Source organism: Populus nigra, chromosome 4, assembly GCF_951802175.1.
Source record: "Populus nigra chromosome 4, ddPopNigr1.1, whole genome shotgun sequence".
In the NCBI taxonomy this organism is placed as follows: domain Eukaryota; kingdom Viridiplantae; phylum Streptophyta; class Magnoliopsida; order Malpighiales; family Salicaceae; genus Populus; species Populus nigra.
In genome coordinates, this window is record NC_084855.1 from 20591158 (window position 1) to 20735336 (window position 144179).

The 144179-nt window shown below is 32.3% G+C and overlaps 9 protein-coding genes and 2 pseudogenes across 14 annotated transcripts; 4 read left to right on the forward strand and 7 right to left on the reverse strand.

Moving 5' to 3' along the window:
* The first annotated feature begins 3668 nt into the window (after window positions 1–3668).
* Window positions 3669–9214, forward strand: LOC133691166 (OBERON-like protein). Of its 2 annotated transcripts, none has more exons than XM_062111539.1 (3): window positions 3669–3823; window positions 4623–5774; window positions 8375–9214. In XM_062111539.1, exons 2-3 carry the CDS (start codon window positions 4685–4687, stop codon window positions 8995–8997), a joined length of 1713 nt encoding a protein of 570 aa, XP_061967523.1. In that variant the 5' UTR covers window positions 3669–3823; window positions 4623–4684; the 3' UTR covers window positions 8998–9214. The 2 variants fall into 2 exon arrangements, with proteins under 2 accessions (XP_061967523.1, XP_061967522.1); XM_062111538.1 differs by having other exon boundaries at window positions 3674–3823; window positions 4604–5774.
* Window positions 9215–12450: 3236 nt separating this feature from the next.
* LOC133692588 (probable WRKY transcription factor 20) lies at window positions 12451–16358 on the reverse strand (annotated as a pseudogene).
* A 15050-nt stretch (window positions 16359–31408) lies between these two features.
* On the forward strand, window positions 31409–33306 carry LOC133692397 (uncharacterized). Its single transcript, XM_062113296.1, has one exon. It carries the CDS (start codon window positions 31586–31588, stop codon window positions 33128–33130), a length of 1545 nt encoding a protein of 514 aa, XP_061969280.1. The 5' UTR covers window positions 31409–31585; the 3' UTR covers window positions 33131–33306.
* A 2993-nt stretch (window positions 33307–36299) lies between these two features.
* On the reverse strand, window positions 36300–40019 carry LOC133692469 (protein MAIN-LIKE 2-like). 3 transcript variants are annotated; one of them, XM_062113441.1, is made up of 7 exons: window positions 39882–40019; window positions 39451–39537; window positions 38699–39343; window positions 38363–38530; window positions 37885–38274; window positions 36611–37800; window positions 36300–36522 (listed from the first exon to the last, which is right to left on the reverse strand). In XM_062113441.1, exons 2-6 carry the CDS (start codon window positions 39532–39534, stop codon window positions 36640–36642), a joined length of 2448 nt encoding a protein of 815 aa, XP_061969425.1. In that variant the 5' UTR covers window positions 39535–39537; window positions 39882–40019; the 3' UTR covers window positions 36300–36522; window positions 36611–36639. The 3 variants fall into 3 exon arrangements, with proteins under 3 accessions (XP_061969425.1, XP_061969424.1, XP_061969426.1); XM_062113440.1 differs by having other exon boundaries at window positions 39451–39584; XM_062113442.1 differs by having other exon boundaries at window positions 36607–37800; window positions 39451–39584.
* Window positions 40020–43428: 3409 nt separating this feature from the next.
* On the reverse strand, window positions 43429–45952 carry LOC133691675 (thymidine kinase a-like). 2 transcript variants are annotated; one of them, XR_009841722.1, is made up of 6 exons: window positions 45752–45952; window positions 45494–45638; window positions 45118–45239; window positions 44605–45001; window positions 43899–44104; window positions 43429–43815 (listed from the first exon to the last, which is right to left on the reverse strand). XR_009841722.1 is itself a non-coding variant. In XM_062112279.1 (4 exons), the coding sequence occupies exons 1-4, from the start codon at window positions 45880–45882 to the stop codon at window positions 44746–44748; spliced, it is 654 nt and encodes a 217-aa protein (XP_061968263.1). In that variant the 5' UTR covers window positions 45883–45952; the 3' UTR covers window positions 44559–44745. The 2 variants fall into 2 exon arrangements, 1 of the variants encoding a protein (XP_061968263.1); XM_062112279.1 differs by lacking the exons at window positions 43429–43815; window positions 43899–44104 and having other exon boundaries at window positions 44559–45001.
* Window positions 45953–57428: 11476 nt separating this feature from the next.
* On the forward strand, window positions 57429–63970 carry LOC133691690 (heterogeneous nuclear ribonucleoprotein 1-like). 2 transcript variants are annotated; one of them, XM_062112294.1, is made up of 6 exons: window positions 57429–57742; window positions 57855–57982; window positions 58123–58171; window positions 58268–58510; window positions 58861–60064; window positions 63438–63970. In XM_062112294.1, exons 4-6 carry the CDS (start codon window positions 58289–58291, stop codon window positions 63449–63451), a joined length of 1440 nt encoding a protein of 479 aa, XP_061968278.1. In that variant the 5' UTR covers window positions 57429–57742; window positions 57855–57982; window positions 58123–58171; window positions 58268–58288; the 3' UTR covers window positions 63452–63970. The 2 variants fall into 2 exon arrangements, with proteins under 2 accessions (XP_061968278.1, XP_061968279.1); XM_062112295.1 differs by having other exon boundaries at window positions 58266–58510; window positions 58861–63505.
* Window positions 63971–65271: 1301 nt separating this feature from the next.
* LOC133691691 (cytochrome b561 and DOMON domain-containing protein At2g04850-like) lies at window positions 65272–66813 on the reverse strand. Its single transcript, XM_062112296.1, has one exon. The coding sequence runs from the start codon at window positions 66655–66657 to the stop codon at window positions 65455–65457; it is 1203 nt and encodes a 400-aa protein (XP_061968280.1). The 5' UTR covers window positions 66658–66813; the 3' UTR covers window positions 65272–65454.
* Window positions 66814–83975: 17162 nt separating this feature from the next.
* Window positions 83976–86311, forward strand: LOC133692752 (cytochrome b561 and DOMON domain-containing protein At4g17280-like). Its single transcript, XM_062113884.1, has 3 exons — window positions 83976–84807; window positions 84918–85172; window positions 85792–86311. The coding sequence occupies exons 1-3, from the start codon at window positions 84187–84189 to the stop codon at window positions 86101–86103; spliced, it is 1188 nt and encodes a 395-aa protein (XP_061969868.1). The 5' UTR covers window positions 83976–84186; the 3' UTR covers window positions 86104–86311.
* Window positions 86312–87138: 827 nt separating this feature from the next.
* Window positions 87139–92199, reverse strand: LOC133690703 (putative MO25-like protein At5g47540). Its single transcript, XM_062110963.1, has 11 exons — window positions 91854–92199; window positions 91610–91771; window positions 91386–91504; window positions 91227–91301; window positions 90425–90518; window positions 89647–89706; window positions 88417–88485; window positions 87991–88089; window positions 87833–87877; window positions 87641–87743; window positions 87139–87543 (listed from the first exon to the last, which is right to left on the reverse strand). Exons 1-11 carry the CDS (start codon window positions 91971–91973, stop codon window positions 87434–87436), a joined length of 1056 nt encoding a protein of 351 aa, XP_061966947.1. The 5' UTR covers window positions 91974–92199; the 3' UTR covers window positions 87139–87433.
* Window positions 92200–109981: 17782 nt separating this feature from the next.
* Window positions 109982–110671, reverse strand: LOC133692962 (uncharacterized). The gene has a single exon (XM_062114146.1). It carries the CDS (start codon window positions 110490–110492, stop codon window positions 110172–110174), a length of 321 nt encoding a protein of 106 aa, XP_061970130.1. The 5' UTR covers window positions 110493–110671; the 3' UTR covers window positions 109982–110171.
* A 22602-nt stretch (window positions 110672–133273) lies between these two features.
* On the reverse strand, window positions 133274–133384 carry LOC133693022 (small nucleolar RNA R71; annotated as a pseudogene).
* Between the last annotated feature and the right edge of the window lie 10795 nt (window positions 133385–144179).

Sequence of the window (144179 nt, forward strand, 5' to 3'; positions counted from 1 at the left end):
ATTCTTCACCAGAAAAACACGGGGGTGCAACATCCTTTTCAACTCTACCAAAAAAAAAATCATTTCTGTTCTTTCTGTACCTGTGATTCGATGGTAAGAAACGACGGTGACAGTTAAAAAAAGAAGTTTTACCCCCGTTTGTCAGCGTGAATGCCTTTTGTTTTCCATACAGTATGAACATGCTAATTTTTCATGCGTGCTCCAACCAGAAACCATTCCATAAGCTGGGAAATCATTGATAGTCCATATCAAAGTTGTTCTCATAACAAAATTTTGTTTTCTCAAGATATCATAAGTCAAAGCTCTAAAGGACCACAATTGCGTCAAATCATCAATCAACAGTCGAAGACAAACATCTATATTTCGCCCCGGACTGCTCGGGCCTGATATGACCATAGATAAAAACATGAACTTCGGTCTCATACACATCCCCGATGGCAAATTATAAACCGTCAGTATGACCAGCTAACAAGAATAAAAAGCAGCAAATGACTCGAAAGGGTTGAATCCGTCTATACACAACCTAAGACGCACGTTCTTTGATTCAGCTGAAAAGTGAGGATGCACACTGTTAAAGTATCTGCATGCTTCCCCATCAGATGGATGCACCATCACTCCATTAACCGCATGATCTGATTGGTGACATGTCATGTGCTCAGCAGGCCTTTGTGACATGAATAACCTCTGCAGTCTATGTGTGATTGAGAAGTATCTAAACTTTTTTATATGCCACGAGAGTCTTTCCCCTGTCGATTCTGGGTTTGTAACGGGAATGCCCATATGTCATGCACTCGGTTACCTTAGCATTTTCAAGGTAGTAAAACATGCAGAAGTCAGGGCAAATGTCAATTTTCTGGTATCCTAAACCGAGGGGTTTCATCATGGACTTTGCAGCATAGAAGTTATCTTTCAGCCTATTCCCTTCAGGTAAAATGCTTATCGTCCATTTGATAATCTTGTCATAATCGGCCTCACTCAACCCGTGATATGACTTTATGGTGAACACCTATGCTACGGCCGATAATTTACTATGGTTCGTGTAACCATCCCATAATGGTTCGTCAGAATCTTTCAACAAATCAAAAAATCTCATTGCATCTGCATTAAGTTCTTCTTCTACGATTGAACATTCACTGACATTACCTTCACTCATTCTCATTGCATCCATAACCATATTCCTGTAAGGATTACTGTTGTCATTTGCAAATTCATGCACGTTGCTAGCACTAGAAGTTGACCCAACCACCCTTTCTACCATGCTCTCATTAGGAACAAATAGTTCTCCGTGTGCATACCAACACAAATAATCCTCCATGAACCCTTTAGTTAGAAGATGCATCGTTACAATATTTTGATGCAAAAACGTTTTATTTTTACACTTCCTGCATGGACACCTAATACCGCCATCAGTAAAATTCCTTGGAATAGATGTTGCGAAATTAATAAAACCCTAAACCCCGTTACAATAATCCATCCTTCGCAATCCTTGGAGTGAGTCCCGATACATCCATGAACGATCATCCATGACTTCTATCGAACCTCTATAAAATTATGACAACAACATGTATTAATTAACTATATATGTTACGTAAATAAATTTAAAAAAATATTGGTTTGCCCTGACATTATCCAACAAACTAAAAAAACACTTATGTTAAATATTCATTATCAATTATCAATTATCAACGTCCATACAAATTAATACATATATAAATTTACGAAAATCACAACTTCGTAATAGAATTGATAAAAATTAAAACGGGCCCGTTAAACAAGCTATTATTTATTTCATCATAACACATCTAATTTATAAAATACATATACTAAAAAACAATAAAAAATAATAAAATTGATATTTAAATGTTAAAACTAAAAAGGATAGATTTACTAATAAAAATTATAAAATCCACAATAAATTGCTCGGAGAACGGATGTTGTGACCACGTACAAAAGTATAAGAAACTTGAATGCTTGTGTTGAGAAGAGGGGGAGAGTTGGGATGGGTGGTTGGCTGTAGTTTGGGAGGGGAGAGTTAGGATGGGGAAGAGGAAGGAGAAATAGAGGAAGAGAGTGTCGGCAGAGTGAGTATATATTGGCTTTTACCTATGGAATCATCAACGAAAACTTTCCATCGGTATACCCGTCGGTGATTCGCTGGTGACTGCGCCACGTTACTGTACGGAGATCCCGATTTGAATCCCTCGGTCATTCCGTCAGTAAAATCACTTGAAAAAAATACACGTCATCACACCATTACAACTTTTTAAAAAAAACTATTTAATCCGTCGACGATACTGTCGGTATATACCGACGGATGCATTCCATTGGTATATACTGACCGTATCGCCAATGGGTATTATCTGTCGGTATATACCAACAGAATTAGAGACAGGATTATTTCTGTCGATAAGAATTACCGACAAAAAAATTCCATGGGTAATTCTGTTGGTTTTCGCCGATTTTTTGGTAGTGCGTCAACTTGTATTTGCCTTTTTTTTAATAAATGTGGGTGTCCGAACCAGTTTACGCATACCTCAACTAATTTCACAAGTCCTAAGATCATGAGAGCCTCCAGTGGCCTTGAGAAAACTTAAACTCGTGACCATTAAAGAGCAAACCCAAAACCTGATCAGTTAAACTGCCCTCAGGATTTTGTGTTTGTTTTTCTAAACCTTATGAGAAGCTATCAAACTAATTTTAATCTTCTCTTCTATTGTATATTTGAAGGTGCAGATTATGAGGAAGCGCTTGATTCGAAAGGCACTTGACATGATTTTGGGCCTATCTATGAGTGAGAATAGAGAAGTAATGCTATTTCAATTATGAAATTATCTGTTTATTTTCCCTCTTCAATGAAAGTTTATATAACCGGATTTCAACTTATTGAGACGAAAACTTATTTAATCACCCCGGTCAATTTAAATTAATATATCAAACTCTTAATTACCAACTAAATATCAAGATTTTCTTGAGATCACAGTAATTCTATAAAAAAAATTAAAATAAATCTTAAAATCTAATACCCAATATTAAGTTTTATTTGGGATTGTTTTTTATTTAATAATATGATAAAAAATAGATGTTAAAAAAACCAAACACTAACCCTATGCCAGTATGTTTTTCTAAGATCATGATAACTTTAAATAAAGTAAATTAAAATAAATCATGAAATTCAATTCATAATAATTATGTTTTTCTTGAACTATTTTGTATTTAATAATATGATAAAAAATAAATAATTGTAAACTAAGCATAATATCGAGATGTTTTTTCAAGATATAAAAAAATAAAAATAAATAATAAAATCTAATTCTAATAAATCTAATAGAAAAAATAGAAAAAAGAGCATATATATTAATATTCTAACGAATAGTAACATGTGAGCAGTCAAATGATAATTAGAACTGTAAAATGAGTTTCGTGATAAATAAATGATAAAAAGAAGAAGAGTAAATGATTTTGTACACTATGACCTCAATATTAATGTATTTTTTTTAATTTTTAAAAATTATTTTTAATATTAATATATTAAAATTATCTTAAAAAATTAAAAAAAACACGTTTTAAATAGCTGTTTAAGACAGTTATAAAATATTTGTAATTAAAATATTATTATTATTCAATGTCCGGTCTTGTCCCTGCGTAGAAAGCCGGGGGATTAGCGCCTCGCATTTGTCAAGCTCAAGCAGCCTCAACACTGGAGGACAAAATGGTAAAAGAATCATTTCAATTATCTCTCAGCTCTTCTTTGTAATCCTTAATTGATTTAATGGTGGTTGCCTTTTCTCTTCCTTTATCGATCCATTTGCCATCGTTTCTTCAGGTCAGTACTCCCTCTCCCTCTCCCTCTCCATTTATCATTAGTTTCTGTTTGGTTGCTGAGAAAACAGATAGAGGAAACGTTTGGCTTTTTCTTATTGTTTTTGGTTTAAGTGTTGAATAGATAGATTTATTTTTTTGCTGTGAATTAAAACCTAGGTTATGTTTTCTGATGACTGTCAATTCTTATCTTAAAAAATATCTTCGAGAGGTGAGATTTGGCAACTTTCTTAGAAAATTTGGTTTGACTTTTGCAACTTTCTTAGTAACCGAACAGATCAACTCTTCTTAGTATGAATACCCTCTGATCAACTTTTCTCTGATCAACTTTTTGCTTGTTACAACTTTGGTTCTTTTTTTTTTAATTTTTTTCTTTTTTCTTTAGAAAATCAGTCTGATTGGTTAATGATATTGAATTATTTAAAAAAAAAAAAAATGGTGTGTGTGTGGCTTTAGTCTGGTTTAGCTGAGTAGTAATTGATCTAGTCTATCTATGTGATCATGTTCAATATTCATTAATCATGCTATATATATGTATCATATCAATACCCTCTGGAAATCATAGGTAATCCTATTTTATAAGCAAAACGGAGTTCTTGTAAAAAAAGGGATCATTACATATTATTTTTATCAGAAATGTACGATACAGAAGAACTCTTTTTCATACTTGGGCGATGTTTATTTCCTTAATTATTATTATTAATTCTTTTCACATTTCCATAGCTTGAATTTTAATGATAGTCATAATAAAAGGAGGTGGTGATGGATGGATAATGTGTTACAGCTCCTTATGACAATGACAGGAAGAAACGACTAATTGATGGGCACATCATCTGGCTCTAACATTCACCACCCTTCATAAAAAATGCTTCCTCCACGACAGCAACCTTATACAGCTGGACTACAAACATCACTGTCCTTGGTGTCTTCGGATCTTCACTTGTCCCCTGACGCACAGGAACCAAGATCAAATTCTGATAATATTCGTGAATCTCCTACAGAAAGTGCTAGTTCACAAGAAACTTGGCCTACTGTTGATGCCATGATGAAAAAGAAGATGGAGAATGACAAGGCGGATAATGATTGCCCTGGACAGTCCATCATTCGTCGCTTCTCAGGTGCAGATAAGATATCTTTTCGTGACATAGCTGGGGAACGAGTTGACATGATCTCTGAAAAGATGCAACATTTACCCGACGACTTTCTTGATGAGCTAAAGAATGGTCTTCGGGTTATGCTTGAAGGAAGCGGTGGTTCACAGCACAGAGAGGAATTTTTGATTTTGCAGAAGCTTGTTCATAATAGGTCTGATTTGACAGCAAAGACTTTGATTAGAGCACACCGAGTACAGCTAGAAATACTTGTTGCAATAAACACTGGAATTCAGGCATTTTTGCATCCAAGTATTAGTCTCTCCCAAACTTCCCTGATTGAGGTCTTCGTGTTTAAGAGATGCAGAAATATAGCATGCCAAAACCAGCTTCCAGCTGATGACTGTACCTGCGAAATATGTGCCAACAAAAGCGGTTTCTGCAATCTCTGCATGTGTGTGATCTGTAACAAGTTTGATTTTGAAGTGAATACATGCCGTTGGATTGGTTGCGATTTGTGTTCTCATTGGACTCACACAGATTGTGCTATTCGTGATGGACAAATTTGTATGGGCCCATCTGTTAAGAGTGGAGCTGGCCCAACTGAAATGCTTTTCCGTTGCCAAGCCTGCAATCGAACATCTGAGCTCTTGGGGTGGGTGAAAGATGTTTTCCAACACTGTGCACCAGCATGGGAACGAGAGGCTTTAACAAGGGAACTTGATTTTGTTAGTAGAATCTTCCGAGGAAGTGAAGACCCTAGAGGGAGGAAACTCTTTTGGAAGTGCGAAGAACTTATTGAGAAAATGAAGGGTGGATTTGCAGAGTCAACAGCTTGCGGTGTGATATTGATGTTCTTCCAAGGTATGTATTATGCTAAGCATTATATAAATAGCCCTCTCTCCTTCAGTATTGGAAGAATATTCAAGCATTAGTGTGCTTTGCCACAACAGGCTGCTTGATGCAGTGCCTAAGCTGCTCCAATATCATTTTATATGTGTGCGCCTAACTATTTCTTTTTACAGATATTGTGTGTGTGTGTGTGACTATTTCTTTTTACAGATATTATAGGCGTGTCACTTTTTGTTATACAAATATTATGTGTGTGCGTGTAACTTTTTGTTATACAAATATTATGTGTGTGTGTGTAACTTTTAGCACTTATGTTTGATGAATTGAAATCCTTACAAGGTGTAAGTGCAGTGCATAGTGAATAGAGATATGAGATAAGAAAAAAAATTATGTTAGGTAAATCAAGATTAAAAAAAAAAGGTTTGGTAAAGGTATAATTTAGTGAATGGGGATCTTTAGTTCTTAAGGATAGTAAAACACTGTTGTCAAACTAAAAAAGAAATAGTAAAACATGATTTGTATTTATACATTTGAATGTAGGTTAATGAAAGTTCTATTATGGGAAACATATAATTACAGTAATTTTTTGTTTTTTGTTAAGAATGACAATTTTGAAAGGTGAGGTAGTAGTGTAGTCTATGAAAAGAAAAAAAAGTTAGGTAGTGTAAACATTTTCCCTTTCCTTTTAATGTTGGATGTAGATCAATCACAAGAATTTAATTTCATATGCGACCAATCTAAAGAAGAATTAGAAAAGTAATTATTTCCTTTTTCATGTGGATCAATTAACTGAATTGAAGCCTTTTTAGTTTCAATAAAAGTTTTAACACTCCAAGATTGCTTGAGCCTTTGGAGCTTCTAATATTGTAGCTGAATAAAACTAGAGCCAAATATATTTTATGCTATTTTTTTTTATAATCCATGTTTAACATAAAAAATGCATATTGTCTCAACGAATATGCCTCACACTGTCATTAAGGTAACATTCAAGACAAATTTGAGATAAGACTATATCTTAAGACATATTAAGAGCACATATATAATTCATGCAATCATTTATTTTTGTTGTCAATAGTGCAGATATATCAAATCATGACTTAATATAAAATTATAAATGGAAGATGAAATTAAAGCATTATTGAAAGTGATGATCAGAAAATACTTTGATTAGTTCAAGTGAGTTTTGTGTATCTTTCTTTCCTATAGATTCTTGGAGTCCTCTTGTGCAATATATATATATATATATATATATATATATAACAGTAGGTGCAATCACAATGGATGTGATGAACTTAACTTAATTGAGACAAAATAATGAATTGAATTGTCAAAGTGATTGACTAATCACTTGGATGCCATGGGTAAAGCAGACATATGAATTGGACGCTAAATTACTTTCAAGCACTACTAGCTGCTGTATTTCATAGATGTACAGAGTTGAATTAATTCAGTTTAACAAAAAGAGATTGTGATACAAAAAAATCACTAGTTAAGAAACAACCAAAATTTAGTATGAAAAAAATAAATCAACAAAAGTTTCGGTCTTGTTAGAAAAAAATTCTGTGTCAGCATTGCTCCTACTTTGCTTCATACGCATAGATAATAGAACTTGTAATAAGCACAGGACTATAATATTGCAGACATGCTGAATTCTGGGAGAAACTACCAAAAGATTGTGGAATCTCTCGTCTTTAAAAGTCTTCAGGTTCTTAAGGTGCTTGACAACCGAATCCCTACTTGGTGATGTGAAACCCAAGGTTTGCTAATAGAAAAGTAAACCACCAGGGTTGATTGTTGATGAGCTCATAGATCACAAATAGTTTCTCTTAAGATCTGTGCCTTAGAGTGATAATCATGAAAAGATAGAATACCCTAGCATTTAGTTATAGGATGTACGCAAACACAATTTTTCCTCTTTAGCTGTATAGAAAGCGCAACTTTTTCTTTAAAAAACATGTGGTTTCAAGGGTTCTAAAAGAATTTAAGTTCACAGTATTTTAGTAAAAAAACAAATAGGAGAAAAAGCAATATAAATATATATAGCGGTATTATTGCGTTATAACAATGTTCAAAGACATTTTTACCTATATGAGCTCCATTATACGGTGTTTTTAATTAGTGGTTTGAAAGGACTACATTTACCATATATATGTAAATCATTGCATCATTATTTGGTCTGCTTGTCCTGTGAGTGAGCATGCCATATATAGACATGCTAAGAATATCTCACTGTGATCAGAACCTTTGACATGCTTATGCTGAAAGTCTATTAATGTGACTGGATGTGATGTCTTCATTCTATTGTTAGACTCTTAGTTCAAGCTGATTGGCAAGGCTAATCATAGCATCTGTCTCTTCTATTCTTTGAGCTTTAAGGCTTCATCGTTGCTCTGCAGTTTTTTGAGTAATCACCTTCTTTTTTCTACACTTGGCCTCCATTTTGTTATGGTCCTGTGGGGAGTCCACATATGGGTTTCATGTGTATGTAATTTGTTTTGATGGCCACCTGAACTGATTGCTTCTTAACTGAATTATTGAATTCGGTATTTGAAATTCAGTAGAAATCAATTACATGAAATTAAACTTCTATTTTGCTGTACTGCTCTTTGAAGAGCTTGAGGTGGACTCTCCAAAGAGCCTGGAAAATGGGGAGGGTGGGAGGCTAATAGCCCCACAGGAGGCTTGTAACCGAATTGCTGAAGTGGTGCAAGAGGCCATAAGGAAGATGGAGATGGTGGCTGATGAGAAGATGAGAATGTTTAAGAAAGCACGCATGGCTCTTGAGGCATGCGACCGTGAGCTGGAGGAAAAGGCCAAGGAAGTGGCAGAACTAAAGCTAGACAGGCAAAAAAAGAAGCTACAGATAGAAGAGCTAGAGAGAATTGTGAGGCTTAAGCAGGCAGAGGCTGACATGTTCCAGCTCAAAGCCAATGAGGCAAAGCGAGAGGCTGAGAGGCTGCAGAGAATTGCGCTTGCTAAGACGGACAAATCAGAGGAAGAATATGCTAGCAGTTACCTCAAGCTACGTTTAAGTGAAGCTGAGGCAGAGAAGCAATATCTATTTGAGAAGATTAAGCTGCAGGAGAGTTCACGTGCATCACAAAGCAGTGGTGGGGCTGACCCTTCACAGGTGTTGGCATATTCCAAAATCCATGAAATTCTTCATGGGTACAATGTCCCCCCAAAGACAGAAGCACAGCCAAACGATCGCCACCATTTCAGGACAAATCCCTGAACAAGCTGGGTTGCTCCCCGCCACTTTTGCTCATAAGTGAGTAAGCTTTTTCTCCACGTCATATTTGTACCGTCTTTCACGTCCTGAAAAAGGGGGTCGATTTCATCTATATCGAAAACCCGCCTTCTGCCAAGTTATATAGCAAGGATTGACTGTGTTGTTTAGAAACGTCACTCTTGTTGAAGTGTGAATGAAATGCTGTTTGGATTCATTTGAACGTTGTGGTTTTCATGTGTTTGGGAGTGGTGTGATTATGCATGGTAGTCTTTTTTATGTGGAATAAAAAAAAAAAAAAAAAAACCCAAGAAAAAAGCATGTAAAACTTGATTTCACGGCAGCGTTTTGTGCATTAAATAGGTTGTATATAAAAAAATTAAGCTACCCAGCCACGTCACTTTCCAAATACACATTTAGACCTGTTTGTAGGGAAGTATTTTTGTTTTTAAGTAGGTTTTTTTAGAAAGTATATTTGAATTATTTTACGATTTTTTATATTGTTATGAAAAATAAGTTGAAAAATACTTTTTAGTATTTGATAGGAGTGAACAAAAAAACCGAGAAAACCAGAAAAAAAATAACTGAAAAAACTGAACAGTGAAAAAAGCGATTAAAATTTTGAAAAAATCGACTGGTTTGGTTTGGTTTTGGTTTTATAAGCCTGAAACTAAAAAAAATGAATCAAACCGAACCTAAAATGAAAAAACCAGGAAAAAACTCAAACCAAACCAGGAAAAAACCGAGCCAAACTGAGCTAAAATCAAGTCAAACCAAAAAAACTGAGCTAAAACCAAGCCAAACTGAAAAAACCAAGCCAAACCAGTTTGAACCGGTTTCGGTTCGGTTTTGGTTTTTTAAAAAAAAATTAGTTTAGTTATTTTTTTTTGTTAAAAACCAAACCGAAAATGATCATTTCTAGTATTTGATTATGTTATGGAAAATAATTTATTAATATTTTATTTTTTAAAATTTATTAAAATAATAGAAAATAAATCTTACAAATTAAAAAAAAATTATTGATTAAAAAGTTTTTTCTGCTAACAAATTATTTTAATAAGAAACAAACACAAAAATTAAAAAGTGATTTTCTTAAAAGTGCCTTCCAACAAACAAACTTCGTCGCTACGGTTTAGATCGCTCTTTGTAGCTCCATTTGTGACATTGTCATTGCAGTCTTTATGTTACAGGTATGCTTTTTAGGCAGCACTTTCTGGCCTCTCTTTTCTTTTTTTAGGTTTGTTGATTCAGGTTTAGGCCATGTGCAAGTGCTCTGCTATTTTCTTTGGTTGCTCGCCTTCGTGATTTATTTCTAATTTTTCTGGTTGTGCCAGGCATGCCTGTTGTTTGCTTTAGGCAGGGTGATGTGTTTCGCATGGAGGTTGATTGGCTCTGCAATTGAATCGGGACTCTGTGCTTTTATGGTTGCAAAACACCTCCAGGTCTGTTTTGTTCAAAACTCAATAGAGGCCCTTCTTTTAGCTTCTGCTTTTGAAATTTCCATTGAAACGCAAGATGCTCCTCCACAATAGAGGTCCGTCCGTGCACTGCCATAAGTTTTCATGACAGCTATCCCTCTCTAGCTCTTTGAGGAAAACACCCACAATAGCTGAAGAAGATCCATCATGCAGTGTGCCATCACCATCAAGTTTGGATGAGCCAGCCATACCAGCTCAATGTCGACGTCCAAATGAGGCATGGTGAGGTGAGATTGAATTTTTCTTTTTTTATAGATATAATTTTTAAAAAACATAAATCACAACTCATAGAGCTCGTTTATTTTTATATTTTAAAAGTATTTTTAAAATAAATTAATTTTTATTTTATTTTTTTCTTTACATCAATTTTTTTTTTTTTCGGATTGTTTTGATGCGCTAATCTCAAAAATAATTTAAAAAAAAAATAATTTGATGTATTTTCAAGGAAAAAACACTTTAAAAAGTAATTACTACTATACTTCTAAACACTCCTTAAAAGCGTGCATGTTCAAGAGTGGTAGAAGTTGTTTTTCAAAATATTTTTCACTTGAAAATATATTAAAATAATTTTTTTATTTTTAATATTGATAAAAAAATTAATTTAAAGCTAAACAAACATTAAAAAAATTTTAGAAGTGCGGTTAAATCACAATGTCAAATAAAAATTTATATGGATATAAAAGCTCATAATAAATTTGAAATACTACATTTATTTATGAACGTAAATTATCATTTTGAATCATAGATGAACTACCAGTTACAAAAATATCAACATCTTTAAATTACATTCAAACTATATAATGCAATTTATTTAAAATAAAGTATGTTAAAGGTGTTAATATCTTTTCTAGCTATAATTTGTTATTTACCCTGGAATTTTAGATAAAATCAGTACACTCAAGTGTTTTAATGATACTGAACCAAACATATAGATGAGGATATTTTAATCCCGACATCATAATACGGTGCGCACGTTCTACAATAGGCTTCAAGAAAAAGATGGGGCTCTTTATCTTGGCTGGATGAACAGGGATTTGGCGGCATCTTGTGCATGGAAGTGATGCATGCTGATTTTATTGTTCTCATTTAGGAAAGCAGGCAACCAGCTGAGGTAGAATCTCTAGGTTTTCCTTTTTTTTTATTTTCTTTTTTCTCTTGGCCGTTAGCTCTAAATGGTTTGAAGAGGAAGGCAGTAGCCTCAGCTGTGTACTTCGCTTTTACAACTCTTTAAGTTTCCCAGTTCTTTGAAACCAGCAGCTCAATGCTTTGAACTTTTTTGCTTTTCCTGGCCTTGGGGGAACCAAGTCTGGTTTGGAGCATTAGGCATTCTGATTCCGAGGTTTCATCCTCTGAGCCTCTGTCCATACCAGTTTCCTAATGAAATGCTGGAATTTTTTTCATATGATTCTTGGTCACTGCCATGAAAGACAAGACCTGCACAACGCTTACAGAAATTGAATTGTGATTTGTTAAATGTTACGGGACTTGTACAAGAACTGGCATTGCATGTAGGGATTCCATTGGAACAGTTTTGAAAGGTGGAGGTCTTGTTTGCAAGTGCAGGTCAATAGCGCAAGGAGAAGCATTAACCATCAAGATTCCACCTCTATTGCCTATGTCCTATTGTCGAAGATATAAAGCACCAGCTTAATAGCATGCCTAATGTTGTAGTTACAGTAGTAAATGTTGCAGATTGGATAGCTAAGGCTGTTAGAACCAGCCCCTTCCTTGAAATTGTCCAGATTGGGTTCATAAGCAGCAATTTGCTTCTACCGAAATTATCTGTGGTCTGAAACGCTTATTATGTTGAGAGAAAAAAAAACCAAGAAGACTCGCCGTCAGTCAGTTTACAGACATGAGGCCTGCTTTGAATGAAATATGGGCTTTACAGCACAAGCTATTAATTTGACAGTTCGAAGACAAGCGCTTGTTGCAAGGAGGAAGGACAGTAGTGGCTGAACTAAAATGCACGGAATGCAGATACAGAACGTACCAATCTAGCTTCCAGGAATTGTAACTCAAGTTTGGAACATCTTTTTACCATGTTCAAATGCTTTTACATCAAAATCAGCTAAGAAACGGATGAAAGATGATGTTAACAAAAAAGCTGTCACATATCCGATACTTGCTGTTATATTTAATGATAAATTGACCTATATAGAGCTGGAGGTCGTTTCCCTCAATTCTAAAAATCAATCTGTTTCAATTAGCTTAGGTCAGGCTCTGAATTTAGCATGTGCTGTTCATTTGGATTACTCTCTGGACCTGGAGTAATGGTACGAACACTGCAAGCAGCACTTTTCTCTTTTGATTCAGTTCTTGACTCGCCATCATGTTGCTCCGTTGATCTACCTGCTGACACAGGATTGGCATTGACAACAATATCAGTTGCTTTCGTGGCACTTGACTTGCCATTTTGCTGCTCCTTTGATTCACTTTCATGGCCTGAAATGCTTTCTTTCCATTTATTTCTCAACTCAGAATTCATTTTCTCCTCCGATTTGATGTTGGAATCCGAACTATTATAAGCAACAATGTCATGGGAAAAGGGAGATGGCATCACTTTCTCCTGATTGTGCACCTGACGCGCCATTCTGGATGGTAGTTGTACAAGTGTTGAGACCAGTTGTGTTTTGAGCAACAGTCCTCGAAGGAGGCATATCGTGATCATGTTGTCCCTCGTAGCTGGTTATAACTAATTTTGGGTCATTATATGCCCTCTCTACATGTTTCTTAACTGGACATCCGGGACTGGAACACCTGTAGTAGCTCCTACATAATGGAGGGTAGATCAAAGTCAGCATGTAATCGGAATACTTTGGTCTCCACATAAAGAAATCACAATCTCGTCATTATGCTACCAATATAAGCAGGCATCTCCTGACATATATTCACAACCAGAGGGAAGAGATGTAAACTTAACATGTATAAACCAAGGTCTAACCTTGTTGAGTTCCTTAAATTTGGCAGTTACCTGGGATTTGGATTGCCTTTAACCAATTTCTGCCCATATTTACGCCAACGATACCCATCATTGACAGTGTCAACCTCGCATTTTGTTTGAATGACAAGACGTGGCTCACCAATTGGCTTATCTAAAGGAGTAGAATCATCATTACAGTTACCTTTCTTCCTGTTGTGTTCATTTGAAACAAAAGAGATAGATCACACGTGAAACAATAGAGTAAAATAAATTTACAGCCATTTTAATAATTTTGTGCTTGAAACAATAGAGTACTATCAATTTACAGACATTTGATTAACTTACCGTTGTTTTGAGCGTTGATCATCATCAATCTCATCCTTTATCCTATTTGGTTCTGATAGCACACGCTTCACATACTCGCTGGATGTAACAGTAGAAATCTGAGAGGTAGTTGTTGGCTCAATCGGATTAGGTGCCTGACTTTCTTCATTTATCAATTAGTGAAAACATAAGACAACACAATAATGATTACTTGTTAGTTAAGAGCAAAAAATGAACAATATGGTGATTTTTCGCTGTTACCTTCAACAGCAGTCAGTAAAAGATTATCAGGTTTTTCTTCAACAGTGGACAGGTCGCAACCAACTGCTTGTGGGAGGTTAAGTTGAGGTTTGGGATGCTCATGCTCACCAATGTAAACGATATCAGCAAGCTTCCCATCATGTGAGCACTCCAATTGCTTTTTCACTTGACAACTTGGATGTGTACATTTGTAATAGCTCCGAATAAATTCATTTCCTTTAACAAGTTTCTGCCCATATTTTCGCCAGCGATATCCATCCTCTGACACTTTTTCCCGCATGATAGAAGGACTCCATCTTTCCTGACCAGATTGCAAGGAATGGAGATCACTGCCAGGGGTATGTGACAATTTCCGTGGTGTTAAAGAAGAAACACTTCCTTCTTTGTCTAACTGCAATATACGCCCCCCAGTATTCTCCAAAGGTTTCTCAGGGGCATTTGAAGGAGGAATTCCTTCTTGTTGTGAAGCATCACCTCCACTGCCACGGGTCTGTTGTGCAGTGTCAGTCCCATCATCTAGGCCCTGTCTTTTCTGCAATTCCTTGGGAGAAACTTCCTCTGACGAGACCATGTTAATTTGGTAAGTTATAGAAGAAACCAAAGAGATAAATTCATGGTGCTGTTAATACAATTGACAGCACACTTGAACAAATGGCACATGGTGGTGGCTGTTCATACCTGAGGAAGCATCAAAGTAAAATTAATAACAGTGAGAATTTGCATATTGACAATCGATACCATCTAATTCAAGTTTCAAACAAAAATTTTAAAACTTCTTCAGTCATATGGATAACTTAAGAAAATGTCAATGAAAACTTGGTAATCACTATCATGTAAACCTGATTTTGAATTGAGGCACGATGAAGAAAATGTCGATGAAAATTTTGTATATGCATCAAGCACTGGTAGAAATAAAAATACCAAGCACTTTAATAACCATTTTTATTTTATTTTGAGCTGTTGCGTCCCAACTGCTGACTGTGAACTCAACATTCCTAGAATATTTCAAGTAAAAGATACAGTGGACTTACATGTTATACACAAAAGGGTGTGTATCAACATTTTATTTGAAAAATAACACTCCCATCAAACAAATCAATGATCTTTGGCAGAGAGACGCTAACTCCCTTAACAGCAAACAAGCCAAATGATGCACATATTCAACCAACCAACATGGTAGACAATCCCTTTCACATATAAGATAATGGACCACAATGTTTCAAGGTTGTGCCTGCTTCAAACAATTCGGAAACCATTTATTTCCGGATACTCACAGCATTTTCAAATGTACAACTAATTTGTTATGCTTCTACTCTCTTCCATGGTAAATAAATAATCCATGAGCTTGCGTAGAATAATTCCCCCGCCCCCTTCCCAAACAAAGTTAAGAGCAACCCATATTAGTAAATAAATTCCATCCATGATTAATAAGAAGATCAAGGCAAAAATTTATATATTCTTTGCTCGGTTGCCAAGAAAATTGATGCAAAAAATAAGTGAAAGAAATAGTTTCTTTTTCACCGATAATTATCATTTTTTTTAATAGACGCGCCATCATGCCTATATCAACCGAGATTAAGTCCTCTTCCTAAATAATCTTAAGGCCATATATTCAGAGAAATTTAATAAATTCCTTCAAAGCCAACCCCAAGGTTTTAGAACCAAAAAAACCAGGGAAATAAACCTCCTTAACCACTAGTTCATACCTTTGCGGTTTAACTATTTCAATTCCGATAATCAAACGAAAGTCAAATTGCTGCAGTCAACAGTAAATTGCTATAATTTTAACAGTGCTAAGACCAGCAGCAGCAGCTTTTGGTTCCAGAATTCAATTTCTATCTATTTATTCCTTGCATTTTCCCAACGGGGCAAATTATAGCTGAAAACTTAAATAGCATATATAATTAGAAATTAAAGAGTAAATTAACACTAATAAACTCGAACAAAAAATTCAAATAAAAATCTTAGAACAATTAGTCATAAATACAGTAATAATTAGAGTAAACCATATATCTTCTACTCTCGTAATTTAAATTACCTAAAATAGTAACCAGTCTTCATTTTTTATTTTTATGATGGTGATGATGATGATCAGGTGGTCCCACTCCCACGCGAAACCCTAGAATTCTGACTCTCGACTCAATCAGGGCCGTAGATCGCATCGGAACCAACTGGCGACTACCGAGATTCCGATGAGCGTTTCACTTTGTTCTTTTTTTTAGCTGGTGTGGTGAGCCCAAGGGAAGGGGCTTTGGAGAGTTTAACGTTATAAAAGCAAGAAAAGTCCAATCAGACAGACAGGCTGCGTACGAGAGGAGAGAGAGAGAGGGGACAGTACGGGCATCTTTAGTATTGAGTAGGAAAAAAGCAAGAGATAATGATTCCGTGCTTCATTGCATATATATATATATATATATATATATATATATACACAAAAGAGAGAGGATTTGGTAATATAGCGGTGGTTATTTTTTAAATTAATTTTTATTTTTAAATATATTAAAATAATATTATTATTTTATTTTTAAAAAAATATTATTTTATATTAATATATTAAAATAATATAAAAATATTAAGAGTATGTGCTCTTGCTCTGCATGTATACAAATCCATGTTTCTTTTGACAGATTCATTGCACTTGCATTTGTATTTTAAATTTTTCCAATAATTTAACAAAACTTTAAACCTCGTTATGGTGTTTTCATGTGCCAATATATACAGTGTAATGTAGATTGTTATAATAAAATTATTTATTTACTCCTGAGTGGGGAAAAAAAAAGGATCTTGAGGCTTGGGGTTTTAGTTTTTTATATTGGTTAATTGGTTATGCTCGGGGTGTATAAATTTTTTTTTAATTTTTTTTAAATAATAAAAATATTATTTTACCTTTAAAATTTAAAATCATTAGCTAAGAGTTTTATTAACTTTTTACAAGTTTTTTAATAGTAAAAATACTTATTTTTAAAATCAATAAAATTTAAAATTGTTGGCTAAGAGTTTTCTTGATTTTACAAAATTTAAAAAATTACCATGTTGTTGGATAAGGGTATTTTTTATCGGTTTTTTCATTGTCTATAGTACAAGTATGAATTTAGCCTTGGATTAGACAAAAAAAATAGTTTTGCATGTGGAGATATTTTTATGCTTTCACACAGGTATTTTGTGTAATTAATAGGATCATGAGCAGCGTTTTAGTATTTTTCATGTTTACTTTTGAATATTTAAATCAGAAAGTTGTCAGCACGTGTTAATTACACGCCAACGAGTGGGTGGCATCCACGTCATTCAGAATAGGCGTGTGACGCCACCTGGTAGCCAAATATGGTCTTTCATTGTCTCTCTGGATGCGCAATTGAGTCGTCTTCCACACGAAGTGACGCATGTCAGCTTATGGTGATCGGATTGTCATCGATGGTTGTTTGTTTTTTTCCCCTTCCTTTCTCTCTCCTGACATATAAAGTACATTTATATTCTCTTTTTTTCAATTTCAATCCTCATTTTTTTAATTTCTTATTTTGTACTATTCTTTTTATAGATGTTTTTTTTATTTTGCGATTTCATCCTTTAATTACACTTTCTCATGTGTTTGATTTTTAATTTCAATCTGCATTCTTTTAATTTCTGATTTCATTCTGATTCCTTTTATAGTTTTAGTTCTCATTCTTTTAATTTTTTATTTCATTCTTATTCTTTTTAAAGAAGTTTTTGTTTTTCAATTTAGTCCTTCAATTACAATTTATCATTTTGTTTTGTTTTTAATTTCAATTCTCATTCTTTTAATTTCTTATTTTGTTTTTATTCCTTTTATAGAAGTTTTTTTTCTTTTCAGTTTAATCCTTCAATTACAATTTCTTAAATGTTTTGTATTTTATTTTGGTCCTTATTTTTTTTATTTTTTAATGTTTTTTCCTTTGCCTTTTGTTGAAGGGTTTGTTTTTTTGCTTTCAATTACATCTTTCAATCAAAGTTTTTTTTCAATTTAACCCTTATTCTTTTGATTTTTTTTCTTTTATTAAAGCTATTTTCAATTCAATTTAACTCTCCAAGTAAAAATTTTTGTTTTCCATCTAATTAATGCTTTTTTCACCCTCAATTTTTTTTCGATCCTTTTATGTAATTAATTTTTTTTCTAATTTCATCTTTCAACATTCGTTTTGTCAAGGATTCGGCTCCATGCAATTTTATTGCTATGCATTAGTTTTTTAAAAAAAAATATTGGTTTTGTGATTATTTTCACAAAAAAATTCCAGTAGGTTTATCACAGTTTCATGATCTAAGTCATGAGTTTTGCATGACAATTTTTAATATAAGATTTTTTAGAATTGTTTTGTTTGTGTTTGATTTTTCAAGATACTATTTCTAAAAAAATATATTCATTTTTAAATAATATTGTTGATGTGTTGGGCCTGGCGTAATATTTTTTTTAAGAGTGTAGGTTTATTCAATCATTCTCATTTGTTATTATTTTTTAGGTTATGGATATTACATTCATCTCTCTCTCTCTTTTTAATTTTCTTTTGGTTATTGTTAAATAATTTTTTTGTTTATTTATATAAATGGTTGTCGATTTATTTAATTAGATGCTTGTATAGACTTTTTTATTTACACTTTAATTTTTTTATGTAAAACACATCAAAGTAGCCTGCATACCTTGTATTTTTTATAAAAAACATTACAACCCATGGCAAAGCACGAGTTAGATAGCTAATGTGAACCTAGTCAGGGTTGTTCAGGGTTCGGTTCAGACTACAAAAACCAATTGAACCGAGTAACTTAAATTTTAGAAAATTAAAACCAAACTGGATCGAAAACCGGTTCAAACCAAAGTGGTTTGGTTCGGTGAAATTTGATTTTTTTGCCATAAAACCTGGAAACTTAATCCTATCATATATAAGCTTTTCTGGATTTTTTTTAAACAGGCTTACATTGAATTGGGCTTTTAAATTTTCTTGTTGGGTTAAGTTTATAGGTTTTTTAATCAAACTCTTTAATATTTTCTTATTCGATTTAGTTTGTTATAAGGCTTTTTAAGCAAATAAATATATTGATTTTTTTTAATTTAACTTTACTTATTAACCTTAAATATATATCAATAATAATAAATTTAAAATACTTCACATCTTGCTATCTTTAATGTGCAAAGAAACTTTTGTCAGATGAAAGCTATAAAAATCCAAATCAATATGAACGCAATATGCAAGATAAATGATCAAATCTAGACACCTCAAATTAAAAGAGGGGTTCACACTATAAAAGTTAACATTAGCAAACGGATAAATTAGCAACCAATAATAAATTATCATAAACATCCAGTATAGTTTGAAGAAAAAAAATCCAGCAACAGGAGCATCCAAAACTTCCACCAACAGCAAAAGCCAAAAGATCCGACAAGGATAATACTATAAAGAAACACTAGCAAATTAGCAACGTATTAGAGTTCGACTATTAAAAGAATTAACAATGCAGAATTTTAAAGGGAATTAACAAGGTAAAGTAAAACATTTATATTTCAGGATTGCACCAACATCATCAATACTACTTACAATCAATTGAGATTTTCAAACTTTCACTAAATTCTACAAAATTATAAATTAAAATGTTAGATTAAACATAAAAAAATAAACAATATTATAAAATAAATGCATTTAAATTTGTAAGAGAAATTGTTTGACTCAATTATCTCGAAATTTCAATATAATCCATAAAGGTTCTAATGTTGATTGGAATTGGTGTTAAACACAATCAATTTGACAACAAACAAGTGTTTGCACTGTCAATGGAGATAGAAAGCTTTGAAATGGATATAATATACGATCGTCAGTATTGAAAACTGCTTCAGAAACAACCGTAGATACCAGGATAACTAACACATATTGTGTCACCTTAGAAAGAATCTTATATTTTGTAACATTACACCTCCACCAACCCAAAATATCTAATTTAAAGTCATTAGGATCCTCACAATTATCACCCAAATATCTCTCAACATTATTTTTTCTTTCTACACCTCCATCTTCCTCTAAATGTCTTCTAAATTAAAAAGCTAAGTCATCTAACATATCATCGACCACCATTAAATCAATATTAACATCTTCATTTATATTAGTTCCAACACTATGAACAACCTCAACATCATTATCAACATTCATATAATTCTCAAACAACCTTAGCAGAGTATCTTTAACCTTCATTATAAAATTTTTAGCCTCTTCAACATCATATAATCTCCCAAAATAAAATCTCACATACTTCAAATTGAAACGTGGATCTATCACAACAGTCACATACAACAGAAAGTTTTGTGTATCTTGATCCCCCAATATTTTTTATACTTTGTCATCATATTCTTGGCCATTGTACTTACATAAACATCTTCACTTCTATAAAGTTGAGAATTGCTTGTGTGCATGGAAATCGATTCATGGAAGAAAGAATTAGATGTCATATTCAAGGAGCCAGAAAATTTCAATGTAACCAAGTAAAATAGTTTCAATAACTTCACAAAAGATTTAGTTTTTTCCCAATCTTCTAAAATAGAAGGACTTAAGTCTTTTTGTTTTCCTTTTGAATCAACCTCAAAGTAACGCATATAACTAGGATCGGTTGCTTCTAACCTCATAAAAACCACATCAAATTTAGCAGTAACATCTAGCATCATATATATAGAGAGTTTCATCCAGTTACAACATCCAAGTAAATAGATTTTTTACTCCTAATTTTCAACCTCTCCGTACATTGGTTAAAAACAAATTGTCTTGAAGGAGAAGATCTAACAAACCTTACTGCATTCTTAATCTTAACCACTTAATCATTAATATCTTTCAATCTTGCACATACAATAAGATTAATAATATGTGCACAACATCTAACATGCATGAAGTCATTTGACAATATATTAGTTGTCCAACCACTTATTACTCTTTTCAGATATTTTATTGTTATATTATTTAAACTTGCATTGTCTACTATAACTGTTAAAATGTTATCATTCACCATTCCAATAAATAACTCTCAATCATTTGACCAATTATTTCATCTTTATGATTAGAAACTTGATAAAAGTTTAGAATTTTTTTATTCAAGTTCCAACTTTTATCAATCCAATGGGCAGTCAAACACATATAATTAATATTCTAGATTGATGTCTAAGTATCAGTTGTTAAACATAAACGTTACCCTTAAGAGCTTTCTTTAATTTATCCTTCTCATCTACATAAATTTTCAAACAATCTCTCCAACTCGTCAAACGAGAAGGAACATCAAATCTAGGTTGCATTACTTGATAAAATGATTTAAATCTTTGGTTTTCTACAAAGTTAAAAGGTAGCTCATCAAGTATAATCATTTTTTCTAGGGCTTTCCTACACTCTTCATAATTATAATTCACTACCTTAATAGTAGCTAGATTTTTCTCTATATTATCACCCCCCTCTATTATAAGCTTAGGTTTTAAAACTAAAGTTTTTGTTTTCGGTCAATCACAAAAGAAAATTTTTTGCATGCACCAAGATGACTCAACGTATTATTAATCTCATTAAATATAGTATGACATGTATAGTCTTTTCCATAATACATATATGCAGCCCTAGGAGCTTTAGGATTACCATCTAGTTTTTTAAAGTGATTCCAAATTCAGGATGTTTTTCTTTTATTACATTTAGAAGGTGGATTACCTTCAGTATTGCTATTTATACTAGAGGTAGTGACTGGAACTAGAACTGGAACTGGAATAGGCAAAGAATTGGGTTCCAAACTCGAAGGACTTGATTCATTTGGTTTTAGATCTTCCTGATTATCCATCTGAAATTAAAATAACAATAGCAATATGAATCTTTTCTTTAGATTATCCATCTAAAAATAAAAAAACAACAGCAGCATGAAATTTAATTTCTTGAAAAAAAACAATAATATTTGAAAGAAACTGTAAAAATGCAGTTAAACCTCACCAATAAACACCTCAACTTAACTCTAACAGAGCTCCCAATAAAGCCAAAACAAAGCTCAGATGAAGCTATTATTTAATGCCTAGTACACCATGCCCATCCTGAAAGGACAATAAAAAAAAATCAAGAGCTAAAATTAACTCAGATGATAGTGTGATCAATCTAACAAGGGATGACTACACTAACATTTTATCATTATCAAGCTCAACTATATAAATTAGCACACATAAATGAAAAAACAACAGGTTAGTGAATTCATTCACTGCAAACATTAACAATTTAGACAATAACACAAGCATACATATAGAAGCTAATGCAAATCAAAAGAAATCTGTCACTGACATGTTACCATTGTATTGACTAGTCTATTAAAGAGAATTAGAGATGGAGTTAAAAGAAAAGTAATATATATATATATATATATATATATATATATATATATATATAGTGTGTGTGTGTGTGTGTGCGCACGCGCGCGCGCACACGAATATATTCAGAAATCCACTTCAACTTTTCTTTTATTTAAAAAATATAAATAAATTATTTAATGCTATTATAAATATGACAGTAAGAGTAAATAGTTTTATCTTGGAAATAAATCATCGACACCGAAAACCGAAAAGTATTAAACATATACATAAGAAAACTTCAATAGTTTTTTCCATTCAATACTCACCCTTGATAGCATTAGCCAGAATCTTGTTGTTCAAACCCTGCAAATATGGCAAAGCCCCGAAAGTTTTAGCATCCCAATTAATAAGAACATTCGTTGGTAAAGAAATTTATATAAAGAAAGAAAAAGACAAACTAGATTGAGGAGGCTAGCCTTCTCCCATGGGCATTGCTTGTAATCACCCTTTTTACTAGGCCGCCAATCTAAAGTTGCACATATAAAATTATCATCGGTTTTCGCTATGAAAGTTATCCCTTTAACAAAAAGACAGACCAGATCTTCACGATGACTTGCACAAAAGTAAACAGTGAAGCCAAAGAGATGGAGATGTAGGTTTTTGTTTGGCTAGATAATGTGGGACTTGTTGTGGATGGGTGGCTTAGCTTTTGAGTTTTGAGATGGAGAGTGAAAATAGACGTAGGGCACAATAGATGAAAGGGAAAGGAATAATGAGAAAACTTTTCTCTAGGCAGCGGCTTTTTGTGTTATCAGTTATGTTATTGTTAGGGTTAGGTTAATTATAGTATTTATACCCCTCTTGTTTTTTGGTTGGTTGAATTTGGTTCATCGATTTCAATTTTAAAATCGAAACCGAACTAAACCGGCAAATTTTATGGTTTTGAAAATTAGTTTTTCATCTTTGTTCAGTTTTTCAATTAATTTTTCTTCGGTTTTTTCAGTTTTATCGATTGATCAGTCTTTTTGAACACCCCTAAACCTAGTTAATATGGTTCCTCAACCCTTTTTAAGCCTTTGATGATTTTGGATAAATGTGTATACAGCAATTTATCAATTAGAATAGTAGATGATAGTGTTAATAAGCATATCAGTGTTATCAAACCTATTTGGCTTACCTAATGTTGGCTAGTATCTAATATAAATCTTAACGACCAAATAGCTATCAAATATGACAGAAGCCTTCTTTCTTTCTTTTCCTCATATTTTAAACTTATATTTCTTTTTCCAACTCTATAAAATACTTGAAAATCTAAAAAAATAAATTCAAAAAGTGTAATGCCTTTCAGATTTTGTCATCTAGTAGTATTTAACACTACACTTATAATTAAAAACACATATAAATATAAAGAGAAACAAAATTATTAATTGTCAATATATGTGATGATTTTATGGCTAGAAGACATAACAACAAAATACATATAAATCTTTATGCAAATTGTAAAGAATTTAAACTATGATGATTAGGGATGACATTCATATAAGAAAGCAACATTTTTAACTTATTTTTTACATATAAAGTGATGAAAATATTTATTTTATTTTATTTTTAATTTTTCATGCAATGAGGATATCAATAAAACCAAAGATTTAATTATAGGTTTTAGTGTATATTAGTAATGAGCTTGGTATTGCTATTTTGAATTCAAAGTTTTGAACTACCAGTTTTGTATTATTTTGATCCTCTTATCAGCATGCGTATTATAAAAGTATATGCATCTAATAACAATGTATTGCAAAATCATTTAATTTATTAACACGAAAACAATACATCACAACATTCAATCAGCATGCTCACCCATCACCATTAGAGTTTGTTAATTTGTGAGTGATAACATTAACATTTTTCAATAATAAGGGTAAGACTGAAATCTTTTCAATTATAAGAGTCAAAGCATAAAAAAGCAAAAATGATCTTAGATATTAATTGTTGGTGTTTTTTTTTTTAAATAGCCAACTAGCCAAAAAAATTTCAAAATAGGATAGCTAAAAGTTTATTCATTAAAATAGCATAATTTATTGAGATGTTTATTTGTTAAATACACATCCAAATTTAAGGTTGTACAAGTAATACATGTGTAATCTTTAAATATGTTTTCTTAAATTTAAAGATTGTACATATGCATTCCAACAATCTATATTTTTAATAAAAAAAATTAATTATGTTATTTTGATTAAAAAAACAAGAAGAAAAAGAAGAAGAAATTTAGTCATCGTGATAGAGTTTTTTTGTTTTTTAGCACAGTTAAAAAAATTAACACAATGGAAAAAATATTTAGGGATATAGCATAGTTTTACGAGTTGCAGATAACAACTGCGACATGCAAATCACATATACCATCTACAACTCTTATTTTATATTTGTCATTTACAACACCTGCGACTTCATTCAAAATTTAAACCCAAAGACTTTTTCTCTCCTTTCCTTATCTATTTCTCTCCCAATATCCACTCGCCCTGCTCCTTTCACCACCATCAGCAACCTTCCTCTATCTCTCTCTCCCCCCTACCGCTAAACACACCCACAATAGCATAAGATCATAAATCTCTCTAGCCCTAGATCATCGATCATCTCTTTCTCTCTCTCTCTCTCTCTCTCTTTCTCTCTCTCTCTCCACAACGGTTCATCCATTTTCTAACCAGAACAACCACCACAGGTCACCATCACTACCCACATTCTAAATTTAGAGGTATTCTAGATAGGTGACTTGTGTTACGCTGCAAGCCGGTTCATATTTTTTCAACACAAGAAAATAATATTCAAACGATGATAATCCACAAATCGGGTTAAATTCACTAAAGCACGACTCATGATATAAGACCGAAACAACTCGTAGAAAGGAAAGTGAAAAAAACATCATAAAGTTCAAGAAATAACCAAATGTCAAAGATGAAAAAAAATATAATGTTGAAGAAGAAAACCCGAGTCAACTTAGCCTAACTTGATAAACCCACAACCTATGATATGAGATCATGATAAAAAAAAAATTCAAAAGAAGTACCTAGCAAAAAAATAAAGTTCAACAAAAAAAAACTTGAGCTAACTCTGGTTAGCTTTACCAACCCACCATCGTAATAACCAAATAAAAAAATCAATTAAAAAAAAGTCAACTCAGGTTAACTCAATTAACTTGTTGTCCGAGATATGAGGTAAGGATAACCCAACAAAAAGGAAAGAAGAATAAATCACAAAGCTCAATAATTCAAATGTCAAATGATGAAAATGAGAATGGAAAAAAAAACAAATTTAAAAAAGACAGAACTTAAACCGGGTTCATCATCAAAACTAGCAGACCGGGTCATAAGTCTGAGATTACACTGTAAAATATAGACACGAGAAAATCAAAAAGAAAATTTTCAAATAATTAAAAAAAAACTAAAATTAAAACAATCAGGACTAAATCATGCACAAAAATAATTGAAAGAAACTAATCAGGGATTAAATGGAAAAACAAAATAAATGAAGAAAAAGAAAAAAAAGAGCAATAAGAAAAAACTAGGACCAAAATTGGAAACTAAATAAAATCAAATTAAACTACTAGGACAAGATAAAAAAAATCCAAAGGATAAAATAAATAACGATAAAAAAAATGAGGACCAGATTGGATAAAAAAATCTAATAAGATTAAATGATAAGGGACGAAATTAAAAACAAACTAAACTTAAAAAAGCATCAAATCTAAAAAAAAAATAGAAATCAAACGAATGAGAACCAAACCCAAAACAAATATAAACTGGAGGACATAACTGAATTTTTAAAAGCTCTGCATGAATACCAAGGCCTAGGAGAGAAAAAGAAAGGGGATGAGGAAAATGACTAATCTTTGTCGAACTGCCGCTCAAATGACAAAACGTGCCACCTTAACATATGTGTCACTAATTTCCACGTTAGGTGAGTAGGCGATCAGCCTTTTTTGCCACCATAATGGCCCCTGTAGGCCACTAAAATGGCGTGGGGGGGGCGATGACGCGCCTACATGTGTGTGGCACGCGTTGGCCTATTATATTTGTTTATTGATATTATAATAATGCAAATTACTAAAAAGGCTCTAAGGACATATGAATATTACGAGAAAAGGTAAATATGAAATTTGATTGTACATAAAATGTGCAAAGATTAAAAAAAAAAGAACTCATCTTTTAAAGGCCAATATTTTTTTAGGCCTGAAGGGTACAGATAGTATTTAACTGTATAAATCAATTTGTAAAAACACAAAAGTCTCTAGACCAAAGGCCATTTTTTTTAGCTCCCAAGAGCAACATAGTATTTTTACTGCACATAAAAAACACGGAACGACTACTTTGTCCTTGATCAATTCTCAAATAACATTTGGATCCAATGAAAAATATGACTTTACCCTCGCTGCCAAGGCAATGGGTAAGTGAAATAAAAGGCAAAACGATCAATAAATTGTTTAAATCCACAGTGTTTTCACTCATAAAGCACAATAAATAACTGAGCTGATTTAGTTTTTTTTTGTAATTGAACACTTCTCCTCTATCAATTTGATGTGATTTATGTTAATGTGTATTAATTTGATTTTATAGAATGTTAGGTTTTGAATTAGATATTATATTAGTTAGATATAATTTGAGTAGATAATATGTTGTTTTGTAAAATAATCAATGATTTTGGGTTATTGTTGATTATGAATTAACAAAATTATTTTGGAAGAGTTAATGTTAATTTAGGTTAAATAGTGGATTATATTGAATTAAATATACAATAATAATAATATTAGATATGAAATACATGAATTTGATTGATAATTTTGCTATAGTAGCAAAATTTGATAAAGGTGTTCACCGATTAATTTGATAGTTTTAGGTTTTAACCGATTATATTACCTTTATGGTTTTATTGATAAATTATGCACTTTGATTAACTCCAAGATATTAATAAATTAGAATTGTGTTGTGTTGTGTTGTTTAATAGAATGTCTGTTAGTTTATGAATATTATACTTCCATGGTGGTATTATTATCAATAACGATAATGGTATCACTTATAATAGAGAAAGCTATAAATTCCTAGTTGCTACATTAAACATGTCCCATAACAAGTTATCTAGAATATTATATGATGAACTTGGCTAGAATATGTTTGAAATAAAAGTTAAAATTACTTAAAGGATATAGCAAATCGGGATTAGTTAAGCTCATTATGTTGGTGTACTAATCTGTAGTGATAAGAGTGTGAATTCAATGTTTGGATTTGCAAGGATTAAAGATTATTATGCTGGAGCTCTACTTGAATAGTAGACTTAGATGAGAAAACTCTTCTAGTATGGAGTTGACTCGGGTTCCAAGTAACTCTCAAAGAACCACACAAACATTATGATCAACTAGTCCATCAAGGTTTGGTGGTAATGCAAATAAACAAGTATTGCTGCAAGAAATTTTTAATATAGAACCTTGGTTGAGTATGGCATCTACTCTATATTGCTATGGAGAATATAAACCAAGTGATGACGAAGATGACTGTCATATTGATAGAATTGAGGTTAAGGAGAAAGATAGGGATGATGGGAATACTGAGTTAGTTAAACTTATTAATCAATACATAGCTCCTCTTACTCTTGAATTTGAGGTTACGAGTGTGGATGACCAATATAAATACAATGATTTGGCTAATAGTCGTAAGCATTCAGGCTTGTCAGTTGATGAATTGAAAATTAAAAAAGAAATTCATAGACAAGTATGAATGTATTAATGCAATAAAGCGGTAGCATATAAAGAATTCATTGCAGTACAAGGTTCGTTATTCAACTAAAAATTATGTTCAATTGCAATATGTTTAGGAACCAATATGTAGATGGTATTTGCATTGAGGATATCATCAAAGGTATAATTTAATGGGAAATTCTGGTATTAAAAGGTCTACACACATGTCAGAACCCTCTTGTTTTGCAACACCATCATCATATTGACTCGAATCTAATTGCTAAAGTGATGTTGACAATTATGATGAGGGATTTAAGTACGAGTGTTACAATAATTTAAGATATTGTGAAGATGGATTATAAGCATGGAGTCTCCTATTGGAAGGTGTGGATGGATAAATAAAAAATATCAAAGCGGTTATTTGGTATACATAAAGAGTCATTTCAAAACCTACCTAGAATGCTATTGGTCATCAGAGACTCAAATTCAGAAACAATTGTCACTTGGGATCATAAAATGATTGATGGTAATAAGGCAATATCTGGAAAAGAATTTTTGGCACTTTGTGCTTCAATTAATGAGTTTCAATATTCTTATCCACTGATTATTATTGACAGTACTCATATTTATGGTAAGTACAAGGTAAAGTTGTTGGTTGTAGTTGCTTATAATATGAATAATGGAGTTTATCTGTTGTATTTTGCTGTTGTTGAATAAGAGACGAACAATAATTGGAGTTGCTTTTTAGATTTTCCTCGTCGATATATGATTGACAATCGAATTGGGTTATGTATTATATCAGATAGACATACAATGATTAAGAATTATATGACATGAATTTTTCCCGAGCCTATTAGATATCATCAATATTGTTCACAATAATTTATAATTAACTTCGTCACTAAGTTAAAAAATGTTGCCTTGAAAAATATGTTGCATAAGATATATACAAATCCTTCTAAACAAGAGTTTGACATTTTATATAAGGATTTAATGGAGACTGATGATGCGATCAGAGTATAGCTAGAAGTTGAACCTAAAGAAAAATGGGCATTATCATATGATTTAAGTGATCATCGTTATGGAAATATGACTAAGAATTTATTAGATATTTTTAATAATATTTTAAAAATTATCCATGGCTTGCTTGTATCAGTCATAGTGCATATAATATTTTTTTAGGTGTAATGAATATTTTGTAGAGCATGGAGAAAAAATTAAAGATATTTTTAGTTGTGATGTATTGTGGCCTTTAAAAGTCTTATTTGAAATACTTCTCGATATGACAACTAGATCACACTTGATATCTCTATTTGATCTTGAAGACGGGATATTTCATTTTCAAACACCTCTAACAGCTAGTGTTACAAGTTAAGTGCAGGAAACGATTAACATCAAAGAAGCAACATGTACTTGTAGCAAATGGCAACTATATCATTGACCATATTCACACTTAATTGTATATTGCACTGTATAAAATATGAACTATGTGCAATTTGTTGATGATTTATATTCTAACTTGTCATATAAAAATGCATATATTCTTTATTTTCAACCCTTGCCTTATACGCCATTATAGCCTGCATACACTTGTCTACATAATAAAATAAATACTAGAAAGGGGTACTCATTGAATAGATATGGCATATGCGGTCATATGGGTCATAATAGAAAAACTTGTGAAACTAGATAATGTATGTTATTTTTTTGTATTTATTTTAAATTATATAAACTTCAATTATTGTTTTTAATTCAACTATTTTGATGTTTAATTGTGTTGCAAAGACTAATAATTTGTTATATAGGACTTCAAGGGAGACATAGTGTAAACTATAGTAGGTTTCACTACTTTTAGGAGTGCCAATAAATAGGACCACCTAGTTATTGAGGCAAATTTTGATGGTAGGTTGGTTTTATATATGCAGGATCAGCATCGTTCTAATGATATTTAGAGTAGAAAAGTTAGATCTTTAGATTAATAGCATTTTAATTAAGCATTATAAATTAGTAAAATCTTAAAGATTTTAATTGTTTAAATAACTAAATTGTTTGATTTTTAGAACGGTAATCCTGTGACACATTGACATTTTACCTTGATGAAGTTACATGAGCATGTTCATTTATTATATAATATAGGCTCGCTCCCTCTTTTTCCAAGATTTCATGCGCTTCCCTTTACTTCATAGGGCTTTTTAGGTGAAAAGCCTTCCATTTCTGTCAAATGACCCGGCCTCCCCTGGCTCTTCCACCGTCCTGGCCCCTTTCCTCCCTATGCTCCCCCAGCGCAGGCCTACCACGCTTCTTGCCTTCGGCGTTTTCGCCAAACGATCTTGGCCAGTAGTGCCATCCTCCTCGTTGGATGTATGGGCGGGTTGTCCATCGCTGCTGCGTTCTGTTAGACTATAGATTACAGGAACAAATGTAGTTGAATGAGACAGTAGGCGGGTTACATGTTCCACTGTGCCGAGATATGAGGTGCAGGTGGTAATGATCACCCCGGGGTATGCGCTAGCGCCCTTGACAGGCACTCCAGGACCCGCCAACGCTCATGAAAACCTGGATCAGATTTGTTTTCAATGCTTGTTTTTATAAGATTAGTCAGCAGTGTAGCATGCATCTTAACTATGCATTGATTGCAGTTTTGATTAAATAATGAATGCATGACATACATATCTTGGTGAGATGAAACTCAAACTTCTGAGATGGATGTTACTATATGGATTGATCTTTTGATAAATAGAACCATTGTGACAGGATATGGAGAGTCAATTAACATATAAGGTTTATGTAATCGTCTATGACGACTCTCTTTAATAAAAGTGTTTGCATCAAATTAACGTCCATCTCAGAAGTGTGAGTGTCATCTCACCAAGATATGTATGTCATGCATTCATTATTTAATCAAAATTGCAATTAATGCATAGTTAAGATGCATGCTACACTGCTAACTAATTTTATAAAAACAAGCATTGAAAAAAAATCTGATCCGGGTTTTCATGAGCGTTGGCGGGTCCTGGAATGCCTGAGATGACACTCACACTTCTGAGATGGATGTTACTATATGAATTGATCTTTTGATAAATAGAACCATTGTGACAGGATATGGAGAGTCAATTAACATATAAAGTTTATGTAATTGTCTATGACGACGAGTCTCTTTAATAAAAGTGTTTGCATCAAATTAACATGGATAGAAATTAATTTTAAGACGATATAATATATATATATATATATATATATATATATAACACTCTTTAACGGTTGGATATCGAGATTTTGGCATCCGTATCCCCACTTGGAGGAGCGTTTGGACATGTCGGCTATTTAATAAGGATTTCATCGTGACCGTTAGATCGCCGTCGTTTCCTACTCTCTTCCAACACCATTAATAATAATAAAAAATAAATAAATAATAAATAAAGGGACACAAATCCTAATCACGTCACTCGCACACAGTTTTTCGCGCATCCATTCTCCGTCTCCGATCTTCAAAAGCTTAAAGAACCCTAACCCTAACCTTCAAAATTTCCCAATTTCCATCACTCAAATCAATTGCTTGTGGAAAGACTAGCCCTAATTCATTCTAAACCATCATGCTACTCTCTCCAGGACACTCACCACGCCACCTTTCATCTCCGTCACCATATTCAAATTCCGAAAATACCCTCCAGATCTCCAGCAATTCCTCCTCAATCAACAACACCCCGATAAACCCTAGTAAACACCCCACAGTTCTTGACGAGGACACCTATGTGGCCACCATCGAGAAAATCATCGAGCGCGACTTCTTCCCTGATATCTCGAAGCTACGTGACCGTCTTGATTGGCTCGAAGCTATGAAATCGGGCGATCCGATCCAAATTCGAGATGCCCAGTTGAAGATTATGGAGCGCCGTGGAAAAAAGGTAAACAATCCCAGCTCCGACGGCAGCTTTCGGAGTAGAAATCGAACCCAAACCCCAGGTTCTACTTTTATGCGTAGTCTTACTCCATTTGATGAATTTGATAGCAGGATGCAAACACCTAGCGTTGTTATGGATAGGGGATTATCTAGTAATGCAGAGTCTAATGAGAATGAAGTTGCTGTTGATAAGAATTTGAGTTTAGACGAATTTTTTAGGAGATATACGAGTGAGGATAACGATAGCTTTTCAAAGATATTGGAGAAAGTGAATAGGAAAAGGAAGGAGAGATATGAGCATTTGTTAGAAGGTGAAAAGGAGGATGTTAAATTGATTGGGGATGCGAAGAGGGATAGGATTACAGATGGTTTTGGAACTTCTGATCAGCCACCGAGCACATTGGAAGGATGGAAGTACACAGCGAAGAATTTGCTGATGTATCATCCGGCTGATAGGGGTGAGGCTCCATTGACTGAGGAGGAACAGGCTGTTAGATTGAAGGGTTTGACTAAAGAAATCAATAGGTCCAGCACACGTTTTCATGGTAAGATGTTGGATACTAGGCCAAGAGATGATGGTGTTGTTGAGGTGCTTTATACTCCTGTAGCTGGGGCTACTCCACTTCCTATGTATGATAGGGACGGGGATAAGGCAAAGAAGTATGATTTGGAGGATTTGAGGAGGACACCAGATAGGTTTTATGTGGAATCAGGGAAGAAGGCAGATGATGGGTATAGTTTTGTTAGGACACCATCACCGGCTCCTGGAGTTGATGAGTCGCCATTTATTACTTGGGGTGAGATTGAAGGGACACCAATGAGGTTGGAACCTGAGGATACCCCGATTGATATTGGTGGTAGTGGCAACGGGCCGCATTTTAAAATCCCTAATCCACCTGCACGGGATGTGAAGGCCCATTCATTGTCGAGGGAGGCTTCGCGACGGTTGAGGGAGAAGTCAAAGATGTTTCAAAAGCCACCGTTGCCCTCTCCAAGTAGAGGGGGGAGCGCTAGTCCAAGTGTGCGGACGCTCTCTCCTGCTGCACAGAAGTTTGTGAGGAATGCAATTTCCAGGTCTTCATCCTCTGTAGATGAAACCCTCCGTGCCAGTTATAGAGGGGCAAGTCCAGGAGTTGGTACTCCTAAGAGTGGAAGGAGTATCTCGAGGTTTGGAAGAGATGGGAGCATAAGTTCCAGGTCACCTTCTGTAAGGGAGAATTCTAATCCTCCTTGGTAAACTGTAATCTTTTCAATAGTGTTATATTCTGCCAAGCATTTGTTTAATGGCAGCATTTATTAGCTATAAATGATGCCTTTTGTTTTTAAGAATCCATGTACCATCGCCTTTGTTTTCTTTTTTCCTCTGTTTCTATATAACTTGTGGGTTTAATGAAAAGAAGAAATTATGAAGGATGTCTCATGCGGGAAATTAGTATTTAATAACTGCTCTTACAATTTAAGGGTTCCATTTTTATTCTTTATTTTTGTGTGTGTGTGTGTGGTTTGAAAGAAAGATGTCTCGGATTCAAGTTCCCTGTTTTGGTAAGCCGGTCAGACATTGTCAATTCTCAGTTTTGGTTATGCTGAATAAGTGTGAGGATGGCAGAAAACATTGAATTATTTGATGTGCAATTTAAATTTCTTGAGGACATCTAATTGGATCCTCATGTTGGATCAACTTATTGTTCTAGTTAGTAGGTTGCTTGATAGAAGTCAATAAATTCATTTTGATTGTTAAGGGTAGTCTGGCCAATAGGAAAGGTGCTTCTGAAATGCAAAACAAAATACTTCATATTCTATAACCCCTTGAATTCAAACAATAATCCTGTGGGATAATTAATATGATTCTCAGATTACAAGGCTGCTGCCATGTTTATGCTTCACTCATTACAGTGTTAGCAAACAGGGTTCTGCAGATGATAATAAATATAGAAAATGATTTCATTGTTAATGGACTGCAGTGCTTGATGTTCATAATAAGAAGACATTATTATAGAAGTTTATTAGTTAATCAGAGATTATTATGAACAACTAGTAACTTCTTTACTTAGACCCTGAACAACTAGTAACTTCTTTACTTAGACCCTCTGTTTGTGCGCCATCGTTGAGATGTGGTCGACTGGTAGGAGCAATCCTCTCCTTTTAGTTCTGGAATGTCACCATGGGAAGCGAAGCGACTTGGTTATCATCTTCTGGTCCAAATGTTACTATTGTGATGGCCATGCTTATTTTAGTGGAATCCAGAGGCAATGTACTTTTCCGGTGACCAAGGGCTTGTCAGGTGAAGGTCCAGTTGAGATAACATGTTGTCAATCACAGTTTATATATCTTGACCACCTTCGGCACTCCATGATTTAGTCCTTCTGCTGGACAAGCAACAAGTAGCAGGATGGTTTTAGAAAGTGATGCCGAGATTCAATGTTTCAGTTATAGGGCATTGGAGGCAAGCACGGGTAACCCATGAGGGAGGACAGTGAACATGCTCAAACTCCATTGCTTTAAGCGCAGATACGTCTAGAGTCAGGAATACAAATTAAATCTTTCTTTGTTTGATTATAGAGAACAAGCCAGAATAAAATATATACTCCGTGTATTCCATGCTAAGGATGAGATTTTTGTTTTCTACTCGTCAATCGGCTTCACTCGGAGGTTCAGTTGCTGAGATCAGTGGACAAGAACAAGCACATCATTGCTTAGCTCCCTCAATTTGAAAGCGTTGAAGATGTGGTCTGAGCAGGCTTGAGAGTGGTTGGAATTTCTTCATTTGCATGATTGCTGGCCTCTTTCACAGAGATTTGAATCGCAGCAACATTTATGTCAATGGGAACAGTATTGGGGTAATTAATCACTGCTCGGAATCATGTTCTTCACACCTTCAGTTATTTCTAGGTTCCTTTTAGTTGTTGGGAAGCTTTACAGAATTATTATTGTTATTATTATTCACACCATTCAACAACTATTATGAAGCTATGCCACGACTAGAAATTGTTCCCTGTGATATTATATAAAAGGTGCAAGATTTTTGCGTATTAATTTAAAAAAAGTTGGAAACTTGAAATAAACCTTGACTTCAATTAATTGGGTTACAGAAACCATCCTGACTTGAAATTTCTCTTCTGCTGGAGGTTTTGCCACACCCCAGACCAGTGCACTTTTGAATGGTGAAGATTGGTCGTCAGAATGGCTTTATATAACAGAATCTGATTATGGATGGCTATTTCACCTTGTATAACAGAGGTTTTTAGACTCGATCGGTTCAGGTAAACCTTAACAGAAAAAATCTGGTTTCATATTGGGTATATATACTAACTAGTCCACCCAACCCGAAACCAGCTGAAACCGACTCAAAATAAATAAATAACCTTATACATCAAGTTAGTTATGTACTAAATTATAACATTTAGGTTTGGTTTCATTTTAGGTCGGTTTTGGGTTATGAATACCCAAAACCCAATCAGGTCATATTTAGGTATAAAAAGTCCATACCCGATCAAGTACAGATCATTTTGAATAATTATTTTAGGTTCAAGTTATAATATAAAACTCGATTCATGGATATTCATTGTTATCACTAGATCTAATCAGCTAATGTTCGCCATTTAAATTACAAAACATTTTAAGTTCACAGCAGCTTAGTTGTTGAAAACCATTTATAGCAAGAGATGATGGCAAAGATGAAAAAACCTATCGCATGTCGAGCAAAACTCAGAAAGAGCAAGGGAAAAAAAGACTGATTGAAATAATTAAAAAGGGGGAAACCCAAATCCTTAGCTCTTTCTAATGATTTGCCCTCCCCTGTCCAGCAAAGCCTGCATATCATCTTCGACACACATAATTAAACCACTTGGATGCTTCCATGAACTTTCCCGACCAAAAGAAAGGAACTGTTAAAAAAAAAGGTACAGCACATCTTACCGAAGAGTCATACTGCTTGTGCCTACGCATACATACAACACAATAGAACCCAAAATGACAGTAGGGAGCACTGCGCCTCCTCTGTCAAATAAGTGCTAAGTCACTCAATTCATAAAGGCATTAAGACTTAAAAAATGAATAAAGTAGTGGTTAATAGAGCCTCGCATCAAAAGCAGGAGTTTCTACTGTTGAAGAGAGAAACAATACCACCACGTCCTCTGATATAGCCTAAACACAAGCAATAACAACTCACATAAAAGGTGGAGTTGAATTCTATAATCCCAGACATGATCGAAAATATTTTTATCAGATGCTTCTCTAACTTAAATAGTCAGAATGAAAGTGCAATCTAATCAAGAGAAGTAGACACACAGAACCTGCAACGTGGGCAACACTGAATTTTATCAACAGCACATCACCATGCATATAAAAGCCAGATCACGCCCAACCATAAGCATGAATCTAATTTAGTGAAGTATTAGATGAGCATCTTCAAAATATAATGTGAATTTCTCAATTGGAAAATAACTTTCAACATCCCTATATTAATGACCTAATTCTATAAGCTACATGGTATCATGAATATTAGAGTCTTCAAACGATAATGGTGCAAGTATTCTTCTACAACTACTGGTTGTCCCCCGTTTTCAGACACTTATAGTGTTGCTCTTGAGCTGCTGCCGGAATAAAATGAACATTTTACTGCTTATTAATCTGCAATAAAATGCATGGAAAACATCAAAATGTTTTGCTTAAAGATTAATACGAGGTAGAAAACAGCAAGCATATTAAAAGTACCTACAGAAGAATTATCATGGCAAGGCCTTCTTTTCATGCTCCAACACTGTTATCACCCTGCTTTGCAGCATCCTCAACAGTATCAAGAGATATTGGAACATCCTCTATTGTAGCTTTGGCTTTTGGTTGATCAATCTTGTCAGCAGCATCCAAGAGAGTTGAATCACTGGCCTCATCTTTTGTATCAGGAAGCTGCAAGTCTTTTGCCTCTTCAATTGTATCAGGGAGCAGCAAGTCATTGGCTTCTTTAATTGCATCTGGAAGCTGCAAGTCATTGATCTCTGCAGTTGCGTCTGGGGGGAGCAAATCATTTTCCTCTTGGGTTGTATAAGGAAGCTGCGAGGCTTTGAGCCTTTCATTCGTGTCAGGAAGCTGCAAATCGTTGACCGCATTTGTTGCATCAGAAATATGCAGATCGTTGATTTCATCAATAGCACCATTGGGCTGAACCTCATTAATTGTTGCATCAAAGAGTCCTGAGTCATTGACCTTGTCCGATGATGCATCAGGAAGCTGAGAATCATGATCACTTATTGTTGCCTGACAAGTTTGCGAGTCATTCATCTTATTTGTTGGCTCACAGGACTGGGAATCATCAAACACTTTACTTGCCTCACCATATATTTTTCTGTCGTTGACCTCAATAGTTGCATGACAAGGCTGAGAGTCATTCACACTGTCAGAGTCTCTACAAGATTGAGAGTCAATGATGTCCTTTGTAGCATTGCTAAGCTTTGCACCATCTTCCTGATTAACCACATTTGGCAGCTCTTCACTGTCACCCTCGCCAGCTGCATGAGACAGCTGTTGAGGATCAAAGTTATTATCAGTTGCCTGGCATAACAGCAACTGACCAACCTCGCCATCTGCCTGATGCAAGTGCAACTGATCAGCCTCGATAATTGTACCATAAAACTGAGGCTGGTCATCCTCACTTGCTTCCTGATATTCCATTAGATCACCCTTTCTCCTGCGTTTCCCAATACCTTTCCTTCTTATCCTCTCCTTCCCCCTTGACCTTTTTCCTAGTTCAATTTGTGGGGGGACTGAAGGTGTGGCTGGACATTCAATTTGGTCCCTCAAACAGTCCTGCGCAATAAACCTGATCCTTGAAATTGACTCAAATTGCTGTCCATCCAACCCTTTTGTTGAGAATGAATCCGCTAAATAAGCAATTTCCCTTAGACCAGAGATCTGCAACAGTTAAAGAATAGACCATTAAAGATTATTATAAAAAGTAAATGTAATAGCAAAATTGAAGTTTGAGCATAGTCCTACCGTCCTTTGGAACTCAGATGAGAGAGAGATTGGCCTTCCAACAACTTTACGAGTAATTTTCCAGTACCATTGCATGTAGTCGCTTTCATCTACACCATCATCCCCATCCACAATATGGAGTTGACGATCCATCCATTCATTAAGCTCCGACTCCATTTTCCCAGACAAGTCGACCCCGCCATCAACTCCCCGACTCTTTCTCAGCCACCGCTCCACATCATCTGGGATTGGTTGAAGCATGCCATATTGCCTTAGGCAACGATCAGGAAGGTGTCTTTCTGCCTTGTCGAAGCATATGAGCATTGTCTTTGATCTCCCTAAAATCAAAGTATTTTTTATATCTTTTGGTATTACAGTACTGTCCATAATTTTGTAAGGAAGCCACTCCACCTATGTGTCAACACCATGCCAGTTGAATTAGAATTTTTTTTATTCAGTAAGTGGAATAAGAACTGAACTGAAAGCAGTAAAAACCTACATCAGTTGTTTTCAATGAGTCCAGTGCCTTGCGGTAGAAAACAACATCACGGTTTGTTGTTGGCCCGCTTTGTTTTCCCTTCCATCTAAGTACAAATGGAAAATGATCGTGGATGGGGTCCCGATTAAGCTTTGGTCGGCCCACATTCAGGTGAAAGTAGCTCCAACACTACAGAAAGCAAGAACCAGTCAATACCAATATTATTTATCCTAGAATGAAATTAGTTGCTGAAAGAAATCCTTGCAGCACACATCCTGACAAAGAAAAATAAATAAATAAAGGACACGCCAATCTCCAAGATGATCAATGGATAGCTATAGTTAAAACATGAATAACCTGCAGTAATGTTAAGCAACCACAAATGGTACTTTGAGATTTAACACATGCATTGCCGAGTGCTCTATACAAGAAAGCTAATGCTGCTGCTCCCCAGGCATACTCCCCAGCTTCTTCAAAATATGCAAACAAAGGAAGGTACATTACTGGAACCTTATTCCCAGTGGTAGTGGAAAATATTGTACTGCCCACAAGGTACAGAAGATAAGCACGAGTGCAATGCTCAACTTCTTCAATAGGTGCATCTTCAGAACAATGAGAAAAGAACTCCTTCAACCAACTTAACTTCACCATCCCGCCACTCGCGTAGCTAGAGTCTGGTGCTTTCCCTAGAAGCCCTTCACAAACCGAGGCACAAGTAGTGTGTGTTATTCCAATAACAGGCTTCCCATCAATCGCAAGTCCGAGCAACAATGCAACATCTTGGAGAGTAACAGTCATTTCACCAACAGTGAAGTGAAACGTGTTGGTCTCTCTCCTCCACCTCTCAACAAGAGCTGAGATTAGAGGATTGTCAAGACTAATAGCCGGAATCTTTCTCAAGTAACCAAATCCAGCTTTCTCCACCAACTCAATTTGTTTAGGAGTTAGCTTCCATTCACCCAGCTTCGAGGTGTGTTCATGGCATCTTAGCGCACCACGCTCCTGAACACCACCACATAAACAAAGTCTTAGCAGAGCACAAACAATGCATGTGCTTTAATGTAATGATCATGAAAAGTAAGACACTATGTTTCCACACAAACACCAACCTGGCCATCCCAAACTGCAGAGGAGACATGCTTGTCTTGATCATACAGTACACTACCATCAATGGGTCCGGGATTCGTATCCATTCACTGCTTCCCACCACCACCACCACCACCACCACCACCAACGTAAGCAACTGCAACAACTCCATTATTAACCATCCAAAACGCCTCTTTCAACAACTAGCTTGCAGTTATTATTATTATTTTGTAATGATAATAATGAATTAGACTTGAATCGAAATCTTCCATGGATATCTAATTTTTAATTTGCTTTAAACCTAGATTATTGTTCCTATTGGCTAATAGATAATTTACAAAAATTAAAACTAAGAAAAACCAACACCGTAGTTGTATTAACTAGCTCTGGCTGCAGCTTCCGGGAAAATGAAAAAACAAGGAGGACGAGGATAGGGGATAAAGGAATTACGAACCTGAAAAGGGAGACTGGGATAAATTTTTAGCAAAACGACGACGGAGAAAGAGTTCTGATTTATCTCCCGCTACGACCAGGAAGGAACTGCTTCGAAAACAAAACGACGGGTTAAGCATCGAAGCGACGTGATATCAAAACCTACAACTAAACCAGCCTCTCGTTTTGGGTTAAACGCGTGTCCTTATACACGTGTCACTTTTTCAGTAGTCCGGGCGTAGCCCCATTTTTTAATGATATGTTTGGGCTATCTATTGTTTCTTGAATGGGCCAACTTAACCACCCATTACAAATATCAAGAAGTATCTTTTTATTATTATTAATTTTATTTTTTAATATTTAACCGATTTTTTAAATCCGATGTTATGATTTTTTTAATTATTTTTTATAAAATTATCATAATCTTAAATGAAATTTCTCATATTTAGTTGACACATAATTTTATGAGTGTTAATTTTTATTATCAGGTAATTAAAATATAAATAATTTTAGAAAAAAATTAGATAATTAAACCTAATTAGATGCATGACTCAGACCACGAATTTAACGGGTTTACTCTATTTTTTATCTTTTTTTTAATTGATTTTTTTTCAATCTCGTTCTTCAACATTTGATTAGTTGGAAATTGGGCTTCATAATCTAATTTGATTTTGATTTTTAAGGGATTATCAAGGTCTCATAACTCGGGGTTTTGAGTGTAGCAAATTAACTTGATTTGACCTAAATCGATCCAATATGTTGTCAATTTGTCATCTTATTATATTTTTTATATAAAAAAAATATTCAATATGTCACTATCTTAGTATTTAAAAACATGATGTCCAACATGCCTCAGATTTTGAATTCATGATTAGAACTTTTGTTTTTATAAAAAAACATGTTAGCAACACCTGAATATTTTTTTCTAATATTAAAAAAATATTATATTACCCAAGATATGAAAGTCTAGGTGAACCTAAAAAGAGGATGAATTAAGTTGCCAATTAAAAAGTTTTTTGATAACTTAAAATAATATATAGCACAACCTAATGATTAATACAAATAAACTCAAAATAATAATAGAAGCAAACTTAAAGATGCACCAAAAAAATCAACACAATAAGACAGTAGATAGAGTTAAAAAGGCATGCACCGAGATTTTTATACAAGTTCGGACAATCATCTACTTTTTCTTTTAACCATTGTTCAAGAGTTTACTATCATACACGGTATTCTTAAAAAGGAAAGCTAAAACTTTACACAATGTTTTTCACATGTAAAATAATGAAAACCTCTTCCAATCCTTTTTTATGTTCAGGATTTAACCTAATTTTTTTGTGGGCTCAACATTAAACCTAATTATTTTACTGGCCCAAGATCAAACCTATCACAATCTGTTTAGAAAATCAAGATTAAAAACATTTCTCAATCCTTTTCCAGTTTCAAAATTTAATCCAATCATTTTACAAGCTCGAGTTAAAAACCAATCATCTTACACATGTTAAGGATCAAACCTTCCACCTAATCTATATAGTTATCAAACCCAACTCGGGTGTTAACTCAGCTGAGGGGCCGGGTTTCGAGTTTCATTGGTCAACCCAGAAAAATTACAAAAAAAAATATTAAAACTTTTAATATTTCATATAAAAAAATTAAGAAATAATTCATTTGAATATATTCCATACATGTTGTAAATAATGAAGTTTAAAAGAGTATTTTAAAAAGTTTTTTATCCCATATTGATAAAATTTAACTCTTTTTTTTTGTGAACATAAAGCATATATATTAAAGGGTTTCAAATCCCACATTGAAAAGATATTATGTTAACCTTTTAAGTTGAAGTATTTAAACCAAAAACATTTTTATCCCATATTGAAAAAATTTAACTTTTTTCTTGTGGACATAGAGTATATATATGAAAGGGTTTCAAATCCCACATTGAAAAAAATAATTTTTTTCTTGGGAACATAGAGTATATATACTAAAGAGTTTTAAATCACGCATTGAAAAAAATATATTTTTCTAATATCTATATAGTAAACTTTAAAAAATGTTAATAACCAACTAAAAATATGAAAAAAAAGGGTATAAAAGAAAAATCATATTTGAAAAAAAAAATTGGGTCTCGTCAGGGTTCACCTGGGTCATGGGTCAACCCGCCAGATCGACCGGGTTTTGCTTAGTTGTTGCACTGGATGGTTTTTTGTCTTATCCGGACCGGTCCAGCCACCGGGTCTCGGGTTGACCCATCGAGCCGCTCCAAGTTTAATAACACTACTAATCTATTTGATGTGTACAAGAGTAAAAAATCCTTCCTCACCAATACTTGTAAATGTACAAGTATCAAGCCATGTAAATAGCCTTCAGAATTCTTTTCCAAGTGTTTTAAATGTCACTTACATTTCCACAATATTACTTTCTTAATAGAGTTAAATGGAATACAAATGACCTTATTTTTTTGATAAATCAAGAGTATTAACGAAGGTTGTAAAAAGTTGTATGAGACTAAAAATATGATTAGAATTTTGCCTTAGATGTTAATTTTTATTTTGCTAAAGAGGGGGGTATTTATAGGAGTAAAAGATCAAGCTAGTCATTAGGTACACTCTTAAAAAAATTTATGTTTATTAAAAAATCGATTAGATCATTGATAAAACAGTTTAAACTGTTTAAAGATGTTGAGCAAATTCTAGAATTTTTATAAAATAGTTAAATCATTTTTCAAATCGGTCAGATCGTTTCTCAAAAAAGTGATCCTTCTTCTAAATTAACTAAACTGACTTAGATATCAAAAAGATTCTTTTATTTGTGTGTTTTGGTCTTTTCATATGTTCTTTAGAGTGTGTTTAGGTTTTATAAAAGTGGAATATGGTTTCTAAACAAATTAAAAGTTATTTGATAAACTCTCCATACAAGACCTTGATCTTTGAAGTTAAAAGTTGTTATGCATCATGTTTCATGTTTGAAGATAAAATCATTATTATGTCAATTTATGTATCCATATCTTGCTTCTTTAATTATTTTTTTAAATGATTCTATACTCTTGAATTCTGTACAAATCATCACCAAACTTGTGCAACATACAAATGCAAGTAATATATTTTCATATAAGCACTCAAATAAATTTAAGCATTAATGCATCTTTCATACAAGCATATTAATGCAACAAATAAAGTCAATCAAAGCATTCTTATGTTAGTTTAGGATATCAATGTAAAACATATATTTAAATATATATTAAACAATATTACTTTTATATTATATTATTATCAGAGTCATACAATATTAATTATATTTTTTTATAATAAAAAATAATTGGTATGCATCCAAACTAATACGTTGTGACATAAGCAATGATATAATATTATATAAAAATATTTATATTTTTTTGTTTTAAAAATGAATAAAAATAAGTATAAGCATATCTTGAACTCTTCACCAAACCTAAATTATTTCCTCTAGTAAATGACTCTATGAACCAATGCATTGAACTTTCATAATTATCTCAATTGTTTTTTTTATAAGGTTTCATACAATTTATACAATTACTAAAGTAACTTCAAGCCATATACTATAAAACATTTATATTTATTATATCGTAATATATAGTTTAACTTATTATCAAGTAATCCAATTGATTACTCTGTGATTGTGCTAATCATTAAAAATAAAATACAATCGTCATTCAAAATGTATATTGTTATATTAAAAAAAGAAAATAAATGTGATTAGATCATCTCTTTTTCAAACATGAACCCTAGGCACCATCTTGAATTCAATTGTATCCAAGAATCCCATGTTATCAAATCATCTCATCAGGCTCAACAATCTCGATAGAGATCTGGATCTTGAACACCGGATGGTGTTAGTTTCTTGCTCGAATAAGAAGAGGTTTACCCATCCAGAGAATTCACTTTCCCATGTGTGAATAACAGCCTAACAACTAGTGTTGAGACCTGCAACCAAATATCAATAACTATTTAGTAACCACAAATTCCTAAATATGCTCAACACTGAGAAATGCAATCGAGGGCTTTACCTTCTGTTGAATGGCAAGTTCATCTTTTCTCTTATTCTTGCTTAAACTCTTCATATAGTTGGTAACAGGCCTATCCAGCTCTCATCATGTTGGGAGAGTGATGAACTCCTCTTTTATATTGCCTGTGCAATGCTGCCCGGTTTCTCTAGACGTAGGCTCTGAAGGTTTGTACTGAGCTTTTATTTCTCGTCATAACTCATGTCTCTCTTGTTTTTGAGCGGAAAATAAAGGGTTAAAAAAACTAGAAAAATAAGCATTTTTATAATTATAAGGTTGATATTGGTAAATGAAACAAAGTAAAACATTGCTATATCCGTAAAGGCTAAATTCTAAAATACAATTCACCTTTATATATCCAAAGTTTTTGGTCTTTTGTGGAATTGTGAAGAAAGAAAATGTCATACATTCACATAAAGAAAATGTTCTTAAAATATAAAAATCTATTATTTTAATGCATTATAAGCAAAAACATTTTAAAAAGTAATGTTTAATGTACTCTCAAACAAGCCCGCATTCTATGAATTGAAAACTTCACTCGCTCTATAATTTGCCAGGGATATCTTTAATTGATGAGGATTCAGCTACTTCATTCTCTATCAAGTGTCAATAATGAACTTTTCCAGTGAAAAATGTATGAATTTACCAGTAAATGAACAAAGATTTTATGTAAGAAATCTCATTCCATACTATATATTATGATCAGTACATTGATGTTTTCAACTTATCTGGAACCATGGAAGCCCCCAATTCAGCATTGTACATAAACTGCAATCTGCAGATAAAATAGATAACTAATGGAAAAGCCACGCGTGGGCTCCCAGTCAGCACATTACATGACTGCAGCTACCTAAATATGGGAGTCAGTTGGAACCTTATAGGATTCAAGGACGTTCCTTGTTGATTCTATGACTGCTTGCCCACTGACATAGTGCTGGCGGCAAACAGGCATGTAGACATCAGATCCTCCAATCAATTCTGTCTGGGTCTCTGCTGTCTTCCTCAAGGTAAAGAAGGCTCGCTTGCCACAAAGTTCACACCTTGCTGTCAGCTTTGTTAAAGTATCAGCAAGAGGTATTACATCAAGCACAGATCCGAAGCTCCTCCTACCAAACAAAGGTAATATAAATCAGATGCCAATTTACAATGAAAGAGCTCCTAAAGTCGAACAACAACATTTGTCGAACCAAATTAAATTACTAAGAAAGACATTGAGCAACACCTCAAATAATCCCCATCAAGGCCAGCTACAATTATAGTTTTCCCATCATGATCAGCAGCCTTGCAACAGAATTCATAAAGATCTTCAAAAAATTGAGCCTCGTCAATGCCAATCACGTCAAGCTGTCAATACAAATAGATCATGAGAAGTGGAGGAGAAAGAAAATATGAATTGAAGTAAAATCATCAAACCAATCACAACATTTTCTTTTTAGCAAGCCTTCTTTCAAACTCGTAAAAAGAAAAGGAAAGAAAAGAAAATCTTATTTTCCTTCTCTCTCCGAAACCCATTAATCAGCGGCAGCATCAGCAACAATAATAGACCCTGTTTAGATCTGATTGTGAAATAAGCGAATCAAAACGCTAAAAAAAGAAACCTTGTGATATTCATCATCTCCAAGCTTGTGATGGAAAGAGGAGAGATCTGGCAAAGACCAGCAAGGAAATTTCAAGCCATCATGTGTGACCACCGAATCGTTTGCATATCTTGTGTCCTTGCTTGATTTTATCATTGCCACATTTCTACATTAAAAATAATATTCAAGATCATTATTTTCAAAAATCAAAATTAGAACTTTCCTTTCGCGTATCTAATACCAGATCATAACCCTCCCCAAAAAAAGAAGAAGAAGAACCTGCCACTGCTGCTCTCAGATTCGATACGACGGAGTAAATCGGTGGTTTTGCCAGCAAACATGGGGCCAATGATGACATGTACTTCACCGGCCTCACAGCGGCCACCGTTAATCGAAGTCAAAGCAGCCATGGGAGAGTAATAAGCTGGAAGTGGGGGGGAAGAATTTGGGAATTGGGAGGTGAGAAGATGGGAAATGGGGAGAGATTGATGTTCTGTTTGGAAATAAAAATATATAAAAGAAGGCTGGTTTTGATTTTGAATGGTTTTGGAGGGAAAAGAATTGGAGGGAAGTTGAAATATGAATTTCTTTTTCTTTTTCTTTTTCCTTTTCCTTTTTTAAATTCAGCACTCGTGCATGAGTCATGCGACTCTGACTCTCTGATGGCCGACCTGGTCGGTGCTGGCTGAGCTGTACGTATCTTTCGTCGTGTATTTGTTAGATATTTTAAAATTTTGGTATAGGATTATTTTTAAAATTAAATATATTAAAATAATATTTTTTTATTTTTTAAAATAATTTAAATATATAAAATTAAATAATTCAAAACAAAAATAAATAAATTCAATTGTTTTCAAAACCATTTTTACGCTGATTTGTTTTGCATTATAAAAGTATTTTTGAAAAATATTAAATTTTATTTTTTTATTTTAAATTAATTTATTTATGTTTTTATATAATTTTGATATATTAATATTAAAATAAAATTTTAAAAATAAACAATATATTTTTAGTTCAAATCAAAAAACAAACTACTAAAATATGCACCGAAGAAATTTTGATAATGTGGGGTTAGGCTCATTGGGCCCACTTTGATTGTCCATTTTCATTTGGGCCCACCGTTTTACCCAGTTTTTTTTTTTTTTTTTTTTTTTTTTTTTTTTTTTGCTCTTTTTGTTTTTAGAATGCATTAGGCCATTAGCCCATCAGGTGCCGTTTTTAGAATTAACTAACCTGTATAGGCACATTCCACCGTGAATAGAATTTTAAATTAGTTTTTAACGTAAAAGAAATAAATATTAGAGTTATGTTTGTGTTTTTCAGTATTACGATATTTTTTAAATAAGAATGGAAAGAAAATGTATAAATTGAAAATTATATAAACTAATAAATTATATATAAAAAAATTATTAATATTAATTAAAAACTAAAGCAGTAAGTTAATTATTTTTATAAAAAATAAAATAGGTGTACATGGAAATAATTTACCTCAAATATCCTTTTTATTTAATAATTTTACTTTTATATTTAAATTTCATTTTGATAACTACATACTTGTTTTACCTCAACCATCCTTTTCATTTTATATGTTTTCTTTTATTTGTTTTAAAGGTTAATTTTGATCATTATATACATATGATTTTCGTTCTAATAAATTATAATGATTTATTTAAAGTATTATGAAATTACATAAATAATTCAAAAGATCAATTAATATTAAAAAATAAATAAAGTAAACAATTTAGAAAATGATACATGTTGTTGATTAAAAAATAAATTGAAAATTAAGAGAGAGATCGGTCATTACTAAGCTTAATAGGTCAAGCTCACACATTTAGCTTTTAATTTTTTTTGTGCCCTTTAAACAATGAAATTTAAGAAAAAAACTCTTTTGATGTTGATTTTGGTCCTTTTAATATTTTTTTTCTCCATAAAATGCATTCTTTTCTTGTAAATTCTCTCCATCTTATTTACTGTTTTCTCTTTTTTTCTATTTCTTAAAAAAAATCATAAAATAAAGTGAAATTGACAAAAAGAATTGAGCTCTGTAAACAGATTTAAGAATATAAGGACTAAATGTACATTTTATAAAAATATGAGGACTAATTAACTAGTCGTGTTACAATACAGGGACTAGGTTATAATTAATTCCTACATTGTAGGATTAGAAAAATTACAGTGGATGCTGTGTGTTAATAGCATGCTTGAACATTAATATATTTTTTTTTCACTTTTTCCTGAATAGGGATTGCAATTTGTTGACTCTATTGGGTGTTTTTTTTCACTTTTTCCTGAATAGGGATTGCAATTTGTTGACTAATTAACTATTGGGTGTTTTCTTCTTTCTTTTCTCTTTTTTCCTTTTCAAAATATAAAGGTGTTTTATAATTTGTTTTTTGTGTCCAATTTGGTTTTTATTTTTTTCATTACTATTTGTTTTTTTTATCTTTTTATGGTTTATTTTTTTCTTTTTTTATCATTTTTTTAATTGAATTTTATTTTTAATTTCATCACTTAGCATTCAATTTCCATTTATTTTTATGTCAAATTCAGTGTTTATTTTTTTATTGTATGTTTTTTTTTCAGTTTCATCACTAGATATCTTGTTGATTAAGAATTTTGTTTCACCATGTTTTAGGGTTTCCCTTCTATAAGATTAGTCCTGGGTTCACGATCAGAGTCATAAGTTTTGAAGGTTAACACGGGCTGATTGTAGTCTTTTTTTAGGTCTTTTTGAAAATTAATTATTTTTAAATTTCATCATTCAACATTTAATTTTATCGAAAAGTGGTCTTCATGCTTTTTTCTCACTTTTCTTTTTATGAAGTTATCTCAATTTTATACATATGGTCGCAGGTTTAGCGGATTAACTCGAGTCGACTCAAATAATTTTTATTGTCTTTTTAAATTAATTTGTTTTCTAGTTTTATCATTTAATATTAGATTATTTAATAATTAAGTTTCATAATTTTATTTAATTTTTTTCGACATGGTTACCTCGATATCATGTCCAAGTCGCAGATTTTGCATGCGGATATGGGTGGGATCGAGTCGGTTTTTTTTTTTACTTTTTTTGAATTATATATTTTTTTGTTCAACTTCATCATTCAACATTTTATTTGTTATAAATTGAGCTTTGAATTTTTTTTTTCATTCTGCTTTCTATGAGATTATCATGATTTGTTGTCAAATAAGATCCTTCAACATTTGATTTTTAAAAAAGTTGATTTTTTTTTATTTTATCATTCAACATTTGATTGATTGGGAATTGGTCTTTAAATTTTTTTTTTCAGTTTTTTTTCTATGGGGTTATCTCAATCTTATATCCATGGTCGCATGGTTTACAAGTTAACTCGGTTTAACTTGCATCTATTTTTTTATTTTTTAAGTTATTTTTTTTTGGTTTTTGCCCTTCAACATTGAATTGTTTGGTAATTAAGCTTCATAGTTTTATTCAGTTTGCTTTCAACGGGGTTACCCTAATGTCACAATTAGGTCGTAGATTTGCCATGATAACTCGGATGGGTTCAGGTTGGCTTTTTTTTTACCTTATTATCATTGTCAATTTTTTTTTCTAGTTTATTTATCGTCATTGCATTTTTTTATTCAAATTATTTAAATTAATCAAGTATATTAAATCTGGTCACATCAATAATCTAAGTCTTATATATATATATATATATATATATATATATATATATATATATATATATTGTTATTTTGAAAATGCTTGTGTAACCTTGATAATTATTTTAACATTAAATTTTTTTTGGATAGGCCACCTATCTGCTCTCAGGATATAGTGGATGTATTTACACTCACACAAACATAGTAAATGTAGTCTCAATTTTGATAATTGGATACTTGACATTTTGATTTTAAGACACTGTTTGTCTCTTCATTCAATTCTATTGTCAACCTAATTTTGACTTGGATGGGATGGGAAAACATGCTTTGGATTTTTATTGGCTATGGTTTTGAAAAGAAAAGATAGATTAAAAAAATATCTACGTTAACTATTTTTTTATTAAATTGGGTAGTTTTTTATTTCATTTTTGAAAAATAAAATAAATTAATTATAATATGTTTTGTTGATTTTATTTATTTATTTAGACTAGATATTTTTTTAAAAAAATAAAATAAAGCTAAAGAAAAATATTAAGAAATAAATTTATTTTTGTATGGAACAATTTGAAACACTTAAACATGAAAATTAAATTTATTATCTAATAGGATATGAAACAAATTTAGTGTATATTTTGCTTATATCTCTTTTTCTTACTCTTATGGGATGTTTAAGAGTTTGTTAGTGGTTATTTTTCAAAAGTTTTTTTACTCGAAAATGCATTAAAATAATATTTTTTATTTTTTTAAAATTATTTTTAATATCAATTTTTTAAAACAATTTAAAAATAATTTTTTTTTTAAAAAAATAAAAGCTATTTAGCTAGTGAAAAGACCAAAGTTCCTTTCGTGGGGGCACGAACAAAAATATTAGTAATTGATAAGAACAACTTTGCATATACTTTCCACGATTCCAATTTTAATTCAAGGTTTACATGGTTGTTAATTTCAGGGCCCGTGGAATTAGTCAAGGTGCGCACAAGCTGGCCCAAACATTCACGTTAAACTAAAAAAAAAATTGAGTTCAAGGTTTCTGTATGTCACACCCAAAATTCATGTTAGGCTTCACGCTGTCGAGATCAGGGTTGCGCGCGTGTCGTTCTCACATGACACGACCATCAGCGCTCAACTATATACCAAGTGAATTTTAAGGTTTAATATAGAAGACACTAGATTTTCTCCCCGCACAATTGTTGCGGGGCAATTCTCGAAAACTATTTTTATATAATTTTATGATAATTAAAATAAATATTCCTAATAATTATAATAATGTAAAAATGTATTTTTTAAGTTATTTTTTTATTCATCTATTTCCTTTTTTTTAACAAAAACATTTACACATTTTTTTTTATCATAAACAAAGTTTTTTTTAATGAGAACTTATCAAAATTTCAATAAAAATCAAGCCTAGATATTTTTAAGTGAATGTATACAAAAGTAAAAGAATGATTAATTTAAGATAATTATATAAAATATTAACAATAACAAAATAATAAAATAAATATTTTATTCTCGATAAATATTCATGGATAAACTTCTTCTTTTTTCGCACATTAGATTCATAAAATAATTGCTAATAATATGGTGAAGGCTATAATCTTATTTAAAAATTATAGCATAGCCGGATAATTCTGTAAATATCATATAAATAATTTTATTTGAAGAAATATTCTGAAAAACAAAACAATTAATTAAAAGAAAAATAGGTAAGAAATTTTGTAAATGGTTGCAGGTCAAAATCTCATTCAGAAAAACATGCAAGTAGCCGCTCGGCTTGAAGACCATGCCCGCGCAGCTATTCTAAAAAGCAAAAAGCGCATGCGCACCTAGAAGGCTAGAACTATAAAGTTAGGCCTACACACCTGCCTCTCCTTTTCTTTTGTTAATAGGATGGGAAGCGACATGTTGTCCACTGATTTGAGTTTTTAGATTTAATAAAAATTAAAAACATATTTGAATAAAATGAACTTCTTCCCTAAAACGAATCTATTGACTTATAGATCAATATTTTTTTTGTAAATGAACAAATTATTTTTCTCTTTTCTCTCAACATTCAATATCTGAAACATGAAAAAAAAATTTAGAATTGAAACTTAAAATAAAAAAATATCAAAAATGTGTAAATTTAAACTTCAAGTTTTTTGTGCCTTTTAAACAATTAAAATGAAAAAAAAATCCTTGCCCTTTCAATTTTTTTAAATTATAACCTAAAATTTTATTTTGTAATATAAATTTTTAATTAACATTGAAATATTCAAAGCCACGTCATATGTGACATGTGTAAAAGCTTCCAAAGAAAAACAAATATCAAGATGTAAAATGATGTCAAATATAACTTGCGAATATAAAATAAAAAAATTAATTTAATAATTAAAATAAAAAAAAGCATTATTCCTTGAATAATACAACCAAACATATTATACAATATACTAAAACAGCTTAGTGTCCTTATTACTGTTTACATAGACATAAAGTATTATGAATTGGAGCAGTGTAATGACAGTCCAGCCCTTGATACAAAGAATTGTAAGGGCGGTGAGGGGCGGTGTGGGAGGGGTGAAGTTGTCTTTTTCGTTATGATGCATTTGGCATTGAAGGAATGGTTAGGGAAAAAATGGTCAGCACAAGTTTTGGCAGGGCTGCAGGCCATGGGGAGCGGGCACCTGGCGCTGGATCTGCCCCTGCAAGGACACCTGGTGCTTGGGCTGCCTGGCGCTGGATCTGCCCCTGCAAGGACACCTGGTGCTTGGGCTGCCTGGCGCTTGAATCTTAGCAAAAGGCTCGATTGACTATGGCAGCCCCATTGTCACATGGCGTTAGCAGACCAAGCGTCACGTGGCACTAGGATCATGGTAAAAGACTCGATTGGCTATGCAACCCTACCACGACATGGCGCTAAGGCAGACTAAGTTCCACGTGGCGCAAGGGCACCCAAGCGCCCGATTTCAGCTTCTCATTGTTATTATAATATTATTACGTATAATAAAATTATTAATTTGTATACCACAATTGATAATATTTTTAGTATTCATACTATTAATTATAAATAAAATAATACTATTTATAGCACAAATAATACTATTTTTTATAATAAAATAATAATATTTGTAACACCAATTATACTATTTTAAGAGAGTAATACTTTTAATTATAAGAAAAAATAAAATATTTATTACACAAATTATATTATTTTTACTATTAATACTTTAAATTATAATAAAAATAGTTATAATACAAATAATATAATTTTTTATATTAATAAGTTTAATTAAAATTAAAATTAAAATATTTAAAATCCTTCATCAAGATCCAATAGAATTGGGTCACGCAAGACCCATTGAGCTTGGGTGTTGAAGCCGAACCCAAGACAATGGGTCCTCCTTCAGACCCAAGCACCAGATGCCCCACATTGAGTAGGCGCGGGCTAGCTCACCCCAAGCGACCGACATTGCCACGTGGTTTTTTCAACCTTTAGGTAAAATATACAATTTAGCCCTCATATATTCTAAACTATAAATATCATGTCCTTCTAATTTTCAAAAAAAAAAAAGAAGTCAATTTTAGTTTAAAAATTTAATTTTTATATTTTTAAGTTCCTGGTTTGAGAGAAAAAAGAGTTGTCGGATTTCAGTGTTAGATAGAGAAAATCAACATTAACACTGATTTTAGCCACCAAAATAGTCGATTATGGTGTCAACGAGTTCCATTTGATTAGTGAAGTTTTACTTGAGTGTTTTCTCACCTTCAAATTGCCTAAGAAACCAGATCTAAGCTCGGGAAGAGTTGTGGTTTCAGGCTGATCTCGGGTTTAAATGCGATTTTTTAAGGCTATTTATGAATTTATCAAGATATTTGAATGTTTTGAATAAAAAATAGGTTGAAAATTGGATTTATAGGCAAAAAATCAGCCAACCTTGTTATTCTAGCCACTAAAGTGATCAGTGAGTAAAAGAAACGATGAGTTATCTAAGTTTTTTTTAAAAAAACAATTACGACCCTTTTTAAATGGGCCAGCAATGCTAGACTAGCTTGCTGAGCCCAACAACACCTAAAATCTTTCAAATTGTTATATATATAATTTTTTCTTTTTTAAAAAAATTAACACTTTTTGTTAACATGATTTTTTAAAAGTTATATTCAAATTAATACTTATTTTCTCTGATGTTTTTTTTTGTTTACGAAGCCTTTTTTAAATAATGGTTTTCTTTTAATTATTTTTTATGTATTTAATTTTTAAAGAGATTATTCTAAGTCATCTATAATTTTGTTTTATGTTTTATATAATGAAATTTATTTTTTAAAATGAAAAATAATTATGTTTGTATAATATTTATAATACGTGCAACCTTGCATAATATTGTTTTTCAATTGATTTTATTCAATCAATTTCATGTAGGTGTCTATTTCTATTACCACCTGATCAAACAAAAATTAATTTAATAAATAAAGTTGTTAAATACAATTAAATACATGATTCGTATTGCGAGATCAAATATCTACATATGCCAACTTTGTTTATTTTTGTTTTTAGTTATACATAATGACTTTTTTTTTAATTTGTTGATATATATGATTCTCAATTTATTTAATTAAATATATACATATTCAATTTTATTTTGTTAAAAAAAATATCCGACCTGTGACTAGCAAATCACGAGTCAAATAGCTAATATCTCCCTGTTCAATTGCTTTTTTTTTTTTAATTCCATGTTTATCCGGTTTCTTGTACACCTTTATGATATAAAATATTGTTTATATACATTAAAAAAAAAAACAATAACAATGGTGGAACTTGATCGATCGATACTTTAAAGAAATAATAACAAACAAATTTGCATTGCTAAGATTATATGTTTTTCCACGTCGGAATAGCATTTGATGAATACCGATGGAAAAACAAATGGGCATCAAGGTGGGAATAAAATAATTGAAATATCTTGGCTGAGTTCACACATGAGCTCACAACATTAGTTCTCAAGCATCGATCCTCAAATTAGCACTCTGAGAACTTCTGGAAAAATAAGTCTCATGTGGGACTTCAAACACTCTAATATTGAAGTTTTATTTTATCAATTTTACTGCATATCACTCTAGTATCTAAATTATGATTTTTTTAAAAAAAATTCAATTTGATACTTAAACTTTTACTTTGAATAATTAAGTAATTAAAACTCAAATATTTTTCTGGGAGGGATAGCTGAATTGAAAGACAAAGAACTTAAGTGAAAAGAATGGGTAAAATTGTGATGACTTTCAAATTTGTTTGCAAAGTTCATTCTAATGCCCTTTTTTTTGGCTATTAGGTAATGGTCCCTCTAATTTTTCAAAATTCATTTTTGTACCAATTTTTTTTTCCTTTTTTTTCAATTCTTTCGTTTTTATTAATATCTTTTTTTTTAAATAACTTTTAAATTTATGATTTAATTAATATCTATTCTTTGTGATTTTTTTTTAGATTTCTTAACCATTTTAAATTTGATATTTTTAATATGTGCAGTCTTGCATATTTTTTATTTTATTTTATTCAATAAATTTCATGTGTGTATCGATTTCTATTACAAATTGATTTTAGTAAATAAATTTATTAAACACAATCAGGTAAATGACTCGTCTTTTTATTATTGAAAAGGGGTTTTCTTTCCGTGTTATCATGATCGTTTTTTTATATATTTTTTCCTGTTTGCTATTGTTGTCTTTTTTTTCTCAATATAATTCAAATAAAACCAACTTATTTAATTGATTGATTTTTTTAAAAAAATACATTTCCAACACCTAAATATTTTACTAGAAAAATAATGCAATCCCGCACAAATAAAACCAACTTCCCTGTTTGTTTGCTGGAAAGTAGTTTTATTTTGGAAAATGAATTCTGAAAAAGTAAATTATTTTTCGATGTGTTGGTAGTGTAATGGAAAATAAATTGAAAAACACTTTCTAGTGTTTGATTATGTCATGGAAAATGAGCTAAAACATAACTTATTAATGTTTTATTTTTTTCAAGTTTATTAAAATAATGAGGAACAAATCTTACAAATTAAAAAGTTGAACGAGAATGGAATTGAAAAAAATTATAATTTCATAAATTATCTCAAATAAAATAAATAATAATCAAAATAATAAATATCAATTCTAAAAAATAAAAAAATTGAAAGATGAAGAAATTAAAATAATAATAATTAATATTTTATAAATTATTTTAAATAAAATAGGTAGCAATCAAAAGAATAAGGACCAAATTCGATAGATAAAAATTTTCAATTAAAAAATGATAAGGAAAAAACAAATAACAATTATAAAAAGGAGGACCAAAATCAATATAAAAATTAAATTCTAATGGATGAAATTGGAAAAAAATATTCAAAACAAAATATATATAGCAATCAAAATTTTGAGGATCAAATTTGATATAATTAGCAAATAATATGATATTTTTCAATTTTTCACAACTTTCAGAAAGTGTTTTCCGTCCAAAATAGAAGGAAAACACTTTCCTGGAAATCAAGCTAAATTTTTCTTTGATTGGAAAGTGTTTTTTGTTGACCGGAAAGTGTTTTCTATTGACTAACTTTTCTAATAATAAATAAACACAGGAAAATTTGGAAAGTGATTTCTTCTTAGAAACAAACATAGCATTATTGATTGATTTGTTTTTTTAACAACATGTTTTATCATCTAAATATTTTAATAGAAAAATAATGCATTTTCGTGTACGGACACCAGTATAATCGGTAACTGTAGCTTGGTTAGGTAGGTGGTAAAATTTAAAAGCAATAAACATATTTATCGGAAGATTATCAAAGAAATAATGAAAAAATGCATCGACAAATTCATGTGGGAAACCAAACAATACATGAAGATCGATGGACCACTTATAAAAAGAATAATCGATCACCTTTTCAATAAAAAAAATAATCAATCACATTTGCATATATATATATATATATATATATATATATATATATATATATATATATATATATATATATAAAAGAAATAACAATCATACCTCTTTGAAATTGTTGTTGCAATTATTTTTTAAAATGCTTTTCATACTGAAATATATTAAAATAATATTTTTTATTTTTTAAAAATTATTTTTAAGATTAGCGTATCAAAACGATTTAAAATATACAAAAAATTAATTTTTAATAAAAAAATTTAAATATTTTAAAAACACAGATATAACCATGTTTATAAATACTCACATACTCATCTCAATCAATAAGAAAGAGATATTCTCAAGGAAAAAAAATCTATATATAAAAGATATTTTGTGGATGGTAATTAATTTACCAGATAAAAGTCACTAATAGTATGAGATCGGAAATCAAATTTCATCATAAGACTTGAAAATACATGAAAGAAAAAGTAACCTCATATTGGTCAGCAACAAATAACCATATTTCCAATTGGATCCCCAATCTATGTTTCTGATCAATTGAGTCCCTGTCGTATTCAAGAATCGTTCATTGGATCCTTTCATCAACGAATGTGCCTTAACCTTTTCTCAATTGGCTGATGCCAGGTATATTTGTTGATGGAGGGATCAAAACAAGGATTCCTGGACAGTTGAGGACTTACTTAATAAGGTAAAAAATTAAGCCGGGGACCCAATTGAGAGAAAAGTTATTGGCCGGTAACTGTTTCGATTACCCCCCCAAAAAAGGTGTTGATGTGTCGTGTGTTCTAAAAGCAATGAAAATGACAATTAAAAGAAAAATCAGGGGCCTAATTACCAATAAAGTTAAGCACCTCCATTTTTCTTCTGACCTCGAGGAGGTAAAAAATATGCCCTGTAAACACAACCATCACCAGCACCAACGGATCACAACCGTCAAAAAATTTACTAGTCTCTGACATTTGGAAAAGTCAGAAAAATAAACGGCTGATGATATAAAAAAAAATAGAGATGAAGAGAATGTTTGTTTTTGTGTTTTAAAAAGTTAAAAATTTTTATTTATTTTAAATTAAATTTTATTTTAGTATTTTTATATATGTTTTGATGTGTTAGTATTAAAAATAATTTTTTTAAATAAAAAAATTAAAAAATATTTTTTAAAAATAATGCTAGAATATCTTCCCACCGCAAAATCCAATGCATGCAAAGCGTGTAGAAGTAGAAGTGCAGAGGGGCAACCTACAGGATGGGGGGGTTGTTGAGGAAGAAGAAGGCATTTTTGCCTTTCACTGTAAAGGGCTAGGAGTAAAAAATAATTATAATAATAAAAAAACCCAGAAAAATTCAAAATATTTTTATTAAAAAATATAAAAACAGAAAAGAAAATCAGCCCCCTTCCATTCTGAGCCTCTCCCTATATATATTCCTCACACCAGACTCCGCATAGCCTTCTCTCTCTCTCCCCCTCTTCCCCTCTCTAAAACAAAAATAACCCTTTTTCTCTCACTAGAATTTATGCGTGTATAAATAAATTTGCAATTTTGTTTGGTAACTGAATTTGCATTAGCTGATAAAAAATCATAAACACAAATTAAAACAAGTAGTAGAAGACGAAGCAGAAGAAGAGGAGGAGGGCATATTGTAGAGGAGGTTGAGCATGCCCTCTATTTGTATTCTCATTATGCCTCCTCTCAGATCTTAAATTATCAATTTTGATGAGATTTACCATCTGGGCTTTTCTTTAATCGGTGGGCTATATAATTTTTTTTATTTTTTTGGATTCGGATCTTTCTAAATTTTGGACCTTTATTGAATTCCAGGATGTTTCTGGGTTCTTCTGTTTTTTCTCTCTTGTTTCAGGTTTGATAGATTCTAGATTGTTGGTTGGCTGATTGATCGTTGAAGGATCTGATAAGTTTTTGGTTTTTGTGTCAAACAAAAACACAGGAGTTCTGTTGTGTGTTTTTTTCTTAATTGTCTAAATAAAGGTATTGCCAAAATCTGAATTGCATTCTTATTCAATATAGTGACAACTTTCATTCATTTTCTGCTTAGTGTTAATGGTCTTTGTTGGTTTTGATTTGCTATTGAATTGTATGTTAATCGTGTTGATGTTGATTGGATCCAGTGTAAAACACGTTTACCGAGTTGAAGCGGGCTTTCGATTGTGTAAAAAGGTTTGCCTTTTTTTATTGATTTGATTAGTAGTGTGATTTGCATCTGTGAAGTTCTGGGCTTCGTGTTCACTAAGAAAAATATTTTGTATTGTAGAGATTAAAGAGAAAAACAAAAAAATGCAATCTGACAGTGGCAAGCTATTCATTGGTGGAATTTCATGGGACACCAATGAAGAAAGGCTCAAGGACTATTTTCAATCTTTTGGGGAGGTAGTAGAGGCTGTGATAATGAAAGATCGCACCACAGGGCGTGCCCGTGGATTTGGCTTTGTTGTCTTCTCTGACCCATCTATTGCAGAGAGAGTCATTAAAGAAAAACACAGCATTGATGGCAGAATGGTAAACTATATTAACCTTAAAGTGACCCTTTAAGTTTGTGTGCAATGTGCTAATGCTTTTCAGAAAGTTTACTATATACGCACCATGCAAAGTGGAGAATTCATTTCCGTGTCTGAGTCACGTGTCCAGTGTTCTAACTGAAGAATTTTTTTTTAATTCTTTTCCTGTATTAAACTAGATATCAAATCAAGCCAAGAGTAAAAGCTTGGCTTCTCTCGGTTTATTTTTTTTGATGGTGTTAGTTTTGCTAATCATCCGAATTTGTGTTTTTTTTTATGTATGTTAAGCTTTAAGTGTTGACAGATTCCCACTGTCTAAGCTTGGTTTTCTAATTGTGCGTTTATCACCAGGTTGAAGCAAAAAAGGCTGTTCCCAGGGATGATCAGAACATGCTGAGCAGAAACAGTGGCGGTAGCATCCATGGTTCTCCTGGTCCAGGGCGTACAAAAAAGATCTTTGTAGGAGGCTTAGCATCCACTGTTACAGAAAGTGACTTTAGGAAATATTTTGACCAGTTTGGGCTCATCACAGATGTTGTGGTGATGTATGATCATAACACACAGAGGCCAAGGGGATTTGGGTTCATCACTTATGATTCTGAGGAGGCAGTGGACAAAGTTTTGATGAAGACTTTTCATGAACTGAATGGCAAAATGGTTGAGGTTAAGCGAGCTGTTCCCAAAGAGTTATCACCCGGTCCCAGTCGCAGCCCACTTGGTGGATATAACTATGGCCTAAATAGGGTTAATAGCCTCCTTAATGGCTACACTCAAGGATATACTCCAGGTGCAGTTGGAGGTTATGGACTTAGAATGGATGATAGGTTCAGTCCGGTTGCTGGTGGTCGAAGTGGTTTCCCTCCATTTGGTTCTGGTTATGGAATGGGTTTGAATTTTGAGCCAGCATTGAGCCCTAGTTATGGGGGGGATGCAAATTTTAATAGCAATCTCAGCTATGGTCGAGGAATGAGTCCTTACTACATTGGTAATACCAATAACCTTGCTAGACCTGTAGGATATGATGGAGGTAATGGAGGAAATACTTCATTTTTCAGCTCAGCAACAAGAAATCTGTGGGGAAACGGGGGGCTCAATTATAACACCAACTCTACAAGTTCAAATGCATACATAGGATCTGGAACTGGAAGCCTTGGAGGAAGCACCTTTGGCAACAGTGGAGCTAATTGGGGTTCTTCATCTCTTTCAGGTCAAGGTGGAGGAAATAATGTTTCTAATAGCAGTCTGAATTTTGGGTATGGAAGTGGTGAAAATAGTTTTGGTCAGGGCATGGGTAGTTATGCAAGAAATAGTGGGAACAATGGGGCCCCAACATCATCATATGCTGCATCAAATGGTAGCTTTGATGGAGCATTTGCTGACCTTTATGGTGGTAGTTCAGATTACAGGTACCCCACTTGGCAGCCGTCAAATTCCGAGCGAGATGGATCTGGTTCTTTTGGTTATGGCCTCGGGAATACCACCTCTGATGTTCCAGTACAAAACTCTCCTGGTTATGCTGATGGTTATAGTGTTAATAAGAGACAGTCAAATAGAGGTAAGAGCTCCTAGTCTAGTACATCCATCCAACTGCTTGCTCTGGTTCTTTGAAAGTTCTTTCTCAATATTACCAAATAAATCCACACTGAATCATTAAAGTTGCTCCTAATGTTCTGAGAGTTAAGTATGCTTCATAACCAGTAGTAGCATAAGCGATTAGTCTACATTTTCTTTTCATTTTCTTTTCATTATCTATATATCCATGCGCATATGTACAGATGTGAAAAAATTACAAATGGTTTACACAAAACCTTTGTAATTTTTGAAACATGAAGAAATCAATTTGAAACAGGTAGCTATTATAGCATGTCTTGTTTTGTTCACTACAAGGATTCTCATCTTGCACTCGCTGGATGTGGGAGTCTCCCTACAACAACGAGTTGATTTCTATTGTTGAAAGTGTTGCTTTAACCCAAGTCGTTGAACTGCCACATTATTTGTTCTTTTTTACAGTATGAAAAAGGAATAATGTTCAAGTGTCTAGTTTCAAATGTCTGAACTTAATTTTGCAGTTCATGAAATGTAGCAAACAATTGATTAGCAGAAATTTACATAACCTCATGGTTGGTGCAATAGTTGACTGAGTAATTAATAATTCAATGTGCTGTGAGGAACATGATCTTGTACGCCATACATACATCAAATGTCTCAAATTCTTGTCTCTGTTGTAGATTCATTAGAAACCATGGGCTAATCACAATTTTGGGATGGGCACCCCCACACCCTGTGCAGAATATTTAGTTATTAATAATGCTGAGAGTTCAATATCATCATTTTCCATTTTCATGAATTAACATTCTTGGTCTTGAGGTTCAGAGGAGCAATCCAAACTATCGTCACAATTGTCATATGAAAAGTGAAAAAAGAAGATGTTCTCTGTGCATATATTGATTGGAAAATGAGGCTAGAAAAGCTTAGGCTGTGTTTACTTTTAGAATACCTTTTAGTTTCCATTTCTAGTTTTCTTAATTTATTCTAAAAAGACTTCTTCTTGGAAAATTAAGGAAATGTGTTTACTAATACAAAATTTTCAAAATATAAAATAAGGTCCTTTTTGGCTTGCATTGAAAATAATAAAAGAAAGGGGCTTAAAAAATTAGGTGAGCTGAACAATGCCCTTATCTCTAATAAGAGAGAATTTGGAAAACAACTTTTTGATGTTTTTCAGTTTTCTAAAGGAATAGAGAGATAGAAAACACGACCAAGAAAACAATTTTTATTCTTAACTAGAAAACCCCTTTTCTTTAGTTTCTATTTCTTAGAAAATCTTTCAAGAAAACTGAAAAACTTTACTCAAGTAGACACAACATTGATTTTTGTTTAGTTGTCTGCATGATTTCTCGCTTCAGTTGCATGTTCTCCCTTCATTTGTCATGTGTTTGTGACTTTGTGAATTGCCATTAAATTGCTCATTCTTTCTGGTGCATTTATTGCAAGTTTGCCTCGTTCCCATTGTTGAGATGTAGATAGTTGATGTTTACCTTGCAAGGTTTAGTTCTATTCTATAGTATCTTTGTTGATATTGATTTAATTTGTATCCCTGTGTCATGAGATGTTTTTCTCGATTGATAAAGCACCAGTGATTAGCACAAAAGTTTTTTCTGCCTCTTCAAGTCTTTTGTCTTTGTGGTTGATTTTTACATGATGTAAAACCATGAATTTTCTCCACTATTATTTATGCACTATTACACACTGTACTCCCTCCATTCCATTTTGTTTACCATTCTGTTTTGAAGTGCCTGCTAATTTTTGTCAGTAAAAAGAATTCAAATGGTGTAATTATTTTTCCTCCTATAATATATTCTTTCACAACAATAGTTTCATGTTGGATAGGAAATTGGTTTCAAATATGCATATGTTTTATGTTATATTAAACAATATTATTTTTGTCTCCAATTGCTTTTATTTTGCATCTGTAATCTCCATAGTTTTCCTCGTATTTCTTAGTATTTTAGACCTTTAAGTTTTGCAGTGATCTGTTTCAGTTTGGATTTTTCAACGATCCTAGTATTATCATCTTAACATTGGGATTATACCTTGGAAGTTAGTTTATAGCCAATGTCGAAAATAAAAGGCAGATCCCAGTGTTGGCCTCTAGCGTAGGCTTATCAAGATTGGATGTTAATTCAAATTTCCACTATGACTGTGCATTGAAGGGAGAACTTGCTCGATTCCTCATGTGCTTTCCTACCATGTTGTCCTTGCTTCTAAATATAAACTTGCGTTGTGGCATTAATCTTCTTTTATGCTTTGTTGGCTTGAAAAATACCATGTTGAGATCTTCTGTCTACTTGGAATTTTGTGTCAATTGGTTCCCCTTTTGACCCAACTGTTTCATGAACTAAGGTGTTTTCACCTGTGAATCTGACCCAGTCCACATTTTGAGGATTTTGGTTTGAGGATTTTGAATTAGAAGTTCAACCATATGCTTTGCAAATAAAGATTCAGATAGAATGGTGTAGAAGGCCTGGAATGTGTGCATGTAATGATAACAGACTAAATGACTAATTTATCACGCTTTAGTTGCTGCATTTGCAAGTTTAGGTAATCACGTTGTCCTGGAGGCTTCCTATGATAGTATTTCATATTAGTGAAAAAAAAAACTAGTTGTAAGGGATTGAATTGTGTAAATAAAAACATTCTTTAGTTCTGAGCACGTTGATTGTAGTTTGTATGCTTATTGATAAGATGTAAAAAGGATAAGGAAGATTATGAAATTGGGAATGGTGGGCCTGGGAATTCATGCGATTAGGGACCTATAAGAAGATTGAATAACAAAGACAGACGGAAGTCAGTGATGTTTCAAAGAATAAATTTTTCAGTGAAGTAAGGAGGTTTCTTTTCTAAATAATAATTCCTAGATTACAAGCTCACTGATTTTGAAGTTTAATTCCTGGATTATAAGTTCACCAATTTGTGAGGGATGGGTTGCTAAGGTAACACAATCCACTCACATGAATACAATTTTGCATTTATTCATTATGTTGGAGCATCTTTCTTTATCATTGTGTTACAAATATCTATTAAATATGTGGTTCTACATCTTGTTTGTTGACTGAACTGCTTAAGTTGTACTGTACCATCCATTTAGCTAAGAAATGAGTGCGTTCCAAGTATCTGTATGATTATTATGTACAACGCAAAATTCTTTGATTTGCTTCACTGGTATTCATGCTGATGTCAACGGTTTTCTTTGTGTAATTTAATTTTTTCCCCTGCAATTTTTGAACTGAAATTTTTTGCACAAATCATAGCCATTTTAATTTGTTGACAACCAATTCCAGGGAAATTTACATGGTACAATTTGATGAATTGATTTAATTGTGCCTCAACCTTTAGATTTTGAGGGATTTTCTTCTAATTTTTTTCAGGAATTGCTGCCTAGCTGGATCATTTCAGTTATCATGATATATTAAGTGGAGATATTCCGGTGACTCAGGTGAATTGTGAATTTCATGCATCCTCTCTTTAGTATATTTCAGTTAAAACAAATTGGTTATCTAGAGCTAACTGGAGTGCTCGATTCGAAGAATTAAATTTAGAGATAGAAGTTATAAGGTTTTGTGTTAAGGGTTGAGTTTTGAGTTACAATTTAGGTTTTTTTGTTTCTGTTCTTTGATTGAGATGTAAAATCAGCTTGCGGGATATAGTCGAACTGTATCATGCATCTCTGGTGAGGCCGGCGATACAAAAAGATTTAGACTTTTTTTACCCCCTAGTTTTTTATGCCCTGTAATTTCTGGCTAAGTTGTGGATTTTTCAGTTGTCTTCTTGTTTTTCCTACTTCCCATTAATGGGGATTATTTTTCAGCAGATTGTACCCCCCCAGATTCTTGTTTATTTTACTAGTGTGATACGTTCAAGGGATACCCATCTAGGGTCCCCCATGAATAAGTTACCAACATATTATTATTCTTTTTCCATTTCTATATTTTATTTTGTAAGCTAACAGTTGAAAAAAAAACAAAAACTTGGTATTTGATCTGACTACGTAAATTGTCTTGCCAAATTTTAGACCAGGTTATATTGATGACTGGATATCTATCTAGTGTTCAATCAATTACGTTGTTTGATGAGATTCTAATTAGTGGTTGCAGTATTGCGTGCATTCAGTGTGGTCAGCAGGGGGATCCTCCTAGTTTCTCAACAGCACTTTGCATATTATTTCCTGCTAAGATAATAGTATTTTCCGATTCTCGTCTCCTCATTGTGCTTAAGTCAGTCTTGTTATTTCGTTTGCTTCCCAATGTTTCCGAGTTTCCATACATGCCTTGCTTTCCAATCCCTGGCTTATGGACCTGCATGCATCATATGATATCCCATTCGTTTTCAACTGGGATAGTCTTTTTTTTTGTTTAAGCTTTGACTGTTCTTTGCCCATTTCCCATCACTTCAAGCTTGATCATCCCTTTCAGTTCTCTGTAAATGAACAATGATTTATTCCTCTAATGCTGTCTAATGGCCTTCATGCTCATAGAGAAAAACGAAGATCGAATTCCTGACCTCGACATTGTGGCTATCGAGCCATCAGTTTTGCAGGCACAGTACAATCTTATTCACCTGTGGCTATATCGAGCCATTAGCAATGCTTTTGATCTGGATTCAGTCGGATTCTTTCTTGGTCGAATGCTTTCTACCATGAAATCCGGCAGGTCTTTTTATGTTGGTCTTGTACGTTTTTCTCTTGGTCGGACTTGTGTCAGTTTTGTCACCTAAGCTTGGATAATGAGATAAAAGTGCTTCTCAAGAAAACTCTGCTGTATCAACGTTTTCAACTTATCATTAATAAATGGTTCATTGATGCTATGTATTTGTGTCAGTGTCCCTGTGGCTTTATGGCGTGTCAGCGATCATAAAAGATAAATAACTTGGCGGGTGGGTAGTATTTCTGTTAAAGTAGACATTCAACGCCATGTTTAGAACAGCCATTTCTATGTTGCCCTCAACACTCAATTACTCGGTTTTGGTGCGTTTGATCTGACCAAGCTGATGAAGGTGAGAAGAGATGGAGATTTCTAATGGCCCAAAGTCGAAAAGAGGGACTGGAAACGGCCTTTAATGATATGACCTGTCGAGAGAGGGAGTGTCTCTTCCTTTTTCTTTTTCGTGAGTACAAGAAGGGGCTGAAGCCTAAAGAAACGACGACTTACAAGCGACAGTTTAATAAACCTATTTTTTTTTTAAGGAAGGCGTTGAGATAGATAGTTATAGAGATTTCTCTGTAGAACATCCTTGCAGACCTGAAAATAATTAATTAACAACCAGATGATGCAAAAAGAAGAACGAACAAATTTCTTGGCCTACAAAAAGCACCATGCAAAATCCCAGTCGCACCAGTTTTATATTTTTCTTCTCCTTCTTCTATGGAACTGATCACAGGTTAACTTCTTAACCATGGCTCCCACTGTCCTTGTCAGACCCGCCTCCAATCAACCTTTCTCTTCTCAGCTTCTCTTCTTTCGATTTTCTGCAAAAAACCACCCAAGAATTCACTTCCAATGCTATACAAGCTCCTATCAATGTAGAGAGGCACAGACAATATCCTAACTTAGCATAAGACCTGCTCTCTCCCATAACTTCAAGTCCTTGAAAAACATTTACAACTCCTAGCACCACACAAGCATACCCCACAAAATGGTGATAAGATTTCCAGTACTTTCTGAACTTGTTAGTGGTCTTAGGCCTAAACAACAGTGCTAGTGTTTGCAAAGCTCCGAAGGAAAATGCGGCGAAACCAAGCTTCCTATGTAGGCCATAAACCACTCCTGGTGATAATTCCCCAAGTCTAATTCCAATGGCAAATCCTACCGTTCCTATGAAAAGAGCAGAGAGTTGTATCCCTGCATGAGCATAAAACCATGCTGGCCCTAGTGCTTGTATGTGCCTCAAATATCTTGCAGTGACAGCTCCAATTGGGAGTAAGACTCCCCATGAGACAGAATTTAGGATCCCATGCACCGTCTTTAATGTTCTGGTATCATCTTTATGGGCAGCACTGAAACCATACAAGACATCGATGGTGGCAATGGAAGATAAGTCACTGGAGGTTGTGGGATGGATAGCTGGGGAGTAACCTTGAACGTATAGGCCACGGTTCCACACCAAGTGAATTTTGGTCTTATTCCTTACAAGTTTGAAAGTGGCATAAATTTGGACGGCCGCGCCATTGTGTATAGTGGCCATTTTGCCACCGTAGAGGGTGGCGGAAGAGGATAGAAGCTGGATATCTAGAGGGCGAGAGAGGGGTGGCGATTTTTGGAGCTTTACTGTCGGGTCTAAAATAAAAGGTAACAGGACTAACAGGCCTGAATTGGGGTCTGGAAAGGCAACCAGAGCACGAGTGCCGGTCATTTCAGCCGAGGAAGGATTGATCCCCCACCCCACCCAACCGGAAGGTGAAATGAAGGTACCAAAAAACACGAGGTCTAGGGTGGCATTGTGGGCATGAAATGTCCAAGCCATCGAGGCTTGCTGGGTAGGGAGTGTCATGCATTTTTCAAAAGTCTTGGTGGGTGTGGTGGTGCTGCAATGGGCAGAAAATGCAGTCCGAACATACGAGGAGAGGAAGAGGAGGACGAACAGGAGAGGCATTTTAGTAAAAAGATGACAGAATAATTAGAGTACTGAAGGATGGCACAGGCTCGGAGGAGGCATGCAGCTAGCTAGCAAGCTTTTGTTAGCATTTGCGTGTTAGGTGAATGATGTTTTATTTTGGTGGAAGAGTGACAGAAGGTTATCATGATTAGTAACACTCCATGAGCATATTTCTGTGCTTAACTTTGAAGGAAAGGCAATTTCAAGTGTTAATTCGGTGGATAAGAAAAGAACGTCAAGAACTTGTTTGTTTATGAGTAGTGGATGCATACATAGATGCATGATGGCGAGTCTGTCACTGTGCCGGCATGTCGAGTTACTATCATTTTCTTGATTACTTTTCCCAGAGGGGCCTGGAATATATTGTGGTGCTTGGCTTTGGCTTTGAAGCTAAGCCAATATACGTTTAAAATCTTGGTCCCCCCCTCTAATTTTATTCTTTCTTTATATATGAAGTTAACATTTTTTCTAAATTTAACTTCATGAATTTGAGATTTCATAACCCAGATTATAAGTTTAACAAATTAATTTGGGTTAATTTAAGTTTTTTTTTTTTAATTTTATCATTCAATATTGAATTGACTAAGAATTAATCTTTATAATTTATTTTTTATATGATTATTGCGGTCTTATAACCTGAGTTGTAGATTTAACAAGTTAACCCGAATTGAATCAATATGTTATCTTATCAATATTTCAAAGAGATGCCCCTGTCTAATATGCTATTATATTTTGAATTCATAATTATCTTTTTATTAAAAAAACTTTTGCAACATTCAAATTTTTTTTTTTTATGAAATTTTTTTATCTCAACCTCGAAACATTATATAATTGCTAGTAATATCTAATTCAAGCGGAATCTATCATTGTTACTAGATGGATTCGAATACAAACATATTGTACCATTGCTTTTATGAAGGGCTATATATATATATATAGACACACACACACAAATGATCTTAATCGACCAAATTTGGGTTGTTGTCTTGAGTTTGAGTTACTATTAAGGATCAAGATAATTGTAATATCAATTCATGAGCTTAGGTTAATCCGGTTAAACTTGGACTGCCTAATTTGACTTTGCTTCTTTGTCTTTATTCAAGTTTGAAAGCCAACACATCAAACTTGGCAAGTCATGTTAATTATTACCTGTCTGTCTACTGTCTAGGTTCAAATCCATGAATATGGACACCCTTTTTAACTCTTATTATTTATTAATATAGATTGAGTTTATCCGTCCATCTTTCCCTTTATTTTCGAACATCAAACAAATCTTACGAAGAATAATATGATTGAAATCAAATCATATGTGAAACTGAATTAAATTTTATTTTTGATTTGAATTTAATTGATAATTTGTTATAATTTTTCTGTCTGAAATAAAATATAAAGTTATATAATTAAATTTAATTATACTATTTAAAATATCTATGGAATCAGATTGAATTAACAATTTTAATTATTTTATTTTTAATTTAGAATTGCACGGTATATTTAATTTCTCCCTGAATAATTTAATTATAGATAATTAATATTGCGCTAAGCTCTCTCATACCGACCTTCATTTTCTGAGCCGTGCCCTTAGCTTGCATTCAACAGTTATGGAAGGTTATTAACGAGGGCTATGATAGACAGCTGGCATTAGCTAGGACTGTGTAAGCTTTGATGGAGGCCGGGGAAGCCAAATCCTGAAGTTGAATATTCTTACCTTGTGTTTGATCCCAAGAATTTGCACAGCGTCAACAACCTGTCAAGCATGTTATACATGGAACAACAGAGATTCTCACAGGAATGGAGTTTCTTGAGCCGCGCGCTTACAATGTTGGGACAGAAGAAGATGGGATTGGGTATTTTTGAAACCGTATTTTCAGTGCTCTTTCAAAGAGTAATTGATTTGCAAATCAGAGGGTCTCTGCTCTGATTTACTTGTCTTTATTTTTTATAATTTGAATTCCATTTCAATACCCTCAAAAGAATTTCAAAGAATTCAATTTCAAGAATTCCAAACAGCCCGTAAAGACACAAGGGTCAGAGCCATGGAAGTTTTATTTCTTCTTGCATGATAATATCTCCTTGCTTCTGTTTTGTAACAGTTCAATTTCCAACCCAATTAATGGCTAGTACTAACTCAATAAGCCGTAGCAATAAACCTACCAGAAATTGACAGGAAAACTGTTGCCGAGTGCTGATAAAACCAAAAAGAGCTATAAATGCATGGCTTAAAAGAGAGTATGTGCAAGGGATGAACATCACAGACTTGCAGAGAGTTTCCTTAATGGATCAGCCATCATTAGAAAAACAATTTTCCTCTCCACCATAAATCAAAGTTGACTTGTTCTTAGCTAATTTGCCAAGGAAGCTAGAAGTGTATGGGGCTTAGTGATTTAGAACTAGCATTATGTGGAGAGCTAGAAGCTTGGAAGAGATCAAAAGCGAGTAGGTTCGTACAAGGAGAGACCTGGTGTTTCGATTAATACCTGCATACGAGGAGGAAGTCATCAAATGATGTTTTCTGTCAAGAAAATATCATGGCTGGAAAGGTTAGGTCAGCAGAAAAAAGTAAAGTAGGTGGGCGGGTATGTTTGAAATTTTTATTTATTTATTATATTCAGTAAGATAGTTTTATCACTCACGGCAGAGTCTTGTGTCATGGATGGAGTTGACAAAAATCGATCAAGTAAAGCGTGTCATCAACTAAAAGTCTAGAAAGACTGCCAATATGGTCATCTTCCTCTCATCTGAGATCATGCATGGAAGATATATAGTCGTCTCATCTAATTCCTTGAACTGGGACGTTGGGATTCCTCTAAGAATGATCAAGATTTTTCTGACATACTTCCGGCCTCCTGGTTGGTTACAAGGTGGAGGTCGGTGAACTGCCACTCATGGAGTTTAATTTAGAATAAGAGGTCTTGATTGCTTTGTTTAATGTTTAATGGCAATATCCATCACCCAAGCTTATCTAACTAATTATAAAACGAGGAGATTTCTTTTACACAAAAGGGTCAACAAGTCCTCTAAGGTGGACTGAAAAGCCATTGGCTTCCTCAAAATCCTTGTCTGCTTTTACTTTACATAGAAGAGCAAATGAAAGAAACACAAGATTGATCAGATACAAAGACGCGTAGTGCAAGTTTGGCATGGTGCGGCAGCCCTTTAGATTTTACTGATACAATTAGCGTGTTGAATTACTTAATTCATCCTAATTCGATCAGCACGAGTTTTTCATCTTTAATCATCACAACTTTTCTTTTCAAGAGAGATGAAGCGTGCTCAAATACGAAAGTCCTAAATTATAATTCATCTTGGCGTGTGTGTGAAGGTTCTTGAGAATATGCCAAATGATTTGTCAGCAGGCCGGTTAAGATATCGAGAACTAATTAATGCTGTGATCAACGGTCTATCAATCAAGAAAGATGGAAACAAGTAGGGAGAAAGAGCTGGGAGTCCTAGCAACAACAAGTGAATATCAAAATCTAGACTGAAGAAGCTTTGAAAACTGCATGGCGTGAGAGTTTTGGATAGCAAGAGATCAAAGACTTCAAAAATGTCAAAAAGATGGAAGATTGTATACACTCTCATAATGTTATGAGGCTGGTATTTATACGGGAAGGAGGGTGGTCTTGGCTATTGAAACTGCATAGCATAATCCATGCTTGGACTGTACAAGAGGAAAAAAAAAGTGTCTTTTAGCTAAACTACTTCAACTTGCAAGCAAAAAATAAAGAAGGTAACAATTGAGCCTTCTTTAGCTCCAAGCCCACCAAGTCAATTTCCCTAATATGTATCTCAAAGATAAAACCTGGACATTGTCCACGTCACAATACCTAGGCTATGTCCATCCTTGCATAGAGCCTAGTGCTAGATGAAGCCTATCACCACTCCATTTGATGTACAATTTGGATACATGCCAAATCGAGAAAAATAATATGGATTAGTATATAAAATAATGAATTAAATTACTTAATTAGTTTTAGGAATAAATAGATTATATAAACTTGGAAGAAAAACTAACTTTTGTAATTTTGGACCATGGAATCTGCATTGTGTGGTTTGTAATGATATTTTTATTGGATATTAGCCAGTCATGACTGATCAATCGATGATTTTGACAGAGATTATTCCAAGATTATTAAAAACCATCTTATATCTTGTTCCATGTTGAACTAAGTTATTGGTTTTTATATTATTTCTTCTCACTGAAAAAATAAAAATAAAATAAGAAGTCCATTTAATAAGGTTTATGGATATAGTATGGTATAGAGTTAGAGTTAGGTGTTCACAATTACATTTTTCAAATAACTAGTTTATAATAAATAATAAATCTCTCATAACTCTAAGAACATTTCTAGACATATAATTAAAACCTCATATTTAGCTTGATCGTTTGTGAAAAAAAAAATCAAGCTAAAAGGATAATGTTATTTTATGACTTATTAGAGATATCGACATTATAACCATCTATGCGTTGTTCCTGGTTTTGGATGCATCAAACCATAATTGTCATGGAACATGTTCTGCTATAATAATGTTGATATCCTATTCAATTCATGATCGATACCGATGCACGTGTGATCAACTAAGAAATCAACCAAAGCTTAACCTCTGGCTACTTTTTATGACATACAATGTAAATTAAATTTAAACGATGCCAATGTCCATTTATGAATATGACCTCTTAAAAAATATTTTGATAGCATATATTTAATTAAATTTGTTTTACAATTATAATAACTAGTAATATATACTAAGGTAATTTAACAAAGATAAAATCAAAGATATACACAATTTCTATATCAATGTATTTTTTTAACCACTATGAGCATAGTTTTTAAACCTGACCAAGTCCAAGGCCTAGTTTTCGGGTTTTGACTGGGTCACCGGGTCGCCCGGGTCAATTTTTTTAAAAAATCAAAACGACATTGTTTTAGTAAAAAAAAGTCAACTGGTTGTAACCGGGGCTTGTCAGGTCACCCCGGGTTTTGCTTTTCCCTATTTTTTCTTAACTTTGGCCTGGTTCCAGCCTCGGGTCGACTCGTCGGGCCGGGTCGGGCTTCAAAATTATGACTATGTGTGCACAACTAAGATAATACACAACATGATCATGTTCGGAGTTGTTTCTTGTGCTAACATGCTGCCAACTGGTCCTTCCACTACTGAAATATATAGTGTTAAAGGCTCCCCAGGCCTTGATAGGGCCAATAATGGAGATTTAACTAAATAAGCTTTTACGACTTCAAAGGAAATTGTTCTTTTAGTTTGTTAAAACTTATTAGAGCTTTTCCCTTTCAATAACTTAGTAAAGGGTCTAATACTCTCTAAAATGTCTGAAATGAACCTCCCTACAAAATCAATCATGCCAATAAGGCTTTGAAGTTCCTTCTTATTATGAGAAGGTTGTGCTTTTATGATTACTTGTGCTTTATTTTTTTTTTTACCTCTAAACCTTATTAATGCAATAAATATCCTAGAAAATTACATGCTTACACTCCATATGTACATTTTAAATGGCTTATTTTTATGTCATGCATCCTCATTCATTTAAAGGTAGGATGCAGTTTATCTAGGTGAATATATTTTGATTTTGACTTTATCACAATATGATCAATATTATAGAAGGTTAAGTTAATTGCTCTTTGGTATAAGAACTAAGACATCTGAATACAATCCCGAAAACATCTTCTTATATAATAAAAATTTAGTTATAACTAGAGTTGCCATTCATGAAGCTAAGTATTTTATTAATAAATGCTTTATTGGTTAGCATATTAGCCATTGACATTATATAATATCTTTTAAAGTTGTATGATTTAAATATTTGAAATCTACGTATACCTTTAATTTGCCATTCTTATTGACTTAATAAATCTAGCTTCTAGGAGTTGTTTAACTTCTTCATTCACATTATCGATCATGTTTAGAGCCATTCTTTGTGAAGGTTATTTGTGTGGCTTAAACCTAGGCTCAATTGGTAGAGGATCTTTTTACCAAAACTTTGTCTAAACTAGATATTTCATCATAATCTTACGTAAAATAGTCTTTATAAATGTGTAACAACACTATCATTTCACTTTGAACTTCTTTTATATATTTACACTTATAAAGGTTAGTTTAGGCTTGTCTTCAATTAACATGTCTTAGACTTCAACATATCTATCATCCATCTTTGATGGTGCTGAAGCAAGACTTATCATATCAATCAAGATTAATTTTACATCTTGATTTGATTCTATTAAATAAATTATATTATGGTACCCTATATACCGACAGGCTTCATTAAAAGCCTCAAAACATACTATTAGGTCATAATAACTTATCTAATCTCATGTTTCAAATTCTTGGTCATTTTCCTTTTATTATGAGTTATTTGGCCTATTAAAAGTTGTTTTGAGTTGTTTTATTCATGCTATATTTTTACTAGCTAAGAAGTTAATGGGACCCATGTTATCCATGCTCATGAACTAGACTAGATCGATATCATTGGTGTATAACCATACAACTTTCATCATTGAATTAATCACAAATGGTTTATTATCTGCTTTAACTATTTTGATTGATCTATTTAGTAGTGAAATTATCAAAGCTTAGTGTAAAAAAGATGACATACACATGTTAGCATTTATCCAGTTTCGTCTAAGAAAAACATTGTAGCTTGACCTTGTTTCTACCATAGAAAAAGTTGTACTAAAGGTCTTAGACCCAATAATTAGGTTTTCTTAGAAATACCTATATAATATCTCTTATACCTCTATAGAATCTAACATAACCATTTTTAACGAGGTCATATCAGCCTTGTTATAACCAACCTTAGTGATTAAATACTGGGGTATTATATTGAGTGAGACACTATTATTGATGAAGACCCTCTATATTTATACATCGTTAAAGTTATTAGTGATGTACATGGGTTTCAAATGGCGACTTATAACCAATGTTGGCTTAGAAAATATGATTTATGGATCTTGCTCAAAGACTTGGCTCTGACTAGTTAACTATAATAATATTTACCTTTTTTTCTACATTGTCTTCATAGTCACTATCCAAATAAGGTTATAGACAGTCTTGGTTTTAAAGGAATATAGAAGTGTGAACACTATGTTGATTGATATGATTTTCTGATGGTTGACCACTTTTGCATTAGAAGGTTTTTTCAGTTCCTCATCATTAGAAGGTTTTTTCAATTCTTCATCATTTAAAGCACTTTGTTCACCTATATATTTCATTAAGACTGAGAATTATGGTTGTTCTGCCTCGTCCTATCATGTATTGTCATCATAAAGAGTTTCTAAACCTTCATCCATCATGCTATCATCTAGGAATCCATTATAAATCATTTTATTTATTTAATTAATCTTATATTTAGACGAGGTCATCTATTAAAGTCTCTTCATAGCTCATGAACTTATTTAGAGTTTGGATAATTTTGCTATTTTTGAGCACTATTGGTGTTATCTTTTATGTAAAAGGTATGTGTTTTTATTTTATTGGAGTGCATTTCTTGATAGCATTTTCTTATTTCTTTTGTTTAAGAGCTAATGTTATCTTATTCTCTTGTTGCATAATAATTAATGATTTGTACCAGTCTTATGATGCTTTTTTTATTCAATATCTAAGGGTGTTAGCCTAACATTTTAGATAAGTTAGTCATGTCATTATGGTTGTTGATTGATCTTTATCTTTATCTTAATAGCATATGTTGCCTTTTAAGTTTGAGGTTAACTACTTTTCATACTTTTTTTCATCATCTTAGTGATAACTTTATGTATTTTTAGAGATTTCTTTAGTTATATTTATCTTTTAGAGATCATGGTTTATTTCAATCTTTTAAGATGGTGGTGGTACAGAGACGCAAACTCTTTTCACCTTTTTTTTTTACTATGGCTTATCGCTATTTAATAATTTTATCCTTAACAGATATCAACTTATGATCAATATTTCTATTTTAAATAAGAGTAGGTGAGATCCTATCCAATATTGATCATTCTAATATACCTTTTATAAAAAACATAATTGGTGTTTGAGACTATTTGCTATTAATCACCTTGTTGGTCTGTACAACATCAAAAACTTGTTTTTTAGGTAAGGTGTATGACTATGTATCCTCTCCCCTTACCAAGATATTTAGGCATTACATTCTTCTAAATCAGGCTTTGTATAACTATTTTTTTTAATCTCAATCTCCTTTCTATATCTAGAAGATATTGATGATAGCTAAAATAATTCATCATCCTCGTTATCATTAGGATTGAATAATTTATATTATGATCAATATTTGTGCCATCATAAGGTCTTTTAGTCTTGAATGTTTTAGTCCATCATTGAGGCATTACTTGTTTAATATTATCCCTCAAAGTCTTCATCTTTTGGAAAAAAAAATCATAGGTAAGTAGGGCACCTATACACCTCACTATAAGGTATATCTTGGGCTTGTTGAACAATCCCTTTAGCTTTTTCATGATCTATATACTTTTTGAAAGTACTAGCATATGTGACTAGATCAAACCTTTGTTATGGTTGATCAACCTTTATCTTATATAACTCTTAATTTTAAAGTTGCCCAACAAGCTTTTTGGGTAACTATTGCTACAATGATTTTTAAAAATGGATCATCATCCACTTTTATCTTCTTGTCCAAAAAATATTTTAAAGCTTTTTAGATTTGGTTTTTGAAAACTACACAACTATTAATATCACGTTTCCAAAATTCATACACTTACAATATTTATATCTTTTAATTTTTATCAACAATATGGATAATGTGATTGTCAAAGAGCTTAATTTGCCTTATATGCATCAACTAGTCTAATATTTCTTCCACTATTTTGATGTTAATAGAATACTTTCTATCTTAGACTACTTTGATAACATTTTCATTTTTGTTACTTGGTTTAGTATCCTCTTTATGTTTTTTAATACCATGATCTCAAATAGTCTTATATCTATAATTTCTATAACCAATATAAGCTTTATTAGACCTCATCAAATTCCTTATCAAAATCTAAATTAGTCAATAAGTGTGCATTAACATATTATTTAATAGATAACAAGATATGCTCCATTTAATGGCTTTTTTGTTTACTTATTTTGCTAGTATCTTTCTATTATGAGCAATATTATTAGTAAGGGTGTAGATCTCTTAGTAATTTTTCTCATATACCTCTTTTTTATGTTCCACTACATTCCCTATAACATTAAATTTAAGCACTTCTACTCAATTATAACTATAGTAAACTTAGTTTTCATTGTCCTAAACCTTATGTCATGACCTTTTATAGCCTCACCTAGATCTTAGAGTACTTTAGCTAAGTCAACCAATGCGAACTCTAGTTATGTCATGTAAAAGTGTTCATGAAAATAAGTTTCCATCTGTTTTCAAGTATCAATTGAGCTGGGATGGCAATGTGGAGAACTAGTGGAAAGCTGTTTTAGTTAATGATGAACCAAACAATCTTAATTTATGAAAGAAGTGGTTCTACCATTACCATATTAATTAGTAAACTTGGAAATATGTTCCCTTATTAATTGGTTATCATCATCAAAAAATTACTTCAAATCAGTAATTTTTATTCCTCTAAAGATCGCGTGCAGTTTATAAATCTATTTTGAGTTACGACAATTGTAAGCAAGTTTTATTATTGTTTGTCCTACTTCTAGCCCAATCTATCTTAAGTATTGGGCTAGTTCAACTCTATCATTCCTCCCTTCTATTGCTAGTCAATAATAAAGAATTGTTATGTAAGAGGCTTGAGATTTCCTTGTTGTATAACAACCTATATGGTATATAATTACCTAGTAGTAGGTTGTGGAGTGGGATAAAAGTTTTATAAGGTTAAATAGTTGGCATATGGTTGTATTTATTCATAAAGAAAGAATAATATTTTAAGGGATATTACGCTCAATTAGATTGTGTTTGTTATTATGTTTGATACACTAGGAAATACCCTCCAATAGTAGACATTCTTGTTTCAAACACCCTTATTGGAGTGCTTGTTATTGTAAAATTTCATGGGATACGTCTCTTATATGTGCAGGTTCATGCATTTCCAATCCTATATTAAAAAATAAGTATTTGTTCTAAGAAACACCATCGTGCAGAAAATGACAGGATTTTAAAGAGACAGAAACTACATGAATCTATATAGGAATGTTGTGAATAAAAGTAAGCAAGAAAGGAAAAAAACAATACCCTACAAGGGAAAAAAAGATTAAATTACAAGAAAATATATGGAGCTAGTATCGTTTATAGTAGTATTTGTCCTATTTATACTGTTACAAAGTTTGAATCCTACTTAGATAGATAATTCTAATCCTGTACAAATATTGATATAAGATAAAGATGTTTATTAAATCTGAATACAACCTAAATTTCCTTTTTATTAATACACACTTGAATCTTGGACTAGTCTATAACTTTAGATCATCTATTCTATTAAGAACTTCCATTCTAAATATGACTATATCTCCTAGTTATCGATGCCCATTCAAACTTTATTGGTTGATTACTTTCTTTTAGCCAATTGTAACTTCTATTCACTTAGTCAATTGCTTCTTTAACTCTTCTGGTTGATCAAGGATTCTTCCAACCAAGTTAATTCTTTTGATTCATGATCAATGTCAACTCTTTTTCCTATTATATAATAAACAACCATTGTTCTCTATGATTGACATGTGCTATTTATTTTAGATATAAATAAAATGACATACCTAATGTATTGAAGATTAAACAATGAACATAGAGGTACCAAGTTTTGTAGTTCAAACCATAACTAGCCAAGTTGGTATGTTGATATGGAAACCTAGTAATCTAAAGTCTAATCAAAGTAAAGATTTTAGTTGAATTGATTTAGACATTAACCTATTCAAATCATAATAACATAAATCGAATTAAAATTATATGAAATAAAGAAAATAGCCTTTGACCAAATGTTATAAAAAGATAATGAAGGATAAAATGTATGTGCTCCTCAAATTTTAAATATTTGTTATTTTTCTTAGTGTACTTTTATAGGTAACTATAAAATTGGTATTTATATTTTTTTTTATCGATTTAAGTGTCTAGGCTCTAAATATTTTTATTAAAGTGCCCCCAACTTTTTTAAAGTACTCTAACACTTAATTTTATAATATCAAATAAATAATTCTAAAAGTGTTATTTTTCCTATCAGACACATTCTCTCTATAAAATTTTCCTTATTAATCAAATTAAGAAAACAATTATACCAATTGTCACTATCATCCGAATATCAAGATCTCTACCAAGAATGTCTTTTAATCTATTTATATCATATTTATCTTGTGCTCTATTTATCAATCTTACCCTATATTTAGGGATAAAATAAGAAATTAAGGGATTAAAGGGTTAAAATGAGAAAATAAAAGGAAAGTTAAAAATTTGATAACAAAAAAAATCCACTTGGTTAATATTATTGTAAAAGAAATCTCAGTGAATTAAGGGTAAAATTTAAAACAAGAGTTGCCATATAATTTTATGATAACTAGAAACCCTAACTAGTCTTTCAAAAGTTTTGAGTAAAAGGTTGATTATGTAATAGGGAAGTTATAATCACTATATTTATCCTACCTAAGATAAGCTACATAATTATTTATTTAAAATGGCATGTGTTTGTTATGCTTAGATATCACCAAAACCTAACATTTTTCTTATAAATTTAAATTAAAGAGTGGTTTTGGATTTAGGCCCGAAGATGACCTAATCTACACTTTGTTAAAAAAGAGGCATTGGACCTACCATAAACTTATAGTTTCTAATTTAAATATTTTATAATCATCCTTCAAAGATAGAAGTTGAGAATGTGTCATCTAATCTTGAGATAAGCTTTAGGTATATATGACGGCTAATACGTCGCAATAAATAAAAATATCAAAATAATATACTAAGAAACATGAAAATGCACCCACCAATTTCATTACCTAATAATTGACACCTAATGATAGTGGCCAATAAAAAGTAACCTAACCTGGGGCTGAGTTAGTTGCCATTTCAAATATCTGATAGTCAATCTTTAAAAATATAAGTCGAGAATAAGTCATTTAATCCTAGGTTAAGCTCTTAACATATATGACACACATGCACATAAAAAAAAAAATATTGAAATAATATATGAATGCATACCAATCAATTCTATTACCTCAAGTCAACATCCACGGATAAAAAGTTAATAATAGGTAGCCTAGTCCTTGTTTAAGTGAATATACATTACAAATATACAAGAAAAATCTAACTAATAATAATGGATTAATTCAAACCCATCCTTATTCCACCTCAACCAAAATATCAATTCCCCAGTGGCTTCATATATTCGAGGTCGCCATGTAACCATAACTCAATTATTCACCAATATTAAAAAAATAAATAATTTTACAAATCATTCAAAAAGTAAACGAAATAAAGGTGTTAGGGTTTAAAAGTGACATTTAAGAACTGTTGAAGTTGATAAGAGGCTGTTGGAACTTGGACATATAGTGGTTGTGCATACAATTCACGCGATGAAGAACTAATCAATTTGCAAGGCATCATTCGTTTAATGCTCCAATGAGTGGCAAAGGTGCACGGGCCACTCTATCAACTGAACATCTCCTTCCTCTTCCCTTTTGATGCGAGAGGTGTCGACTACCTCTAACTATGTAGAGAGATTAGAACAAGAAAAGATGAATTTTGTTATTATGAAAACTGGTCTCTTATTGTATTTTCTGAATCGAACAATTTGTTAGATCTATCATGAACGGCTGGCTTGCAGATGCGGTTAGGAGTGGGACGATTAAAGTGGGTGGCCATCGGTCGAGGGTAGTAGTGGTGTAGTTGCTAAGGTGGAGATTGGCAACTTGAAGACTTTGATGTCTAGACTTTTTTTCCTAATCTTCTCTTCTTGTTTTTTTTTTGTTTGCTAGGTTTTCAGCTTAGTAGACTTTTTGCAAGAGTATTTGATTTTTATTCTATGTTATAAAAAGATTGTCGCATGATAAAATAAGCAAAAGTGCCAAAAATACCATAAATTGATTTAATTGCAAAGAAAAGAAATATTTTGGAAATCTTTGTATTTTTTAAAATATGTTGGAAAATGGAGGTTGAAAATGAGTTACGACAAGTAATATATTTTTTGTGCAAAACCTGTATTAAATATAAAAGAAACTTTAAATCAAAGGGTGAAACAGAAAGATTTAAAGATTTTAGGACCACAATGTAAGATTTTCTAAAGCTTGGTGTTTCTGCAACCTTTCCATGTGCATGATTTCGGCTCGTCTGTTTTCATTTTATATTTTCCATGCGAAAGAGAAGTTATTGCATATCCGGATGGGTGATGATTTGTACTCTGTAGATCCTAGAATGTCGACCGTAGTTGCCTTGTACGGCCGCGCGTGGACGAGGCCGTAAGATCCGAGTCATGCTTATGCTCGGGAAAGCTGGACCACACGGCAAGTTTGAACCTTTCATGGTCAACCCACCAACCTCACGCGACGTCACCGGAAACATGAGGTTCGGTGGGGCAAACGATTGCTCACAAATTGTCACATTTTCCACCACATTTTTTATTTGTTTTGTTCAAAAGTCATGATGTGAGAATTCAAAGCTATACAACCATATAGTTTTTATTCTCTTATTTTAAATTTAAATAATAAATAATACTTAGAAATGTAATGAATATATTTAAACTTTTTACTACACAGGTGTGAATACTAATTATAATTTTAATTCTCTAAATGAATACACACACATGCCTGTGCGAATACTAATTATAATTATAATTAAAATATCTATAACACATATAAAATTAATACAATATTTTGAATGAAAAAAAATTAAAATTAAAATTATAAATTAATTAGAATTGTTATGTTTATTTAGATTTATTTAGAGTCTGTTTGTTTATGTAGTTGCTTCTACTTTTAAAAGAAACCACAACAAACAATTATTTAGTAAAGTAAAAAATACAGTTTATTATTTATAGGGCTCAATGCATTTCACGTTTAAAACACAAGTAAATTTAAAGCAGCTCTGAATATTTAACCAAACACACTTCTTGACCAAAGTGTTTTTTTAATAAATTATAACGCATTTGTTTTTATTTTGATTTAGAAGTCCTAGAAAAATAAATTATTTATATATTTATTATCATGAATACTTTGTAACAAGGTTAAATGCCCATTATTATCAATTGCTGATTTAAATTTGCCCATTATTTATTATCACTTTTTATTACGGTAGTCAAAACATGATTAATCACTAATCAAATTTTAAGTATTAATCAATTGCTGACTCTTTCTTTTTAAACGCATTTAATTATAGAAAATAAAATATATTCAAAAAACATATATTAACATTTGCTCTAGCTAGGAACGCATGCATAATATTAAACACTAACAGACTCCAATCGATCTAAAAAATCAACGGTTTTTCTTTTTTCATTTCAAGTCAACATCAATAAAACAAGATGTCAGCAACATTTTTTATATATTTTTCTGTTCTTCCAACTTTTAACAGCAACACATGCCCACGTCGCCTCATCCTCGGGCAGGCGGGCATGTGAACGTGGCTTGGATGGAACTTGCTTCCTCCTCCTTCTTCTTCTTTATTTATTTATTTATTAATATAGATATTTAAGCCAGGCATACCTTTCAACTAATTTCAAGCACGCTAAACTTGCTTATCTTCCTTGCATGAATGTGGACGTGACCTGTTATCAGCAATCTACTTCAACAAAAAAGGATATATATATATATATATATATATATATATATATATATATATATATATATATATATATATATATATATATATCTTAAATAAGATTAGTCATATCTTTGCATTATTATTATTATAGTATTAAAACCTCGCTTGACCTGACAGGTCGATCCCGGATTTGAGGCTGAAACTAGGTCGGGTTGAAGAAAAAACAGGGGAAGAAAAAACCCGGCGTGACCCGATTGCAACCCGTTGATTTTTTTTTTTACTAAAACGATGTCGTTTTGATTTTTTTTTTAAAAATTAATCCAGACGACCCGGTGATCCAGGACCCGGACGACTAGTGGCTGGATCCGGGCCGGGTTGAAGAAAAACCCTTGTGACCCAGCAAGATCCGGTTGCAAACCGTTGATTTTTTTTACTAAAACGACGTCGTTTTGAATTTTTTTAAAAAAATTTACCTGATCGAAACCCGGAGATTCAATCAAAACCTAGAACCTGGATTTTGGATTGGACCGGGTCTAAAAACTATGGTTCCTATAAATGCAATCATGGATTGACTATTACATACTTGAGGTTTTATATATGATTATTCCTAAAAAAAAAAAATATTCCCGTAGATTTTGTATCACCTAGCTGTTTTTTTAGAAATTGTTTTTTTATTAAGGGTTTATTAATGTTACTAGAAATTTCTTTTTTTATTTTTTTATATAAAACACCTCTATGATCTTAATTCGAACAATCACATTTTTTTGGTTTGATTTGGTGGACAGTGAAGGCCTTTTTATCCAGAGTGAATTAAGCTGACTTTCCATTAATTTTGACTTTTAAAATGAGAGGAGGGAAAAGTGTAAGAGTTCTATTACTATTAGATCAAATTTAAAAAAAACATAAACTAATTAAAATCCCAAAAAACAAATTGTAAAAAAATGAAAAAATAATTCACCAAATTCTTCTATATTTTTAATTGTACATAGCTAGATTTTTTTTTTTAAATTTTTATTTACATATATATATATATATATATATATATATATATATATATTTCTTTATTTATAAAAATAAAATAAAAAGACAAAGAAAAGAAATAGGAAGGAAATAGATCTTTTATTTGAGTCTTGACTTCTTAATAATATATATATTTTGCTAGTGGTAAATAAATAAAAAATGGCAAATACTTCTTAATATTTTTTTTTGTTTTTATAATCTCGGAATCTTTATTATTTTTATTTTATCAGGAATCAAACCAATATAAATCTGACACGTGTCTCTTAAAAAAAAAATGAAAAATCCAAATTAAAATCACATAGAAATCATTATTATAAAAATCCAGATCCTGTATTTGTGGGTCCAAAATGTCTTTGAACATGCATTGCTCATTATATTACAAAGTAGTCGTATATTTTGAGGTCATAGATGATGTAACTTCATCGCAAGCCGGCGAATGACGGAGAGTTTTGTTTATAATTCAAAAAAAGGAAAAGAAAAAGGAAATCCCATGTGAAGACAACTTAGTGACTATTTTTATATTTTAAAAGTATTATATATATATATTTTATATTTTTTAATTTAAAATATTTTTTATGTTTTCATTTTTTTTGATATGTTTATATAATTTTTTTAAAAATAAAAAATATTATTTTAATATATTTTCATTCAAAAAATACTTAAAAAAATTCAAAAAAAATAACCACAACCACTGTTGCTAGTACCCAGAAAAAAATGGCGTGGTCTGTGCTCTTCCGTCTCTTGTTTGTAATAGATTTTTTCCACGGACGGTTGGTGAAATGTTGAGAACTTGGAATTGACTTTGCAAATAATTACGAGGGCTTCCTGCAAGCTTCCTGGAAGTTTATGGGTCCAGAAAAGCATGTGTGAACATGGAGAGTAGGTGGAAGAAACTTCCACGAGTTTGAAATATACAACACCCCCTCCTTACCAAAGCAGCATGTGGCGCCATTTCTTATACATCCAAGGACGGCATCGTTTTTACTGTTCATAAATTATTATAGATTGAAATATTCAGGTTCTTAAATTACTTTTCTAATATGACATTTTAATATTAAGTTAATTCAGGGTTAAGTTTTTCAATTTGTTTCCATCTTAATATTAGATTGAAATATCATTTGATTTATGATTATAATCTATTTTTATTTAGAAAATACTTTATCAACACTTAAATATACTTATTTTTTTTAACACGACCCGTTATGTAGCGCGGGTGAACCGAGCTAGTATTTAGCTATAACTGATAGTAGATGGATTGAGAGGTGATATCATCTAATATCAAATATGTTTAGGGTAAGATTGATGAAATCAAAAGTTTTGATGCTAATCTTGAAAATAAATAATCATTAGGGATGAAATTGAGGTTTTTTCCGGGACCTTTTCTATTGTTTTGACTTGATTCTCATTTTGTTCTTGCGAGATTTTTATTTTGTGTTCACACATGTTGAGAATTTAAAACAATATACAGAACTATTCTTGGAAGAATTAGTCAAGAAACCTCGACCATTCCAAAATCCAACAAGGTGTAAGGGGGCCCACTCTCCCTTGTTGACTGTTCCTCGAAGGACCTCTCTCTCTTCTTACAAGAAGAATCCTATAAATCTCAAGTTTCTGGATCTAAAACTCTGTGCAACCCTTTCAGAGAAACCAGAACCTCATCAGGGGAAACAGTTTCAGTACTTTGTGCTATTTTTGGTGCGCCATAGCCAAACACTGAGAACTTGCTTGTCCTTGAGAGAAGGAAAGAAAAAGGGCTCATAATTTCTCTATAGTCATATCTCATCATCCCTGCTTCTACAAGTACCAAGCAAACAATCATGGATAAATCCTTACCAGCAACTTTGTTGTTTTCTTGCTTTCTGTTGATCTCCTTGTCTGTCTCATCCTTAGCTCAAAATTGCAGTAGCTACTCTTTCTCTAGGAACCAAATATACAGCGCCTGTAATGACCTTTCTCAATTGAGCTGTTCTCTTCACTGGAACTACCACCCATCAAACATGACAGCTGATATTGCATTTCGCAAAACTGGAGCATCAACATCTAATTGGATTGCATGGGCTCTAAATCCCACTACGCCAAATATGGCTGGTTCACAGGCTCTTGTAGCTTACCAACAATCCAATAGCACCATGCTTGCTTACACAGCCCAAGTAGCTGGATCCGGAAGTATGCAAATTGGTAATTTGAGTTTTGAGGTTCCCAGTATTAGCGCCGAGTACTCCTCAGGAGGGGATATGGTAATTTTTGCAACACTTAAGCTTGATAATAGCTTGGTGTCGACCAACCAAGTTTGGCAAGAAGGTCCTCTGAGTGGAGGTAGTCCTGGTCCACATCCTACCACTGGAGAAAATATGCAATCAGTGGGGACTGTGAATTTTGTTTCTGGAACAGTAACTTCAACTGGAGGAGGAACTAGCTCAAAAGCCCGCAAGAGAAATGTAAGTGGATGGTCAATTAATTATGCAGTATTTGTTGGTATAGGATGCCTGCTAGACATGAATTCAGCTTAAATCATTATTCTAAAGGTGATTGAAATTGATTTTTTCAGGTTCATGGAGTGTTAAACGCAGTGAGTTGGGGAATCCTTATGCCCGTGGGAATCATTATAGCTAGGTACCTTAAGGTGTTCAAGTCAGCAGGCCCAGCATGGTTTTACCTGCATGCTATTTGCCAAACTTCTGGCTATGCAGTTGGGGTTGCTGGATGGGCAACTGGTATTAAACTGGGCAGCGATAGTCCTGGAATCACCTACAACACCCATAGAAAGCTTGGCATAACCATCTTTGCCCTCGGAACCCTTCAGGTATTTTCACTTGTTATTTACCTAACAGCGATTAATTGGGTTTTGATTGTTAGTTGGTGACTCTTTTTCATATTTGTTGAAAAAAGTATTCATTTTTGAGAATATAATTGCCTTGTGTAATATATTCAAAAGCCCAGAAACTTTCGATTTCGAAACAGTAGTTAAAATGTCCCCACACAGTTCTTCATTTGACTTCGAATAAAAGAGACCTCAAAAAACATCATTAAAAATCCTCGTTTTTTTTTGCTGCCATGGGATGATGCTTAGATTTCTTTCCACATCAAAAGATGCCTAAGGAAAGTCTTTAATGCCTAAAAAGTCAGCATTTGTGTCCCGTTGAATCTTGATTTTGTTTTCGAGCACACGCAATTCTTTTAATGTGGGATCTTTCCAAGTCATCAACTGCGGGCGGCAACTAGAAGGGTACCTGTTTGTAAGTTCTTTCTTCCCTTCATCGTCACTCGAACCGTCCAGCCTCGCAGTCTTTTCAAAAGACAAAAAACTGAATCGAAAAAGATAATTTTTTTCTAGCTCTCTCCTCGACCACAAAAACTGATGTGATCTCTACACAAGTAATGTGAAAAGTCTTCTAACAAATAATGCACTGCCCTGTTTGCAGGTGTTGGCCTTGCTCTTGAGGCCCAAGCCAGACCACAAATACAGACTGTATTGGAACATATACCACCACACCATTGGATATACTACCGTGATTCTGAGCATTATTAACATCTTCGAGGGATTTGAAGCTTTGGACCGCGAGAAGAACTGGAAAAAGGCCTATATTGGTGTTCTCATATTTCTTGGATCTGTTGCTGTTGTATTGGAAGCAGTTACTTGGTTGATAGTCATCAAGAGAAAGAAAACAGCAAGTTCTGATAAGCATGTTAATGGAGTTAATGGATATGGTTCCAGGGTACAGCAGACTGCGTAGCTGATGATCTAGCATTGACAGGCTCTGTGTTGTATGTTATACACATAGTTAGATGTCCATTAGTGAGCTTTTCTTCTTATTTTGATTCTTTTGGCATTTTGTTGTACGATGATTGATGCTAGTTGTTTTCGATCTCACACACACATATATGCTTGTACTTCTGTTATTTGGTCGTGTTTTATAACTATAATAGTCTTTTTTCGAGAAATACTTGAATTATTTGTATACCTAGGTTGTCTCAACTCGTTATCAAACTTATCACTGATCCGAAAACACACAACTTACTTTTGTGCGGTAGAAAAATATTCTTAAAAAAATATTTTTTTTAAATTAAGTTTTTAAAATATTTTTAAACAAAAAGCAACCATTGATATGCTGGGCTTTGTAGGTAATATCTGTACAGGGAATGTAAAATTAGTAGGCCTAGTCATGGGCCCTCAAAACGAAGTCCACCATGGCCGAACAGCAAGTGAATGAATCGTAAGAGCAAGAGTATCTCCTTTTAGAGGGCCTCCTCCAGAGGAGCTCTAGACGCCATTTGTCATTCTCTGGGTCATGCAATGGAAAATCTGGCTATGATCGGGGCACTATCATGCCGGCATAGAAGAAAGTTTCAAACAAAATTTGAAGCACAAGGTCGAAAGCTGTGAAAAAACAAATTCCGTTTTGAAAAATGCCGTAAAACTTGTTTCGGAAAACCATTTAGTTATTGAAAAACATCATGAAAACTGTACAAGTCATATAAAAATGGTATTTCAAGATTGAATGAGCAATATCTCGTTAATTTTGATTTTTAAGCCAAAATATATTTTTAAAATGTATTGAAATACAATTTTAAATGCAAAAATAAACGGTGATTAAACGAAGTTATGTGTCCCATTGAAATGCATTATCACTCTTGAAGAAAGTAGAATGAAACAAAGGAATTGCTTGGGAAAAAATGCATGAGACCTTGTTTTTCAGGCAATTGTTGTTTCCTTGGGAAAGCTAAACTAACAAGTACAATTTGACAAGAACATGATAAAAACAGCAAGAAGCCAGTAAGCTCAATATAACTTCATGCATCCAAATGCAGACCAAGGCATTTGCTACAATCTTTTCATGGTACTTAACGAGGGGAAGAAACAGAGCAATAGCACATGAAATGCAGTCTGACTTGAGGAGCAATACTTGGAAGACGTTTTATATCTAAACAGAACCAACGTATATCGATATGAAATAGGAAAACTCTTGTACAATTCCAAGCAGATATAACAAAGACCATAGATAAACATAAACTAGATTCTAAACAGTTTTCAAATGCAAAAACTGTTGTAAATCAAAGGGAAATTTAAGATTCAACCTCGCAATCATGTGCATCTGTGCATGAACGATCGTTGATTTCCAGAGTGGCAATCTCTTTGATGACTTGAGCTTTGTCAGCTTCAAATTGTTCATCCCCTGAAATTAATGAAGCAGAATATCATTAGCAATCTAGTATAAAAGCAATGAGGGCTACAATCTCAAGAATTTCACTGTCTAATTATATCATTTTTACCTTTATCAATGCTGAAGTCGCCTAGAAACCTAAGAAGCTTGCTTCTATTTGTAACCAGTACACTGATGATCTCAGGAGGTTTATTTTGATTTGCTACAAATAACTACCAATTAAGGAAAAATAGAAGTTGATTAAAATTAGACAGATTAATAAAAGAAGAAAAATATCCAAATATCTTACTACACTACCTACCTTGAACACATGAAAGGTTTCCAGCTGCATTGTCTTATTTGGATCCTGAAATGGATGAACCAAAATTTATAGTGGGATACAAGTACAAAAGATTTTTATAAGAACACATGGAAATGCTGTGAGCAAATATGGTAAATCACAGAGAGAGAGAGAGAGACCCTGAAAAGATTCATCAAGATCCTCATGTTGTCCAATGAACTCACATACCGAACCATCACAGCAGAATTTGAGCGGTCAAGTAGCATGTTTCCCAATAGCTGAAGCAGATTATATGCTGTCAGAAAATATATTGTATTCTATTTCTCCTTAACAAATATCTCTGATTTTTTGAGAGAAGAAATAAAGCAAAACCCTTCAGAGAAAAGAAAAATTGATAAAGGAGTTCCCTACTTTCACTTTATTTTACCTTTTTGTGCTAGCAGTTGCACTTATTAATTCCCAGTAATGAGATTTAGGCATTTACAACTTTTAACATTTTTACAGAAAATGTATATAAATACACTTGGAAAAAGGATGATTTTATCAAATGAAAAACTACAATAAATAATGCAAGGAGTAGATTGTTCCTGTGAAATTTATATTACCTTGACAGCATGCCGTCTGGTTATGTAACTGGGAGACTCTAGCAATTGTGAATTGTATTCTTGGAAAAACTGGAACAAGGGAAAATTTTGGAGGCACATTAGATATTGGTAGTAATTCAAAAATGGAAAGAAAAATGTAAGAAAGTAACCAAGTATCAAAGCTATTCCCCTATTGTTTAGTGTTGATATATTTAATCAAACCATCAACATGGAGATGTACCGATATCACAGAATAAGTATCACCACCAAGTGACATGCCAACAACAATGGTCTTGTTCTACAGATTGATTGATACCACTTCAAACAGGTATTTTGCAAGTATAAATTATAACAATGCCTATAGTTGTTTTTAATGCTCGCGGTTGTGAGTAATCAGCAGCCTCTTTTTCACAGTTCCATCCTTTTTCAGATGAGTGAACTTAAGAAGCTCATCTACATAACTCAATCAGTTGAACTTTTAATTGTAGAATGGTGATCTTTGATCCACAAATAAATAGTAAACAATTTTACAGATGCTATTAATGAAGTTCCATTGATCCTAGCAACAATAGTATACCGATAATGTTCAGCACAATGAAATCTTTGTAACAAAAACATTACGAACAGAGACAGTGGCAATAGGGATACTCTGAGTCTCAACTTTCTGATCATTTATTTTCATGTGAGTTTTCGTTAAAAAAATTGTTTTACAAATCATTACTCTATTTACTATAGGGATGAATGATAGAACTACAACAACTGCCTAGTCCAATGCATCAAGCACAGTCTGTTCTTGGCAGTCAGCAGCCTCCTTTCTACGATGCCATCCTTTTCATATGGAAATCTTAAAAAGCTCTTCCTGACTAACTCAATCAGTTAAAATTTTAGCTGGCTCCATTATTGTTGAAGGGATATCTTTCTAATCCAGAGGAAATAAAAATAAAAATTAACAAGCTTACATATGTTGTTAATGAAGTTCCTCTAATCCTAGGAACAATATTGTTTAAAAAGATCATTATTATGGACATGCAAGGGATGAATGACCATAATGATGATATATCTCTTGCATCTACCTCCAGTTCAATGCCTTAAATAATGCTGTTGATTCTAAAGATAAAACTAGCTTACAGTCAGCTGTATTGCATCATCCACTATTCATGTTCTTAGAGTAGACATTATGAGTTGCTGTAATATATGGAAGTAGGTAAAACCATGCAGGACTAGAAAGCATACTGACGACACACCACTTACCCAGTCATAATTTACAGAAAGAAATTCGGCCACAGTTGATTTATGCCTTGTCAGGAGCTCCTGTATAAATGTGGCAGTGGGTCAGTAAAAATACTCTTAAAATTAGAAACATAAAGCGAAGGATGACATGGATACAAGAAGGATAACTTTAGAATACATGTATATCGTAATAGTACCAAAAGTACAAGCTCCATGCACAGCATTAGGAAAATATAACGATATATCAATGATAGCACTGGCATACTAAATCTTAATTAGAGTGTGCATTGTAGATAAAGAAGTTATTGTGTACGTCTAGAGATCCAAACACAAACTATTCTGGTTAAACCTGACAAGGCCATAGGATGGTGGATAGATAAATGGTAGGACATTTGAGCTAGAAGCATGAACCCAACCCCACAGGAAGAAGCTAGTGAAGACAGTACTAAAACAATGAAGAAACATTGATTATTATGGAGATCTAAGGTTTTTTTTTTTTTTTGCCTACTCAGGTCTCAATCAACAATTGTAGAAATCATGTTCCTGAAACAACTTATCCTGAAGTTGCCAATCCTGCAAATTTATCTTCTACGTGAATACTATTTTGGTAAGAGCTGGAGCAGCAAAGGCTTCCAAGAAGGATTAGCAAATATGCATTACTGGATCAAATGTCACAGCAAATAGGTAATTTCTTAAGCCTATGAAGAATTCAAGCAGGAGTTGTGTGCCTGCAGGATACGCACATCAATTTTAGATGCAAGAAAATAAATAATAAAATGAGATATTAAACATACTTAACTTTAAAAGTTGCCAGAGCATCTGACGCTATGTCAAAATTTGGAATCTGTACATAAGTTAAAACTTTCTTCAGGTGCTCTGTTTCCAATACATACCTGAGAAACCAATAAAGGTTATTAAGATCTATCACGTTATTTGTGCTAATGCAGAAAGCCATTTTAGACTATTCTGAAGCCAGCTTGGTTTGGCTATATACACAATATAAACGAAAAACGAAAATCCAACCTTGGCATTCACCTATGATATCTTAAGTTTATTTAACTTTCTCTATTTGAGGGAAGACGCACAAAATGCATAGCATAATCTTTTGGTACAAGTTTTCCAACTGGTAAAACATATATGCTGTAAGAAAAGCTAGTGATTAATTACCTCCCAGGTTCTGCAACTCCTACTGTTCGATGTTGGAGACATTGCATATCTTCATGAGCTTTCTTAACCAAGTTTTTTATATGCATGATTGTAAGACAAAACCACATACTAATTACTAGTTTGAATTTTAATCCAAACGATAATATGCGTTTAGGAGGGCCAAGCATGCCTAGGAACTCAGAAACTCGCAGTCATACTTTTTAAAATAATCAACAACAAGACTAGCACTCAAGTTCTCTACAGCAAAGAATTAATCCTGCGTTCATTTCAACTATAAACCTTCCACCATTGTCCCCGAATACACTGATCAGGGACAAAATCTGAACCTTAGGCAGTAAACACACGGTTAATGATCATTGATTAACAACTGCTGATATGCTTTTACGGAGTCAAAGAAGCAATTCCCAGATCATATAAAGCTTAGTAATGATTACCTTGCCACAATCTGATGGCGTATACACTCCCTCAAAATTGCACCATATGTTATAGCAATCTCACCGTCTTCATAACTAACCATATTACCAGGAAATTAGAAAGAAAAATAAATCTGAAATCTGACTTCTTGACAGCAAAAACTCATTTTATTTACTAACCCAGGCAGCAGAATATCCATAAGGTCTAAATTATTTTCCAGATACTCGGAAGCAATCAAGCGCCCGCTAACTCGTTGCCTCTGCAAATTTGCTATAACATGAGTAGCATTTTGACGTGCCTGAGATCAATAAAGGGTGGGCAAGATGTCATGAAAATCAAAAAATAAAAATAAAATTGAATCATAAAAAAAGAAAGCATAAATTTGGTTGATGGGGTAGGTTACCCCCAAGTCGAGTTTTGGGAGAGAAAGAATGAGAAGGCGGAAAGTGTCATGCTTAAAGAAGTCCTGAGCCAAATGTGCACAAGCATCAGGATTCGGCTCTGCTTGTCCATTCCCAAATAAAACTGCCCTTATCTCCAGAATTACTTTACTCAGCTCAGACATCTGCAATTAATATCCCATGCATTATATATACTTGCAATAAATCAATATAGAAAACATCTGTTGCTTATACAAACGTACGCACCTTTTCCTCGCGTTTGCGTTCGCGAGTCTCGGTATTCTGGTCGAGAAACTTGAGAAGGTCCCGTGCTTGGAGCACGAGCTCCGCAGGCGTCCGGGGTTTTGGCTTGAAAAGTCCCTTCATGGCTCGGTACACATTCAGCTACAATATTGCAGAAATCAAGTTTTTATTATTACGGATGTAGATCTTTCGTCAGTTAATTATAGAATTTCCTGTATTTGATGATGACGATGATGATCAGGGTTCTAAGAGGAGAAGAAATTGGGATGAGGATAGATAGTGTGTGTGTGTGTATATATATAGGTTTTCTTTGGTTGCTAAACTCTTTTTTTGCATCACATGACAGAAGGGTTGCTTTGTTATTTTAAGAATGTCAGAGGACAATTCTCTCCTTGCAGCAATATATTTACTTTAGCAAGTTTTGTTTTTGTGTTTTTTTTTTAAATTATTTTAATATTTTTATATCATTCTAAGATACTGATATTAAAAATATTTTTTTCCGCCGGACTGTAAAAATATTCACTAAAACCGCAAACGAGATACGGCACCGATCAATGTATAGTCAAAGAATACAGCAAATTGCAGCGGCAACAATTACAAATCAGGATCATTTTGCTAGACTATAACAATCTCGCAATATGGCAAACACAACAATCAGCGAGAACCACACCAGATACTCTGTCGCACTAACAAAACAAGCAACACTTGTACAACGTTGAATCATCAACAACCTGCAACATTGAAATATAAGTGACAGGTCACTTTGTTTAAGGTGCTCCTGCCTAGAAGAAGTTCTCTCGACTGGATGATCCTCTTGGCCTCCAGCAAGAAAAATGATCGAAGATCTTAGTGTTCAAGTGGCAACTATTTTTCTGAAGGAGGAACAAGCAAAACCTAGGGCTCAAGTCTATATGTGATTGATCTTGACAACCAAGTGCACCTTGCGACATCTCAAAACCTTCGGACTTTCTGGGACCATATGGCCTCTAAAGCGCCTGAAGATCACGATTAGAACGAAGACCAATTACCACCATGCTCTCAATTAGCCTTGATGGCTCATTTGAAAGGCCTAATCGCCCATCTCGAGAAGCACTTAATATTATATTCCTTTTAGGGGGCCAATCCAACGAACACACCTTGCCAATGTGTCCTTGAAGAGTCTTGCAACAAACCATATCGGTGACCATGGCTGGGACAAACAAGAAAGGAGCTCCGGCTGCTGTTTTCTATATATATATATATAAAGAATATGGCATTGATTATGGTTTAAAATGTTTTTTTTAGAAATATATTAAAATAATATATTTTTATTTTTAAAAATTATTTTTAACATAGCACATCAAAACGATATGAAAATATATAAAAAATTAATTTTAAGCAAAAAATAAATTTTAAATTTTTAAAAAACATGATTTCAACTGTATTTTCAAACACACCCTAAAAATATAATAACAAACTTGATATGATATAATGTTGAATTTAAAAATAAAAAAGAATTAAGAATATAAAATACAATTGCAAATACACAGCTTAATTTACATCTTATTATTTTTGTGTTTATTTCTTCGCTCAAGAAGACCTCTTATATTGTTACAATATAGTAGTTACTTAGTTACATTAAAAAATTCTAAATAAGAAATAGTTAGTTTAACATCAATTTCTATTTTACAAGGAAACTAAATTAGAAAACTCAAATTACGCTAACATGTACTATTCCTACTAGCCTATTTGAATGGTAAAAGTTTTCTAATAATTATCATTACACAGTAATAATTAATTAATTTAATTATTTTATAGCTATACATAGTAATTAATTAAGTGATCACCAAATATTAACTATCTTATTTATAGTAAAATCTTTCATGCATCTTTGCATTTTAACTAATTCATCCCTAATTACATCCTCGTTAATGAGAACAAATTGTTACATGAGTATTATATGCATAACAAGTTTTCAGTGATGTTGGAAAATTTGTTTAAGAACATGATTAATTGATATATTTAAGGTCAAATTCACTTATTTTTTGGGTTAAAACTTTATAGGAATTTAATTTTTAACATATACTATTTAACATTAAACACTATTATGATTTAAATAAATTATCAATGAAAAATTAATCTCAAAGAATCTTTAGTTGATATATTTTGGTGAAATCCAAAACTCTTTAAAAGAACTTTATCCCATATTGAAAAGATACAAAACTATTTTGGTGTTTATAAAGTAGTTGAAAAGTTACAATTGAATCCAAAAAGCATCCAAGCTTTTAAAAGGAAGAGATCTTAAGCAAAATGAGCTTCAAATTTAAACTAACACACATGCACGTCGACTCGACTCATGCTCTGGCTTATAACTAGGCTTGGTCATGAGTTTGAGTTTATTGTAAAACAATATTATGGGTCATAAGAGATTATTTTTTGCCAACTAAAATTCAAACTTGGGCCTTGTCCATAAAGAATTATTTCTTTTAGCCAATTGATTTGTCTAGTCCATTGAAAAAAGAATATGATCAGTTTTTCTAGAACTCTTTCAAGAGTACATGAATAAATTTATCAACTTAAAAGTCAAATGGTGGGTAATCAAAGTTGTTACCAGAGGAAGTCCACTAGCTTTTGGTGCTAAAATTCTTTATAAAAAGGCTAAAATTTAGGGCTGATTAGTTCTACATTATTTTGACAGAATTTAACACTCTTTTTCACCTAATTTTCTAGCATTGCTCTTTTGTTTTTAAACATTTGTTTCCTCTCTAAACTTTCTCATTATCTAGAGCTTAAGTTCATTCTTTATAGATGGATCATTGAGTAACATTTCACTAGTTTGTTGGATTTTATTTAAGAGTTTAATAAGGTGGTGTTGTTGGAATCTTGATATATTTATTGAAGAAAGTCCTTATACACGAAGTGGAGAGCAATAAAGCCTTATGAATAAAGGATTGATCCTTGATAATAACAAAGCTTGATTAATTTTAAAGTCTTTCAATAAGTAAGTACTTTTCTTTAATTTTGTTTTAATTTATACAATGATATATAGTATGATTAGTATGCATGCTAAATTTTTTTTTGATATCAATTGCAAGTTTGATATATGCTTAGTTTGCATGCTAGAATCTTTATATAAAGTATTTCTTTTATGATTGTAAATGGCCATATTATGATTATATTGCATGTCTATATACTAAACATATTTTCGTCACTTGTTTAATTTTATTTGTTAATTTTGGGCAACAATCTTAAGGCTTTATGTTTTCTATGTGCATGTTTTTTGTTTAGTTTATATATTTCATTGCAATCTTGTTTGTTGTGTTCATGGCTTATTGGTTTTTGGTTATACAAATTTTTATTGGCTTGATGCATGTTATATGTCTCAATCTATCATAACATGTTTTTATGATCTTGCCTTGTTAAAGTATTTATTTACACTTTTTATAGTTGTTGTAGTTTTTTTTTAATCAAATGTTGGTTTGTTAAATTTTTTGGATATTTACACAACAACAACAACAACAACAACATAGCTTTTAATATCTTGCTTGGTTGAATATATTATATTAGTTTAGCTTTTGTTTTGTGATAACATTTTATCAAATTTTGGGTTAAAATTTTGTGTTTGATCTTTTTATACTTGCTGAGAAACCAATTTTATTATATAATTTTGAAAATTATTTCAAATATATTTATCATGATGTTATCTCGAGAATTGGTTGTTCCAATTAATGTTGCTTTGGCAACTACTACTTCGATAGAGAGGATTCTACCATCATTTTTTATGGTGAATGATAAGAAATCTAAAAGGTTCAATGGATTGAACTTTAAGAGGTGACAACATAGAATATTACTTTATATGACCACCTTAAACTTGGCTAAGTTCTTGTCAAATAATAAATTCGATTCCATTATTATGGTAACTTTGGACATATGGACTCAAAAGCACTTTGGAAAGCTTTGAATAAAAAGTTCAAGGTTGACGTTGTTGTTATGAAAAAGTTTATAATTGACAAATTCTTAGATTTTAAATAGTTCATTCAATAATTATTATGAGTCAAATTCAAGAGTTTTAACTCACCTTGCATGATAATTATGCTAAAGATATGATTATAGGTGAATCCTTCCAAATGGTTGCAAATATTGGAAAATTGCCACCATCTTGAAAAGAATTCAAGAATTAATTTAAGCATAATAGTAAGAAAACAAGAGTTGAAGACCTCATTTTAAGGCTAAGGGTAAAAAAGGAAAACAAGTTATCTAAAAAAAGAGCTATCTCTTTTGATATAGTCCCTAAGAAAAAAACTTGTTATGAAGGGGATAAATATTGATAAAATATTTAATGGAAAACATTTTTTCCGCAACAAAACAGGACACCTATCCAAAAGTTGTATAAATAGGGCTTAACAGAGTAACCCAATAGAGGGAATAATTGTTGAAGCCTATATCAACAAGATTGATGATCTTATTGATGAAGTTTCAGAAATATCGTTGTTGTTTTTGAAGTCAACCTAATAAAAAATCACGAGTAATGAAGGGTTGACATTGGTGCAACAAGACTTGTATGCATCGAAAAGAGAATGTTCTCCACTTACAAAGAAGTGGTTGGTGAACACTTGTACATGAGGAATCATCAACCTCTAAGGTACTGGGTGTTGTGAAGGTCATATTGAAGATGACTTTAAAAAAATTCCAGACCCTCAACAATAAGCCTCGTGTTATTGATATCAAGATAAACTTAATGTATGGTTCATTATTGAGAAAAAATGGTTTTAAACTATCTTTGAAAGTGACAAATATATACTCTCTAAAAATCAAATGTTGATAGGAGAGGGGTCTATTAGTGATGGTCTCTTTAAAATGAATATAATAACCATTGAAACCATGGTTGAGAAAAGTAATAATAATGTCTTTTTTTCCTACTTATTTGAGTCTTGTGACATGTGGTATGACAGGTTAAGCCATGTGAATATAACTCTATAAATCTTAATTTATTACCAACTATGATTTTGAGAAAAATCATAAATGTGAGTTTATGTAGAATCAAAATTCATATTTTTTTATAACTTAATTAAAAGAAGTATTGAACTTCTATAATTAATTCACTCAGATATTTGTGATTTAAAATTTATGTAAATTAGAGGTGAAAAAAAGTATTACATTATTTTTATGAATGATTACACAAGGTATTATTATATCTATTTCCTTAGAAGCAAAGATGAGGCTCTTGAAATATTGAAATATTACAAGAATAAAGTTGAAAATCAATTTGATAAGAAAATAAAGGTAATAAGAAGTGATAGAGATGGAGAATACAAAACACTATTAGGTTAATTATGATACTAAAATAGTATTATCTACCAAACTATATCTCTTTACTTAAGAATTGAATATTAAAAAATGACATTATGGAACATAAGAATTGAATATTAAAAAAAAATGATGAATGCCATGTTAAAAGGTTTGCGAGCATCTTATAACTTGAAGGGGAGACAATTCTAACTTCCAATTATATACTTAATAAAGCACCCATAAAAAGTTATAAAAAACACCATATGAATTATAAAAAAATAGAAGATCTTCTTACAAATACCTCAAAGTGAAGGGGTGTCTTGCAAAGGCAGCAGCATTTGATCCTAAAAAAATGATAGGACCTAAAACTATAGATTGTGTATTTATCAAATACGCATACAATAACAATGCATATAATAATAGTGCATATCGATTTTTTATACAGAAGTCAAGTATTGAAGATATTTATCCTAATTTTATTATGGAATCGAGAAATGTTACATTTTTTGAAGATGTGTTTCTATGAAAGGAAGCACGAGAAAATTGTTCACTTAAGAGAACAATTAAGGATAACTATGTAATCATCATCAATAAGAAAATAATAAAGTTAAACTTAGAAGGACTAAAAGGGAAAAAAATGACCAAAATATTTGGTCTTGATTTTCTAACATACTTATTAGAAAATGAACCTCAAACCTACTTCAAGGGAATGTCATGTCCGAAAGCTTTGTATTGGAAATAGATAGTCAATAATAAAATTGAATCTTTGATGAATAATCATACATGGGAACTGGTGGATCTCCCTCTCAAAAGTAAACTATTAGGCCATAAGTAAATCTTTAAAAAGAAGATGAAAATTGATGGCACTATTGATAAATATAAAGCTAGACTTGTTGTTAAATGTTTTAGACAATAAGAAGGTGTTGATTATTTTAACATATATTCATCAGTATCAAGAATGACTTCCATAAGAATTTTAATAGTCATATCAACCATTAACAAACTTGAAATACATCATATGGATGTAAAAACAACTTTTTTAAATGGTGACCTTGATAAGAAGGTTTACATGGAACAATCAAAGAGGTTTGTTGTCAATGGATAAAAAAAAAATATGTAAGCTTGTCAAATCATCAAATAGTGTAAAATAAACACTTGAACAATGACATGACAAATTTGACAAGGTTATGTTGTCAAATGAGTTTAAATCAACAAAGTTGATAAATGTGTCTATGTGAAAAGCATAAATAAAGGTTATGTCATTGTACGTCTCTACATGGATGATATGCTAATTTTGGGCAGTAATGATCATATGATCAACTCTACTAAGAAAATGTTAACTAACAAGTTTGACATGAAAGACTTAGGTGCTGCAAATGTCATACTATAAATAAAAATTTCTAAGATATCTGATGGATTGGTATTGTCTCAATCTCATTATGTTGAGAAAATGCTTAAAAATCTTTCTAAAGGTGAGAATAACATTGTGGAAACACCAATGAGCATAAATATCTATCTGTCTAAAAATAAAGGTGTGTGTGTAGATTTCAAGAACGTTTGGAAATGCCTTTTCCTCTACGGGAGGGAACAAACCAATTGAAATATTCTCGGATAACTGGAACTTTGATGTATGTTATGCCTACACAATACCTGCTATTACTTAGTTGGTTAGCAAACTGGGTAGATTTACTTGTAATTTGAGTGTGGATCATTGGAAAGCAATATAAAGGATACTTAAATATTTGAGGTACACCTTAGAGTATGAGGTACAATATATTGGTTATTCGATGATACTTGAAGGGTATAATGATATGCTAATTAGATATCCAATATGAAGAATTCAAAATCTATAAGTAGATATATCCTCATACTTGGTGGAGCATTTGTGTCATGAAAACTCTTTAAACAAATATGTATTGCAAGATCCATGATGTAATTAAAGTTTTTTGCTTTTGATAAAAATGGAAAGGAAGCCGAATGACTTTGAAATTTCTTATATGATATTTCTTGTTGGCCAAAATCAATGTGAGCTATTTGTATCCATCACAACAATCAGTCAGCAATGGGTTTGACATAAAGTAATAGGTATAATGGTAGGTCTAAACATATACATAACATATATAATATCGTTAAACACTTATTCTTGAATAAAATTATTTCTATTGAATATGTAAAGTCAAAGGAAATTATTACGAATCTGCTAATCAAAGATTTATCAAGAGAGTTTGTGTATAATTCATCGAGGATAATGAACCTAAAACCTTTAAAGATGAAAGATTGTAATTATGGTAACCACACTTAATTGATTGGAGATCCCAAGTTCTAAATTCAAATGAAAAACTAAGTCATATAACATTTTTAGTAGTACCTGAAAATTATCATTTCCTGCTTATTTCTATGATGAAATAAGTGCTAACTGCAACATGATAAAGAGTGAGAAATTATCTTAATGATTTTAATATCTTAGTATATCGAGTAGAGTATAACATAATAGTTTTGATAAAAAATTATCTATATGAGTGAGAAATGTGATCATTTCTTTGAGAATTTTAAAAAGGTTGAATTTTTAAAGCATTTATAAATATGGGAGTTGTTCATGGCCAAAATAAACATAATAGTGAGAACCAAAGAAATTCTCTATGTAGAGAACTATATGAGTATTATTTTTTTTGTTTTACATAAAAGTTAAATAATTCAAGACATTGCGTTCACTATCTAGCAAGCAAATTTGATAGTATTTCAATAAGGAATGTTCAAAGTCAAAAGCTATTTCTTTTGATGTAGTGATCTACCAAATCAGTATATCTTCAAGTTGTTTTTAAATTGGTTAGAAAATTTATTTAAAAACATGGTTAATGAGCACATTTGAAGCCAAATTAAAAGTGAGCTCTGCTCACTTTTTGGGTTAAAACTTTATTAAAATTTAATCTTTAGCATAAACTTTTTAACATGGAACATTAATATGATTTTAAAAAAATTCTAGGTGAATAAGAAACTGATATCTAAGAATGCTTGGTTGGTATATTTTGGTGAAACCCAAAACTCTCAAAATGAACTTTATCTCACATAAAAAGAAACAAAATTTTCTTGGTGTTTATAAAATGGAAAGTTAAGAAGTTAAAATTGGGCCAAAATAATAACTAAACTTTTAGAGGGGAAATGTCTTAAGCAAATTGGACTTTGTTTTTAAACCCTTCCACACGAGCGTGTTGGTCCGACCTAACCCAACTCATGCTCAGGTTTCAGGCCGGACATGGGCCTAGTTTTGGGTTTTGGGTTCTTTATAAAATAATATTTTGAGCGACCAAAGATTAATTTTTGTCAACTGAAATTCAGACTTGGGCCATCTCTATGAAAAATTATTTGTTTTAACCTATTAGTTTGTTTGGTCCATTGAAAGAAGAATTTGATTTGTTTTTCTAGAACCCTTTTAACAATACATGTTGCACGTGGGCGGGTGGCGTGGTGGGACGTTAAGGTCAAGGAGTTACTACCTAGTTGTTTGGTTCAAAATTACTAGGAGACCCCGATGGATTGGTCTTATATGAAATTCAAGGATAAAAGACTTGTGGTGGTTCGGGAAGGTATTAACACCCCTAGCGCACCTTACCTAAGGTACTCTGAATTGTATGGTCTAGATATAGCTTAAAGGTATTGATGGGTTCCTAATTGATGGTCCATCTATGGTTTAAAACAAAGATTTATGCTCATGAATAAATCTAGTATTTTGAATTTATTATAGCCTTGTATACCCAAATAAATTATTGTGGGAAAAAATACATATAGGTGCCCTGACATGATTAACCTATTTTGAAAAGTAAAAGAGTTTTCCACAACTCGTATATCATGGTGAAAAATATTTCCAATTAAAACTGATGAATATTCGAAATAATTATGAGATTTTTCTAGTCAACTCCTAATATTTAAATACTAGCCTACTTATAGGTCCTATATTTATATCAAAATATTGACAATTAATTCTTAGAAAAAATTAAGGTTTTTAAAATATTGGCCAAGTTCTTATGAATTCAATAAAACTAGTTATTAAATTCAAAAAATATATGCAAATATATTTTTTGAATTTTTGTGTATATAAAAAAAATGCTAAATCATACCATGTATTTTTTATATTTTATTTTTTGAAGCAAAAATATGTTTTTTTAATTTTTTGAGAAACTTGGCCGTAAGCACACCAAATAAAACATATTGTTTTTGTTTTTTTTTTGAAAAGAGAATTTTTTTTAGAAATTGTGGAAAATTTTGAGATTTCGATGAAAAACGAGTATTTTAATACCAGGTTAGTATCTTATAGTATAAGTCTATAACCCCAATATTAAATAAAATTGCTGAAAAACAAGCAAATGACACAAATAATTTTAAATTGGTCATTGAAATGTCTTAGAATTTGTTTGGAATTTATTTAGGGATTGTTTGGTAAAAAAAACATATTTATTCAAAACAAAACTGTCAAAATAGATCTAATGGTGTGTTTGCCAAACAATCCCTTAGGCAAAAAATACCTCAACAAAAAAAGTAATGAACCAAACAAAACTTTAGTACCTGACCCAAAATAAAACCAATCGGTTTAACTCGAAAATACTGGTTCAACCCTGAATTGAATCGAAAACAATGGTTTGACTCGAAACTAAAGCAAAACAATCAATTAAATTAAAAAAAAATCAAAACTCAAAAAAACACAAAACATTAAATTTTATAATAAAAGCAGATCAAACACCAAGAACATGAAGAACATGATGAACATTCAAACCGAAACCCAGCAAACACAAATCACAAACCAAACAAGTTTTCTTGCAATCAATGTCAATGTTTTATTCGTAATTATGCATAGATCAAGAATCAAGCATCCATTTTATTCAATTAACACTTAAACGTCATGATTTGATCAATATGTGTTTGGGCAGTCGAATGAACCCTAGAATCTTAATGCATGAATATGTTTTATTGATACATTTTAACCTTAAATTATTTGCTAAAGATGACAAGTTAATATGTCTGTGCCAATAATTAACCTAAAACAACTAAAAAACAAGAGGCTAAGGCAAATTTCATGCAAAGAACATGAACCTAGAATCTAAATTTTTTTTTAGAAATTGAAGAAGTAGTACCAAAACCCAGATTTGGCCTTCTAAGCCTCTAAACACATTGCTTTTGGTCCTCACAAACCACATTACCAATACTTAGCATAATTGAATCCAAAGAATTAACAAAAAAAAAATCAAATCATCACAAACATGCATTAAATTTGAACTTCATAACTGAATCCTCAATGACAGCCTACAAAAAACATCAAATTTCAAATCAAAACTAACTCTTTAAATACTTAGAATCCAAACCATGCCTAGGAACCAAGAACACACAATAACAAACTAAGAAAAAAATATCAATAACCCTCCTGCCAAATTTCCAAATCACTTTATTACATTTAATCTAAACGTTCAAGTATGTTCTAAACATTCAACAACATTAACAGACGACTCTAAATAGGATCAAACAAAGAAAAAGAAACGACATTTTGTGTATTAATCAAAATCAAAGCTAAAAGCAATATAATGCAATAAATGCTCAAAAACACCATAAAACATGAAAGAACAGGCTAGAGATATTCCTCATGGACATCATCTACCAAGATAAGTGAATGTTTTATACCTTCCAAGCTTACAATTTTCAAAGATCTTTATGAATTTTCAAAGTTGTCAAAAATACATTTTAATCATTCCATAATGTAGGGTTATTCAATACGAACTCAACACTATAAAAATCAACCTGAGCAAGAGGTGCACTACACGCGTTGCTTGAAGCTTTTGCCTCTATCAACCACACGCCCAGAGGAAGAAGAAGACTAACGTGTATGCACACCATATTTAAGCCAAGCCATAACCAGAGCCTCCAAGCTATTTAGTTGAGCTATGATCTGCACCGAGTTGAGCCATCAAGCCATCAGCTGAAGAATATTCTTAATTCAACCCCAGCAAACTGACTAACGTCCGGAATTGTTTTTTTTTTTAACCAATTCAACCTATTTTTGACTCATTTTCAACCAAGTCAGACCGAGTCCCTATTATTTTGACCATTTTGGATTCATTTGCAGTGTTTGTTTTGTCAAATTCAACTCCTAGAATGTGATATAGTCATTCAAAGAATAAAATGACTATACAAAAAAAATACACTAACACACATCTCGAAGCTGACCAAAGATAATTATGATAATTGATGTATTTTATCGAAGGCATTTTTTGGATCAAAAAAGTGTATAGAGATTATGGAATATGGTTATGATGAGCCATATTCCAAATAAGTAGAAGATTCTTCACAAGAGGCACATAAGTAAGTCCTCAAAGCCAATAAAAAGAAAGACAACAAAGCTAAGACCATTATATATCAAGGTCTTGATGAAGCCACATTTGAGATCATTGCTTCTAAATTTTTTTTAAAGAAAATATGAGAGGCTCTGTAATAAAAATACAAAGGTGCTGATAGAATCAAGAAGATTCATCTCTAATCTGGGGGAGGTGAATTTGAATCATTAAAAATGAAGTCTTCAGAATCTATTTTTGATTATCACATAAGAATTATGATGATAGTTAATTAGATGAGAAGAAATAGAGAAGCCCTCACAAATGCTTGGAATACTGAGAAATTTTGAGATCCCTAGATCTAAGATTTGATTTTATTGTTGTCATTATTGAAAAGTCCAAATAAGTAGACAAGTTGATGATGGATTAGTTTATAGGGATTTTTATAAGCCCATGAATAAAACATTATGAAAAGAAATGGAGATGAGAAAATAAAGCATGCCTCGCAATCAAAATTTTACCTCAAAGAAGACAAATATGAATAAGGAGGGACTTTAACAAATGGATATACCACTCGAGGAAGAAGTTAGCAAAGATGAGGAAGATTTCAACAATTTCAAAGAAGAGGATCTTGGAATACAAGATTCAAAGAAAAGGTGTTAGAAATAATACTAAAGGAGGATGAGGACAACAAACATTTACTCCAAGAGGAAGAGGAGGTGGTTACAATAATCATGACAAAAGGAATATCCAATATTATAACTATAATTAGTTTGGGCACTATAACACTGAATGTCAAAGAAAAGCTCCATCAAAGGTACATAAACAAACCAACTATGCAAAAGAAGATACCATCATAAGAGGATTAACTGCATTATTTTTCCAACAAGGACTATGCGAGAATAATAAGAATGTTTGGTATCTAGATTCTAGAGCAAACAACCATATGTAAGATCATAACTACATCGTAGATGCTTACTATATTCTAGTCATAAAGCACAACATGCTGAGTGTAGGCCAACTTTTAAAGAAAGGTTATACTCTTTTCATGAAGGATTGTCATCTTATAGTCAAGGACTATAATAAGAGATTAATTGCCTTTGTAAAGATGTCCAAGAATATGATGTTTCCTCTAAACATTCAATATGATGTAACAAAGTGTTTGAGTACCATCACCAACAATGAAGAGTGGCTTTGACACCTAAGGTTTGAACATTGAATTTTACAAGTCTAAAAATTCTAACAAGCAAGAAGATGGTCAATGGTATGCCCTATATTGATCATCTAGATGAAGTTTGTGAGAGCTGTGTCCTCAATAAGAACCATAGAGCTAGTTTTGCTAAAAAGGTCAACTGGAAAATAAAGAAGCCATTTGAGTTAGTGCACACCAATATGACTGGTCTTGTAAAGTCAATGTCAACTATACATAATAGGTATTTCCTTACTTTATTTGATGATTATAGTAGAAAGACATGAATATATTTTTTGAAAAGGAAATCATAAGTCTTTAATTGCTTTAAAGATTTTAAAGCAACTACTGAAAAGCAAAATGGCTGTAACATTAGAACTCTAAGATATGATCAAGGTAGAAAATATACGTCAAATGACTTTAAAGCCTTTTGTACACAACAAGGCATTAGGCATAACATAACACCATCTTATACACCACAGTTGAATGATGTAGCTAAGAGAAAGAATCAAACTATTCTTGATATGACAAGTAGTCTTTTTAGAGCAAAAAAGTTGCCCAAACAATACCAAGCTGAAGCTGTGTCATGTGCAGTATGTCTACTAAATCGCTGCCCAACTAAAAGTCTGCAAGCTATCACTTCTGAAGAAGCATGAAGTGGTCACAAACCAAGTGTTACTCATCTTCGAGTCCTTGGTTGTGTTGCCTAAACAAAGATCCTAGATGCAAGAAGGACCAAACTCAATGATAAAAGTAAGAAATGCATCTTTATTGGATATGGTGATAGAAGGATGAGATATAAGCAGTATAATCCCATCATAAAGAAGGTGATTATGAGTAAAGATGTTATCTTTGAAAAAGATAAAACTTGACAATGAAATAAGGATCCAGAAGAAGTCAAATGGATCAGTATTGATTTGATAATTGAAGATGAAATGGAAGTACTAATAGTACTTATAGAAGGTCCAATAATATAAGCAGATGAGTCACAAGCTCCGGTACATAGATTCCCTGTATTCATCAAGAGAAACATACCAACATTAGGATCATCATCATCACCATCCTCATCCTCATCAGAAGAACCAAAAAGGATGAGAAATTTAGAAGATTTGTATGATGCCACTCAAGTCATGAAAGATACAACTTTATTTTGTTTCTTCGTCGATAGTGACCCACTTAGCTTCATTGAAGCTGTAATAAAAGAGAAATGGATAGAAGCAATGGATGAAGAAATACATACTATTGAGAACAATGATATCTGAAAACTGACTAATCTACTAGAAAGCAAGAAAGCAATTGATGTCAAATAGGTCTATAAGACAAAAAAGAATATAAAAGACAAAGTACAAATATACGAAGGAAGATTAGTGGCAAAAGGCTACAATAAGAGAAAAGGCATTTACTATGGAGAAGTATTTGCTTCTGCAGCCTGGCTAGAGATAATTAGACTAATGATCTCACTAGTTGCACAATATAGATGGAAGATCTATCAACTTGAAGTGAAGTTAGCATTTCTTTATGGCTTTCTAGAAAAAGAGATCTATGTTGAACAACCACTTGGATATGATGAAGCTAATAATCATGGCAAAATATACAAGTTGAAGAAAGCCCTTTATGATTTGAAGCAAGCTCCGCATGCTTGGAATACCAGAATTGACAGGTATTTTCAAGAAAATTGATTTGAAAAATATCCATATGAACATGCAATATATGTAATGAAAGAAGATAATGAAAGCAGATTATTTACGCATATATGTTGATGATCTGATTTTTACAAGCAACAATCCTACTATATTTGAGGATTTCAAGAAAAGCATGGTGTAAGAGTTTGAGATGATACACATTAGTCTAATGACACACTTTCTTGGCCTAAAAGTAATACAAAAAGAAGAGAGAATTTTTATATCACAAAAAGGTTATGCCAAAGATATTCTTGAAAAGTTCAAGATGGAAAGCTGCAACTTGGTATCAACTCCAGTTGAAAATGGAGTTGAATTGAGAAAGAACAAAGTAGGAAATGTTGATCCAACCTACTTTAAAAGCTTAGTAGCAAGTTTGTGATACTTAACATGTACCAGACCAGATATACTCTATGAAGTATAATTTATTAGTAGATATATGGAGACACTAGATCAATATCACTTGAATGCAACTAAGAGAATTCTCTGCTATATGAAAGGAACAATGAATGAAGGTGTGTTCTATACTTCAAGTAAAAACTTCAATCTTATTGGATACTTAGATAATGATTGGGGAAGAGACCTGGATGAAAGGAAAAACACAATAAGATTTGTCTTTTTATTTTTATTTTTATGGGAGATATATCTTTCACATGGTCATTTAAGAAGCAATCGATAGTAATGTTATCAAGTTGTGAAACCGAGTATGTTGCTGCCAACTCAACTCTATGCCATTTAATATGGTTAAGGAAAATGTTGAAGCATTTAAGATTTCCTTAAGAAAATCCTACAAAGAATTATATTGATAATCGATCAACGATTGCATTAGCAAATAACCCAATGTATTATGAAAAGAAGTAAAACGTCATCACTTTATCCAAAAGCATGTGAAGAACAAAGAAGTTGAAGTGATATCTTGCAAAACAAATGATCAAGTTGCAAATATTTTTACAAAGCCATTGGAGGGAGAGGCATTTATCATATTAAAATTCATCATACTTGGAATGACATCCCTTAATTGAGTTTAAATGGGGAATTTGTTATAGTAAACTCATTCTAGAAAGTCAAGGATGACAATCACCAACCACAATCACTAGTCACTTTCACATTGTCATTTGCCATTATCTTTCACACATGGAACTTTAATTTTTCATGTTTTTATTTTGTGTATAAATTGACAGTTAAATTTATATTATTGATTATAGAAAATAAAATAGAGAAACACTGAAGAAGAAAAAAAGAGGTAACTTTAAGAATTCATAATTTATATAAGTTTGTTGTTTATGGAATAAAACAAATTATTTTATTTATCCTGAGTGTTTCAAAACCTACCGGTTGTCTCTCCCACCAACACTAATAGCATGGCAGACCTGCTGGCTAAGCAGGAGTAAGACGTTCTTCTGACTTTACAGCACGGATGTGAACCTCGCAGTATTTGTTTCAGTTCTTTGGTAGTCTGTTCGCTGGAGTCCCTTTTGCTTGGTTACTTTCATTTGCTTTTGAGGCTCTTATCCCTTGAGCTACATAGTTTTCTCTCGCCCGGGTTACTCCCCTGTTCCCGTGGTGTTCTTTTTGTATCTTCTGAGCTATGAAAAAACAAAAAACAGCCATTTGGTATATAGTTTTTGCTACAACCATATTGTAATTAGGATTTGTTGTTTGTTTCACTACCCAGCGTGGCTGCAGGGCGGTCAGGCTTCTTTTTATTTATTTTTTCCTTTTCTGAAGTCAAAATGCAACCTGCGTACTATAGTTTTAAGATCCAGCCTGGTGGTCGGGTCGGCCCGGTTCAAGGCTTGAGTTTCAGGTTTTGACCAGGTCAGCCGGGTCAATTCTTTTTTTTTTAATGAAAACGACATCGTTTTAAGAAAAAAGGTTAACGGGTTTGCAATCAGGTCGCCGGGTCAGCCCGCCGGGTTAGCCGGGTTACATCGGGTTTTTTCTTCAACTCGGTCTGGTTTCAGCCCCGGGTCGGTCGAGTCCCGGGTTGACCTGTCGGGCCGGGCCGGGTTTCAAAACTATGCTCTGTACAAATTATAACTACCTGTTACGAGCGTATAAGAATTTTTACATAAGAAAAATTGAGATTAAACGTCAAAAGTGATGATAATAAGATAAAAGTAAGATGATAAAGAATAATATAAATTTTATTTAGTTTAAGTTATTGGATTGAGATGATTCTTTAATATGATATCAGAGTTTTATAACCAAGCAGTCACGAGTTTAATTATTACAATCTCTATTTATTTGATAAAAAATCAAACATAAAGTAATATGAATCAGTACAAGTTTCAAGTTTAAAAAACTTTTACTTGAGAGAATATATTAAAAAATAATATAAATTATATCATGAAAGTTTAAATTATTGAATTAAAATAATTTTTTACCATAAAAGTTTGACCTAGATAAACAAACACTAGTGTAGCTAACGCAAACCAATCATTTGTACTCCACCCGTACAATTAATTTACTATTGTTTCAAATGGTTTTAGATATTTGATATTTCATTTTCATCCACCATTTTTAGTGGTTTCTCTACGCACCCACTCTCTCCACCACTAGTGCTCATGACCATATGTGTTTCCATTATGAAAATTATCAACAAGTTGGAGAGGTTGACTTGTTTATTTTGTTCTTAAGTCGCACTAAATCATGGACACAAACTTGGCTAAGTCGTAACCCCAACAATCCCACTAGGCTCCTCTCATGATTGCTCCAAAAGCATTACATTTTCATGTTTTGTAGACGACAACCAATATTATTAATATTCGAAGAAGAGATAAATGGGCAGGAAAACTGTTAAAAATGTTTTAATTAAAGAGAGGACCCATATTGTGCAGCGAGTACAATGTATTTTTCCTTTTTAGACGTGGAAACAATGTTTCATTCAAGAAAGGGACAGGATAATATTGTCTGCCATAAAATCACTCCATTTTCTGCTATGTATCTTTAGTAGTTATCAACCTTGGTGTCATGGAATCCATGAAGTTGTAAAGGCCATAACTACTGGTTGGTTCGGATAAAGTAGTGGCCTGGAAGTTGTATTCCGTGGAACCTATTCCCATATCTCTGATTAGAAATTAAGGTTAGAGCCAAGAATCATACTTTCCCCTTCGATATTGACATGACCTAAACGCCCAGAAGTTATAATTATCAAATCAATTTAATATATTGGCCCAAAGCATGATTTTCTCCAAAAGGGAATCTATATATATATATATATATATATATATATATATATTAATGTGGCTAGACTAATCTCCATTATGTTTCTACTTCCCAGATAGCAAGCACAATTCCAGCTTATACAATATTAACGCAACAAGCACAATCAAGGACTGTCAAAAGAGAATCAGTACTACTAAGTTTTTGTTTATTATAAGATACTATACCAAAAACTCCACTAGCTACCAGTTTCATTTATTTTTTTCTTAAAAAAAATACACTTTAAAATTGTTATGGTTAATTTAGACAAATTAAAGTACTTGAATTAATGGCCCGTTTGCAAAATGACTGGTTTTATTCAAATAAACAAAAACGCCATATAATGAGAAGTTAATAAATGGATTTGTGAGTCTCATTGCTTCTCAAAACTTGATCTGGAAGCCATGGCAAGACCAGCTGATAACAATATTAATCATGGATCGAAAACTCTACTCATGCAAGGATACATAGCTGTACTTCTCCTCCAACAAGCAATATCTATTAGCATATTAAATGACAAAATAAAAATATAATTACATGGATCACATTCTCTATAAAAAAAAAACTTTGTTAAAAATCCAAGCCAAGAACTGCATGTGGACAAAATTTGCATTCCATATATACAATCCCTCTAAGCCAACTAATTAAATAATGCCAACTTACATGTCTACATCAAGATTGCATAGCGCATGCTGTCATTTACCATGAGATGATTCATCTCTGATAGTTGAGCAAACTCACCAGTCACCCAAAGACCATCAGCACCATTGACATGAGGTTGTGAGGAGCAAGAAAGAATAGAAAATGGTGCAAGAACAATTCTGAATAGAGCAGAAAGACTATTCCACCTTTGTTCTCTGTTCATATCACGCACAAGGATTGGAAACTCGGCTCCATTCATGCCTCCAAACATGCTCTCATCGGCTACTCGTGGGCTTTTCCTAATATTTTGCACGTTCCTCCTCAACCTGGCCAGCTTGTGCCACATCTTAATTATCGCTAGTTTTGATGCTAAGAATCCTTGTAGCTATGGTGTTTAGATGTTTATGAGAAACAAATTTTTGTGAAGAGAAGGATTGCAAGGCCAGCTTTTAAGGCTGCTTTTTCGATAATGGCAGTTTGGTGGTGGTGGTGGTGTTAGTGCTAGTGTTTGTCACAAAGGGTAGGAGTGCCTTTCAAGGCCCTTTCACTTGTGTTATTATTTTTTATTTTTTCCTATTTTTGGGGGGTCTAGCTAGGCCAACATGCCGACAGAGTTGCCTAATTATTTACAAAATATTTGCTTTTGTATTTTAGTTATGCGGAACCCCACAATTAGGTTTAGGTACGCTTTCTAACCCCTCCATGTCCAATGTAATAATATAGAAAGGTGAACTTAAAGCATTTTATGGGAATTACACTTAATTTGCTCGAGCATGGATCCTTTGACTTGCATAGCGAATAAGTTCGACGACAAGGAATAGCAAGAAGGGCGAGTGAATCACCTTTGCTTCAGAAGCAATTAATGAAGTTGTGTGTAATCAAGCATGTGATAGAGGAAACGTATCGTCTCGTGTTTAATAAGATAATATTAATTAATTATTTAAGAGTTTCTCGTCGTATTTGTGAGTCTATATATTACTAGTAATTAATCCTCTTGTTTGGAAACTCTTTGGCTGGCAGCATGTTTGTTTAAAATTTGAGTTATTTTATTTAAAATTATTTTATTAAGATTGTTTTAAAAAAAAAATATATGCCATTTATAAACGATAAAAGAAATATATTATTTTAAAAATAATTTTTAAAAGATAAAAAAATATTTTAAAAATAACTCCACCAAACATTATCTCAATATGTGGGCCAACAATGTAAGTGATGTTTCATAGGGATATATACGATAAAAGACTAGGCAATAGACAACATTAATGCATTATTTAGGAGATGGAATTTGGATCCCATTTAAGAATCAATACGCCTTTGTGAATTGTGATTGTGATGGAGACTTATGATATAATATTTAGATATATGATTAAATATAAACAGAATTGTTTAATTTTTTTTTTTGATAGACTTGGATCAAAATTTTAATAAAAAGATTATTATCTTTGTTTCATGTAGGAGATTATCTAGGCTGTCTAGTGTTTTCTCAAGCCCTTTTTGTTTAATTTTTCCTATATTTTCTAACAATCAGAATTAATTAATCACTACTAAATTTAATAGTTTTATCGACAAATTTTTATGTTGGTATTTGCACAAAATTCTATTGGCAAAAGTTTTACCTACAAATTTCAGACAGAAACCGTTCGTCGGTAATGTCAATTCTGTCAATAAAAAAAACACCGATGATTTTATAAATGAAAAATACATGCATAAAAAAACTACCCGCTTTAATACACCGACGGGATTATTCCGTTGGTGATTTGTAGTGGCATTTATTGTAATTTTATTCTAACCCTCTATAAAATACCGACGGAATAATTCCGTCGGTGATGTAACAGTGTTGTTGTGGCATACGAAGTAAATTGTTTCAAAGTCTCTGGAATATACTGACGGATTATGTCCGTCAGTATATCCATCTGTAATAATTAAAAAATAATTTTTTAAATTTCTTTTGAACAAAAAAAAAGAAAATAATTTAAAAAATAAAATTGTATAAAATTGAAAATTGTAAAAATAAATTTGAATAATATAAAATCCAAATATTCACTACAAATTTATATGTTCAAAAAAAAAAAATTAAACTAGAGCAATGACAACGCTGGAGGAGGAGGGGGGGGGAGGAGGAGGAGGAGGAGGCTAGTCGTTCCTGGGACCATATGGCCAAAAAGAGGGCACACACGCACTACTCATCTATGATCTCATGTCCATGACCATTTGACATAGTTGTTCATAATCCACTGAGAATTGCTCATATTTTTTGATGAGATGAGCCGTATGTTGCAAGGTTACAAACTCCTAAGACTAGGTTCTCGATATTGATTGCAAGCTCCCAACGATTGAGATATTACGAGCCATCTGCAAGTTCTTGGCCGTAGTGTTGCAGAGTCCGTACACTCGATTTCTATCGGGTACACTAGATGATCCTGTCTCCATCTACAAATCCGAATCAAAATCTGGTTGGGTCGAAGGATTGTCCTCGTATCTCTCCCTCAACCGGTTGTTATATGTCTCATGGAAATAAAAACTAAAAGCATCAAATGAAATTCAAAAAAATAATAACTTATGAAAGAAAATGGTTAAATAAACATACCACAAAGTGTTAAGCATGGTTGTCGATGAACTGTTGCACACTCTTTTAGCAGTCTTCACTCCGCACGTGTGTCTCCACAAAAAGCTCTATTGGGCTCGACTCACGTCTAAGAGCCGTAGCCTGTAAGAAACAAATGTTGCAAGTTAAATATATTTATAAATAACAATAAATTAATTAAAGATAGATGTGATTAAAATTAATTTTACATGCGAAACAAAAGAAATGGAGTCGCCAGTATGCGTGGTAACTGAGCCATGAATTTGCCGAATTTGGTTCCCGCACTAGACTACGAGCATCGTGTGAAATGCTTGGACATCACGCACTGAATATATTCCGTCCATGTATCCTTTAGGATGTATGGCGGTCTGAAATCCTTCCAAATCGCCACGTCATTCCAACCTGGCAGAGCGTTTTCCCTGGTATATTTTTTAGCCTTTTTAAAAAAATCACGCAACCTACATGATACAAACATATTCTATGAGTTAATGACAAATGAAGTTTTAATAATTAAAATAAAAAATAATTATCGTATTGTTTTCGTTGTTAACTAGTTGCAGCGTGATTCTCCCAAACCCTCCTCGCAACATTGTTATTTTCTCTATCCCATTCAAATTTACCCTTGCATTAATAATTTCTGAAAAATGAATCAATATTCTAAATAAAGTAAATGAATTTACATAAAAAATTATTAAAATTTTAAGTCAACACTAACATTAAATCTTGAAAACCACGCATCGACATGAGGTTTTCAATCAAGATGTTTGGAAACCTAACTCCATTACCTGGGCGGCCTCAATGTTTGGGAACCTAAAAATCGATAAAATTAATGAAATACTAGTTGTTCATAAATTACAAACAAACTCAAAGCAAAACAAACTTACATTGAAAGGTTTTCCTTCCAATGCACCTCGTACTTACAGGTAAACGGATCCCACTATGAAGGGACACCGCCTCTACGTTGTGAAACAACACTAGAAGAGGCAGCGTCGTGAGTTGACGCTGATGCCTCTTTTTGATCGGCATCCAATGACACGTTGTTGTCATCATTGCTATTAGAACAACTAGCTGCGATCATGTGCTCATTTTTTCCTATGCATCTACATAAATTTGATGAATATTTGCACAATCAAGTTTGATTTTTTTAAAAAAATTCGGTAGCACCTCCTTTATACTAGAGACTAGCTAGAATTTTAATCATGCAAATAGACAAAATATATTCCACAAACCAATTGATTTTAATTTATGTCTACCAACATGATAATGTTTTTAATTCTAAATTGACAAGATTTTTTTTAATTAAATTTAATCCTATATATTCAACTAACATTTAAAATAGAAAATAAAATAAAATTTAATCCTATAAATAAAATTAACATTTATACCACAAATTTAACAATAACAATTAAAATTCAACAAACATAATAAAAAATTATTGCAATGTAGACAATAAAATAGAAAAAAAATACAAAAACAAATATAAGCTTTAGGAATGAAAAATGCTTACCTTGATGGCGTTCTTAATTTTAGAGTTTATCTACATGTGATTAAAAAAACAAAAATACATTGTTAATAAACTAAAGAAAAGAAGAAAAATAAGAAGAAAATAACTCAAAAGATTCACCACACATACCTTTTAGTTGTGTTGATGGTAAAAACCTTATGTTCTATTACTATTAAGAGAGGATTTGAGTGAAAGTGAAGAGAGAAAATGAGAGGAAAAAAATGAACTTCCAGCAACCTTGCTGGGTTTTATATTGTGTATTAATCGAAGGAATCACCGACAAAATATTAAATAATATTATTTTAAATTAATCTGTCGGTAATTCCCTTGGTAAATTCACCTTGAAATTTTCATTTCGCACTAAAATTTTCAAAAAACCCTTTAGATTTTTGGCGGTCTGTTCGCGATTCCATCGGTAAAAAAATATGAATAGTACACAATTAGAGATGTATTAATTAATAAAGCATTGAAATTCACATTCCGTCAGTAATTCTCTTAGGAACCTAGCACTTAGTAATTGCCATGATCGACATGAGAATGGGAACAGTTCCCCTCACCTCTAGAATACATTGAAGGTTTGAGTCTGTATGTGTTTTCATTGGTGTACTGCACAATAAACAATGCCTGGGGGAGGGGAACAGTTCCCCTCGCCTCTGGAATACACTGATGGTTTGAGACTGTTGGTGTTTCTATCGGTGTACTGCACAGTGAATAGTGTCTGGAGGTGGGGAACAATTCCCCTCGCCTCTGGAATACACTAACGGTTTGAGTCCGTTGGTGTTTCCATCGATGTACTGCACAATGAATAGTGCCTGGAAGAGGGGAACAGTTCCCCTTGCCTCTAGAATACACCGATGGTTTGAGATCGTCGGTGTTTCTAATGGTGTACTGCACATTGAACAATTTTTGGGGTGGGGAACAATTCCCCTCGCCTCTGGAATACGCCGACAGTTTGAGATCGTCGGTGTTTCTAACGGTGTACTGCACATTGAACAATGTTTGGGGTGGGGAATAATTCCCCTCGCCTCTGGAATACACTGATGGTTTGAGTCCGTCGGTGTTTTCAATGGTGTACTGCACATTGAACAATGCCTGAGAGTGGGGAATAATTCCTCTCGCCTCTGGAATACACCGACAGACACAAACCGTAGGTGTTTCCATCGATGTTTTGCATATTGAATGATAGATTGTATTTGCAGTCCCTATTTATCCATCTTACAAATACTTAAATTGAAAGCTGCATGCACAACACAATAACATCAGTTCACATAACAGTTATAAAATAAATACTTCTTTGTTGATAATTTCTTCGAGAACTATATATTACATTATCGTTTGTGGCATTATAGTACTTTCATGTTTTCATAGTTAGTCAAAATTGTCTTATTCTTCTTCAATTGACTCATTGTCAGCTCCAACACAATCTTCTACATTGCTATCATCATCTTCATCGATTTGTGCTTATCCGTTGGACTTCAGAACAACATACAACACATCAGCGTGAACATTAATAAAAATATTATCGAAGATGTGAAAATTTGAATTTTCTTCCTAGTCAATCGATAGAGCAACTCGATATGGTTTAACCAACTAACTTACTTGAAAGATATAATCTCTGACATTTAAGTCATCATTTTCATCCTGAACAACCTCGACACGACCCCTGGGTTTGGTTTTCAATATGGATAACCAATCAATTCTTGAACGATCCTTTCTATAGGAAGGGGTGTATGTGTAATAAACTTGCTGGCATTTCTTGGCAAAAACAAAGACGTCGTTAATATTGCGGAGTCTAGCTTTTGAGTTAATGTTGACCAAACCATGATGGAGATCTACTCTAATTTCTCTGTCAATGGTGTCATATCAATAACATTTGAATAAAATGACTTTATTATGCTTGCTATGATATTGCAGTTCAATTATCTCTTTTAATTTCCCATAATAGTCAACTTCAAACTCACTCGAAGTCGATCCCTTAACACAAACCCCATTGTTATATATCTTTCTACCCTGCTCATATTCTTCAGTATAAAACATGTACCCATTAACAAAATACTTGTTGTAGCACTTCACTTTTCTTTCAGGAACCAGACTTAGTAGAGACAATGTAACGCTGACATTCCTTCCCATTTTATAAACCTTGTACATAAAGTACAACAATGAATAGTTAATGAGAATTCTGTAACAAAATTAAGTATCCCAATAGATAATGGGTTTGTGATAGTACTTATATGTGTTCTAAACCACGTCATAAATTGTTCATCTTGTAGTCGAAATATTTGAGATTCGATCAGTTGTGAGTTATTAGACAGTAAATATTAATGATGTTGCCTATGAGATATTCAACAATGTATGAGTTTGTGATATTACATGAAAGAAATAGTCCATTAATAACAAAGTTTAAGTAGTATACTTATTGAATAAAAAGTCTCAGTTCATCACAGTTAAACAACACATAATTATATGCTTGTCTGAATTCTATTTCTGACAAATATCTTTTCCTGACAACATTTTTTGGTGTGGGTCATCCAAGATTAGAGAATATTGACAAGTTCCCACCTGAAGGCACTTCACCACCATTTTCATGCCTTGGTACGTGATTGTGATTGATTCTTGTTCTCAAATGAGGCTCGAAATAGTACGAGATAAATGTTGATATCTCCTAAAAAATACAGGCCTCACATATCAATACCTCAACATGCACCTTGTTTTTTTATATCTTTTTCTTAAGGTTAAACAAGTACGTGTATGGAATAAAATGAATATTTTCAATTAAAAAAACAATGAAAATAATATCGATATGTAATCTTTAACCTATAAAATGGATACATCCATCTATACTAGACTGGGCCTCCAACTTTTGCCTCATACTATAAATGTATAGGTAGATGCTCCATAGAGTCAAAAAATGATGGAGGGAATATCATCTCAAGTTTGCATATTGTCCCGGCGATATTCATTTCAAGCCTCTCAATATGTCGTGTCTGCAACTTGTTGGAGCATATATCTCTAAAGAAATGACTGATCTATATGAGTGCATCCCATATCCCCTTTGGCAATAAATCACGATAAGCTAAAGGAATGAGCGTTTGCATAAACACATGGTAGTCATGGCTCTTCATTCCATACCATCTGCAATCCTCCAAATTAACCAACCTTGATATGTTTGAGGCATGTGCATCGGGAAAACACAAACTCTTCAGCCATTGATACACCAGTAGTTATGCATTTTTGTCTAAGGCGAAGGTTGCTTTAGGCTTTGCGACCCATGACCCAATATAAACTAACTTCTTTTTACGGTGACAAAACAACGCTATATCCATTATAGCCCTTGATGTTATCCTTTGTCTTCCTTTTCACGTCCATGATCATGTTGAAAATTTTCTTAAACATGTTATTTTGTATGTGTATGATGTCAAGGTTATGATGGAGGAGATTAGTCTTCCAATAAGGAAGCTCCTAGAAAATACTTTGCTTTACCTAGTTATGGGTTAAACCAAAACCAAAAAACTTTTGCTTACCGGATTGGAAACCAAACATAATGTCATCGTACTCAGACACCACGTCATACAATTCTTTACCAGAAAGACACGGGAGTGCAACATCCTTTTCAACTCTGCCAACAACAAAAATCCTTTATGTTCTTTCTGTACCTGTGATCCATTGGCAAGAAATGCTAGTGACAGTAAAAAAAAAGATGTTTTACCCTCGTTTGTTAGCATAAATGCCTTGTTGTTTTCCATGTAGCATGGACATGCTAGTTTTTCATACGTGCTTCAACTAGAAACTATTCTATAAGCTGGAAAATCATTGATAATCCACATCAAAGTTGCCCTCATAAGAAAATTATGTTTTATCGATACATCATAAGTCAACGCGTCAGAGGACCACAACTGCGTCAACTCATTAATCAATGGTCAAAGACAAATATCTATATTCCGGCCCAGACTATTTGAATCGGGTATGACCGTAGATAAAAACATGAACTTTGGCCTTAAAGACATCCCAAGTGGCAAGTTATAAACTGTTAGTATAACCGGCCAACAAGAATAAGGAGCAACAAATGACCCGAATGGATTGAATCTGTCTGTACATAGCCTAAGATGAATGTTTCTTGATTCAGGTGAAAAGTAAAGATGCATACTATTAAAGTGTTTCTATGCTTCACCGTTGTAAAGGTGCACCATCACTTTATCAACCGCATCATGTGATTAGTGCTATGTTATGTGCTCAGCAGTCTTTAGTGACATGAATAAACTCTGCAGTCCATGTGTGATTGAGAAGTTCTCTTTCATCCTGTTCCCTTTAGGTAAAATACTTCTTGCCCATTTGACGATTCTGTCATAACTGGCCTCACCCAACCCATAATCCTTGTGTAGAAGATGCATCGTTACAACATCTAGATGGAGAAACTTTTTATTTTGACACCTCTTGTATGAACACCTAATATCCCCTCCACTAATATTTCTCGGAATAAATGTTGCGTAATTAATAAAACACTGAACTCCATTACAATAATCCATCCTCTATAATCCTTGGGATGAATCCTTGTACATCTATGAATGATCATTCATGACTTCTATTGAACCTATATATATATATATATATATATATATATATATATATATATCAAATAATGATGACAATATATATTAATTAACTATGTTAAGTAAATAATCAACCTACTTTCATACTTCTTTTAATTCATTATCAATTATCTACATACATACATACAAATTTGTACGTATTAATTTACAAAAATTACAACTAAACAATAAAATTAACAAAATATAAAATGAACTCGTTAAACAAGCCATTATTTATATTATCACAACACACCTAAGTCGGTAATTTGACATAAGTTTCAACAATTTACAAACAAATATAATTTTATAAAATCTAAAACAAACCATAACATGTACAAAACCATGTATCTATAAATCAAGTTTGTTTGAGAAAAAACAATAAAACAAGTAAACACGCAGTCAAAATACATATACTAAAAAAATATACAACAAAAAAATTGACATTTCAAATTAAAAAAGAGTCACTTTACTTACTTAAAATAGAAAATCCGCAATAAAATTATTGATGTGGAAAAGTCAAGAAAGGATGGTGGGTGATGTGGGGGAGTGGGGGGGGGGGCTGTTAGTTGTAGATTTGGGGGGGGGATTGTTTAGTTGTAGAAGGGAAGAAGGAGAAATAGGGAAGGAGAGGGTCAAGAGCTAATTCATATATTAACTATTACCAATGGATTTACTGACAAAATGGTTTTGTCTGTCAATCCATTAGCAAGTCTGTCAGTAAAAGTGACACGTCATTGTATGGCTTTCCCTGTTTGAATCCAACTGTAATTCTGTCAGTAAAAGTGTCTACAAAAAAATACACATCATCGTACTTTGTGGTTTTTTAAAATTATTTTTATTCCGACTGTAACTCCCTCGGTATTTATCGATGGAATATTTATGCTGGTAAATACCAACGGAGTTAGCAATGGAATAAAATCGGTCGGTAAATATCACCCCAAAATAATAACGGAATTTTTCTGTTGATGATTTCATTTGTATTTGTATATTTTCTGGTAGTGACTGTTATCATTATTATTATCAGTTTAACTCTGAAACCTATTTTAAAGTAATATTTTCTAATCATCATCATTATCATCATTTAACAGAGTACTTTCGTATATATGGAATTACTAACAGAATTACTCTTTCAACATAGTATCATGTGCATTTTTCTAAGATATAAAATACCCTTCAAATCTCTTTTCACTGTCAGTTCCAACATTGAATGTCCTATCTTATTTTTATGAAGGCCCAACCATTATATTATATTATTAATTTTTTTAAAAAAACTAAAACATGTTGCGGTGTTTTCACTATATATTATTGTAGCATTTAAGTGAAAACATTATAGTTAACAACAATGCTTTTTTTTTTAAAAAAAAAATTTCTTTATATGTTATGTTAGTTAGGGTCCAGGCTTGATAATTTATTTTATTTTTCTTTATATCAGGTTTTCATGGCATAAAAAAATCATGCCATTTATTTAGTGCTCGATTTTGTGAAAACAATTTGATTTTATTGTTGATAAAATTTGAAAATGAGGGGATTAGAATTGACAATGGGAGAAAAATGAATCCTCTTTTTGGCCTAGCATTGTTCAATCAACATTGTTTTAGGAAAAAAAGCTATTGGTTGTTTTCTTAATTTCTATTTTGATCTCTTTAATTTGAAAATTATATATTTTGATCAAAAACTTCATTTTATTTAGGATTAGATCCTTAGGTTTGAGGGAGGAAAGAGAGTCACTAGTAAAATAAAAGAGAAGAGAGAAAGTCATTGGTTATCTAAATTATAATGATAAATAATACGTTCTTGGTGTTTATGAGTTTCATTCGATGAGGAGTTTCATTGAGTTGTTTCTTACCCTTTATTTTTTAGAGAAAGTAATTTTGGGTTGTGAAAGAAAAAAAATTCTTGATTTGATTTTTTAAACTATTTTAGAGATGTTTTAGGTTGAAGGGTTAATTTATTGAGGTTCTAAGGGTCTTTTTAGGTAAAAATAGGTTGAAAAATGAGTTTTTGGTTAAAAAATCATTGCAATAACTTTCAGTGATCTCTTCAGTCATTGAAATCTAAACTAGAAGATGGCGCATCGTCTATATGTTTTTTTAAATAAGAGTGGATGGCATGTCATCCACACTTTAACGTTAAAAAAACAAGGAGGCTTAAAGCGTGAGCAAGACCTTCTTCTTTATGGACCAAGCATGCATGTTGTGCACTTGACATGTTTTCTTTCCTAAATCTTTATTTCAATCCATTAAAATAGATTGGTTAAAAATAAATTTGAGATATTTTTTTTAAATACCATTGAATTTTCAATTTTTTTTACTAAGATCATAACATTTTCTTATTATATTGACAAGTGTTCCTAGGGATGATAATGAGTATCTATGAGTCTAGTTTTGTACTATCCATATCCAAACTTGAACCTAAAAATTCTACTCGAACCTAACTCAAACCTGAATGGGTATTTATTTTTGTTACTCAAACCTGACCTGATCAGGTTTTGAAAATCCATCGGGTTTCTATAATCTAACTACTATATACATTAAAAACAAATAAGTATGGTGCAAGCCAGATTGTTTTTCTAGGATTAAGACAACTGAACACTTAAGAGGGGAGGTGAATTAGGTGTATCATTAAATTCGATAATTAATGCAAATTACTTCAAGTAAACACAATAACCAATAATATAATTAAAGTACTTCAAAGTAAAGAGATAAGAGAGATAATTTGCGAAATTGTTTTTAATGTGGTTCGACAAACTTACATCCACACCTCAAGTACCAAACCATACTTGAGTATTGTATTCCTTCACTAGTCCAAGTTTAAGAGTATGATAACCACTAGATGAATCCATATCAAGCTTTATACACCACTTGAAGAGATCATTTCTTCAAGATTTTTTCCACTTGAAGAAATGCCCTCTTCAAGATTTTTTCTTTGGTGAAATTTCCTCACTAATACCAAGACTTTTTAGTAACTCTCAAAGGTTTACACAAATGATTTTGTTTTTCTTAACAACTCTCTTCGTAGAGTGGATAATACAATTTAAGTTCTAATATCTCTATAATTCACAAGATATCACTCATATAATTTGAAGGTAATTAAGTGTTGTGCGAATGAGATTGAATACCCTTGTGCTAAAATATGAAGGTTTAATAGCACAAATTAAAGTATGATCAATGATTGATGATTTTGCAGTTTTTTTTTTTTGCTATTAGAATAGTTTGAATATGATATATGTTTGAATCCTCCTTTAAATTTTGCAATTAGAAAAACTATATATATATATATGTGTGTGTGTGTGTGTGTGTGTGTGTGTGTTTTCCAAGGAATAACTAGTTGTTTATAGCCGTTATAATCTCACTGACAACTAAAATGGTTGACTGGTTCAGATTACTCAAGCCAATTGGTCAACTAGGTCTTGTAAAATTTTCAAGTGTTCATAACTAATGAGTAAATAGCTGACCGTTTCTTAAGGTTGATCAATTCATTTGGTCACACCAAACAGTCGACCGATTCATGTAGAATTCCAGATTTATTAGTTTAACCTAGGTAAATTCTAAGAACCATATATCTTACATTTTATTATCAATCTTTTAATGCATGTAGAGTGAAATGTGTGAGTTCATTTTAATTGTGTTATCAAGTAAGATATAAAGATTTACATTTGAGCACTAAAATGAATACTTAATCTAAGTATTCACTTTGCTTCTTTCTTAAACTTTTTGATTGATTTATTTATGAAATCCATTATGCTTGTTGATATGTTCTTCGTACAAAACATGTTTAAAGCATATTCTTAATCAAACATATTATTATTTTATTTTTTATTGTTATCATCAAAATATATAAAAACATGAATGTGAGCTTATAAAGGTCAACAATCTCTCCCTTTTTTATGATGACAATAAATAGATTGCTTAGATATTAAAATATATCTCCCCCTATCTTTTGCAATGCAATATATAGAAACTTAAGCACATTTTAAGCAATGTAAATAATTAGCACGCTTTATTAATAACTTCTGCATTAAGAAAATAAAATTTCTTCCCCTAAATGTATGCATATAATGGAGAGGTAATATGACAATATTATTTAGAAATCATAAATAAGACCCCTGATCATGCAATCAATTAGGCACATATCAGTTGTTATCCATTTTTAACCACACATAAAAAAAAATATAAAATTAAAACATACAAGAGGATATACATGAATAAAGCCTAGAAGATTGCCCAAGATTGGTGGTGGAGGACCAAGATGACAAATGAAAAAGTTAGAGGACTAAAATGTATAAGATTGGTAAAATTAGCAATCCAATTCTGATTAACAAAAGCCCCATGGTGAAAATATTTTTTTATCTGGGGTAAAGAAACACAAATTTAGGTCGGTAAGAACTCAGTGAGAATTTTGGAAGACTTAATTAATTTTATTGAGAACTTAATTGCAAGAAAAATCAGTTTTTTGGAGTTAATTTGGGAGTTAATCAGAAGAAATTAAAGTTTTGGGATTGAAATTAAACTTTAAGAGGTTTAAATGGTTAAATCAAAGGCTTAATTGTGAAAAACATTAAAGTTTAGAGGCTATTTATGGACTGAATTGCGGATTCCCAAGACCAAAAACCAACCTGTAAGTGGCACATAATTTTGGGGGTAGAAATTGGTGAAATCAAGGGTAGCATTGAAAAGGAATTGAAATTTTTGTGGTCAATTAAGGGTGAAATTAAAAAAATTGAAAACCAAGGACTCATTTGTAAAAGACATTGAACTTTGAGGGTGATATTTGAATTTGACAGGGGTATAATTGTATGCAATTAAAAGTTAGGAGACAATTACTATTGCAATTTAAAGGAATTGGAAGAGCAGGGACCAAATTAAATTTGATCAAATCCTAAATCAAAAAACCTTAATTTTTAGGGTTTAACTTAGACAACATGTCATTCACCCATTGTTCATATGTTTTCTTGAAAATTTTGGTTGGTTGGGTAAGCATCTTAAGGTGCATGAATGTGATATTTTTGACCACCTTAGGGGGTTGTAACTACCACCATTTAACTAAAAACCCCCCCCTTTACAAGCCCATGCTCATGAAATTGGACGTTTACACCCCAATTCTTTTATAGAAGTCTCCAACATCATGAAAGGTCATTAAATTTGTTGAAGCAAAACTTTACAAAGTAGTAGTTGTTCTAGGGTTTTGAATGTATATTTTCTAAACTACAAGTGGTGTCCATATGGTTTGTTTAAGGAGATTATGGTTATCAATTGGTCTATACTTATGTTTGCAAATAGGGTGATGCTTAAAGAGTAAGGGTTGTGTTTTTGTTTTTGTTGTTGCATTGATTTTGATTCTATAATTTGATGTTTGTTTTTAGGGTGTGTTTGATGTTTTTAATATAACAAAAGCTTTCTAGTTAGGTTAGTTTTGATAAAACAATGCTTGTTTGTTTTGTTTTGTTTGATTAAAGCATTTTGAAGCAATATTGTTTATCTTGGGTTTACATGGCTTGTTCTTGACCAAAATATGTTTAGGAAACTAATTTTGAATCCAAATTGCATAGATATGTAGGTTGGATAAGATTTGACGGTTTTAGGAATTGAAACTTTATACATGTTATTGATGATTTTATGTTATTTGTTAGTTATTTGAATTTACCTATGCTTGGTATTGATAATATGGTTTGTAAGGACCAAAAGCAGTGCATTTAAAGGTCTAGAAGGTCAAATCTGGTTTTTGACAGTAGTTCTTCAATTTCAGGAAATTTTCTAGATTTTAGGTTCATGTTTTTTGAATGAACTTTGTTAGACTCTTGTTTTGGAGTTGTTCCGGGTTAATTCTTGGCATGAGCATGCTAGCATGTCATTTTTAGCAAAACATTTAGCGTTAAAACGCTTTAGTAACACATATTCATGCATTTAGATTCAAAAAATAAATTATGCTTTTGTATTTTTTTGAGTTTTGATCTATTTTTGGTTTAATTGTTTATTTTGCTTTAATTTCTAGTCAAACCATGATTTTTAGTTCATTTCAAGGTTGAACTAGTGTTTTCGAGTCAACTTGATTTATTTTGTTTTGAGTTAGGTACTAAGGATTTGTTTGATTATTTTTTTTTTTAGAATTTTTAACCTAAGGAGTTGTTTGTCAAACACTCCTTTCGGCCTATTTCAACAGTTTTATTTTGAATAAAAATGATTTTTTTCCAAACATGCCCTAAATAAATTCCTAAAAATTCTAAAAAGATTTCAAGGACCAATTTAAAATCCTTTGTGGGTCCCTCACACATGTTTCTAGCAATTTTATTTAATATCGGGGTTGTAGACTTGCGATGTAAGATGCTGACCTGGTATTAAAATACTTGCTTTTAGTCAAAATAAAAAAAAATTCAAAAATTCCTAGAAACAATTTCTCATTTCAAAAATACAAAAATGTATTTTATTTGGTGTGCATTTGGCCAAGACTCTCAAAAGATAAAAATCATATTTTGCTTATATATATATATATATATATATATATATATATATATGAACATATGGTATGATTTAATATTTTTTATGTATACAAAAAATTTTAAAAATATCTTTGCATGTATTTTTGAATTTAATAACCAGTTTATTGAATCCATGGGAACTTGATCAATATTTTAATAACCCCTAAACATTTTAATTCATGAGAATTAATGGTCACTATTATGGTATAAATGTTGGCCCTGCAAGTAGGCTGCCATTTAAATACCAATAGTTAACTTGACAATTCTCCAAATTATTTTAGGTATTCATGAATTTTAATTTGGAGTATTTTTTACCATAACATACGAGTTGTGGAAATCTCTTTTGCCTTCTAGGATGGGTGAACGCTGTTAGGACACCTACATGGATTCTTCACACAAGAATTTATTTGGGCATATGAGTCCATAATGAATTCGAAACGCCAGATTTGTTTATGAGAAAAAATATTTATTCTAAGTCATAGACATACCATTGATTAGGAACCCATCAATACCTTTAACCCATATTTAGACCACATAACGTAGTTTACCTTAGGTAAGGAGCGCTAAGGGTGCTAATACCTTCCTTAGCCACAATCAATCCCTTACTCTAGAATTTCATATAAGACGAGTCTACCCTAGTCTCTTAGTGACCCTGAACCAAATAACTAGGTGGCGATTCCTTGATCCCGACATCATAAAGTCGCACACACACGTGCAATATAATGGTGACTCCACTGGAGATTTTCTGTTTTTAACAGTTTTAGACTAGGATTTGTGTGTTGTATGCAGTTTATATGATTTGATGTGTTTAAATTTTTGTATTTGGTTTTTTTACCTATTTATGTTTTCTCATGTTTTATCCCACTCATGTATGTATGTATGTTGGATATGGATGAATATTTTCATGTATCACTAGTTTATTTATGATATATCGCTTCAGAATGCATGTGGGAACTTCAGGTTAGGTGGGGGAGTGATGGCTTACCTTATGACTTTCAGTTAGGGTTTAAGTTTGTGAAACCATCTGACACTTTGGTAAGTGCTTGGACTGGTAATGATTGGTATGCATATCATCCTACTACCTACTAAGGCCTCATATTACCTTTACAAAGGTAATAAATGGGACAACAAAAGACCCATATTACCCATAAAAAATGTGAATTGCTCTAGAAATGACTTGAATAAGCTTATCTCACATATGAATAGCATCTACGAGGATGAGTTTTTGAAGAAATATGGGAAGATAGTGGAAATCACAAAGATGTCTGTGTAGAGTTCAACAATTAAAGCCTTGATGCATTTTTAGGACCCCGAGTATGGGTGTTTCACCTTTAAAAATATAGACATGTGTCCTTATTTGGAAGAGTATGGTTTACTTACTGAATTCCCTTGAAATCTATATGAAGTTTACTTCTACCAAAGACGTGACAAAGTGCTCACTAAATTGGCTGAATTGATCAATGTTCCAGATCTTCATAAGATATTGGAGAAAAGTGCTACTTACCTTAAAATGGAAGATGATCAAAGAGGTATTCGAAAGGAGGAAGAATGACTCTAGATTTGTTAAAAAAAAAGGGCAAAACATTTGCTTTAGGAGTATTCAGGTTGGTATTATTTCCAAACCTCACACTACAAGATTTAACAGTTTTATCTATGGAATTTTTCCGTTAGTATAAGACACATATTCCATCTGTAATTATATTATCGACGGAATCATAGACAGAAATGATCCGTCGGTGAATCGTTCGTCGGTAATATTCATATGAAAAAAATGAAGTTGCAATTGCTAAAAATTTAAAAATCCCTATAAATAAATCAACTAAAAATTGGTCTTATATGAAAAAAAAATCTCACAACAAAATTTATACAATTATTAAGAACAAAAACAATTAAAAATAGAATAAAAAACAAATATAGTGAAAAAAATCATGAAAAAAGAAGAAAAAAGAAAAATATTACCTTAATGTAGTTGCAAGTGAAGCTAAGAAGAGAAAAAAAATTTCGTAAAGCATATTAAGTTTTTAAAAAAACTAAGAGGATAAAAGAAGAAAAAAGAAGAAGAAGACATACCCAACATGGAGGAAAAGAGAAGAAGATGAAGAGAGAAAAGAAGAGAAAGAAATAGATTTTGATTTTTTTACATATAGTGAAGAAGAAGAAGAAGAAGTAGTAGTAGAGGAAGAAGAAGAAGAAGTAGAAGAAAAATTATAAGAAATGAGTCTGTCTCTTGTGAAATAAGGGGATCCAGACTTTTTATTGGGGCGCGTTAGCGATAGATTTACCGACGGATAATTGAATATTAATATTTTTAAATTATTTCATCGGTAATTCCATCGGTAATATTTAATTTAAAATTTCAATTTTGTAAAATTTTTTCAGAAACCGCCAACAATTACCGATGATTTTTCAATTTGTCGGTGATTCCGTCTGTAATATTTAAATGAAAATTTTAAATTAATTGAATTTTTTCAGAAAACTGCTAGAAAATACCGACAAAAATTTCCGTCCGTGATTCCCTTTGTAATTGACATGATGAACAATGTTCACAATTTACCAACAGAATTACCGACGAAAATTATTTTGTTGGTAATTTCGTTGGTAAAAATGACACGTAATCATTTTTTTTTTACTTTGTTTTAATTTTTTTTTTCCCACAGTAATTCCCTATGTATTTCCGTTTATATTTATCGATTTTCTGATAGTGTCACTAAAATAATTAGTTTACAGGCGGCTGCAACTTTTATCGCATATAAAAACACTCAGATACATCTCACTACAGTGATTCTAGTAAAACTATCTCACTCAACCGTTGTAGGAGGGTTAGCAAGGGATCAATGAAATGTTGTGAACAACTGTTGTACATATGACCGATTAGCCATATAAAAACCAAGAAGTTGGTATTTAATAACTTCTGGTGGTTTAGTCAAAGACCATTAGAGATAGTTAAAGAAGAGGAGTGAAAGGACCTGAGCGAGGAAAAATGAAAAGTGAAATTGCAAGGAATCTTGCAAGGAGAAGTGAAGTGGAAAACCCCATGGATGAGAGCCAAATATTGCTTGATCAGTTGGAGGAAAAGACGATGGGTGCCTCTAATAGGAGTAATTGAATATGCCAGTTACGCACCTGTTTTGGTTGTAATAGTTGGGTAGAAAACTAAGATAGGAACTCATTAATGGCATTTTCATAAATAAAAGGAATAGTGGCATTTTTGTATAGACAACCGAGAAAATTGTTTATACTAGCTAGGCGAGTGGCACCTATGTTTAGACAATTGGGAAAATCTCTTAGACTAGCTGAGGCTAGTGGCATCTATTTTTAAACGATTGAGAAAATTGTTTAGACTTATTAAGACTAGTGACATCTGTGTTTAGACGATCTAGATATTTGTTTGGAATAAATAAGACTAGTTGCATTTGTGTGATAGATGACCAGAATAGTTGTTTAGACTAGTCGATCAAAAAAGGATTAGTGGCATCATAGCACCTGATGACCGGGATATTAAATATTTCATGTTTTTGAGAATAAATATATTATTTGTAAAATTTTCAATGTTGATTTTTGTGAGAAATTAAATAATGAATTTGTATTTGAACTTATTCTAGTTATTGTTTAAATTTTCTAATGTAATGAATGATTTAAATTGTCAAGTCTTTCATGAACCAAAGTGAAGAAAGAACTATACTTGGTGTCCTCTTTGTTTAGTCAGGATTAATGTATTTAAGGAACTTTTTTTAATATAACTTATTATTTTATTTTATTTTTGTATTTGGACGATATTTGTATAAATGCAAGATTTTAAGATGTAGCTTAATCTAACCTTTGTTTGATTAAGTTGGAAGTATAGGAATATTAGTAAGTCTTTAATTATTAAATGTATTTCCTTATTTTTTTATTTCTTTTTAATTACATGATGGTGCATGATACTTTAATATAATTCAAATTATTTCTTCCATTATATTATACTTTTGATTATGGTGATGTGAATGAAAAAGGATATGTGGTTGATTATGGTCGAATAAAAGGAGAAGGTCTAAGATGGTTGGACTTTGTCTGCGAATTTTGAGTGTAATATTACAGGTCACGATGTCGATAATTTGGTATCTTGAACTTATAGGTAAACTCTTTTGAAATTTCAGTAGAAAATACATTTCAAAAGATAAATAATAAAAATGTATGATTCTGCTCAAACTAGTTGACCAATTTATTTACTAATTAATCTAATTGATTGTGTGATGGAATGAATAATTAAAATCTACTGTCTAAATCAATCATTAAAATGACAGTGTATTGTAAATAAAAATTACCTTGTTTTTTACATTATTAAAAAGGAAATTATATAGAAATTTACATCTAAAAATTAAGGTTGTTATAGTTGGTATCAGAGCCCTGGTATGGGTTTAGGAATTGTGATGGAAACTAATATATGATGAATTATTTAAAGATGATTCATACAAGAAAGGGTATTTGACAAATCCCTCTTGTGCACAAAGATGAATTCAATATACAAGATCTGAGGAGAGGCAAGAGAAGATCCTTTAAAGGATACTGCCTTTCATGTACTAGTAGTATCTCACCAGTCAAGACTTAGGGAGTCATCTGGACTCTAGTAAGACACAAGTTCTAGACATGCTTTATAATTAAGAGAATGTTTAGTGCACTAACCCTAGTAGCCCTGATAGCTCCCGTAGTGCCTACAACCCCATCAATCATGACACCTATAGATAATATGGTTGCCTTTGTATGGATTATGTAAAGTATGAGAGAGAGAGAGAGAGAGAGGTTGTGGGCCTATCTTGGGGAAAAAATGTAAAAGTTGTTGGAAAATGGATTAAAAAGGTGGAAAATACTTCAAGTCATCTCAAGGTATTAGAGGATGTGAAAGTGTGCCACTTAGTTATTATTAGACAAGGCATTATCTTGGTGGGAGATGATACAGTTAAGGAGAGACATAAAGTTATGGATATAGGGTTATTTTAAAACAAAGTTTGAGAATTAATTTTTTTTCCAAATACCATTATAGGGTGACGCAACTTGAGTTCCTAGCTTTGAGACAAGGCGAGATTACTATACTTAATTATGAGATGAGATTCCATGACCTTTTAATGTTTGCGCCATATTATAGCCCCATAGGAAAACATATGATAGAGAAGTTATGTGATAATTTACGATAGGATTTGAAATAGGGGCTCATTGTACTATAGTTTAAAACAACCTAAAAAGTGATAGAGGTAGTGTAGGCTTTAAATGCCTTGTATTGAAGAAGGCTAGCATGGCCAAACTAGTTTGGGAAAAAGGAAAGATGCTGATCTATTTTCTGGTAGACCACTTCTTCTAAAAAGGGGCAAGGAAAGGCAATTCAGCTAGTTTAGAAAAAGAGGGGAGATACATGTTAGGGAGGAACATCATTTGGATATCACCAAGGCACAAGTAGAGGATTAATTGAGGGGAAAACATGCCCCGGGGCTAGTTCTATAAGAGTTCTACCAATTAGATGACCATTACCTATCCTCTTGTATACGGTGTGAACAAATGCATCTGGGGGATTGTGTGGTTTCACTAGGCTGATGTTACATTTACAAAAGAGATTGTTATAAGTGGAGCCCTTTTTAGTATCTAGGACAAGGATGCTAATATTGTGGTAAGATGAGACATTTTAAAAGAGAGTGTCCATATAGAGCCACAAAAGAAACACAGGGTCAGAGGCATCCGGTTTAGAATCAACAACAATTTATTAATGTAGACATACTAGGTAGGCCAACTCAATCAAGAGCTAGTGGTAATAGAGGGAGGGTTAGACTACAGGGTTATCAGATATAGGGGTGAGTGATTAGTATTTAAAAGTGCATTTTTATCAAGGTTTTATATCATCATTTTACACTTGAAGTATCAATAACTCCTTAACTAGAGCATGTTTTATAATAACATGTCTAATAATATAAGATACCTTTAATTTATGGTAAAAGTTCATCTTAAATGTAGGCCTATCACATAAATGAAGGGATTGATTGATGAGTTTAACTACTGAAATTAAGAAGACAAAGAGAGGTCTAAGTTTAGGAAAGAGATGTTGGTTCAGTCCAAACCGGAACACTGTTTAGTCATTGGGTCATATTTGGAGCTGTAGATCTTGGATTTTAGTTTGGTTTATACGGCTAGAAAGTTAAGACATAGGCCTAAAACATTTATGGGGAGTCAAAGACTCAATTCTATCATTTGGAAGTCCAAATCTTAACATCAAAAGAGAAGCCTGAATCTGTCATGTAGCTCAGACATTGTTCAGTGTTAAGCCCGTATCTCGAGTTTTAAAAGTCCAAATGAACCGATTCCTTTTTTGTTGGAAAGCTGAGATAATTTCCTAGAACTTTCATGCATACAATCTGCTCAAATTCTGACGTTAGTAATAGCGTTTTGTTCAGACAAGTAGATAAGGATTGTCACCAAGTCAAGATGTGGCCACCCACTCAACAATTAGTCATCAAATTAATAGTTCCAAATTTTGGCCTATAAAAGGAGGTATTTGTCATGTATTTAGACATCTTGGTTTTCAGATCAAGATCATGTTCTTGCTCTCTTTATATTTTTGTAATGCTTAAGTTTTGTTTATATTAATCTCTTGTTTATGTTTTTCATTTCCTTTCCTTTACTTAGTTAACTTATATCTTATTTATGTTCTTATCTTGTTTATTTATGTTTCTCTCTTTCATTATGTTTAGCTAAGTTTATTATGTCAAGGTGAAAAGGTTACACTAATGGTGTAAGAATAAGTATAGTATAAACTCAACATGGACTTTAATGTTTGATACTAACATGTTTTGTATTAGTTATCTTGTTCACTTTTAATACTTTGCTTGTTAAATGGTTAATCTAGATTTATGTGTATAACCCTTGGTACAACAAATACTTGGCACTTTCATAGCCCAACCGTATGGTATAACCGATACCTGTGTTATGAAAGAAACTTGATTTGTTGTTAACATAAGTTATAATCATGAATACCTGACAACATTTACAAGTATTAGCATTATTCGAATAAGATAACTAATGTAATCATGTTAACAATTTATAATCCGATTGGAACCTCCTTTATGTGTGGTTTCTAGTTGAGTAATAAAAAGAGTTTATACTATACTTGTTTGAAAGGATCCTCTAACCTTAACAATTATTTTATCCTTGTTTAATTCTTATATCAATATCACATCTTAAATCTCTCTTCAACTCCTTTTCTATTATTATCTATTTCTTTATTTGTAGTTTATACGGTTAACCTCCTTGTGGTTCGACCTCAGTCTTGCCGGGTTATTTATTACTTCGACACTCCTACACTTGAGAGAAGACATTAACTCTTTGGTCGTGTCAAGTTTTTGGCGCCGTTGCCGGGGAAGTAAATTCTTGTATAAATTATAATATTTATTTTATTTTCACTTTTCATTTTATCTAACTTTTGTTTCTTTTGTTTTGTATCTTTTTCTTTTCTTTTCTTCCTTTTATTCTCCTACACGTGTATGAGAGTTTGGTCACGTACATTAAGTGGTAGACTTTGTAGGGTATCCTCATCATTTTCAGAAAACATGGTCGAAGAAGATAACCAGTTGCTTCATAATAAGAATAATGAGAATAACCGTGTTAGAACACTTAGAGACCACATGAATCCCACAAGAACAAGTGCACCCTCATGCATAGTTTTCCCCCTTGATGCATCTTTTTTTTTAATTTTAAGCTAGACATTATTCAACTTCTACCTTCTTTTCATGGTTTAGATATAGAAAATCCATACTTGCATTTGAGAGAATTTGAGGAGGTCTGTAACACCCATAATGACTTAAACTGTAGCATAAACACCATCAAATTAAAGCTTTTTTCCTTTTTCATTAAAAGATAAAGCTAAAATATGGCTACAAAATTTGAGATCAAGATCCATTTGTGCTTGGGATGAAATGCAACAATGATTTTTAAAGAAGTTTTTCCCTTCTCATAGAACAAACTCTTTCAAAAGACAAATCACCATTTTCACTCAAAAATCAGGAGAAACATTTTACCAATGTTGGGATAGGTATCAAGATTTGCTTAATACTTGCCCTCATCATGGTTTTGAAACATGGAGATTGGTTTTATATTTTTATGAAGGGTTAACACCTAAAGATAGACAAATTATGGAATTAATATGTAATAGAACTTTTGAGGATAAATACCTTAATGAAGCAATGTAGTACCCTAGACTTGCTAGCTGAAAATGCTCAAAATTGGGATACTATAGGTACTTATAAGGCACCTCATACATTTAGTGGAGGAATGTACAAGCTTAGGGAAAATCATGACCTCCAAGCCAAATTTGCATCTTTAGCTAGAAAAGTCGAGGCACTAGAATTGAAAAGGAGTGGTCAATTAAAATCTGTTCAAGAAATTATATGTCAAATCTGTGAAACCAATGAACACTCAACAAATGATTGTCCAACTTTACCTTCTTTTAGGGAATGCCTCTATGAACAAGCCCATGCTTTAAACAGTTTCCAAAGGCCCAATCATAACCCATACTCGCAAACATATAACCCTAATTGGAGAAATCAATCAAATTTCAGTTGAAAGAGTGATAACAATAATGCACAAACTTCACAGCCACCATTTCAAGCACACCATAATTTCCAAAATTCCCATAGATATGCACCTCCTTATGCTCTCCCTTCCAAAAGAAATCTTGAGGAAACACTGCATGCATTCATTGAAAAGTAAGAGACAATCAACACTCAATTTGTTCAAACCATGACAGATTTTAAAGATACTCTTGTAAAATTCACGTATGCTCTCAGTTTTGAAAAGAAAGGTAAGTTTCCATCTCAATCACAGCAAAATCCCAAGGGGCAATACAATGCAAATGTAAGTAGTTCCGAAAGCCAACACATGGATTAAGTTAAATCAGTCATCACTCTTTGCAGTGGTAAGGTTATTGAAAAACTCATTCTTGAACCTTGTGAGAAAGATGATGAGTTAATTTTTGAGGGTAATGAAGGGGTTGAATCTGAACATTGCAAAGAAAAGTCTGATTCCCTGCCAACACTTCCATTTTCTCATGCCATGACCAACAAAGGAAAGTCAATCACAACTCTGAAATCTTTGAAACTTTCAAGCAGGTAAGGATTAATATACCTTTGTTGGATGCTATTAAACAAGTACCTTTTTATGCTAAAATTTTGAAAGATCTGTGCACTGTGAAGAGAAAACTGAATGTGAAAAAGAAAGCCTTTTTAGCTGAATAAGTGTTGTTCTTCAAAACAATAATGCTTTGAAATATAAAGACCCTGGTTGTCCTACAATTTCATGTTTTATTGGAGAACATAAAATTGAAAAAGCTTTATTTGATCTTGGAGCTAATGTGAATTTACTTCCATACTCAGTTTTTCAAAGTCTCAATTTAGGTGAGTTAAAACCAACTTCTGTAACTCTTTTACTTGCTGATAGATCTGTAAAAGTGCCTAGAGGAATAGTCAAAGATGTGTTAGTACAAGTTGATAAATTTATTTATCCTATGGATTTTATTGTCTTGGATACACAACCTGTTGAAACACGTAATTCATTTCCTGTTATTTTAGGACGTCCGTTTCTTGCAACTTCTCATGCATTGATTAATTATAGGAATGGACTGATGAAGCTATCATTTGAAAACATGACATTAGAGATGAATATTTTTAACATTTACAAGCAACCTGGAGATGATAATGATTCACAGGAAGTATATGTTATTGAAGAATTAGTTTATGATCAATTTGAATCCACCGTGAGTAAAAAAGAGTTTGATGAATATGCAGATTTGCAAATGATTTATTCTCAATAAGAAATCGAGGACAAGAAAGGCACTAAAAATGTTGATATAGATCTTTTCTCAAGATTGACAAAAGATTCAACATCCAACATCACACCAATTGATGATTAATTTCCTGATGAATCTTTACTTTCTCTTAGTTCAATGCCTTGGTTTGCTAATCATATCAATTTTCTTGCAACAGGGGATTTGACAGCTTACTGGAGTACCCAAGACAAAAGAAGTTTTTGAACGAAGTGAAGAACTTTTATTGGGATGACTCTTACTTATTCAAATATTGTCCTGATCAAATATTTTGAAGATGCATTTCGGATAATGAGGTAGGTAGTGTCATTAAACTTTGTCATTCTGAGACATGTGAGAGTCATTTCTCGTCAAAAAAGATGACTACAAAAATCTTACAATAAGGATTCTATTGGCCTACCATGCTCAAAGACACACATATGTTCTGCAAAGCTTGTGAAAATTATCAAAAGTCAGGATTTATTTCAAAACATAAAGAATTTTTAGATAATCTTCTATTGACTTTTGAGACGTATCTTGGTAGAGATGTGCATTGTGCAATTCATAATTTATAACCCAATTTTCATAAAGAGCATGCTTGACATAGTCTTGGGAATCTGACTATAAAAGACCTTGTTTGCCAGTTTTTAAGAAAACTGAATTGGAAGCCTATCCTCGACCCATAAAGGACGTTTAAGTCATTTTTGAACGTAAAACCAAGGGAAGATGTGAGTCACAATCACAACTACGATTTAAGCCTTTGTTTGTAAAAACTTTGTGTCTTTTGGTTTTATTATTGTGTTTTGTTGTTTCTTATATTTGTTTAAGTGTGTTTCAGGTTTGTCAATGCTCGCTGTTTCAAGTGATGTCTTTTATACTCTATCTTTCTACCTTATGACATTGAGGACAATGTCTCGTTTTAGTTGGGGGGAGAGGGCAGTAGTTGACAAAAAAAAACTAACTAATTAACTGTTTTTAATAAAATCATTTGACAAAACTGTTATTACTAGGATGGCACAATAAAGGAGAATTTTATTGACTCTTGAGACGCATTTTAGTAAACATTTTTCAATGGTTATTTGCAATATTCATAACAAGGTTTATCACATACTTCTCTTGAAATATTCAGGTTTACAAACTCTCACATTGTTATCAATTAATTCTGCTCATATACTCATTTAACAAGTATTCTTAAACCTTCATTTTCACACACACACTTTAACATATGATTGTGGGTTGCACATTGGATTATTATATTATTTATGTTCTTTTGTTAAAGCTAACAACTAAGGGAAATGGATAGTATATAATTTGCAAAAAAAAAAAACACAAATTGATAATATTGATGATAATAAAAACATAGATAAGTTTTGTTTCGTAACCTCCCTAACCTAAGCATTTAAGCCCGTATGGGTGTTTTAACACCTATTACCCTAAAGTCAACTAACTTGGGAGTTATTGGCCCACAACTTGTTACATGGGTTAAGGAGAAAAGCTTAAGGGAATCAAACGTTGCACTATCTATGTATCAGTATCTGCAACTCGAGTTACTAAGCTCGTAGGGTCTCTCAACATCTAATGCTCTTAGACCAACTGGTCTGGGAGTCATTAGTCGAAAGCTCGTTACATGGGTTAAAGATGTATTGTGTTTTAAGTTATATGTATATATATTAAAAAAAGAGAAAAAAAATAATAATCTCAACCCAAGGAAGTTAATCTTAAACATTAGAACATAATATTGTTTTCTTCCAATAAAAGCCTCATCATCTATGTTTTCATACATTGAACACATAAAAAGGAAAGTTTATTAATATTTTATTTAAGAGGTATTGAGCATATATATAAATTTAATGAGAGTTTGTTTATCTGAATAGATTAATGGAAATTGAATGATGAATGTCTTACTTTATAGAACTTGCAAATTGTTTTTCTATTTTAATGCTTAATTACTAGAGACTAGTAATAAGCTGGTTGGGGGTGTGATTAGTACTTAAAAGTGTATTTTTATCATGGTTTTACATCATCATTTTGCACTTGAAGTATCAAAAACTCCTTAACTAAAGCATGTTTTATAATAACATGTCTAATAATATAAGATACCTTTAATTTATGGTAAATGTTTATCTTAATTGCAGGCCTGTCACATAAATGAAGGGATTGATTGATGAGTTTAACTGCTGAAATTGAGAAGATAAAGAGAGGGCTAAGCTTAGAAAAGAGATGTTGGTTTAGTCTAAACTGGAACATTGTTTAGTCATTAGGTCATATCTGGAGTTGTAGATATTGGATTTTAGTTTGGTTTATATGGCTAGAAAGCTAAGACAAAGGCCTAAAACATTCATGTGAAGTCCAAACTCAATTCTATCATTTGGAAGTCCAAATCTTAGCATCAAAAGAGAAGCCCGAATCTGTCCTGCAGCCTAGATACTATTCAGTGTTCAGCCCGTATCTCGAGTTCTAGAAGTCCAAATGCACTAATTTCTTTTTTATTGGAAAGCTGAGACAATTTCGTAGAACTTTCATGATACAAGATGCTTAAATTCTGACGTTAGCAATGATGTTTTGTTCAGACAAGCAGATAAGGATTGTCAACAAGTCAAGATGTGGTCACCCACTCAACAATTAGTCATCAAATTAATCGTTCCAAATTTTGGCCTATAAAAGGAAGCATTTACCATGGATTTAGACATCTTGGTTTTTAGATCAAGATCGTGTTCTTTCTCTTTATATTTTTGTAATGCTTAAGTTTTGTTTATATTAATCTCTTGTTTATGTTTTTCATTTCCTTTCCTTTACTTAGTTAACTTATATCTTATTTATGTTCCTATCTTGTTTATTTATGTTTCTTTCTTTCATTATGTTTAGCTAAGTTTATTATGTCAAGGTGAAAAGGTTACACTAATGGTGTAAGAATAAGTATAGTATAAACTCAACATGAACTTTAATGTTTGATACTAACATGTTTTGTATTAGTTATCTTGTTCACTTTTAATACTTTGCTTGTTAAATGGTTAATCTAGATTTATGTTGTATAACCCTTGGTACAACAAATACTTGGCACTTTCATAGCCCAACCGTATGGTATAACCGACACCTGTGCTATGAAAGGAACTTGATTTGTTGTTAACATAAGTTATAATCATGAATACTTGATAATATTTACAAGTATTAGCATTATTCGAATAAGATAACTAATGTAATCATGTTAACAATTTATAATCTGATTGGAACCTTCTTTGTGTGTGGTTTCTAGTTGAGTAATAAAAAGAGTTTATACTATACTTGTTTGAAATACTATTAGTGGATCCTCTAACCTTGACAATTATTTTATCCTTGTTTAATTCTTATATCAATATCACATCTCAAATCTCTCTTCAACTCATTTTCTATTATTATCTATTTCTTTATTTGTAGTTTATATAGTTAACCTCCCTGTGGTTCGACTCCGGTCTTGCCGGGTTATTTATTACTTTGACACTCCTACACTTGGGAGAAAACATCAACTCTTTGTTCGTGTTAGCGAGTTTATCACATGACCTAAAAGGATATCAAAGCTGCCCCAAATATAGTAACAAGTATACTACGTATAAATTCTTTACAAATATATGCATTGTTTAATTTGGGTGTCATGCATTCCTTTGTAGCTAATATAATTATAAAAAGACTTGGGGAAAACCTAGTAAGGTAGAAAAAAAGTTTATCATTAGTACTCTATTAGGAAAAACTGTAAATATAGATTATGTCTATAAAGGGGTATGAGTTAGTATTACTGAGAGAAAGTTAAAAGCATATTTGATACCTTTAGAATTACATTACTTTGATTTGATTCTAAAAATGGACTGATTGGGTATCTATAGAGCCCAAATGGATTGTTTTTCCAAAATAGTAACTCTCTAGAGGTTAAATGGTAGGAGAGTGATTTTTAGATGAGAAAAAACAGTTATACCAATTTGTGTCATCTCAGTCATGATTGCTATGAAACTGTTGTGAAAGGAGTGTAAGGCATATATTGCTTATGTAATGGACTCAAAGAGAGACAACACAAAGTTAAGTAATATTCCTATAATAAAGGAATGTACATATGTATTTGCAAAAGAACTGTTAGGGTTACCTTCGATGAGGGAAATGGAGGTTTTTATTGATGTGTTACCTAGGGTATCTCTCATAACTCAGTCTTCTTATACGATGAAACCTATGGAATTGGCGGAATTAAAGGTCCAATTATAGGAGTTGTTTGAAAAAGAATTTATATGATCAAGTATTCACCTTAGATAGCTCCAATATTGTTTGTGAGGAAAAACATTGGATTGAGCTGGGGTGACCGTGAAGAATAAATATCCACTTCCATGAATAAATGACCTATTTGATCAACTAAAGGGAGCTAGGGTGTTTACAAATATATAACTAATATTGAGATGTTACCAGATAAGGATCAAGGAGGAGGATGTTCCAAAGACTACATTTAAGACTTAATATGGACACTATGAGTTCCTAATAATGCTATTTAGGTTAACAAATGTACCCATAGAGTTCATGGATTTGATGAATTTGATTTTTCTAACCTATTTAGATAAATTTGTCGTGGTTTATAAATGATATTCTGATCTATTCTAGTTCATAACTAGATTATGAGCAGCATTTGAGACAAGTGTTGTAAACTTTGAAAGATCATCGGTTATATGCCAAGTTGAGTAAATATGAATTTTGGCTTAAGGAAGTGGTTTTCTTGGAACATGTTATATAAGTTGAAAAGGAACTTATAGATCATAAGAAGATTGAAGCAATATCAAAATGGAAAAGATATGTCAACATGACTAAGTTTTGTAGTTTTCTTGGATTGACGGGGTATTATAGAAGTTTTATTGAAAGGTTCCCAACCATAGCAACACCATTGACATGGTTGACTCGAAAATAGGTGAAATGGGAATGGTTAAAATAGTGTGAAGAAAGTTTCCAAAAGTAAAGAGGAGACTTACTATTGCACCAATGCTAATCCTTCCTTTAGGGATTGAAGGACTTGTAGTTTATTGTGATGCATTAAGAAAGGGGCTTGGTTGTGTGTTAATGCATTATGCAGGAGTAATTGCCTATGCATCATGATAGTTGAAGCCTCTTGAGGTTAACTATCTAGTTTATGATCTTAAACTAGCGGCTATAATATTTGCTTTGAAGGTATGGTGACAATACTTGTATATAGATCCCAAGTTTAGATTTTTATGGATCATAAAATTTTGAGGTAATTGATGTCCTAAAAAGACTTGAATATATGGTAAAGGAGATTGGTGGAACTAATTAAGGATTATAACTGTATGATAGATTACCCACCCAAAAAAAGAAAATGTTATGGCGGACGCGCTTAGCAGTAAGAATAAAGCAATGTTAGATGAACTTTCTAATTGGGACAAGAAATAATTGGTTGGGTTAAAGAGAATTGATGTATTATTAGAAGTTGGATATGAAGGATCTTTATTGACATAGTTAAAAGTATGCTTTGTGTTTTAAGAAAAGATTTTGGAAGCACAACAAAGGGAAACATAAGTGGAGAAAGTTAAAAGTAAATTGAGGGTAAGAGTTGAAACTTCTTTTCGGATATCAGGAGATGGGGTAGTGTTAATGGAAAGATGAATGTATTTATTGAATGATAAAGCTCTTAAAATTAAGTTACTAAAGGAAGCTCACAAATCCAGGTTCGTTGTACATCCTAAAAGTACTAAGATAAATAAGGGCTTAAAGGAATTTTATTGATGGCCAAACATAAAGAAAGAAATAGTTAAGTACATAGCAAAATATGATGTGTGTTAACAAGTGAAAGTTGAACACCAAAAGCTGGTGGGGCTATTACAACCACTCTTAGTACCTGAATGGAAGTGAGAAGATATTAATCAAGATTTTGTATTAGGCTTTCCTAGAGGAAGAAAGGGAAATGATGCCATATGGGTTATAGTGGATCGTCTGACTAAATCTATATTATTCTTACCTATGAAAATGACAAACTTAATAAACAAATTGGTGAAGCTGTATGTAAATGAAGTGGTGAGATACATGGTGTGTCATTATAAATCATATTGGATCGAGACCCCAAATTCACTTCATGCTTATGATACATGCTCTGGGGATGAAATTAAATTTAAATACAACTTTTCACCCTAAGACTGATGAGCAGTCAGAGAGAATAATCCAGACCTTAGAGGATTTGTTAAGAGCCTACACATTAGAATTTGGAGTCAATTGGGAGGCCACCTCCTAGTTATTGAATTCACTTACAATAATAATTATCAGGCTATAATAGAAATGGCTCCCTACGAGGCTTTGTATGGAAGGAAATGTGGAACCCTAGTTTATGGTAGGTAACTAGGTGTTTCTAAAAGCCACACCTTAGAAAAACTTCATTGAGAGAATTGATCTTGTTACCTATTGATTGTCATTGTCTTTATATTTGGCCAAAATTCACAATATATTTCATGTGTCATTGCAGCAAAACCAGAATTAAATCCTTCCAGAATCCTTTCACATGTTCCCGTAGAAATTCGAGAGGATTTAACTGTAAACATGAAGCTAGTAAAGATCCTTTATCACAACATAAAAGAACTAAGGAATATGAAGGTTCCTTTTAATAAGAGTTTTATGGAAGAACTCTCAAATAGAAAAAGGAGAGTTGAGAAAGAGAGTTTGAGATAAATTTAAATTCCGGGGACAATTTATTTAGGAGGGGAGAATGTAAACCCCTATAAGTTGAAAATTTATAATATATGGTAAAAAAAAAAGAGAAATTATTAAATGAGTTTAAATGTATAAAAGAAAGAAAGACATGAAAAAGTTTTAGTGTAAACACTGGATGAAACTAACAATGTTATTGTAAGACGATAATAAACTCATAAATGAAATAAAGGATGATAATGAAAAATTAATGTATATGGAATGAGAAAATTTTCCCTAGGACTTAGTTAAGAAATTAATACAGTCCATGCAAGAATGGCATGAGAAAATTTAGATTTTTGATGTAAATCACCTACTGACTAGCTTTACACTAACAAGCATAGAGAGGTTGTTTGTTTACGCGGTAGTTTTTGCGTTTAAAGCAAACTGCACAAAGGGAATGTTTGGTTAGGATAAAATGCACTTCACTATTGACATGGGACCCATACAAAATTTAGAATCAACCACAGGTTTGCGAAAAGCAATTGAGAGCTGCTTTCTGCAAAATTGCTATTTATTATTTTATGGTGAAGTCCGGACGTCAAAACACGTGGTTGTTTTCTACCTTTTGGCAGTTACCCTTTGACTCAAAGAAGGAAGATTTTTCTACCTTTTGGCACAAACTGACAAAAGAAAAGGTTACAGAACATGTTTTCTACCCTTTGAAATAAAGTTTAATTTAAAGATTTTAATAAAAATTAAATTTAATCTCTAGAAATATCATAAAAATAATAATAAAAAATCTATCTAACCTTTTATTTTTCAATACTTTTGAAAAAATAAAATAAAAGTAATAAAGGTAATATAAAAAATAAAATGAATTGAATTTTATATTTTTTTAAAACATCTTAATTCAATTTATTTATGAATTGAATTTAAATCAGACACTATAATTGAATTCTAAAGCTAACTAAACGCATTGAAACGGTCTGATTCAGTTAAAAAAAAATTAATTTTTTTATTTTTAATTGTGTTTTATTCAAAAAAATTAGAAAAAGATCGCTTGGTGACGTAGCATTTGCAGAATTTAATCGCAATCCCAATAGGTATTATTTATTTAATGATATAATAGCAGTAGTTAAATCTACAATATTTAAATTAAAAATCATATATATATATATATATAACCTTAATTTGAAAAGTATTTTTTTTAACCAAACATATTAAACTACTTTTTATTTAATCTCAATTTCAACCACAGTTTTAACCAAACATATATAAATACCAAACCAACTTCAACCAAAAATACTTTTTATAAAACAATTTTTTTCAAACCACAACCACAAAAGCTACCACAATACCAAACACACTCTAAGTCCTGATCCGACGATTGGAATGGGCTGAAATTCTATAGGGAGTCTCTTAACATATGTTTTTATATTTAGGATGATTGGATTTTAGAAAGGCCATAAGAAACAATTAGTAGTTGGGCTAAAAAGTAAGATAGAAACTCATTAATAACATTTTCATAAATAAAAGGACTAGTAATGGTTGTGTTTAGATGACCAAGAAATTTTTTTAGACTAGCTAAAGCTAATGAAATCTGTGTTTAGACGACCAAGAAAATTGTTTAGACCAGCTGAGGCTGGTGGCATATGTGTTTAAATGACCGAGATATTTGCTTAAACTAGCTGAAGCTAGTGATATCTGTGTTCAGAGAACTAGGATAATTATTAAGACAAGTTGACCAAAAAAGGACTTGTGACAACAAAGTACCTGATGGCAGGGATATTAAAGCTTTATGTGCTTCCAATAATATGTGATTTGTAAAAATCTCAAAGTTGGTTTTTGTGAGAAATTAAATAATGAATTTTTATTTGAACTTATTCTAGTCATTATTTAAATTTTCTAATGTAATGAATGGTTTAAATTGGCAAGCCCTTCACATACCAGAGTGGAGTAATAGATAGCTGAGGCTAGTGGATTCTGTGTGACAGATGGTCAAAGATTAGTCGACCAAAAAAGAACTCATAACATCATAGCACTTGATGACCAGGATATTAAATCTTTATGAGCTTTAGAGAATAAGTATATGATTTGTAAAAATTTTAAAGTTTATTTTTGCAAGAAATTAAATAATGAATTTGTATTCAAATTTATTCTAGTTCTTGTTTAAATTTTCTAATATAATGAATGGTTTAAATTGTTAGGTCCTTCATATACTAGAGTGGAGCGATAAATATGCTTAATACCCTCTTTGTTTAGTTAGGATTAATGTATTTAGGGAATTTTTAATAATATAACTTATTAATGTATTTTGGTTGTATTAGGATGATATTTGTATAAATGAAAATTTTTAGGATATACCTTAATCTCACCTTTGTTTGATTAAGTTAGAAGTTTAGGAATATTAGAAAGTTTTTAATTATTA

What these genes read in the sequence shown, in the direction of transcription:
- LOC133691690 (XM_062112294.1), top strand. Translation starts at nt 58,289, where the DNA reads ATGCAATCTGACAGTGGCAAGCTATTCATTGGTGGAATTTCATGGGAC. An exon ending in ACAGCATTGATGGCAGAATG is followed by an intron (nt 58,511 to 58,860) that starts GTAAACTATATT and finishes GTTTATCACCAG; the next exon opens with GTTGAAGCAAAAAAGGCTGT.
- LOC133691166 (XM_062111539.1), top strand. Translation starts at nt 4,685, where the DNA reads ATGCTTCCTCCACGACAGCAACCTTATACAGCTGGACTACAAACATCA. An exon ending in GATATTGATGTTCTTCCAAG is followed by an intron (nt 5,775 to 8,374) that starts GTATGTATTATG and finishes TGCTCTTTGAAG; the next exon opens with AGCTTGAGGTGGACTCTCCA.
- LOC133691675 (XM_062112279.1), bottom strand. Translation starts at nt 45,882, where the DNA reads ATGGCTGCTTTGACTTCGATTAACGGTGGCCGCTGTGAGGCCGGTGAA. An exon ending in GAGATGATGAATATCACAAG is followed by an intron (nt 45,240 to 45,493) that starts GTTTCTTTTTTT and finishes TTGTATTGACAG; the next exon opens with CTTGACGTGATTGGCATTGA. An exon ending in CTTGATGGGGATTATTTGAG is followed by an intron (nt 45,002 to 45,117) that starts GTGTTGCTCAAT and finishes TTTGTTTGGTAG; the next exon opens with GAGGAGCTTCGGATCTGTGC.
- LOC133691691 (XM_062112296.1), bottom strand. Translation starts at nt 66,657, where the DNA reads ATGCCTCTCCTGTTCGTCCTCCTCTTCCTCTCCTCGTATGTTCGGACT.
- LOC133690703 (XM_062110963.1), bottom strand. Translation starts at nt 91,973, where the DNA reads ATGAAGGGACTTTTCAAGCCAAAACCCCGGACGCCTGCGGAGCTCGTG. An exon ending in AACGCAAACGCGAGGAAAAG is followed by an intron (nt 91,772 to 91,853) that starts GTGCGTACGTTT and finishes TATTAATTGCAG; the next exon opens with ATGTCTGAGCTGAGTAAAGT. An exon ending in CGACTTCAGCATTGATAAAG is followed by an intron (nt 87,544 to 87,640) that starts GTAAAAATGATA and finishes CATTAATTTCAG; the next exon opens with GGGATGAACAATTTGAAGCT.
- LOC133692962 (XM_062114146.1), bottom strand. Translation starts at nt 110,492, where the DNA reads ATGTGGCACAAGCTGGCCAGGTTGAGGAGGAACGTGCAAAATATTAGG.
- LOC133692752 (XM_062113884.1), top strand. Translation starts at nt 84,187, where the DNA reads ATGGATAAATCCTTACCAGCAACTTTGTTGTTTTCTTGCTTTCTGTTG. An exon ending in CAAAAGCCCGCAAGAGAAAT is followed by an intron (nt 84,808 to 84,917) that starts GTAAGTGGATGG and finishes TGATTTTTTCAG; the next exon opens with GTTCATGGAGTGTTAAACGC. An exon ending in TTGCCCTCGGAACCCTTCAG is followed by an intron (nt 85,173 to 85,791) that starts GTATTTTCACTT and finishes CCCTGTTTGCAG; the next exon opens with GTGTTGGCCTTGCTCTTGAG.
- LOC133692469 (XM_062113441.1), bottom strand. Translation starts at nt 39,534, where the DNA reads ATGGATACGAATCCCGGACCCATTGATGGTAGTGTACTGTATGATCAA. An exon ending in CTGCAGTTTGGGATGGCCAG is followed by an intron (nt 39,344 to 39,450) that starts GTTGGTGTTTGT and finishes GGTGGTGTTCAG; the next exon opens with GAGCGTGGTGCGCTAAGATG. An exon ending in CATCTGAGTTCCAAAGGACG is followed by an intron (nt 37,801 to 37,884) that starts GTAGGACTATGC and finishes TAACTGTTGCAG; the next exon opens with ATCTCTGGTCTAAGGGAAAT.
- LOC133692397 (XM_062113296.1), top strand. Translation starts at nt 31,586, where the DNA reads ATGCTACTCTCTCCAGGACACTCACCACGCCACCTTTCATCTCCGTCA.